We start from the raw sequence: 144,179 nt of genomic DNA, 5'->3' as shown, positions 1-144,179 counted from the left end.
CTCTCAACTAAAGCAAAGGACTTAACAGCCAGGCCTGGGGTCAGTCAGAGGTGGTACTGGTCCCCCTTGAGGGAGATAATCAAAGGTATCAGAAAGAGTCCTGCCAGCACCTTCACAAGCCTACTTGATTCATTATTGCCATGGCTTCTAGAACCAATGAGATGAGGTGATTTGGTGCCTCGAGGCCTTATACATGTCTCTTTGATCTTACCTTAGAAGTTTCTGTAATCCATCAAAGTAATGCTTCAGTTATTTTTATCCAAAGCTATTTCAGGTACTAGGTCAAGAAGTCACCCCCTATTCTATTTTCCATATAAAATCATGCATGATTCTTTGATCCCAATAAGGTCATCAGACAGGATTATACAATGTGCACCAGATATTAATACCCTGCAGAAGACACTACATTTCTAACAAAACTTATACTACGGTGCATAGAGCAGAGCTTAGGCATCAATTAAATGAAGATACTGATCCCAGTTCTGCTATTCTATTAGGCATGTGACTTAACTTTTCTGTGTTTTCATATCCTCATCGGTAAGACGGGAATATTAATATCTACCTCCTAGTCTTGATGTGAGGATGAAATTAGCTCGTGTTTACAAAGTGCCTAATAAGGCTTAGTAAATGATAGCTGTTGTTGTCATTTGTATTTTCAATTTAAGTAAAGTTACCTACACATCCATATTCCTCACACAACTTTCATCCTGAATTGTTCAGTCCAGCCAAAAGGGTCTTTCCAGAATGTCTGTTCAGTGGCTCTTAATCAGGGATGACTTTGCCCCACCAGATGATATCTGGCACTGTCTGGAGACATCTTTTGTTGGCATGGGTTGGGGAGGTGCTATCTAGTGGGTTAAGGTCAGGGATGCGGCTAAACATCCTACAAGGCACAGTATGCCTCCTGCCCACACACAACAAAGAATGATCCAGTGCAAAATATCAAGAGAAGCAAGGTTGAAAACCCTGGACTAACATCTATAGGAAGGTATAGAGCTCCTTCAATGCCTCCACAATTGGATTATACCAGGCCCACCACTCCAATCTTCCAAAGTTCCCAGAGCTATCAGAACACTTGGCATATGATGTAGTATCAAAGAATATTCAGAATTATCTGAGAAAGTTATTAAAATCTTCCTCTTTTCCCCAACTTTGTGTTGATATAAATTCTGAGTATTTTCCCATAATGTAACCAAAACAACTGACTGAACACAGAAACAGATATGAGAATCTAGTTGTCTTTTATTATTATTGTTGTTTAGTTACTAAGTCACGTACGACTCTTTGTTACTCCATGGACCATAGCCTGCCAGGCTCCTCTGTCCATGGGATTTCCCAGGCAAGAATACTGGAGTTGATTGTCATTTCCTTCTCCAGGGGATCTTCCTAACTCAGGGATCGAACCTGAGTCCCCTGCATTGGCCGGCAAATTCTTTACCACTAAGCCAGCTTGGAGGCACTACCAGACGTTAAAGAGATTTTCAAAAATGCACAACAATGTCACTTTTCTCTCTATTTTTTATTTTGGAAAATGTAACTTTTAAAAATTCATTTTACCAGTTTTGAAAAATACCTATATGAAATTAAAATTGCAAATGAGACACAGCCCTCGCTGCCTACCTGGATTACTATCAATCACATCTAGGAATCATCATTCCAGGAGGAAAGATATCCTAAATAAGACTCTAGTTGGCTTTTATCATCTGTTTTCTAGGGATAGACACAACTGGAATGAGAATATGAGGCTTCCTGGAAAATGTAACTGCTTGGGATAAAAACAGAAGAGGATTCCCATAGAAAAGGTTAAAAGATTTTATGGAAAGGAATTGATACATAGAAGGGTAATAAGATGTGGAATTTGAAGTAGGAAATGATAAGATAGTGAATTGAAGCTGGATCTTGGTCTACTAATGAAACTGGAGACAGGCTGAAAGTTAACTAATGAGAAATCACTCAAAGTTTCATTCACATGATGATGGGTGACAAATTGTAGCACATTCATGTGATGGAACACTGTTCAGCAACAGAAAGAATGACTCTCCACAACATTGTGATGAGTGAAACAGGCTAGACACAAAAAAATATATACAGTGTGACTCCATTTACATAAAGCTTCCCAGGTGGCACTAGTGGTAAAGAACCCACCTGCCAATGCAGGAGACATAAGAGAAGTGGCTTCGACCCCTGGGTCAGGAAGATCCCCTGAAGAAGGAAATAGCAATCCACAGTTGGTCGCTCAGATGGTAAAGAATCTGCCTGCAATTCTGGATACCTGGGTTTGATCCCTGGGTTGGGAAGCTCCCTTGGAAAAGGAAATGGCGACCCACTCCAGTATTCTTGCCTGGAGAATCCCATGGACAGAGAAGCCTGAGGGGCTACAGTCCATAGGGTCGCAAAGAGTTGGACACAGCACACAAAGAACAGACAGAAATAATTGATGGTGATATGATTCAGGACAGTGAGTACCTATTTATGAGGTGGTATGCCCTGAAGGAGGCACAAGGGGATTTTCAGGGGTTACTTGGGTAATAGTAACAAGGATATTTACATTTTTCAAAGGTCATAAGACTGCACACTTAAGGTCTATGTCTTTAAATGAATAAAATTATACATCAATAAAAAATGAAAATAAGGTAATAAACCCAGTAAACCTATGGCTGATTCATGTTGATGTTTGGTAGAAACCAACAGAATACTGTAAAACAATTATCCTTCAATTAAAAATTAATTGGGGAAAAAAAGGATCTGTCACTGATTTCACCTAAGATGCTAGTTTCTTTCCAACTGAAATGGTTGAAGCAAAGCTGTCACCCCATGCTGTGCTCTTGTGTGCTGAAGACAATCCCTACCCCCATCCTAGAGTATTTCTAGCCTTATGTTCATGTATCCCTGTGTTCTAACATGGAGCTTTACACCATTTCTCATTCTCAGAGTAGAGAGAGGGTCAGAGTGGGGGAAAAGACTAGTCTTTTTCTAGCAAAAACATCCCAAATCCTCTATTTCTCCCCATCTTCACTACCCCACCAGGGTGCACTAGGAACCTCCCATGGGAGCCCCTGCTTCCCATCCTGCCTTGCTACGATGTTGGTTTACACAGCAGCTGCACCAATCAGATTACGCCATTCCCTTGCCCCGCTCCTCTCGCAGACCTTCCACTGGCTTCCCACCACATTTAGGAAGAAACCAAGCTCCTTCCTGTCTCCTGCAAAGCCCTGCCTGAACTGCCCCTGTCCTCCTCATTAGCCACTCCACCATGTGTTACTGTGTTCCAGCTCTACTGCCCTTCTTTCAGTTAAAAAGCACCATTGTTCTTCCTAACTCTGAACACTCACAGGAGCTATTTCTTCTGCCTAGAAAGCTCTTCTCTGCCCCTCTTCAACTGACAAACTCTCGAACAGTTTGCAAATCTGCTGGAATGTTGCTTCCTCAGAGATGCCTTCCCTGATTCTCCAGTCTGTTAGTGTTTCCTGTTAGTCATCCTTACAGCATATTGCATTCTTTTCTTTCACAGAACTTCTCAATATTTATAGTTATATATTTATTGTGTGTTCATTTGTTTATTGTATGTATTACCTATTAGAATGTTGTTTCTTCAGGGTCTATTGATTATTCATCAGTAAAAACTTGGTGAATGAATGAATGAATGCTTTCATCCTGCTAACTACCTTGAAAGTGTTTCATCATGGAGCACTTTGGAGGGTGGTTATGAAGACTGGATTAATGAAAAGGACAAGAGAACATTAGTAGAACTACTCTGGACAGAGTAGAAAGAGCAATCGTGCAATAGGGAAGGACATCCATTGTTTCAATGACTGATTCTGAAGCAGATGATCCTAAACTGGGACTTGTTATTTTTATTTTATTTTATTTTTAAACTTTACATAATTGTATTAGTTTTGCCAAATATCAAAATGAATCCACCACAAGTATACATCTGTTCCCCATCCTGAACCCTCCTCCCTCCTCCCTCCCTATACCATCCCTCTGGGTCGTCCCAGTGCACTAGCCCCAAGCATCCAGTATCGTGCATCGAACCTGGACTGGCAACTCATTTCATACATGATATTTTACATGTTTCAATGCCATTCTCTCAAATCTTCCCACCCTCTCCCTCTCCCACAGAGTCCATAAGACTGTTCTATACATCAGTGTCTCTTTTGCTGTCTCGTACACAGGGTTATTGTTACCCTCTTTCTAAATTCCATATATATGTGTTAGTATACCGTATTGGTGTTTGTCTTTCTGGCTTACTTCACTCTGTATAATAGGCTCCAGTTTCATCCACCTCATTAGAACTGATTCAAATGTATTCTTTTTAATGGCTGAGTAATACTCCATTGTGTATATGTACCATAGCTTTCTTATCCATTCATCTGCTGATGGACATCTAGGTTGCTTCCATGTCCTGGCTATTATAAACAGTGCTGTAATGAACACTGGGGTACACGTGTCTCTTTCCCTTCTGGTTTCCTCAGTGTGTATGCCCAGCAGTGGGGTTGCTGGATCATAAGGCAGTTCTATTTCCAGTTTTTTAAGGAATCTCCACACTGTTCTCCATAGTGGCTGTACTAGTTTGCATATAGGCAAAACACTCTCTGACATACATCACAGCAGGATCCTCTATGACCCACCTCTCAGAATATTGGAAGTAAAAGCAAAAATAAACAAATGGGACCTAATTAACCTTAAAAGCTTCTGCACATCAAAGGAAACTATTAGCAAGGTGAAAGGACAGCCTTCAGAATGGGAGAAAATAATAGCAAATGAAGCAACTGACAAACAACTAATCTCAAAAATATACAAGCAACTCCTACAGCTCAACTCAGAAAAATAAATGACCCAATTAAAAAATGGGCCAAAGAACTAAATAGACATTTCTCCAAAGAAGACATACAGATGGCTAACAAACACATGAAAAGATGCTCAACATCACTCATTATCAGAGAAATGCAAATCAAAACCACTATGAGGTACCATTTCACACCAGTCAGAATGGCTGCGATCCAAAAGTCTACAAATAATAAATGCTGGAGAAGATGTGGAGAAAAGGGAACCCTCTTACACTGTCGTTATTATTTTTTAAATATTTATTTGGCTGAGTCAGGTCTTAGCTGCAGAACGTGGGATCTTCAATCTTGTTGTTGGAGTCTTAACCACTAGGACCACCAGGGAAGTCCCAGGTCTCATTCTTTAGTTAATGTGTGTTAACACATAATTAACATGTAATTAGCACTGGGTGCTGGAGAGAAGGCAATGACAACCTACTCCAGTACTCTTGCCTGGAAAATCCCATGGACAGAGGAGCCTGGTGGGCTGCAGTCCATGGGGTCGCTGAGGGTCGGACACGACTGATCGACTTCACTTTCACTTTTCACTTTTATGCACTGGAGAAGGAAATGGCAAACCCACTCCAGTGTCCTTGCCTGGAGAATCCCAGGGACGGGGGAGCCTGGTGGGCTGCCGTCTCTGGGGTCGCACAGAGTCGGACACAACTGAAGCGACAGCAGCAGGCAGCAGCAGCAGCTGGGGGAACAGCAAAGAACTAGATGATAGTCATTCCCCTCAAGGAGTTCACATTCTAGTGAGCAACTGACTGTCTAATACAATGTGCTCAAGTTGTTACGGTAGTCCTTTCCCCTCCATCTCCACTCCTGCAATTAAAAGCCAAGCAAGGACTGAGAATACCACCCTGGCCTGATCATGTTGCTTCTCTCTGCTTTCTCACTATTTTAGACTAATTCCTGACCAGGTCATTTCCCTTTCTGTTTTCACTGTGTATCCCAACCATGACTGCACAACAAGATTGTTTAGGGAGCTCTTAAAAATACTGACATTCTGGGCTCTCCTCCCTCAGACCTTCTCTGGCGTGTGATTTGGGTTATGTGGACTTTTTAGATTTTCCAAGGTGATTCTAATGTGTAGGCAAGATTGAGATACCTCATTAGAGAGACTACTGCAAGACACAGTAAGGCCTGTAGCTGCGATTTTTAATAAGCCCTCCCCCTTGCCCGAATTTCAACCCTAACCAGAAGTTCTCCATGTGCAGTACTCTGAGTGCCTGAATCTGCTAGAGAACTTGTTAAATACAGACTTCTAGATTCTACACACAGAGTTTGAGATGAAGGCCATGAGGCTGCATTGAAACAAACATTCTCCATGGTTCTTAGGCACTACAAACCAAGAACCTTGGATCCTAGAGATAGACCACTCCTACCAATTGTGGGTCCAAAGTCCTGTTTTAGGTGATGTGGTGAATTACAGAAAGAAAGAGTACACTAAGGACCTCACAACCTAGGAGAAGAGAGGAAAACTGGGCAAGGACAGCTGAAAGTCTAGAGATGACATAGTAAAGATATTTAGGTAGAAAAACATGAAATTGATATTCAAACATTTTAAAGATGGGCAAAACTTTAATAGGTCAAAATAGGGCTGGAAAAGGCAGACCCAGACATCCTCACCACCCCCCTTTTCTGATTTGGTGCACTGGGTCTCAATACCCAAGAGTGGCACTTACCATGGGTAATATCATGTCTATGTTTTTAAGAAATTTCCCAACTATTTTCCAGAATGGCTGTAGCACTTTACATTCTCATTCACAATGCATAAGTGATTCAGTTTCTCTACATCCTGGTCACCATTTGGTGGTGTTAACTTTTTTGTTTCAATTTTAGCTATTCTTACAGGTGACATTTCATTGTTGTTATAATTTGTATTTTCCCAATGGCTAATGCAGTGAACTCCGGGAGTTGGTGATGGACAGGGAGGCCTGGTGTGCTGTGATTCATGGGGTCGCAAAGAGTCAGACATGACTGAGTGACTGATCTGATCTGATCTGAATGGCTAATGATATTGAATATCTTTTTATTTACTTGTTTTTCCATCTGTGTATCCTCTTCAGCAAAAAGTCTCTTCATGTGTTTTACCCACTTTCTAATTAAATTATTTGCTTTTGCTTTTTTACTGTTGAGTTTTGAAATTTCTTTATACATGCTAGACACTAGTCCTCTGTCAGATGTGTGCCTTGCAAATGTTTTCTTTCAGTCTGTAGCTAGTCTTTTCATTGTCTTCACAGGGTCTTTCACAGAGAAAAAATTTTTCTCTTTGATGAAGTGCAATTTATTTTTCTTTTATGAATCATGAATCATGTTTTGGGGGTCATGAGTTGACATTTGTATAAGGTATGAGGTTTAGATCAAGGTTAATGGTTTGCCTGTGGGTATCTGACTGAACTATTACCATTTGTTGAAAAGGCCATTCTTCCTCCACTGTATTGCTTTTGCAAATTTGTTTTTAAAAAGTCAGCAGGCTATACTTAACATAGGGCCATTTGGGGGTTCTTTACGTTGTTTTGCTGATCCACCTCTCAGTCAACACCACTCAGGCTCTATTAGTGTAGTTTAACAAAATACTCTTCTTCCCACGTGGCACTAGTGGTAAAGAATCTGCCTGCCAATGCAGGAGGCTCGGGTTCGATCCCTGGATCAGGAAGATCCCCTGGACAAGGAAATGGCGCCCCACCCCAGTATTTCTGCCTGGAGAATTCCATGGCCAGAGGAGCCTGGTGGGCTACAGTCCATGGGGCCACAAAGAATCCAACAAAATTGAGCACACAACATAACACACACAACAAATATTAGCAAATAGAATTCAGCCATAAGTAAATATTTTATATCATGAAGTTGGATAGAGAATTCCTCTCATTTTATTTTTCTTTTTCAAAATTATTTTGGCTATTCTGATTCATTTTTCTTTCCATACAAATTTAACAATAATCTTGTTTATATTTGCAAAAAAAATCTTACTAAGATTTTGAATTGTGTTAAAGCTATACATCAATTTGAGGAGACCTAAAATATTTACTATGTTGAGTCTTCCAATCCATGAATACAATATTTCTCTCCACTTATTTAGATCGTCTTTGACTTCTTGATCAGTCTTACGTAATTTCAATTTACAAATTTCAGTCCTTTTGTTAGAGTTACACTTAATTATTTCATTTTTGAGCAATCATAAATGGTACTGTATTTTTAATTTTTGTGCTTACATAGTCATTGCTAGTATATAGAAATGCAATTAATTTACATGCCTATCTTGTATCCTGGGAACTTGATGAACTTACTTATCAGTTCTAAGGGTTTTGGGTAGATTCCTTGGGATTTTCTACATAGAGGATTTTATCATCTGCAAACAAAGACAGTTTTATCTCTTCCTTTCTGATCTATATGCCTTGTTTCCTTTTCTAACCTCATTGAATTATAGAGAACTTCCAGTACTATGTTGAATGGCCATGATAAGAGCAAACATCCTTGCCTTGTTCACCATCTTAGGGGAAAATATTTATTCTTTCCCCGTGAAGCATGATGCTAGCTGAAGGCTTTTGCAGATGTTCTTTATCAAGTTGAGGAAGTTACCCTCTATTTCTATTTTTTGATAGTTTTAATTTAAAAAAATATATATTTTGGGCATGCTGCAGGGCATGTGGGATCTTAATTCCCTGACCAGGGATCAGGTTTGCACTCCCTGCATTGGCAGCTTGGAGTCTTTACCACTGAACTGCCAAAGACGTCTTGATAGTTTTTTAAAAATTATAAATAGGTATTGGATTTTGTCAAGTTTTTTCTGCATCGATTGATACAATCATGTGGTCTTTCTTCTTTAGCCAATTATTATAGTGGATTATGTTCAGTCATTTCTTAAAAATTATTGACCCATCCTTGGAAAAAATGTCATTTGGTTAAGGTATAGAATTGTTACATATCAAGATTCTGTTTGCTAATATATTCTTGAGTATGTTTGCATCTAAGTTCATGAAGGTTATTGGTCTACAATTTTTGTTTTTGTGTCTGCAATCTCTTTGATTTTGATGCTTCACGGGTGGTTCTGTGGTAAAGGATCTGTCCTCCAATGCAGGAGACCCAGGTTCGATCCTTGGGTCAGGAAGATCCCCTGAAGAAGGCCATGGCAACTCACTCCAGTATTCTTGTCAGGGAAATCCCATGGACAGAGGAGCCTGGAGGGCTACAGTCCATGGGGTCGCAGAGTCAGACATGACTGAACAACTAACACTTTCACTTATGGTCTATCTTGGTATTATGTCCCATGGGTGCTTGAAAAGTACATGCATTCTGTTGTTGTTGGATGCAGTTGTCAATAAATGTTGATTCGATCCTTTTGGTTGATAGTATTGAGCTTTTCCATATCTTTGCAGATTTTCTGCCTGGTGGTTCTATCAATTGTTGAGAGAGGAATGTTGAAATTTCAACTATAATTGTGAATCTATTTTTTCTTTCAGTTCTATTCTCTTGTTGCTTCACAAATTTCTCAGCTCTGCCATTTGGTGCATACACTTCGGGGATTCTTAGTGGATTGACTCCTTTATCATGTCACAAGTGTTAGTCACTCAGTCATGTCCAACTCTTTGCGACCCCATGGACTGCAGCCCACCAGGCTCCTCTGTCCATGGGATTTTCCAGGCAAGGACACTGGAGTGGGTTGCCATTTCCTTCTCCAGGGGATCTTCCCTTTATCATATAATAATCCTCTTTTCCTGCTACTTTTTTCTGTTTCATTGTTCCTGCCTCCTTGTAGGTTTTTAAGACATTTTTTAGAATTCTGAGTTATCTACAGTGTTTTCAGTGCATCTCTTTTCACAGTTTTTCTAGTGGCTGCTTTAAGTATTTTGCTATACATACATAGCTTATCACAGACTACTGGTATCATGTTACCAGTTCAGGTGAGTGTAGAAACTTCATTTCCCTTTCTGTCCCTTTAACTTCCCCTATCTATAATATAATTGCTTTAAACAATTGACAACCAGGTCAAGGTAGTGTTGTACTTTTTGCTCCAATCATTAAACATAATTTAGAAAGCTCCAAAGGAGAAAAAAGTCCATTGTATTTACCCATATTTTTTGTTCATGCCATTATTCTTCCTTCCTAATAATCTGAAACTCCTTTTATTATTTCCTGTCTGTTTATAAAAGTTTCTATAAACGTCTTTTCCACTGGCATAGCATTCTCTTAGTTTATCTTCATCTAACACTGTTTTGATTTCTTCTTCATTCCTGGAAGATATTTTTGCTGAATATAGAATTTTGAACTGCCAGTTCTTTTCTTTCAGCACTTGAAAATGTTGTCACTTCCTTCTGCCCTCCATGGTTTCTGATGAGAAACCTTAATTGCCTTGAATTGGTTTTCCCCTATTTGTTAGGTGCAATTTCTCTCATTTTGGTTTCAAAAATTTCCTATTGTATTTAGATTTTTTTTAATTTTATTTTTTAACTTAACAATATTGTATTGGTTTTGCCATACATCAACATGAATCCGCCACAGGTATACACGTGTTCCCCATCCTGAACCCTCCTCCATCCTCCTTCCCCATACCATCCCTCTGGGTCGTCCCAGTGCACCAGTCCCAAGCATCCAGGATCGTGCATCAAACCTGGACTAGCGACTCGTTTCATATATGATATTATACATGTTTCAATGCCATTCTCCCAAATCATCCCACCCTCTCCCTCTCCCACAGAGTCCAAAAGACTGTTCTATACATTAGTGTCTCTTTTGCTGTCTCGTATACAGGGTTATATAAGGTCATAAGGTTACCTTATGACCCAGCAATCCCACTGCTGGGCATACACACTGAGGAAACCGGAACTGAAAGAGACACGTGTACCCCAATGTTCATCGAAGCACTGTTTACAATAGCCAGGACATGGAAGCAACCTAGATGTCCATCAGCAGATGAATGGATTATAAAGCTGTGGTACATATACACAATGGAGTATTACTCAGCCATTAAAAAGGATACATTGGAATCAGTTCTAATGAGGTGGATGAAACTGGAGCCTATTATACAGAGTGAAGTAAGCCAGAAAGAAAAACACCAATACAGTATACTAACGCATATATATGGAATTTAGAAAGATGGTAACAATAACCCTGTATTTAGTTTTTATTTTGATTTATCTTCACCTGAATTTCTTTGGATTTATCTTGTGTGGGGTTTGTGCAGCTTCTTAGAGTTGTAGGTTTGTTTCTTTTGCCAAATTTTTTTTGCAATTTTTCCTCTAAAATAAAGAAATTTTTCAGCTCCTCCCTCTTCTCTGTTGAGACTCTATTGACATAATTTTTAGATCTTTTTTATAGTCCTACATGTTTCTGTTACAAGTTTTTAATAAAAGGAAATTTCTGTTGCTCTATTTTCAGTGTTTCTTTCCTCTATCCCGCCCATTCTGGTGATTGGCCATCAATTGCAATTTTATTTTTGCTTTTGTATTTTTCAATTCTAAAATTTCAGTTTGCTTCTTTTTTATCTATTTCATTTATTTTCTGGGATTTTCTATTTGTTTCAAATGTGTCCATAATTGCTCCTTGAAGCATCTTTATGATGACTCCTTTAAATTCTTGGCTGACTAATTCTAACATCTCTGTCATCTTGGTGTTGGCATCTTTTTCCTTTGTGGAATATCTTCCTGGTTCTTTGTATGACAAGTGATTTTTATTTTGTCATGGACATTTTTTATTATGTTGTGAGACTCTGGCTTTTATTTAAACCTTCTGTTTTAGCTGGTTTCTTCCAACACTGCTCTGGCAAGGGAAGGGAAGACAGTTCCTCCTAATGGACAGGTAGAGGGAAATAGGTTCTCTGCTTTGCCTGAATTGACACCTGGGGTGGCTCCTCATTACTGTTATGCAGGGATGCTAGTTCTGCCTCCTCATATGGTCTCTACTGATAGCTGTTTGGCTGGGAGAGGTCAGAATGCCTTGTTACTGCTCCTCACGTGGCCTTTACTGACATCGCGGAGGTGTAAGTGATGTGGAGTGACCTATTTTCTACTGGGCAGTGGTAAAGTCCTGACTCTTCACTAGGTTTCCTCTGACTTCACCCTAGCATGGGCACTAGGGTAACTTCTTATGGCCTGTTGAGGGTGGATGTCTAGGTTTACACTAGGACTTCCCTAGCATAGTGGGTTGGGGCCACAGTAATTTCTGTGGGGTTTGGCTGGAGTAGAGTGGTTATTGTCTAAAAGGTTTTTGTCTTGCTAGGCTACCCCTCTGCTTGCCTTTTCGCTGGAGAGAGCAGGCTTTCCTTGGGGATTTTCTGTCTGTGCCTTTGGAATTCTGGGTCTCCAGCTTCTCCAACACCCACTCTAGGATCTAGGAGCCAAAAAGAAAACCAAGAGAATCCACCATTGTCTAGAGCCTTGCATTCCCCAGGTTCCTGCTCCTGCCTTTTTCTCTCCACCTTTCAGCGTCTTCTTGGGTGTGTTATTTTATTTTTACTTTGTATTGAAGCATAGCTGATTTACAATGTTGTATTAGTTTCAGGTGTACAGCAGAGTGATTCAGTTATACATATACCCCTATCCTGTTTCAAATTCTTTTCTCATTTAGGTTATTACAGAGTACTGAGCAGAGTTCCCTGTGCTTTACAGTAGGTCCTTGGAGGTAATCTATTTTATATATAGCAGAGTGTGCTGTTAATCCCAAACTCCTAATTTATCCCTCCCCTTTCTTAGTCCATAGAGTCAAAGTTATGGTTTTTCCAGTAGTCATGAATGTATGTGAGGGTTGGACCATAAAGAAGGCTGAGTGCCAAAGAACTGATGCCTACAGAATGTGCTGGAGAAGACTCTAGAGAGTCCCTTGGACTTCAAGGAGATCAAACCGGTCAATCCTAAAGGAAATCAACCCTGAATATTCATTGAAAAGACAGATGTTGAAGCTCCAAAATTTTGGTCACCTGATGCAAAGTGCTGGCTCACTGGAAAAGGCCCTGATGCTGGGAAATATTGAGGGCAGGAGGAGAAGTGGGTGACAGAGGATGAGATGGTTGGATGTCATCATCAACTCAATGGACATAAGCTTGAGTAAAATCTGGGAGAGGGAAGCCTGATGTGCTGGAGTCCATGGGATCACAAAGAGTTGGACACAACTGAGCAACTGAACAGCTTCTTGGGTTTGTTTTTATAAAACATCCAGAGGTTTTAGCTGTTTTGTGGGAGGAATAGAGGAAAGCAAATCTGCTCTATCTTTATGGAAATCTATTTTGAAATTCAGATTTGGGGGGATTTTAAGATAGTGATTGGATGCATAGTAGCTCTCACACTTCAGTGTGCACCAGAATTACCCAGATCAGATCAGATTAGATCAGTCGCTCAGTCATGTCCAACTCTTTGCGACCCCATGAAGCGCAGCACGCCAGGCCTCCCTGTCCATCACCAACTCCTGGAGTTCACTGAGACTCACGTCCATAGAGTCAGTGATGCCATCTAGCCATCTCATCCTCTGTCGTCCCCTTCTCCTCTTGCCCCCAATCCCTCCCAGCATCAGAGTCCTTTCCAATGAGTCAACTCTTCGCATGAGGTGGCCAAAGTACTGGAGTTTCAGCTTTAGCATCATTCCTTCCAAAGAAATCCCAAGGCTGATCTCCTTCAGAATGGACTGGTTGGATCTGCTTGCAGTCCAAGGGACTCTCAAGAGTCTTCTCCAACACCACAGTTCAAAAGTGTCAATTCTTCGGCGCTCAGCCTTCTTCACAGTCCAACTCTCACATCCATACATGACCACAGGAAAAACCATAGCCTTGACTAGACGGACCTTTGTTGGCAAAGTAATGTCTCTGCTTTTGAATATGCTATCTAGGTTGGTCATAACTTTCCTTCCAAGGAGTAAGCGTCTTTTAATTTCATGGCTGCAGTCACCATCTGTAGTGATTTTGGAGCCCAGAAAAATAAAGTCTGACACTGTTTCCACTGTTTCCCCATCTATTTCCCATCAAGTGGTGGAACCGGATGTCATGATCTTCGTTTTCTGAATGTTGAGCTTTAAGCCAACTTTTTCACTCTCCACTTTCACTTTCATCAGAGCTTATTAAAGCATGGTTTTCTGAGTGCATCTTCTAGATATTCTGATAGGGGTGATGTGGGGTAGGGTTTGGAAATTTAAATTTCTAAGAAGTCTTGGCCAATACTACTGGTTCAAAGACTACATTTTAAGACCACTCCCTTAGGGGTATCTAGCCTGATTATTGTCAATTCTGGCTACCCATTAAAATTGCTTGGTAAGCTTAATTAAAAAAAAAAAGTCCAGTCACCATCTATCCCCCCACCTCTCAGGTATTTTTATCCCATTGGTCTGGGGTAAGAACTGAGAATTTAGTAGTTTTAAAAGCTTCCCAGACATGAATGTTCACAGCAACATAATAGCCAAAAGGTGGAAATAACCCACGTATGTTCAGTTCAGTCAGTACAGTCACTCAGTCATGTTCGACTCTTTGTGACCCCATGGACTGCAGCACATGAGACTTCCTTGTCCATCACCAACTCCCAGAGCTTGCTCAAACTCATGTCCATCAAGTCAGTGATGCCATCCAACCATCTCATCCTCTGTCGTCGCCTTCTCCTCCTGCCTTCAATCTTTCCCAGAATCAGGGTCTTTTCAAATGAGTCAGTACTTCACATCAGGTGGCCAAAGTATTAGAGCTTCAGCTTCAGCATCAGTCCTTCCAATGAATATTCAGGACTGATCTCCTTTAGGGTGGACTGGTTGGATCTCCTTGCAGTCCAAGGAACTCTCAAGGGTCTCCTCCAACACCACAGTTCAAAAGCATCAATTCTTCAGTGCTCAGCTTTCTTTATGGTCCAACTCTCACATCCATACATGACTACTGGAAACACCAGAGCTTTGACTTTACAGACCTTTGTCGGCAAAGTAATGTCTCTGCTTTTTGATATGCTGTCTAGGTTGGTCATAGCTTTTCTTCCAAGGAGCAGGGTCTTTCAATTTCATGGCTGTGGTCACCACCTACAGTGATTTTGGAGCCCAAGAAAATAAACTCTGTCACTATTTTCATTGTTTCCCCATGTCTTTGCCATAAAGTGATGGGACCAGATGCCATGATCTTCATTTTTTGAATGTTGAGTATTAAGCCAGCTTTTTCACTCTTCTCTTTCACTTTCATCAAGAGGGTCTTTAGTTCCTCTTCGCCTCCTGCCATAAGGGTGGTGTCTTCTGCATATCTGAGGTTACTGATATTTCTCCAGGCAGTCTTAAACCCAGCTTGTGTTTCATCCAACCCAGCATTTTGCCTGATGTACTCTGCATAGAAGTTAAATAGGCAGGGTGACAACATACAGCCTTGATGTACTCCTCTCCCAATTTGGAACCAGTCCCTTGTTCCATGTCTGGTTCTAACTGTTGCTTCTTGACCTGCATACAGAATTCTCAGGAGACAGGTAAGGTGGTCTGGTATTCCCATCTCTTTAAGAATTTTCCATAATTTGTATGTATCAACTAGTAATTAAAATGTAAAAAAAAAAAGTGTTACATCCATACAATGGAAGAATATTCAGCAATGAAAAGGAATAAAGTACTGACGCATACTACAACATGGATGAACCTTGAAAATACTATGTAAAGTGAAAGAAGTCAGATACAAAGGGCTATATATTATATGCTTCCATTTATATGAAATATCCAGAATGGGCAAATCCATAGAGCCAGAACTTAGATTAGTGGTTGTCAGGGCCAGGGGAATTAGGAAGAAATGGGAAGTGACTGCTAATGGCCATGGGGTTTCCTTTTGGGGATGATGAAATATTCTGGATTTAGAGAGTGCCGATTATTGCACTATCTCGTGAATACGCTAACTGCCACTGAATAGTACTTTTTAAAAGGATTAATTTTATGGTATGTGTATTATATCTCAATTAAAAAGCATTCCTCCTGGGACTTCCCTGGTTGTCCGGTGGTTAAGACTCTGCACTTCCTACTGCAGGGGCTCAGGTTTGATTCTCAGGGACTAAGATCCCACATGCCTTGTGATAGTGGGGCCTAAAAAAGTAAAAATAAAAATTAAAAAAAAAAAAACATTCCTACTGGTTAGTATCTAACATGTTCCAACAACCGGAAGCATTGTACTTCACATGAAGTTGCAAATGCTGACAGGAGTCTCAGAGAGTTTTTAAGTGTCCAGGTAAAAGGTTTGTATTTATATCTATAGATCACAAATTTAGTTTTCTGAATTTATATAATTAGAAAAATCACCTGAAAGCTTGTTAAAATTACAGAATTCCAGATCCCTTCAATGAGGATTTAGCTTCTGGGTCAAAATCAGATTCGGGCCTTGGGTGGTGCCTGAAAATCTATTCTTTTAACAATACCTAGAGTAATTTCGACGTTCAAACAAGTTTGGGTAACCCAGTCTTAAGTGATGGGGAGTCACTAAAGGTTCTTTTTTCTCTTTTAATTGAAAATTATGTTATTTTCTTAAATGTCTGATTGTTTCAGCAGCTTCTTTGAATAGTGTTAATTTAATCAGAATTTTTATTTACTACAGATGTTTGCCAAAGAGCAAGGAAGTGTTCTTATATTTGAGCTATGTTAAACAATGGGGAATGGTCTGTGTATTTGTAAAGTCCAGTTGATGTTAAGTCTAATTATGTCTCTGTAGTTAGTTCCCACAGTTAACAGATGTGAATTGATGTCAACTGTAGATTTTTAATTGTTTTCTCATTGTTTCCTCCATCATGTTCCTTTTTTCTTTTATCCATGTGTAGCACATTGTTCAGAGAAGGCAATGGCACCCCACTCCAGTACTCTTGCCTAGAAAATCCCATGGATGGAGGAGCCTGGAAGGCTTCAGTCCATGGGGTCACTGAGGGTCAGACATGACTGAGCGACTTCACTTTCACTTTTCACTTTCAGGCATTGGAGAAGGAAATGGCAACCCACTCCAGTGTTCTTGCCTGGAGAATCCCAGGGATGGGGGAGCCTGGTGGGCTACCGTCTATGGGGTCGCACAGAGTCAGACACGACTAAAGCGACTTAGCAGCAGCAGCAGCAGCAGCAGCACACTGTTAACACATCATTCATGCAGTGTTTTTCTGAATGAAAAATACCTCTTTTCTGTAAATATTAGAACAAATTTTTTAACTATAAAGTTCTACACAGATGTGTTTACTTCCTAGAAGGAACTTCTATTAAAGCTGTAGTATATATACTTTCAGACACTTTATGCATATATAAGAAGATAGAATCATACTACGCCTTCTGTCCTTTTCACTTAGTTTGATAAACAATTTTTTTTAAAGCTGTCTACCTTATCTATCTTGATGGCTATCTAGTATGAATGTACACATTATAGTTTACTTAATCAGTACCTTTTTTAGAGACTTAAGTTGTAATCTGTTTTGTTGCTAATGTGATTTCTTTTTTGGCCTTTGGAATAAAGATTTAAACACTTGAAAAATAAAATCATGAATGTATTAGGAGAGAATATAGAACTTTCTTCATAGTCATGGATTAGAGAGAGTTTCTTAAATCACAACAATAAACCCAGAAGTCATAAAGAATATGTCAATCAAATTTGACAGCAGAAAAGTTATAACACTTAGCAGACACCATGAACAACGTTAAAACTCATATTGGCAGGTTGGATCAAATAGTGACAACACGCAACAGAATGAAGAGTCATCCTGAATAAAAAGCACATAGAAAGAATTAAGAAATATTGAAAATTCAGTAGAAAAATGGATAAAGGATGAGTCAGTTCATGGGAAGGGAAATATAAGTGGCCTATAAACTTGAAAAACTATTCAACTCCATGAATTAAATAGATACAAATAAAAACAATGCAGAAGTGTGTTTGCCTATTAGCTTGAAACAAATACAAATAATTAATAGCGTCTGTTTTGGCTAGACTGTGAGAAAATGGGCACTGACACACTGTTACGAGGGTGACAATAGGTACAACAACCACATTAGAAGGACAGTTTAGTGTTCCTCATCAATTCATAAATTGTCCATACCCTGTGATCCAGTGGTTGCATTTTCTAGACTCTAATCTACAGAATTGGCACAAGTCCATAAAGATATTTGCACAGCAATACTCATTGCAGCACTATTTGAAGCAAAATGTAGAAACAACCAAATGTTTTTCAATAGGGAAATGGTTAAATAAATTATGTTGCAATACTGTGCAACTTTTAAAATGAAGTAGATCTGCATTGGGCTGTCATGAGGAGATAACCAGAAAGCCGTATCAGGTAAAAAACAAAATTGGAGAACAAGATGTGTGTTGTGATCCTATTTTTGATAAACAATGTTTCTTAAATGTATCTATCATGCTGCTGCTGCTGCTAAGTTGCTTCAGTCCTGTCCGACTCTGTGCAACCCCACAGACGCAGCCCATCAGGCCCCACTGTCCCTGGGATTCTGCAGGCAAGGACACTGGAATGGGTTGCCATTTCCTTCTCCAGTATCTATCATGTATGTTTACATAACATGGAGTTCTATCTCTGTCTCTTTCTCTCTCTCTGTCTTTCTGTCTCACACACACACACTCCCATACATCCCTAGAATACACACAAACACATTTACCTAGAAAAATGTCTGGAATGTAACATAGCAAATGTTAACAGTAACTACATTCACTGTTTCTGCACATGTCTGTATGGTAACAAATCAGAATTTGTTACAATGAACAAGCAAAGTATTATTTCTGTAAACATATGTAGACAGAATATGTATGTATCTAGATTATATATATTCTAGATGGATTTCTAGAATTCACCTAAAAAGTGTATTTCTGTGAAAGTTGACAGTTTTAGAGCAGGGGTATGAGAATGATTAGAGCTGGGCTTTGGTTTAATGTGGAGAGAGACAAGTACTGAGGAAAAGGATGGATGGCAGAGACAGTGTAGAAAGGAAAATCTATAGGACCTGACAACTAATTATATGTAAGTAGACAGATAACTGTGAGTTAAAAATAGCTCTGTCACTGAAAAAACTTGGAGATATCATTAACCTGGGGAGGCAAACTGGAGGAGCTGATTTTGAAGGGAAAATCATAACTTCAGAGTCTAGACAGATATATTAGTTATCTACTGCTCCAAAATTTAGTGGCATAAAATAACAATAATCATGTATTATCTCTACGGTTTCTGCGGGTTGGGATTTCAGACTAGACACAGTAGGGAAAACTTGTTTTTTGCCCCATGACATCTGCTAGGAGCTGGAATCATCTGATGGCTCTTTTGCTCACATGTCTGACAATTGATGCTGGTGTCGGCTGGGGGGCCAAGCTGGCAGTGTTTGCCAGAACACCAACATGTGGCCTCTTCATGTGGCCTTCCTCACAACATGGCAGTTGAGTTCCAAGGATAATCACCCTAACAGAGAGAAAGAGGATCCATCCAGGTGAAAGCCATTGTCTTTTATGACCTTGCCTTGTATATCTCCCAGCATTGCTTCCATTGCATGGCATTGACCAGTGCAGTCACAAACCCCTATCCCCAGATTCAACAGCAGGAAGCACAGACCTCCTCTCACAGTGGGAAGAATATTAGTAACATTGTAAGAGCATGCAGGTGAGATAAATAATAGGTATGACTATCTTTGGAAAATACAATCTCTCATACTCCACTGTATTTTAAAGTGAATGAGACTATTAATATTAATGGCTCTAAGTAATGAATTATCACTTTCAGAGTGATTTGTATGTAACTAAGAACCCCAGTAGTCCCCCACGCTCCAGCCTAAGTGAATAAGTCATTATAGGTGAGGAGGCTACATCATTAAAGGTGGGGAGCATGACTCAAAGTATTTTTGTCTTTAACATAAAGACTATCAAAAGACTTAATATAAAAATTAAAAAGACTCAAAGTCTTTAATATGGCACACAAGATTCTCTATGATCTGGTTCTTGCCTAATTCTTAGATTTAATCTTCCAATTATGTCTTCATTCACATCCTAAATATGAAGTATGTCAAAATATCGAGTATGCCAAATTTCAAGAAGTTCATCAAACATACTCTCCTAGGTCAGGTTCCCTGAAAGAGCTATCTCAAGAGGAAGGGCGAGGGAGAAGCAGGGTAGGACAGGGAATGGAGCTAAGCAAGAATGTGGTCTCATTTGGAGTCCAGCTTTGGCCAGATCACTAAGGCTGTGAAGCACGAATGACACCACAGGGTGATCCCATTCTGAGGCCAGGGGGCTGTGTCACTGGCTGCAGTTTAGGGGAGGGGAGTTGGGCAGGCTGCCCATGTGGCATGGTGCCTTACCTCTGGGCCCAGGTGGCTCTCCCTCCTGAGGGGACTTTTCTGGAGCAGGGGAAGCAGCTGTGAGCCTGCAGCAGCCCATGTTCACAAAAGGGGACCTGGGCCGGGCACCAGCAGGGACCACAACACACATTCACCTGTTTCAAGGCCTCAGAGCTCCTTTATCCTGAGATAAAACTGCCTCTCCTTTTCTTCGCTGATATCACCTCCTCCAGGAGGCTTTCCCTGATAACTAGCTGACTGCAGCCTACCCTTCTTGGCTCAAATAAAATCCAGTTACAAATTCTTTCAATGTTTTCCCCCACACATGTCCTCAAACAAATACTTCCCAGTTAGAGAAAAGGGAATAATTCAAAAGTGTTAATTAAAGCTAAACAAGAATTATAGGGGCAGGACTGCCTATCGATTATTGTGCTTAGGATGTTAATTTGACTATTTCTGGTTGGACCTATGCTATAATATATAAGATTTTAAAAATCTAAACAATTTCACTTATTAAGTATTGTAGCAAATGTTTAAACAATTAACTCTGAAAAATACACACACACACACACACACACACACACACAAAACCCGGTTGCAACTGTCTCTCTAGCTTAGTATCTACCATATTGTATTGAAAGTATCTGCTTTATATAACCAGTCTTCCCCAGTGGAGGAGACGCTCAGATGAACAGGAACCATGTCCTGTTCATCTTTTTGCCCCAGGCACTTAACAGAGTGCCAAGCAGAGGAGGCTGAAGTAGATATTCTGATAACCAAACACCAGGTAAGTAACTTCCTGGGTGGTGGTACAAGGCCCACCAGCTCTACTCAAAAGATATCTTCCATCCCCATGTGGAAGGGGGATGAAAAACCTGGCAATATTTAGGACAAATTAAGTGATTTACAACAAGGAAAGTAGCTGTAGAGTTTCTTGATACACCTAAGTACAAGTACAGTTCCAGCATTGTTACATTGTAAAAGATATGTTCTAACATGGTTTAAATGCCGTAATGCCACAGCCTTAAGAAGGAGAGGGAAGAATTATGAAATCTGTGCCTTAGCAGGAATAGAAATGTTTCTCCTTTTTATGAGTGGAAATAGCTTGGTGCAAGAACTGTTGAAGAATTTTCTACAGCATTAAGCCTCCCAAGAAGTTAAAAAAGAAACTAGAGCTAAGATGCAAAGGGCATAAACCAAGGGAAAAGGAATGAGATGAATTTGACTAATACCTGCAAGGTGAAACTCCTCAGTACCTGACGCCCTGGTGCATGTGGGGAAAGAGGGGGCAGAGGGCTCTAGGTGGTTGGAGGCCAGAGAGGCTGAGGCTGGTAGTGGTGGGCACTGCCTTCTCTACCGCTGTTCTGGCACTCTCCCCAACCCCATGTGTGATGTGTCCCCCGCGGAGCTCCACAGACTTGCCTTGTGAGTTCCTGACAAGTTTCGTACCACAGGTAACATGGGGTGGTGGTCTCAGGGTGGTGAGATAGAAGGAGGGGAACACCACAAAAGATCTGAAAGAAAAAGAGGGAGGTTCCAAGATCTCCACCCAGGGACTTCCCTGGTGGTCCAGTGGCTAAAATTCCGAACTCCCAATGCAGAGGGCCAGGGTTCCATTCCTGGTCAGGGAACTAGATCCCACACGCCACAACTAAAGATCCATCATGCCACAATGAAGATGGAAGATCCTGAGTGCCACGACTAAGACCTGGTGCCATTGAATAAATTGAAAAATACAAAGAAAACAAAAACAAAAAATCTCCACCCAGAGGCTCCTATGCCCTGACTGGTGACGAGAGGTTACCCAAGTGGCAAAAGCCCTGGGGAGCTTGTCTGGGGGCTGCCCTGGGCCAAGTTTCATCACCAGCTATTTTTATTTTTAGCCTATGCCGCTTCTCAGTGTCACCAGGTCTATAAATGTCCATATGATTTGCTGTGCCTGGGCCAGGGCAGAAGGGAGCAGCTAAAAAGTCTTGTGCTAGGCCTTGTGCTGGAAAATTCACTGCCCTCGACTGGCATACGCCTGTATCTCTGGTGCCCCAGGTTACCTCCATAGGGCACTTCCCTCAATTCTCTGGGCACCCCACCATGGCCATCACCCCTCACCAGCTCTCCTCCAATCAGGCTTCAGAAAGAGGGTTCCCTGAACACAGGTAAAATCAACAGGTGTCAGGAGGCAGATAATGGCGAAGTCAGGTCTCTCACAATCCCACAGGGTGGCTTATCCAAGGCCAGTCTTTTGGGGAATGAGAGAGCAGTCTCCAGGCCTGTGGTGCTGCCTGAAGCTAACGGACTCCGTCCAGCCCTCCTCTCTCTTCTGGCCACTCTGCACCCTGCTGGCGAGCTACTTCCACACTGGGCTGCTCTGAATGTGTGTCTGGGCTCTCGGGCATCCCACACATCCCTCTCATTCTGGTGTTACTCCTGCAGAGTTGAGGGGAGGGGAGCTTGAGCTGCTACATTGGGCGGCTGACCAGCTGAGGAATCTGTTTCCCCCCTTGCCAAAATGGGAAGAAGAAGACTAGGCCTTACCTTACAGGACAGCTTACCCTTGCACACTGTGATTAAGAAATGAAGGACTCATGACTCTAGTGTATTCCCCTCCCCCAGATCTGCCAGAGTGGGGCAGCTTGTGCCTACTGAGAGACTTATTTTTCTGCTTTCCTCAGTCAGCTTGTGCCCTTCCACGCAGACTGACCATTTACTTTCAATATTCTCTCCAGCCTCTTGTAACCACGACGGTTTGGCCGATTGAAATGAAAGAGACAGACTCTTCACTTGTCTTCTGTATTCTGTTTTTACTCTCATCTCTCCCATTCACCATGCTGAACACGATCGACAGAATCATCCTATGGTTCCTCATTGCTCCAAGGCTAAAATTCCAACTCCTCAACAGGGCCTGGTAGGCCTTGCATGACCTGACTCTTCCCACCTCTGCAAGCTCATCCATCTCTAGCCATCTCCCTCCCCATTCTGTTCCCCCGCCCCCAGCTACCCTACATTCCAGCAATATAGAACTTTCTTTTTTCCACTGGGTTTCTTTCAATGTCTCACCATCTGACCACCTCACCATTGCCTACCTAGAACATTCTCCCTCCTCCCTGGCCCCGTTCTCATTTCCACCAGCTAGCTCTCTATCACCAGGCTACTTCTCACATTTCCTGCAGGTCATGTCCTTCAGGAAACGTTCTCTGTATATCCCCCTCACCTCTCCAATTCTTCTAGAATATACATTCTTTCCAGTGCTCCCAGAGCACTATGCATTCCTCTCTCATAGCACTTAATATAGCATTTTATCTACACTTTTTTTCCCCACTAGAATGTTACCTATGTGCCCATGGACTATATCTATTCTTTTATTTAACACTTACATAGAACTGACTCTGTACTAAGCACTTCTGTAAACATTTTGTAAACATTAATTCATTTAATTCTCATAACAATTCTATGAGGTACTATTGTTATTGTCATTATGCAGATGATGAAGCTGAGACAGAGTTAACTAATTTTCCCAAGGTCACATAGCTAGTAAATGGCAGAGTTGGGATTTGAACCCCGAAATCCAAGTTCTTCACTGCTATAATATGCTGTGTCCCTTGTTCACCAATGTATTCTTGTTGCATCTCATATAGAAGATCCACCCAAGGAATATTTGGATAAAGAAACCAATACAATATTGTAAAGTAATTAGCCTCTAATTAAAATAAATAAATTAAAAAAAATTTTTAAATAAAAAAAAGAAAGAATGGATAAATGAATAAAGATTGTGGAAATAACAAAGTCCTTAGTGGGACCAGTGGGAGGAAAAGCGGTAGCCACAGACTGAGACAGAAATTAAATTTAGGATTCAGAGAAGTTGAAAGCAAATAGTCCAAGCAGTAAGGAAGATGCTGGGAGAAGTGGCAAGTGATGAAAGGCAAGGTGGCAGGTGCAGGGGGAGCTCAGAAAGGCAAGGGACAAATGGCTCTACAGTCAACAAAGAAAATATAAAACAGACAATTAGATTTGGCCAGGAACTTGCCCCTGGATCCTCAGAGCAGTTTCCAAAGATTGCTGGGGAGAGAAATCAGGTGGCATGGCCTTGAGGAAGAAGTAGATGGTGGAAAACCAGACAGTGAGACTTTACTCTTCTCTGAGCAACGAAAGGTAGAGTTTGGGAGGGGATAGTAATTAGGTTAAGGAAGGTCTTTTTGTCAAGATGTGGTGATTAGGGCTTGCTTAAAGGCAAAACGTAACAAATCTTTGGCAAGTCAGAAATTAAACCAACTCTCACCAAAACAGAGAGTCTGCTGTATGGGAGTGGACCACACCACAGTCAGCCACATGAAATGGAAACATGGGCAAAGAATGCTAACATTCGTTGTGAAGGGAATGAAGGCCAAGAGAGCAGTGCTTTGTAGGAATGCCTTCCTGAGAGATGTCCGGTAACCTCAGACATGAGGGTAGAAACAGGTCTAGAATGAGGGACTATGGTGAAGTATTAAAGTCAACTGATTTAGAGAGTACAAGTGGAATAAAAGAGTAGAGACATGAAGAAAAAAGAAGAAACTATGTTCAAAAGTGCAGGAGTTCAATTCCTTCCCGCTCAGTGCCTCATCTAGGAAAGCTCTTGAACTTCTGGACTACTGGACCACTGCTCCTACTTCACCTTTTATTTGTATTACTTTTGTCCCTGATTCATATATTGCTTATGTGGCCTCTTCTGAAATCTTATTTTTATGAAAATGTTATTGAATATGTATTTTTAAATGTCTATTACAAGGGAACATAGCAAATGAAGTCATAAACACACTTTAGTTCAGGACTCCATGTTGTGCGCAGCATAGTGCTGGGAATACACACCTTCATGTTTAAAATCTGAGTTACATGAAGCAGTCAGCCAAGCGTGACTGGCCACTCATTGAGTCTGTCCCTAGAGCCACACCTGAGCACATCCCTCAGTGCTTCCTCATTTACCTGAGCTGCACTTTCCTTTACTGAAAATTGAACATAATGCCACCTACCACAATGATTTCAAAGACTAAACGAGACTAATGTGGATGGCTGACACTTCATAGGTGCTCAATAAATGTGAGTTGAATCAGAAACCAGGTTGGCAAACCTTCCGTGTGTAAAGGCTGCAGAGACACAACAGTAGGTAGAATCATCACAGGCAGGCCAATACTTTGAAGTGCTCAACGAAACTGAAGAAGCTTGTGCACACAAAACGCCAGTTTAGGTAACTGTGCTTTAGTTTCCTTTCTAAGTAGAGATACGTGGAATGCAAGGCCAGCAACAGACTTACAAATACTGACCAAGAGTGGGGAGGGATCTGAAGGAATGCAAGTAAGTCTTGCCAGGAAAGAAGTTTGCTGCTTCTGAAATGTTTCGGTCTTAGCCACTGGCAGGATTGATCGATTGCAGTAAGCAGTTTTCTGTGCAGCCTGTCCAAGCATCTGTTTCTGTACTTCTGCACAACTGTTGCTCAAATTCACTCTTCTTTTCGAATTATCATCTTTAAAGAGCAAGCGCAAAATCCATTCAAGCCACCCTAAGTATCCTAACAGCTTCCAAGTCCTCTAAAGGAGGGTCCTTAACATTTCCCCTTACCCCCTGCCTGGGTTCAAACTTCAACTCCCAAGGTCCGCCCAAGTCCCTCCCCTTGCCCTGTCATCTAATGAATATGCAAATACCACATAATTGGCAGCCAATGGCGTGGGTTCTGGTCACATGGTGCCCATGGTAGGTGAGCGGACAGAAGTTGTGTGTCGGTGAACAGAGACAGCTCTCAGTCTGGGGCGAGCGCTTCAGTGAGCGTGGACGGATGCTCGGGTAGTAGTCTCTGCGGCAGCAGCAGCGGCAGTAGTGGTGCCAGAAGAGAGGAAGGGGGAGGGCCCCGAGGGCTACACACGCTCACATTTTCAAGTTCCCTTGTTGGGAGAAGAGGTGGGGCTGCAAAAAGAGGAGGCCAGGAGCAGTTCCATCCGTCCCGTCCCGTCTTCCTCTTGCTCCCTGCACCCTGGCTCTGCGAGAGTTGAGGGTTCAGGTGGCAGTACGCGGCAGTGAGGGCAAGAGGGCCAAGAGAGTGGGGAGCGGAGCCAGGGGTGTGGGGGAAGATGCCCATCCTGCTGTTCCTCATAGACACGTCCGCCTCTATGAACCAGCGCACTGACCTGGGCACCTCCTATTTGGATATTGCCAAAGGCGCTGTGGAGTTATTCTTGAAGGTAAAGGGAGGGGAGGGGAGAGATGGGGAGAGTTCCCGAAGGATGGGGTTGGTGGTGGATTTAGGTGCTTCTGTAACGCTGGTATCGCCCCCTCCACCCCCTTCCCTTCGCGGCCCCCTCCGTCATCCCTCGTCCTGTAGCTGCGTGCCCGGGATCCGGCCAGCCGCGGAGACAGGTACATGCTGGTCACCTACGACGAACCCCCGTATTGCATCAAGGTAAAGGGCCATCCAGGGGGTGGGCCGGGCGGGAAGCAGGAGCCAGTCGGCCTGGGCAGTCGAGACCCCCTGCCCCCGCCCGAGGCGGTCCTGCGTCGCCAGGCGGGGCGGGCAGGGCGGGGTGGGGTGGGGGCGAGGGCGGGGGGAGTGGTGACTCCGCAGCTTCCGAGGAGCCGCGGCGCCTGGGGTCGGTAAGGCGGCCGGGGGAGGGGCGGCCCCGAGGAGAAACCGCAGGAGAGCCGGGCTGGTGGCGGCGACGGGCACAGCTGCCTCGGAAGATGGCGGACATTTTGCTTTTGTATGAACCGGAGAGGGAGACCGAGGGCGCTGCTGAGATGGAAAGGAGGGAGGGGAGGGAGGAGAGGAGAAGGTGGGCCCGAGACGCGAAGGGAGGCTGCGGACGGGCCCGCCCCTTCGGGTCGCACCGCGCGCGGCGGAGGCCGAGGGGCCGAACGGCGCCGGCTTCTCCGCCCCGAGGTGCTGCGGACTCGCGCGCGGGTTTTCCTGGCGCCCGGGCTCCGCCCCCGGCCCCTCCTCCCCACTCCTCCCGCCCTGCGCTGCTTCTCCTCCCTCTCTTCCTCCCGCTCCCCTCCCCTTCCTGCTGAGAGCGTGGCAGAGCCGGCCGCCGGCCTTCAAAGATTAGACTGCTGCTTTTGTGCGTCTGTGGTCTCTAACCCACCCCCACCCAATGGAAAATCAGTCCGCGGAGCCAGCCTCCCAACCCCCCGGCCCGCAGAAACAGTCCTGTTCACTGCTTCTCCTGTGTCGGTCCGGTTAACCCCGGGTCTGTTACCTTAGCTACTGTTAGTGTTTCATTGTAGATTCCACCCAAGCCGCGACGGGGTGGGGCGGGGAGATGCCTAGTCGGAACCCGCGGGGACAGAGCTTTTGGGGGACCTGGCCTACCTACTGACATCATAAATTAGGTTTGTGTTAGTCACGTAGGGATTTGTCCAGGGAAGAGAAAGGAAGGAAGGGGAGGACTCGCTGTGCGCAGTTACAATAGCCAAATTCGATGACTTGATCCACGGGGTTCTGACCTGCAGGAGAGAAGTAGGGAGCATTTCACCTTCCAGACCTCATCCTAATGGTGCGGAGATAAAGAACTGCTTTGCCTGCAGTGGCCCGATAAAATACAATTCAGACTATTAATGCAACCTGCTTAAGAGTCCTGCTTGCATATTGAAATTTTAAACATATATTACCATAATCCTTGACGTCTATTGCTAGATGCCCTCTTTTTCTCAAATTCTCTTAACAGAGCCGAGGAGGCACTGAATGTGTTATAATCCGTTTTAGCCGAGTGAGGTGTTTAAAAGAATGGAACCTACCAAACTGAATAGTTGGCTAAAGAGAGCGTTCCTTCAGAAGTAAAACCGAAGAGAGACTTTACTTTTGTAACTCGTATCTTCGGTTAACAGTTTGATTATTAGGTTCCCCTGAAAACCATTCTGGTTTTAATGCTTTATTTTCTGTTTTTGATTTATCTATTTAGAAAAATGGAGCAAGTAGACATCTTTAAGAAGGCCATAAGTTTTTTAACATGTCAGTTTCCTACAAGGGTGTGACCATTTTTTTTCCACATAGAAAAGCAGATGTTTGTCCATCCTAAGTATGAAAGTCTACACCCTTGGAGTACTAATACAGATAAGAACCCACTGTTGTACTGTGGCCATTTGAAATCCTCCTTATTTTGAAATAGTAAACAGGATAAATTACAAAGCAGTAGACGTTTTTTTCTTTTAAGGAGTAATTTAGTTAACATTTTGCTGAACAATATTGTAAAGTTAAAAAATAAAATTAAAAACATTTTGCTGAACACCAAGACTCATAGATGAAAAATTATTTTTGATCTATAAAGCTTTTATGGCAATATTTACAGAATCTTTGGAAAGGAAAAAGAAAGTCTGGCCCCCCTCTTAACCATCATCACAGCTTTTTTTTTTTAACCTAGCATTGTAATCAGTGTACTATATTACTTTTGAATTCTACCTTTCCCATCTGTTTTGTTCTATGAATTATTCCCAGTAGCCACATAGTCTTCATACTTAAAATTTTTCGTGGCCGTGTAACTTACCCATGGTATTTTAGATGCTCCAGGTAGTTCTGTGGGCAGAGGGGAAAAGTTGAATTTTGTTTTTAGTGGAAATTTCATCTGTCAGCTTTTTATCTTGCAATCTTGTACACTACATTTTATCCTGAAGTAAAAAACATTCTTCTAAGCTGGCTTTGATCTTTTTTTTATGTGGACAGCTATGTGAAGACACTTTGATTAACACTTCCAATTGCTAATCATGAGCTATCCTCTTCCTTACGCTTTTCCAAAGTCATTCAGGTTTTTTCTTTTTAATCTTATATGATACCTACATGTGCTGGGGAACAATTACTGATTTTAGTGATGTTTTTGTCATTTTGCTGTCTATAACTGAATTGCTAATGATATACCATATTTTGGTAGCACTTTCTTTCTCTGAGTCCCTTTCAGTCACTCTTTTGCAGCCCACCCCATCCCTCCCCTCAGCATGTGGTAACTATTTGTTCTTCTGCTTCTAGGACCTAGCCATTTTGGAAGGTCTGAAATTTTAGAACATCTGGTGAATTTTTCTTAAAATTTAATCTAATCTTTCACTTGCTGATAGCTGGGAGCCATAAATGTCTGTTTTCTGTCACACCAATTATCAAATAGGTCTTTATTTGACTGTCAGCAGGCGTCTTAGTTCCTACTTAAAACTTCACTCTTCCCTAGGAGTCTGAGGTCCTTTCAGCAAAGTAATGTTAGATGAAGTTTTATTTGTAACTTATTTTTCTGCAGAATAACGTGAAGTGTATTTTTGGGTTTCTCTACAGTTGGAGGGCTTTATCTCTTGTCAAAGAAACTGCTTACTTATTTCTCAGGTCTTGGTTATGTCCAACTGTAAACACTGCAAAACTGATTTTTTTCCTAGTAGAAGATTCAATTGTATTGGTGGTGTAACAGGCATGAGTTGTGCATTTGGTTGGAAGGTTTATTCCCTAACAGGCGTGGAACTATTCCCAGTATATCCACTTACAAGCTCTGACAATAAATCTTGTTGTGAAAAGTTACTGTGACTGGAATTCTTCACTAAAGTGTACTGTTAAGCATATGAATATAGTATTTCACCCAGGACTTCGTTGCTTCTTACTGCATAGCTCTTTTAAAATTAGTCATACCTGTTACTTGCAGTCAGCTTGACATGGGTGGAAGAAAGTTTGATTTGGGGAACCGTATAAAAGGCATACGAAATGCAAGTATTTTGTGCTACATCTGCTTCAAGTGTTGCTTTGTAGACACATTTTATACATAGTGTCACAAGTGTTAACACTACATTTATACAATGGTATCTCTAGTGTACATAGCTAGGTTGAAGCTGTTTAATATTTTAAAATTTCCAGTGTATCCTTATAAGACTAATACATGGTTTTAAGAAGTGGGGTGGGTTTCTTTTCTCTTTTTTTGGTATAATAGTTCTTAATAGATTTGGCTGAGGTTCTGCTGTCTTGTATGTTTTGTTTTGCTATGAGTCATAATTTCCTTTTATTCAGTGAATAGCAGAGGTAAGCTTGTCACTACTACTAAGTCTGAGCAAATTGAGGGCGTCAAGAAGAAAGTGAGCCATGAGACTGGAGTAGATAATAAGTATTCAACATAGTTTGATGTTTGAAGCTACTTTCTTAAAATGATTTCTTTTTATTGAAGGCAATACTATTTTTTAAACATAAAACTGAGTCAGTTTTCTAGAAATAGCTGGAACACATGTATACATCGCAGACAGACATATTTTTTTTAAATATAAATAGGGAGAGATGTTTCCAAGAAATATCCCAAGTCTGTAATTCGAAACAGAGAGCATTTGTAAAAGTAAAAATTTCCCTTGAGTGTTGCTTTTCACATCCTATAGCCAGTCTTGCTTACTGGTATCTGTGTGCCTCTGTCAACATGTATCAGCAAAAGGCAGCATTTTGGCTTACAGATTTAGGAAGTGAACCTATGCTTTTTAAGTGATCTTTGTTGCAAATATTTACTGGTATTTTAAACTAAGGCTTAACTTTGTCATATGCCCATGAGTATATTTTGTGGGCCTAATTTGGAAAAGGAGTGACTTCTAGGGGAGCCTTTCACTGTGGTTGGAAGCTAAGAAAGTGCTTTTGGGTGAAACAGCAGTAAAGTAGCCTGTGAGAACAATCAGAGGCAATTGCATCGAAAACTCAAAATGCTACAAAGGTGGTGCGTCTACTTTTATGATTAGTTGTTTCTTCCCTGACCATGTTTCCTTTTCACCTTCCTCACTAGCCATTTGAAGCATTATTTTGAAATTGAAAGAAAGGAAAAAAATCATCAACAAAATGAAAAGACAACCTGCTGAATGGGAGAAAATCTTTGCAAATTATATATCTGATAAGATGTTACTATCTAAAATCTTACAAGAACTCACATAACTCAATAGCAGAAAAAAAAACGAAACAATCTGATTTTAAAAATGGGCAGAAGATCTGAATAGACAGTTTTTCAAAGAAGATACACAGATGGACAGCAGGCTCATGAAAAGATGCTCACCATCACTAATCATCAGGGAAATGCAAATAAAACCACAATAGGATACCACCTCAGGCCTGTTAGAGTAGCTATTATCAAAAAGACAACAAATAACAAGTGTTGGAAAGGATTTGGAGAAAAGGGAACCCTCCTCTGCTGTCGGTGGGAATGTAAATTTGTGCAGCCACTGTGGAAAGCTGTATGGAGGTTCCTCAAAAGATTAAAGCTAGAAGTAGCCTATGATCCAGCAACTCTACTTCTGGGTATTTATCTGAAGAAAATGAAAACATTAACTTGAAAAGAATATGCACCCCCATGTTCATTGCAGTTTATTTACAATAACCAAGAAATGGAAATAACCTAAGTGTTCATTGATGTGTGAATAAAGAAAATGTAGTATATACATACAATGAAATATTATTCAGCCATAAAACAGAAGGAAATCTTGCTATTTGTGACAACATGAATGAACCTTGAGGACATTATGCCAAGTGAAATAAGTCAGACAGAGAGAGACAAATACCATATGATCTCACTTAAATGTGGAATTGAAAACAAAACAAAAAAAGAACAAGCTCATAGATACAGAGAACAGATTGGTGGTTGTGAGAGGTGGAAGGTGGGGAAAGTTGGTGAAGGATGTCAAAATGTACAAACCTCCAGGTATGAAAAAGTCATGAGATGTAATGTACAGTATGGTGATGATAGTTAATAATATTGTATATTTGAAAGTTGCTAAGAAAGTAAATCTTAGAAGTTCATAAGAAAAAAGAAAAAATGTTGTAACTTTGTGTGGCAATGAGTATTAACCAGATTTATTGTGATCATTTTGCACTGTATACAAATATCAAATTATGTTGAAAACCTTAAATGAATACAGTGTTATATATCAATTACACATACATACCTAGAAGGTGAATGCCTCCAGACTTTTATCCAGCCTATAAATTAAATATATTTTACTCGAAGGAATTTTAGGAATGAAGTACTCTGACTGATAGCATTTTTTCTTTATATAAGAGTAAAGGATGGAGGAATTAGAACTTTTAGTCAGTCAGTTTAGTTGCTCAGTCGTGTCCGACTCTTTGCGACCCCATAGACTGCAGTACACCAGGCCTCCCTGTCCATCACCAATTCTCAGAGTTTACTCAAACTCATGTCCATTGAGTTGGTGATGCCATCCATGATGGCATCAGGATGGATGAGGATGCCATCTCATCCTCTGTTGTCCCCTCCTCCTCCCGCCTTCAATCTTTTCCAGCATCAGGGTCTTTTCCAATGAGTCAGTTCTTTGCATCAGGTGGCCAAAGTATTGGAGCTTCAGCATCAGTCCTTCCAGTGAATATTCAGGACTTATTTCCTTTAGGGTGGACTGGGTGGATCTCCTTGTGGTCCAGGGGACTCTCAAGAGTCTTCTCCAACACCACAGTTCAAAAGCATCAATTCTTTGGTGCTCAGGTTTTTTTATAGTCCAACTCACATCCATATATGACTACTGGAAAAACCATAGCCTTGACTAGATGGACCTTTGTTGGCAAAGTAATGTCTCTGCTTTTTAACATGCTGTCTAGGTTAGTCATAACTTTTCTTTCAAGGAACAAGCATCTTTTAATTTCATGGCTGCAATCACCATCTGCAGTGATTTTGGAGCCCCCAAAAATAAAGTCAGCCACTGTTTCCACTGTTTCCCCATCTATTTGCCATGAAGTGATGGGACCAGGTGCCATGATCTTCGTTTTCTGAATATTGAGCTTTAAGCCAACTTTTTCACTCTCCTCTTTCACTTTCATCAAGAGGCTTTTGAGTTCCTCTTCACTTTCATCAAGAGGTTCTTTAGTTCTTCTTTGCTTTCCGCCATTAGAACTTGAGTAAAAGCTTATACAGAGAACCCTCCACCAGTCATGTGTATACCACCGTATTTATGTGCACTTTTGTTTGTTGTTTAGTTTTGCAGCGAATAAAATATTCCTTGTTTTAAAGAAGAGAGAGAAAAGTGGGGAAGTTTTGGTAGAAGACTAGCTCTGTGGTCAAGGGAATTAGCACTGCTATTTTCAGATTAGGTTCAAGCTGGAGGATGACTGTGGAATGCTGAGAAAATTAGGGAGTCCTGTCTGTTCTGTATTCTAAGCCTCTCTTTTGTCCATTTATTCTTTTTTACAAGTTTCTGTTTCATTCATTTAATTTTATTTATTTATTTTGACTGCTGGATCTTCGTTGCTGTGTGCAGGCTTCCTCTGGTTGTGGTGAGCAGGGCTACTCTCTAGTCATGGTGCATCGGTTTCTCATTGCAGTGGCTTCTCTTGTTGCAGCTCACAGGCTCTAGGCAAACAGGCTCAGAGCAACTAAGTCCACACCACAACTACTGAGAATAAGATCAAACTTGTGTTCCTGCATTAGTAGGTGGATTCTTAACCACTGGACTACCAGGGAAGTCCCTAGCCATTCGTTCTTATTTGCTCCTCTCTTGTTTCAACTTTCAACAATCTTCACCTGGACCATTGTGGCAGCAGCCACTCACTTGGTCTCCCTACTTCTGGTCTTGCTCACCTCTGATTCTTGTGACCTCATTGCCACTAGCTTGCTCATTCTTAAAGTAAAATAAAAACTCATTCCCACACTAAAAATTCTTCACTGACTCCCCATTATATTTCAGAATAAAATCCCTGCTCCTTAGTTTGTCTTTGCCCACAGTGTCTCCTCACGCTTTTTTCTTGGACCTCAGGCTTCAACCACAATAAGAACTTGACCATCTTCTTCAGACTCAATATGCCTTTTGCTTCTGTATCATTGCTTATGTGGTTCCCTCTGCTTGGTTAGCCTGATGTGCCTCAATTATTCATTCTACACTCTCAAAAGTCATCCTGCCCCTCTGCCCACTCCTACTGCAAACAGTGTAACAACTTCCACTATGATCCCTTAACCGTCTGTAACCGTCTGTCCAGAAGATGCCGCTTGCTTCTTACAATCACTTCCTCCCCTGAAGGTAGCCATTGGTCTAACTTTCACCACTATTTTGGTGATATGACCAAAATAGTGTTTCTGGAAGAGAAGTCTGACACTGGACTGCTACTACAGCAATCTAGGCTTTTATAAACCATATGTTCAATGAACACCCTCTGTGGACTATACTATACTGTACTTGGAGCCTAAGGTGACTCCAAGAAAAACTTGGCCCAAGGGAAGATTGGAATAGTAAAAGATATAGTCTTAATCCTCAGGATCTTGAGAATAGTCACTGAAAGAAGGTGACTGGAAAATGTGGAGTAAGGTATGGGGGATGTCAACAACAGTGGATTCTTAACCAACAGATTGGAGTCCATTCATTCCAATGGAAGGAAGGGAGGGAAGATTGACAAGACACAGTGTTAATTCAGTTTATCCAGTCAAGATTGCAACTAGCTGAGATTGGATGCAAAAGTGCTTTGAAACCTACAAGCTAGAGTTTGTACATTTCTCCTGAAAGAAAGAGCTATGAGGTGGATTTGAAGACAAATAGGGTAAGGATTTGGAGAAGGAAATGGCAACCCACTCCAGTACTCTTGCCTGGAGAATCCCAGGGACAGGGGATCCTGGTGGGCTGCCGTCTATGGGGTCGCACAGAGTCGGACACGACTGAAGCAACTTAGCAGCAGCAGCAGCAAGATAAGGATTGTGTGCTTGTTTGATGATAAGGCAGAAGCCTGTGTTGAGATGGGCTGGGGAGAGGGGAGGATGAAAGGTGGGAGAGATTTAAAATATGTAGTTGAAGTTGCCCATTTTGCATGAATGCTAGTCACTTGAGAGCTTTTGACTTTGAGGTTGGGATGGGGGTAGGAGGGACTGCGGAAGGACAGGGCACCATATGGAAAGGGCACATATGTCCTTTACATTTTGCCTTTGCTTCAGGAAGACAACTGCTCCGAATACAGGGTTCTCACTTTCACAGAGTGTTCCAAAATGACAGGTCTTCTACATTTCAGGAACAAATGTGCTTTCTAGAGAAGGGCAGGATTGAAGGACGCTCTATATGTGGGGAAGAGAGGACAAGGGTGAAGAAGGGAACCAATTGGTTTAATTTAAGTACTTAAATAAGCAAGTCTCTGTAAACATGTCTTTCAGCACCCTTTTACCAAGAGTGTAGATGAGAGATCCAGGCAGTCCCTTTGTGTGCCTATTGGAAGCTTGGAACACACTATCTCCTGGATACAGTGTTCTAAATGGTGATTAGGTTCCCAGACCTTCCTCCCCAGGAAAGCCTATTAACCCTTAATGCCACTTATCCATTAAACTATTGTGTTTGCTATTGTTTCTACTGGGAAATGGAGTTGGGATTCCAAGTTGCTTTGTTAAAAACACATCCTTTCCCCTCTTCCTCCTCATAGCTCCAGGTGGACTAGTGGTCCCAGAGATGGGTGGGGACACTGTTAGAGCTCCAGCAATGAGGGTCAAGAGCTGAGGTGGCAGTGAGGGCCGGTATGTCTCTTCAGATATACCAGTCATTCACGTGAGATTGGTTGTATTTGCACCATTCAGGACAGCATCCGCTAGCCACATGTGGTTATTCAGCACTTGAATAGGTGGCTAGTTGGAATCAAGATGTTCTGTAAGTGTAAACTAAATGTGAGATTTTGAAGATTTAGCACCAAAATTGTATAAAATATATCATTAAGAATTTTTATATTGACCACAAATTTAAACAATATTTTTGATGTACTTTGTTAAATTAAATATTTATCTCACTTGCTTGTATTTTTTAAATGTGGCTACATATGTGGCTTACCCTATATTTTTATTAGACAGCACTGTTGGTCTTTATTTTTTCTTCATATATTTATGACATTCATGTCCTAGAAATTGTTTCTGAACGAAGATCCTCTCTCTCAAAGTTCTGTTTTAAATGAGCACTTCCATAATGGAGTCATTTGTGCATGAAAGGTTATCATACAGTTCAGCGTTGATGGGTTGATAACCCTTGGCCCTGGGGCAAAAGTATGAAAGCATCCCATTCTTGTTTGTATTGAAAGCCAGTTTGGTTGCTTCGACTTTTGGATGTAGTTGGTGATCCAACTGGTTGGGTTGGAAGTTTTTTTCCTGGGCTAAGTACAAAAGAATATATATGTGAACTCCTAATATGACTATAGTAATTTAGAATTCTGTTTGTAATATGTGCTCACCAGTGGCACGAAATGTTCCATGATTGTAGTGTTATTAGAAATATGTAACATATCCCTTACTAGATTTACATAGCTACTTGGCCCAAGAATTCCCAAGAACAGTATTCATCAAGAAAAAGAGGATAAAAGATAAATTCTTTAGGTTGGCATAGTGTAAAACCTAAGAAACAAAGAAGGGTTTGTATCAATGCTCTTGTTGAAGGCTTTCTTGAGGTTCCCTAGCAAAGCTCTTGTCTTGTATCATGGGAAGTCATCAGTAGCATTAAAAGGAGGGGGGTTGTCAAGTGAAGCCAATGGAGGGTTCCCATAATTATTACTTTCTCTAAGCTCAGTATTCCTAAAGGGGGTTACAGAAGTGACAATGTTATTTTTTGTTACTGTAATGGGCCCCATTTAAGGAATAAATACCAATATCTAATTCTGAGCCTGAGTGAGAGTACAGATATGCTGATGAATAACATGTATATTGGAGAAAGGCATGGCAACCCACTCCAGTATTCTTGCCTGGAGAATTCCATGAACAGAGGAGCCTGGTGGGCTACAGTCCATGGAGTTGCAAAGAGTCAAACATGACTGAGCGACTAACACACAACATGTATATGATGTGGAGCCAATTTATAGCCCTAGTTATAAATCCTCCTGAAACCTTATAGTCAAAGATGCTATCTGACTTTCATAGATATGACTTGACTTATATCTACTTCCTTGTAATAATGAACAATAATATAATATCTTTCTAATAATAGCTGTTGACATTTATTGAGTAATGCTGATGTACAGGGCAATGTGCCAATAAATGTACAGTGCTTATTTCATTTATCTTCCCAACTAACCTAAATCATAGGTACTACTGTTATCCCCACTTAGCAGATAAGGAAACTGGGGCCCAGAGAGGTTAAGTAACGTGGTTGAATAGTAACTTAGGTCTCTGTGTATTCCAGAGTCTTAAGTAGTGGGCCACTTCACTTTTTATCAATTATGGTAGAATATTCCTTTTAATAACTTCTCAGTGATATTTTCTAATTGTGGGATATGTCCTAGAATCATGTATTTTAGACAAAATTATCATGCTATTGTTTATAGCTGTTTTTGATAACAATGTATGAGGTTGGCCAAAAAAAATAGTTCAGGTTTTTCTGTAACATCTTGTGGAAACCCGAACAAACTTTTTGGCCAGCCTTATATTAGAGCAAGTACTCGATGAATGAAAATTATTACTGCTAGTGTTACCATTTTGACTATTTCTCTGACTCTATGTAGGCGAATATCATGGTACATTTTTCTGTGAAACACTTTGGTCTTTGATTATGCCCCCACTGAGGGAAAGATATGGAGTTGTTGGGACTCTCAGTTGATGGAGCTTGAGATAGTTGGGAGTAGAGGTTGAGGACTGGGGCCTAGGCTGAGTAGGTCCTGTAGGAAGAATGATAGGCTTGAAAAAACAACAGGGTGGTCTTTGGCTATTTAGTGGTCTCCAGAAACTGATATGTCATCTTCACTCTGTCAGTCTCCTGATAAATGTTTTTCTTGTAGGAGAACAAAAGATAGCCGATGTACTACACAGTAGCCATTTAGTTGCCTTTAATCCACAACCTGCCGGAGAGGCAGAAGTGGTTTTGTAAAAAGCCTGAATGCACCCTACTGCCTTCACAGAGTTTTATCTATCAGTCAGTGCCTCATCTCCTGGTTCACTCCTCATTTCAGCCAGATCTCCCATTCTCTTCAAGCCACTCCTCTGCCATAGCCAGATAGCTTTATCCCCCCGCTGCTTAGTTAGGTTGGTAAGAGGTGAATTTCAGAAGATTGGAGGTGCTACCCAACTAAGCCACTGGGGTCTTAACAGGAGAAAAGTTATACCAAGACATTTGTGCTGATGTGCCAGATGTTCATAGAAAAAGTAGAGTTTTGTATCTTCAACCATATGTCTGATAAATTGCAGTTGCTCTTTTGTTAGGTACATCCTGCTCTGTAAGACACAGTTCAGTAAACTTAGTACTAAGAGTACTCTGGACTTGGGTGTTATTGAACAGAAGACTCAAAACATTTATTTGTGCAATTAAGGAGTAGTACTACTGAGGGAAGTAAAATATAGTTTATTAAGGTCTTCAGACTTATTGTGTGTGTGCTCAGTTCCCCAGTTGTGTCTGATTCTTTGTGGCCCAGTGGACTGTGGGCCACTAGGCTCCTCTGTCCATGGGATTTCCCAGGCAAGAATACTGGAATAGGTTGCCATTTCCTTCTTCAGGGGATCTTGCTGACCCAGGGATCAAACCCATGTCTCCTGTGTCCCCTGCATTGGTAGGGTGATTCTTTACCACTGAGCTGCCTGGGAAGCCCACTATATAGCTACTTGGGCTAATTTACTAATGTTTATTCTTTTTGTCCTTGCCTATATTTGAAACTGTAAAAGCTCCTTTCTTCCAGAAACTTATCACCTCCTCCATTCTGTTTTTCCACCCCTCTTTCTGATAAGTGTGTCCCTATCTGCAAAATTCTTTCCCTTGGTGAATGCATTCTACATCATTCATGGTTTCAAATATTCCTTTTACTCTCCATCTTCAGCTTCTCACCCGGGCATCTCAAGCTCATGATGGGACATCTCCACTTGACTATCTTTTAATTTTAATTTGTTTATCTTTTAGCCATGCTGCAGCCATGTGGAATCTTAGTTCCCCGACCAGGGACTGAACGTGTACCTCCTGCATTGGCAGTGCAGAGTCTTCACCACTGGACCACTAGGGAAGTCTCTGCCTATCTTTCCATCAGCTCACAGCATGTCAAACAGATCTCCTTATGGCTCTAAAACTATCCTGTCTTCTATGTTCCCCATCTTTTAGTCACCCAGGATTGCAAGCTGGGGATTATTCACCTTTGATCCTATCCTTCCATTTTCTAAGGCCCATGCCTTTGAAATATCCCTTATATATGTTCCTTCAACTCAACTTCTGGTGCCATCACTTCAGTCCAGGTCCTGACTTCCATGTTTTGATACTTCTTTTCAATAACATCCAAATCCAGTACCATGAGTGCTAAGTTGCTTCAGTAGTGTCCAACTCTTTGCAACCCCACGGACTGTGGCCCACCCAGCTCTTCTAGCCATGGGATTCTCTAGGCAAGAATACTGGAGCGGGTTGCCATTTCCTTCTCCAAGGGATCTTCCTGACCCAGAGATTGAATCTGCATCTCTTATGTCTCCTGCATTGGCGTGTAGGTTCTTTACCACTAGCACCACCTGGAAAGCCCCCTTATATATGTTCCTTCAACTCAATTTCTGGTGCCATCACTTCAGTCCAGGTCCTGACTTCTATGCTTTGGCCTGTAACAACCTTCTTCTGGAATCTCCCAGTGAGTTCAGTTCAGACGTTCAGTCATGTCCGACTCTTTGTGACCCCATGGACTGTAGCACGCCAGGCTTCCCTGTCCATCACCAACTCCCAGAGCTTGCTCAAACTCGTGTCCATCGAGTCAGTGATGCCATCCAACCATCTCATCCTCTGTTGTCCCCTTCTCCTCCTGCCTTCAATCTTTCCCGGTAGTGGAGTCTCCCAAGTGCCTCCCAAATTCCTACTCTACCCACAACAAGTGCTAACTTTCTAAAAAAGCTGATTTCATCCTATCACTCCCCTGCTCACAACCCTTCAGAGACTCCCCAGTGCCTATGGAATCAAGCCAAAATTGCTCAGTCTGCCATTCTGAGCTCTCTAGGGCCTGCTCCATGTATCTGTATAAACGTATTTCCCCTCATTTCCCCACAGGAGCCCTGCCCTTCAGCCAGACCTCTCTTTCTACCACCTGAGTTTGTGTCCTTATTCTTGATGCCAACTCTTAGACCATCAGTTAACCAGAGGGGGAAGAGATAGAGAGCCAGAGGAGCCAGAGGCCCAGGGGAGGAGAGAAAATGCACTGAAAGCATGCCAGTTAAGGTTGTGACTTGAGGAGAAGGAGGATGTGACAGAAGATGCTTTAAATGCTGTTGTAATGATGAGAATTTGCAGTAGGAAGGGGGAGAGAGCTGAATTCTGACCTTTAGTGGTTGAGTAGCCTGAACCAGACCAAGATGTTTAGATTTAAATTGGCCTCCAGTTGCCAGGAAGCCCTGCTGTTTAATCAGAAGCCCCACACAACTAGATATTGAATAATGGAATTCTAGGGAGAATATCTAGCCTTTTAATACAGCCGCGACATTGGAAAGTTGGGGGTCCTTCCTGTTGTATGTCTTGTAGAAGAACATGCATCATGTTTGGAGCCCCAGTGCTCCATTTTTCTTAAAAGCTGACATGTGTTTAGACTTTGTAAATCCCATTTCATTAGTGAAGCTGTATGTTAGCAGTTTATTTCAAGTCTTTCTAGGTACTTTCATAAAAATTAGATTTGAAAAAGTGGTCACAGGATAGCCTGTCTGTTAGATCTCACCATCCACAGTCAAGTAAGTCTGGCAAGTCATGTCTCTTTGGACTGGGAGGTAGAGACCAGGATTCTTTAGGCACAGTCTGCTACTGATTAGATACATGACCCCAGACAAGTCAGTTAACCTTTTAAGGTGTCAGTTTTCTTATCTGTAAAATGAAGGGATTAGACTAGATTATTTCCACTATTCCTTCTGAAAAAAGTCCAGGAGAGAATTGTATAACTGAAAGGCAAGAAGTGGAATAATTCAGGCTGGGAAGTTGGGGTGATTTCAAACTTGCTTCAAATTTTAGAAAACAGTTTCTGTAAGTGGTTAATGTGCTGTATCACATATCTACTGGTTAGATCAGTCACTCCAACTTATTGGTAAATGTCACTTCATTTTATTGGAGTCATTTCTGTTTGCTGCCAAACAATTTAAAGTTCAAGACAGATTCCTAGCCATGGTTACCTCTAAAGAGTGGAATTGACAGTTTGGTGAAGAGATAGACTAACTTTGTACTTCTGTTGGGATTTTTAATGATGAATGTGTGTTACTTTTATAATGTGAAAAACAGCTTATAAAATTTTTTGAAAGAATTTTAAACAAAGAATTAGTCTGGAGGAAAGAGATGCCATAAGATCTTTAGAAAGTAAGGAATGGCCATTGTGCTCTCTCCTTTGTTAAACACTTGCTGTAATGTTTGGGTGGCTTAATCTCATTCCTGTCCCTGCGTATTTTTTTTTCCAAGGCCACTTTTGTTGATTTTTATCTTGTGTGTGTGTTCATAAAAATGTCTCCTATCAGAACCCCAAATCTAAACAGTTGAACATGAGCCTTGCACTATGCATTTTTTTTTGGTTTGGTTGGGTTTTTTCTTTTTTTAATAATGGCTATTGGTCAATAGGTACAGTTGAAATGGATAGGGAGTGAAAGAGGAAACTTAACATTTATATCTGACCACATTTGGTAAATTCTTTGCAACTCTATGGCATTTTTCTTTCAGTAGCAGTTCAATTGCTTCTTGGACAGAGGAAAAAATTTGCTTTCTACACGTTAGCATCCTCTGGTGGAGATCAAGTTTCTTTTGATCTTATGCTTTCTCTGAGAGGTGTGCTACTTTATAGTTTTATTTTAATTCTCCAGGGTAAGAATTGAAAAGTCATAAATGAATTTTGCAAATATTTTAGGCTAATCCCTATGATTGTTAATCCACCAAAAAAACCCTCAAACTAGGTATCTTAAAGAGACCAGTGACACAAAAATGGTAAACTTTGTAAGGATGGAATCATGTCTTTGCCCGGTTTACTTAAAAATTTGTGGTTATGAGAGTCTTTAACCATCTGCTGAAAAAAAAAAAAATCCAGCAGGCCACAGTCTGTCAAATAAATTTCTGCAATATACTAGGAAATCAGTTTCTAAGAACTTCTTTAAAAAGTAGAAGACTCAAGTAAGCCAGATTTCTTTTACATGGTCTTGGCTGGTAGTATTTCCTGAAGCTTGTGGATGAAAATTCATGGACCGAAGCACAGAATGATAGTATTCAGAGTTCTCTGGGAGAGAACTGATGTAATCAAATAAAATGGACTTCAGGCATTTTACCAAGTTCAAGACACTAAGGAGTGCCCCTAGGGAAGTAACTTTGACAAAAAGGGATCCAAGAAAACTGGATGTTCTTAAAACAAGTAATTTTACAACAGAAAGCTGTATTGGTACACATAAAACACAGAATAATAGAATGCCTCCTTTGAACCTAGAAGTGTATCAGTACCTTGAGTCAAGTGAGAAAACCACACTCACACAAAACAGTGAAATCAGACCAAATTACTAGAGTATTAAGGGGAAAAATTGTATCAGATAGGGTCTGAAAATAGAATGCAAAATAGAGAGTTTTTCAAAGTTGATACAAGAAGGAAGATAATCCTAAAATGATACAGTGTCTTCCTAATGTATATTTCACAAGTTTAACAACCTTCTTTATAGGTGTGCTAGCTGTAAACACGATTTTAAACGACATTTGAGCATATTAAAGTGATTTCAGCTTACATGTTCTGTTTACCTAAGAGGGTAAGTAAACCTCGTCTTATATGTATCAGAATTGGAGTCCATTTTAGTTGCTAGAAGATAATTCTCAAAGTTGAAGACTTTTAACTTGCACAAATATTCCATATAAGGCTAAGGGCAAAGACCAAGGGAAAAGTCATTTGTCTTCTCAGGAGACAGAGTTGATTAGAAAAGCAGGGCTTTTTATTTTTCATGTCATCCTGTCCCACTGATCAGTTTACCAACACAAGAACAGTTTGTGATGACAAAGATGATAGAATGGTAAATTGGAGAAGAAGGTTAAGTTGGTTGAAAAGATGCTGTTGAAGTTGATTTATTCAAATTGTCTGGGATGTTGCAGAACAAGTTTCTCCCAAACTGTGGAGAGCAGATGGAAAAAGGAAAATAGTTTATCTTTAAAGGAGAGAAATGATGGCCCTGCTAAATTTAGACTCTTTGGCCTTAACTTGCAGCATCTGGGAAAATACTCAAATCTGTTCATCATCTTGTTTGTACCACCTAGAAGAAGAGCTCAAAGTTCAGGATAGTCCTCTGTATGGGTTTATGAAGGGCACATATAACCAGGCTGATTTCATTTCCTTTCATTAAAGTTAAAAAGTCTTGTCAAAGAGAGGGAAACATGTATTTTCTCTCTGGAATCCAGTGAGGCTTTTTATTCATTGTGATGCACTTGCTAATCAGCTAGGAAGCCTTGGACTGAATTGAACTGCTCTTCAGGGCAGGGTCCAAATAGGCTTTTGGGTACATGTGCCCAAAATGGGTTTGCACAGTGGCTCAGCACCCAGTCAGAGGGACAGAGCATGTGATGCTCCTTCAGTGAGAGAGAGCCTGGCTTGTGACAATCTGTAATATAGAAGGATTATTTTTGCTGTTTGAAAAGATTCACTGCCATTCATTCCCTTTCAGAAGCTGTCACCCTAGAGAATTTTAGCTATTTAACTTTTTAAATTTATAAATATTCCATTTGTAAGGTCTTTTAGGGGACGTTTCTCCTGTGGAAAGTTAGATACAGCTGCCCTAAAAAAGTGTTTTTCAGTTACCTTGGCTGGAGAAACCACTAACACATTCATGAAATCTTCACTATATACTAAATCTAACATGATCATTTATAATTTGGAAAAGGATTACAGGTGACCTTTAGAGATAGAACAAGGGTTTACAGAACAAGCTCTAACACCACTCCCACGTCCCCTTCAAGGACAGTTCATCTGTTTTTTCTCTCTTTTTCTTGTTTATGCTTCCTGGCAAAATTTCCTTGGAGGAAAAGGGGTCTTTATTTTAAAAAATAAAAATAAAACAAGCATCAGTGAATCAGAGAAATGGTCCTGCTGAAATGGGATGGAGGTCAGAAAGGACAAGTGTTAGGATACTGAGGTTTGGAGGAGCCATTAAATAACGTCCCTACCTTTCCTTCCTCCATTGAAACCAATGGAGAAATAAGGCAGACACAGGAACCAGCCAGTGTTCTAAATAACAGCCTTATTCCTGATAAAAGCTATACTGGAGGGTGGAGCCTAGATGTGTGTTCATGAAAAGCTTCCACATAGTTCGAGTGTGTTGACAGACCTCCACTAAGGTCTGTTGTAGGGGCAGAACCTGCCCTTTAAGCACCTTGTGTTTATCGTCAGCGGACAGACCAGATAAGAAGATGGAAATAGGGGTGCGGAGGGTAAGAGAAAATATTTCTTTTAGGCTTTACCTTTCTGAGGAAAGAAATACAAACTCTTTCCTTTCTGTGCTGATATTAGTGGGGAATAAACAACTAGTGGGCTAGTCTGTAGAGCTGTGGGGAGAACCCAAGGCACTGATAGACTAAAAGGCCCATGCTAATTCTGCTGATATTCAAAGATGTCTTTAGTTGGCTATACACATGTAAACCAGGCCTGAATTAGCATTTTTATTAACATATGAGGCATTTTTCTTTCTGTAAGCCAGATTTTTTTTTTAACAAGGTCACCAGTAGAGAGTGACTGGGGGCTATTTTATTTATTTATTTATTTATTTTTGGCTGTGCTCTGCAGTGTATGGGATCTTAACTTCCTGACCAGGGATTGAACCCATGCCCCCTGCATTGGGAGCACAGAGTCTTAACCACTGGACCATCAGGGAAGTCCCTGTAAGTCAAATTTATATAAAGGACAAATACAAGGTATGGAATAATAGAATATAAAGGCTGAAAAGGACCTTAGAATTGGTTTTCAATATTTTCATTGCTTAAATGAGGAAACAGCCTCAGTAAGGGGTAAACGGTTTACTCTGGACCACTTGTTTTGCTAGTTAATTATGGCCAGGATTGGACCAGGGTCTTCCAAATGCCAATTCACTGCTCCCCACACCCAACTGTTCTGCGTTCTGACATCAGGGAAAGTAGGCTTAAATTAAATGAAATTTGGAAATTCTATTAAACTTAGGAACCTTTAAGCTAGTATAACAAGACATGTCTATGCGTTGAATATGTGGAATATGTAGAAGAATCTCTAGTATAATGGTTTACATTGGTGGGTTCTCCAGTTAGGCTGTGCTGTGTGCTGTGCTTAGTCACTCAGTTGTGTCCAACTCTTTGTGACCCCATGGACTGTAGCCCACCAGGCTCCTTAGTCCATGGAATTCTCCAGGCAAGAATACTGGAGTGGTTGCCATTCCCTTCTCCAGGGATCTCCCCAACCCAGGGATCGAACCCAGGTCTCCCACATTGCAAGTGGATTCTTTACCATCTGAGCCACCAAGGAAGCCCACAGTTAGGCTACCTGGGTTCAAATCCTGGCTGTGTCATTTACTAGTTGTTTTGACCGAGACAAGATGCTTATCCTCTCTGAGCCTCAGTGTGCTCATCTATTAAATGGGAAATAATAATAGTACCCACTTTGTAGGGTGGTTATGAGGCTCAAATGAGAAGGATACATATAAAATATTCTGTTTAGCATAAGCGAGTTCCTGACACATAGGCACTGATAAATATTGCCTGTGATTATTATTTGTTATCATATCATTATCCTCATTTTACTTCTGGGAGACTTTAAAAACTTGATCTGTGAAGACAGCAAAGTCTTAGTTTAGAATTCCCCCCACCCCAGCTTACTCCTTTGTCCTGAACATCTATTCTTCAGTGCTCTCAGGTTAGAAGTTTTGTAATCATCTTTTACTCTGTCTCCTTTAGGCCTATTGTCTGTCTGTCACCAAGTCCTATTTTGGTGGTTCAAATGTTTCTCAATTAACCCCTTCCTCTTAATTTCTATCCTAATTCAGACCCTGATTCCCTCAGACCTGGATGCCTATTCAAACCTCCTAGCTTCTTTTTCCTAGCTACAGCTTCTTCTTCTCCAGTCTATCCTATAATTCACTGCCAGACTGACCTTCCTGAGATGCTGTTTGATCCTGTCTCCCCCTGCCCTGAAATCTGTAATGAGTCTATTTTCTGCCAATGCAAGGCCAAGTTCTCCTGCCTGACCTTCAGCTCCCTCTAGATCATCTCTACCTAATAGGTATATAATGCCAGCCATCCACAACAGTTCAGATTTTCTAGTAGCCACATTAAAAAGTAATCTCGAGTCAGACTGGCCATGTTTCAAGTTCTCAGTGGCCCCATGTGGCTGAATAGTGCAACTCCAGACTTCCTCTCTGACTGTCCCCATTCTCCAAACAAGACATACCCACATCTTACTTCCTCCTGGCTTATGAAAACAAAATAGGGATGGTAATACCATGCTTATTTTATAGGATTGTCTTAGGCAAATGTGAAGTGTGAAAGCGCTTTGTAAGCTGTAATGCTCCATAAAAATCTATGAAAATTACTGTCAGAAGTAAAGGCTTTACTGTGGGAGATTGGATACATGTATAGATACATGTATATGTATGCCTGAGTCTCTTTGCTGTCCACCTGAAACTATCACAACATTGGTAATCAGCTATCAGATCAGATCAGTCGCTCAGTCGTGTCCGACTCTTTGTGACCCCATGAATCGCAGCACGCCAGGCCTCCCTGTCTATCACCAACTCCCGGAGTTCACTCAGACTCACATCCATCGAGTCAGTGATGCCATCTAGCCATCTCATCCTCTGTCGTCCCCTTCTCCTCTTGCCCCCAATCCCTCCCGGCATCAGAGTCTTTTCCAATGAGTTAACTCTTCACATGAGGTGGCCAAAGTACTGGAGTTTCAGCTACTCCAATATAAAATAAGGAGTTTTAAAAGAGAAAAATTTTACTGACATAAAAGTAGGATATCTTTGGAGTAATTTGAAATAAAAGACTTTATTAAGAACAACGAGCTGTCCTGAATTCATTTATGAAAAAATCAACTACAAGCAGTGACTGAAGAATATAAACATCTACTCTCTCCCACTGGCTCTAAATAATTATCTTTTGGGAAGAATTTTTCACATTAATAAGACTCTACAGATATTTAAATTCCTCTTTAGGCCTTTTTTCCCCTTCAGCATTTTGAGGACTGGATTTAGGGGCATTAATTCTTCTCTAGAAGAAACTAAACTGCTACCAGGAAATTTATTGTTTTGGGTAGTAAATGTAGCCCATACACTTTTAGTACTGAGATAGGCCTAGCATTCAAATCTCATGTATTATCTAATTCATTGCAAAGGATTGGAATTGGCCTAAAAATTGAATGCTGGTGATTCAGGTGTAGAAGCAATTTGTAAAACGTTTTCAACTCATATGATAAAGGAAGTTTTAAGGAGCAATTATTCTGACAGGTGGATTAGTGACAATTTGTACACAATATTTGAAACACTGATGAGTTATAGGGTGCTTGCTTAGATGGTACTCAAACCTTATCCCAGCCCTTTACCAGATTAAATAGTTCACTATTTTTTTCTTTAGTTGTGCCTTGAATTATCCGGTGGGTCTCAGGAGTTCAACACTCACTGCAGAAAGAACTAAGATTGCAGTGTAGAAGTTAGATTGCTAAATGAAGTCATTCTGGGGAAAAAAAGTCTATAAAGTGCCTTCTGGGTGAAAGACACCACCATTCACAGGTTTGCCCAAGCCAGAAAACTCAGCCTAATGTATGACCCTTTTTATCCCTCACGCATCCCCCTAATTAGCTACTAAATCCTTCTGACTCCACCCACCTCTGAAATACTTCTTTAATCTGCAGCCTCCTCTCCATCTCCACTGCCCTCGCTCAGGCTTTCATCACATTTCTTGTAAGTTATTGCAACATTCCCCAAACCAGTTTCCCTACCTCAAGCTTCAGCTTCCCCTCCACCCCACAATTTATTCTCCAACTCCCAAGAGAATGATCTTGCTAAAATACAGATATGATCATGCCACTCCCCTAATTAAAAACTTCAAGTCATTCCTAGGGCCGACAGATAAAATCCAAAGTACTGAGCACAGTGTACAAAGCACATTACAGTCAGAGCCCAGCTTATCAGCTTTGCCTCCCACCGTGTACCCAGAGCGATGATAATCAAATTACTTGTGGCTCCTCAGGAAGCCCTAGCCTTTTATAAACTCTCTATTCTCTTCCTTTGGACTGCCCCCTCCACTCCTCACATCAGCGTAGGGATCCCGTGATCATCTTCTCCTGCCATTGTGTGTGTGTGTGTGTGTGTTAGTCGCTCATTGGTGTCCAACTCTTTGGGACTCCATGGACTGTAGCCCACCAGGCTCCTTTGTCCATGGGATTCTCCAGGCAAGACTACTGGAGTGGGTTGCCATTTCCTTTCCAAGTCTCCTGCCATTAGACTTCTTCAAATGCCCAATCTTCTGCGACAGGCTTCCCTAACTCCCTGGTTATTTGTTCTTTCCGTCCCCATAACTGCATTTCTTATTCCTTTGCTGCTTGAACTCATCAAGGGCTAATTCCTCTCAACATCTCCAGCATGTAGCATTCTGCCCAGCATAGCATAGTTGGTTCATAAAAATTGGTTGGATAAATAAAGGAAAGAATTGATACTATATCTCTCCCAGACCCCCAGCTGTAGACCTTCTCTTCTACTTCAAAGAATTAGTTTTTAATTCAGTGTGATTTATAATCATCTGATATTTCTAAGTATTTGATGAGGACAGTTGAAATAATAATCCTTGCTTTTAAGTAAACTGATAAGATATTCCTTGGGCCAAAGGAATACATGGATTTGACCTTTAGATGCTTTGACTTAATAGTATATGTTAGCAAACACACACATACAATGCACATTCTTAACTTCACAGAATCCAGAGTGTTGGACTGGAAAAGATCTTAAATCAGGATCCCCTTCACCTTGAATGGTTATGAAGGTTGGGTGCTGTTCAAACCTAGGGGGCACCATTCTCGTGTGAATGGCTCTACAGGGTTGTAACATATACAGCCTCACACAGTATCCCTGTTTACCTAAATCTCTTCATTTTCAGATAATGAAATGTAGGTCCTAAAAGCCAACAAATTTGCTCAAGGTTATGCAGATTCTTCATAGTAGGGTACAGGCAATCTCTTCTGCCTCTCAGTCATTCTGACCCAGATTGGTTTAGAAGGCTATAAAACTAAAAGATAATGTTTGCTCTAGTTATATGGATAATGGTCTTTAGCTAAATATGAAACTTCAGTCATTTCATTTAGCTTTGCATTATTTGCTCTGGCTTTCCACCTCCAGCTGTACTGATGTGGTGGGCATGATTCAGCTTTCAGCATATTACACGACTGCCCTTAGGGCAGTTGCCGTTTGTCCCACCAGGTTGCCAGGCTGTGCTGCCTGCCCTCTACCTTGCTGGTCTACTCCTTTGTGACCTGTTAGCTGCCATCTTCTTTTTGCTTCTCTTCTTGGCATTTCATGCTGCTTTGTTTTTATAGCCGCATTGCTGACCAGTCAATGTGGTCCTTTCCTTCTATTCTACAAACCATTCAACCACAGCATATTGGCTGTTGACCTTGAGTTTTTGGTTCTTTGCTACTGTTCATACCAGCTAAGGGTACCTAGGCTATGCTGCTTCTTTGCCAAATGTTTTTGTTTCTTTTCTTTCTCCCTTACTCTAGACTTGGGGCTTTCTGAATGCTTAAAGATGCCAGACAGGTTGTCTCCAGATACTTGTGACTTTATTCCTATAATTCTCCTTATACTTTTGTTTAAAGTGAAAGTATTGTTTGGGAAAAATTATCTTGGTTAGAAAAGCTCAGGTAGGTCAGATGCTCATAATAGTTGATTGTCTGTATCAAGGATGATGCATTTAAAAAAATAACTCCTTCCTCTCCCCCTTATTCCTTGTTCATCCTCAGTGTCAAACTAAAGTAAATACTGTGGTGTTTTGGCAGGTTTGATTGAGCCTGAATAGAAAACTAGCAGACTTCTTGAGCCAAAGCCCACCAGCCACAATGGACTGAATTCACTGTTTGCATCTTTGGTCTTGATCATCGAGGGTGGCAGATCTTTCTCAAACTGGTTGCTTTCTTTAGTTCCACTTGATCAGTCAATATATAGAATATATAATATACTTAATGAACTATTGGGCTTCCCCAATGGCTCAGTGGGTAAAGAATCTGCCTGCAGTGCAGGAGATGTGGGTTTGGTCCCTGGGTTGGGAAGATCCCCTGGAGAAGGAAATGGCAACCCACTCCAGTATTTTTGCCTGGAGAATTCTATGGACTTAGGAGCCTGGGAGCCTACAGTCCATGGGGTTGCAAAGAGTCAGACAACTGAGCAACTAAGCACACACATGCACACAAGGAATTATTGATTTGTTAGAGGTTTGATACTTGTTATTTAGTGGTTGTTTGCATTTTATATATTGTTCATTGTGTAATTGGGAATTTTTTGTAAATGTTTGGTTTTCAGGCTGGTTGGAAGGAAAATCACGCAACATTCATGAGTGAACTAAAAAATCTTCAGGCTTCTGGACTGACTACTCTTGGTCAGGCTCTAAGATCCTCATTTGATTTGTTAAATCTCAATAGATTAATATCTGGAATAGACAATTATGGACAGGTAAAAAATTCTTTGAGTGAGTATAGCTAATTTATTTTGGTGACTTGGGGTAAGAATTTAAAATTGAACATGGCAGCCAAGTTTTCTGCTCCTTTTCATAACATCCAAAAGGAGGTCCATGTGTAGTTTAAATATATCCTTTAACAAAAATCCTTTAGGTAGAGTCTTTTATGTGCTTTGACCATAAAATGGTTAAAATTGCCTACCCATCAGATCATCAGTTATAATGGGATGAATAAATTGCCGGAAAAAATTGAACAAGACAATTGAAGAGAAACTTTCAGAGTCCTTAAGTCCCTCATCCCTCCCAAGTTATGAAAAAGCTCTATCATAAGAGGAAGGCAGAATAGTGTTTGCTGCAGTGATCATTGCACTTTTCTACTGTAAAAACTGCTCACAATAACCAGAGTCACCGTCCAGGTTACAGATGTAAGTCACTTATATCCCCCTTTCTGTGCCAAGATTCTGAATGGAATCATGGGTGTGGCTGATGCTGCCATTGTAATGTCTTTAATATCTTTCATGGTTACCTAGAAAGCAGAGGGTGGGGGGATTTGGATGTTATAGTTTGAGAGGTTCCCAAATTATAAGAATTCCTCAGTTTATTCTGAATGTTACCTCTGTAGAGATTGTTATTTTGATCCCCACCCACTTCAGTCCCTAATCTTTTCCTTCTTATTTATCCAGGCAAATTTTATCACATACTTGAGAGATCATAGGCAAGATAAATGTAAAAATTGAAATATAATTTTATTACTTTACATGGCTCTAATACTTTTTAAATGTATTTTAGGGACGAAATCCATTTTTTTTAGAACCATCTATTTTAATTACCATCACAGATGGAAACAAGTTAACAAGTACTTCTGGCGTTCAAGAAGAGGTGAGATTTCATTTTTTTTAATTTCGTTTAAATGGCAGAGAACATGCAGCTATTTCTGCATGTGGGAGGCATACATTCCCAGTTAAGAATAAATTTAATCAAACGTTCCATCTTGGGAATCCTTGAAAGATTGCCTCATTTTATTGACAACATCAAAGAAAAGTGAACCCTTTAACTCTTGAATTGTCTTCATTTCTGTATGAGTTGTTATGATGAAACTTTTACAATTTTGCCTTATCAGCTTCATCTGCCTTTGAATTCTCCTCTGCCTGGAAGTGAACTAACTAAAGAACCTTTTCGTTGGGATCAAAGGTTGTTTGCCCTGGTGTTGCGTTTGCCTGGATTGGCTTCTACTGAACCAGAGCAGATAGGGAGTGTACCAACTGATGAATCTGCCATCACACAGATGTGTGAAGTCACTGGAGGTATTGGCGGATATTTGCTATTTCTAAAGCGAAGAATTCAGGGCAGCAGAGTACCACTTTCCGTAAATGCCATATCCTAGCTTTACTTTTTTCCCTTCTGTATCTTTTAACTCTGCTGCTTAAGCTCATCATTAGTGTGAGGTTTGCCCCCCGTGTGAGCTTCCCTGGTGGCTCATAGTTTTGATTATTTTGAGTTGTATTTTAGGATTTCAAATGCTTGTATTGTTAAGTAGTATTTTATTTGATCAACCTTGTACTATTTTGTTTTTCCTTCTGGTTTAGGTCGCTCCTACTGTGTTAGAACACAAAGAATGTTGAATCAATGTTTAGAATCTTTAGTTCAAAAAGTTCAGAGTGGTGTAGTTATTAACTTTGAAAAAACAGGACCAGATCCACTTCCTATTGGAGAAGGTACAGTAGATCACCTTTTTTTCTTTTAACCTTGAAGTGTTTACATAGGAGAGCAATCTGAGACTGAGAAAACATTGAACTAATCGCAAGAGAATACTGTCTTCACTAGCCACCCACATTCAAGTGGTCACAGACATGCATCCAAACAACTGCCATTCATCCGTTGCCTGTGGCTACCTTTCTAGCTTTAATTCAATGTCAATTCTTCCTCAGAACATTCTTCCCTTTCCCTGCCCATTTCATATTTCTGGTCCTAGTGTTAGGATAACACTGAATTCTTCACTTCTCTAGTCATAAAATAGCTGGATATTCACGACAGAGTGCCACTTAGCCAGCCATCTGGTTTTGGTCTTGCGAGCGCCAATGTGTCAAACTATCTTGATAAAATCTATATTTGTTACCACACATCAGCAAGAGGTTGTGAATGTTTAGCCAGGACCTGCTAGTATTCTATAAGATCCTACACCAGTATTTTCCTGGCCACTGTTCTTTTTCTGGGGGGTGGGGGGAAGTCACGGAGGGCTCCACGTGGCTTGTGGGATCTTAGTTCCTTGACCAGGGATGGAACCTGGGCCCCTGCACTGGAAGGGCAGAGTCTTAACCACTGAACTGCAAGGGAAGTCTCTCTTGGCCATTTATTAACTGCAGAACCTTTTGTCTTCAAATGAGATTTTATAGAAACGTCAACATCTCAAAATATGAAAGCAGAGCTGCTTTTGTATTGGAAAAGGGAATCATACCCCATTGCATGGCTCCCTCAGAGCTCTGGTCTTCCCTGGTGGCTCAGACGGTAAAGCGGGAGACCTGGGTTTGATCCCTGAGTTGGGAAGATCCCCTGGAGAAGGAAATGGCAACCCACTCCAGTACTCTTGCCTGGAAAATTCCATGGACTGAGGAGCCTGGTAGGCTACAGTCCAAGGGGTCACAAAGAGTTGGACACGACTGAGTGACTTCACTGAGAGCTCTGTTCTAGGCCATAGCTTGTCTTCATTCCTGTCGGTTCATGCACAGCACACATACCCGTGTGTACCTAGACTCCATCATCACCGCAGTGCTTGTCTGATCTGATTCATACATTTTAATTGTTGTGGCCACAATTAGTGGTAGCTGCCTGGAGAAGCAAAAGGGTAAGTGCAAAGGGGCAGAAAGACACATTTCTTGCTGAGGCAGTGGATCCTATGATTCCTGAATTTTTTGCTTTTTAGTCTCTAAAACCCTTTAAGAAGCTAGTGGAAAAATAGAGACCCCTCTCTCCAGAAAAAAGTACATGGACAACACATGCACACATAATTTTGTATTTCATTTCAGGGGTTCTTGGACTCCAATTAAAAAACACACAGATAATGGACTTGGGGACACAGGGTGGGAAGGGGAGGGTGGGGTGAAGCGAGAGAGTAGCATTGACATATATACACTACCATGTATGAAATACATAGCTAAGGGGAAGCTGCTGCATAGCAGAGGGAGCTCAGCTCAGTGCTCCGTGATGACCTAGAGGGGTGGGGTGGGGCGGGGGGTGGAAGAGAGGTTCAAGAGGGAGGGAATATATGCATACTTATGGCTGCTTCACATTGTTGTACAGTAGAAACAAATACAGCATTGTAAAGCAATTATCCTCCAATTAAAATATAAGTTTTAAAAAACATATGTAGAGGTGGCCTAGAACTTCTATGAATAAATTTATAGAACTCTACCAAGAGAAACAAAAAAGTCTATATTAAATGGAGAGGTACCATGTGCTTGACTGGGAAGAATGGATAGTGTGAAGTTATCGCTTCTCAAATAAATATAAATACATATATATACACATATATATTTCATGTACTTTGATCTAAAAATTTTTAACAGGATTTTTGGGAAACATAAAAGATGACTTTAAAGTCCATTAAGAAATAAAATAATAAATGTTAAATACCTTAAGAAACACCTGCTATAGAAGACTGAGGCCTCACAGCCTATTTCAAAATAATTAATTGTAAAGGAAGGACATGTTGCATTGGTAATGATAGACCACTCAAGTCCATAATTTTGTGTTCATTACCTTCCCGTGAGCTGGGAACTTTCCTACTGAAAACCAGTTAGATCGTGCCATATAAATAGCTCAAACATTCTTTCTAGCTCCATTTTCCCTTTGTCCAGAGTTCTTAACCTTTGAGATTCTGATGAAAGCTAAGAATTTTCTCCTCAAAAAAACCACATCCCCAGAACTGTGAACTAACTCAACTTCAGAGGGGATCTTTTGGTTCCCTGAAGCCATTATATGTATTCTCTATAGTTTCATGGACCTCAGTAAATCCCCTGCTCTAAAGTAATTACTTGTTTAAAGTAATGCTTAAATAAGTAAATCAAATGGTATGTAATTTAAGAAAAACATGAGACTCAAATCATTATCACGTATTTTTTACAATTATAATTTAGACTAATGAATCATAACATTAAAGGTTATGTAACTCTGCCTTGCCCTGTTTTCAGGGGGCAAATGAAATACACTAGCTCAAATAATTAAAATACACTCAGGGTATATTATTCAGCATTATATGATGCCCAGTTTCCATGGGATTTTAATATGGGTGAAGAAGGAAATTATAATGAAGTAGTCCATATAAACTTGATGCATTCACTTTGTATTCCCTCCCCAACTATATACATAGATTGATTGTATTGTCATCGTTCCTTCTACCTTTCAGTGAATTTGCCTTTGTGGTCATTGGGTCTAACTGTTTAGTAAAGAATACTTTTTTAATCTAGTTGAAAATAGAAAAAAAATCTAAATGGATTTTATGACTTATTCTGTCAGATTCCAAAAAAGTGAAACTATACCAGGGAATGAACAATTTTCATACGCCTAATTTGAAAAAATAATTGTTGTGGTTTAGTGTGTTTAATTTGTGTCAAACCTCAGAAAATTTAAAACTAACTTTATGACAGTTTTCCATATAACTACCTATTTCGGTTATAGTTAAGGAAGAAGGGTATGGGATATCAGATTAGAGGAGTTGGATTAGATGATGAAAAGAGTTGCGATTGTAAAGCAACTGCACTCCAATAAAAAAAGTAATGATAAAAACAAAACAAAAAAACAAAAACAGAAAAGAGTAGCCAGAGAAAACATTTAGAAAGTCTAGTGGAGTCACTTTTTTTCTTCCATCTTTCATGAATCACTGTTTTGGTCTTGTTTTGTACTTTGCTTTCAACTGAAAAATCTGTACAAGGAGATCAGTGGCTGTACAAAGAAATTCATGCCTTATTCTGTCTTTTGTTTAATTTTCAGATGGACTTATGGATTCATCCAGGCCAAGCAATTCATTTGCTGCTCAGCCATGGCATAGTTGTCATAAGCTCATTTATGTGCGGCCTAACTCTAAGACTGGTGTTCCTGTTGGGCATTGGCCAATTCCAGAATCTTTTTGGCCAGATCAGAATTTACCTTCACTAGTAAGTGTCATAAAACAAAAAGGTAAACATCATTCTGGATTTTCAATTAGCTGATTACAGAGAACTGTTTAAAATAGCTTGGAAACTTTTAAGCTGTGCCTTCTATCACTTACTGGAAAGTCTAGCTTGTACTAAAAGCAAGAGAGGACTTCCTTTCTGTTAGGGCATTCTTTCTCTCAGTTGCCTTTGCCACTTAATCTACCCTCTTTAGATTTTAAAATATTGTTGTTTTTGATGCTGTTGCAATCTGTGGCTTGGTTTTTATTTCAGAGCCGCCGACTGAATTTCTGTGGTAAACACAATGCGTGAAAAGGGCAGGCACTGATTTTCATGTACATCCTTGGGAAATTAGAACTTAGTTTACACTGTGTATAGGTTCTAGAAATGTATTCAAAGCAGAGATTCATCCATTCTCTGAGGGAGCCATTGGACATGTAGTGGGACTTTGTGGGCCTACTTTTCAGTATTTTTATAATCAGTGGACTTGAGTTCCTTGGCAGTGTACTTTTCGGTTCAGTTCAGTTCAGTTGCTCAGTCGTATCTGACTCTTCGCAATCCCATGGACTGCAGCACGCCAGGCCTCCCTGTCCATCACCAACTCCCAGAGTTTACTCAAACTCATGTCCATTGAGTCTGTGATGCAATCCAACCATCTCATCCTCTGTCGTCCCTTTCTCTCCCCGCTTCAATCTTTCCCAGCATCAGGGTCTTTTCCAGTGAGTCAGTTCTTCTCATCAGGTGGCCAAAGTTATTGGAGTTTCAGCTTCAGCATCAGTCCTTCCAATGAATATTCAGGACTGATCTCCTTTAGGATGGATTGGTTGGATCTCCTTGCAGTCCAAGGGACTCTTAAGAGTCTTTGAATGATGAGTAATTAAGCAATATTTTAAAAATTATCTTTAAGCAAAGATTTATCTTTTTGTTCACCATATTTGGTGGAACAGGGTTTGATATTGTGGTTGCTCCATGTGAAACCTATTCTCCTTTTCATCCTCCTCCCTCCTCCCAGCCAATATAAAAAGGCCAGAGCAATCCTTGGGGCATCCAGGTGTCTCGGTGGCAAAGAATCCACCTGCCAATGCAGGAAACGTGGGTTCAGTCTCTGGGTTCAGAAGATCCCGCAGAGAAGGAAATGGCAACCCACTGCAGAATTCTTGTCTGGAAAATACCATGGACAGGGAAGCCTGGCCGACTTCCATGTTCATGGAGTCACAGAGTTGTACATGACTTAGTGACTAAACGGCAACAACAATCCTTGTGGGGGGTGGGGCGGAGAAAGAGGCACAAAATGGTCACTGCTTTTCCACTGCCTTCCAGATTCAGCCAATCTATAGTCTATCTAAATTTTAGACATTTCTGACATGAACTGGATTTTTCTCCTGATTGCTATTTTGAGGTTCCTGCATTTTTTTCAGAGGTGCCCATGGAAGGCCAGAATATACGACTGAAGAGCCATCCTCAGTCCCTGCAGTGGGTGAGGCTCCATCTCCTTGTCTGTCCCTCAGGACACTGAGGTGGCATGCTTGTTAAACCTCAGAGCCCAGTTACTCTCAGCTCCTTCAAACCCCAGAGTGAATGTTTTAGTTACAAATCTGCATCATTATTGCTGGTGATGGGGTTTCACTTATGTCTTTTTATAGATTTCAATCTAATAAGTCAGAAATATTTCACAAGTTTGATTAAAATTAAAATCAGGGAAAAAGACAGAATTGAAGAAATTCCAGGTAACTCACATAGCTTGTGTTACTGTTCCTCCAGGTTTTTTTTTTTCTTTTTTTTTTTTTTTTTTAATTTTGGCCACATGACAGGGCGTGTGGGATCCTAGTTCCCCAACCAGGGACCGAACCCATGGCCTCCACATTGGAAGCGCAGAGACCCAACCACTCGACCACCAGGGGCAGTCCATTTCTCCAGCTTTAAAAGCACATTGGAAGGCTATTTTTCTCAGTCCCCAAAACATCTTGTAGGTTTGTAAATCATAAAGGCAAATTAGCATGTTTTTCCCTTTTATAAAGAAAAGGAGATGTTTTATCATATTCACATCAGCCTCACAGATCTCTGAGCAAGAGTACACAGAGCCACGTCTCACTCTTGACCTTGTGACTTGTCCTGTCTCTTTCTCTCTCCATTTGCCCTTGCTGCCACCATTTCTCTCACTGGTGCTCTCCATCCTCACAAGCTAAACCCGTTAATAAAATGACTGCTCCATCAGTCTGCTCTGGTACCCCAGGTACACGGGCCTTTCAGCCCAGCCAAGAGCATCCCCATCTCTAGCTGTTCAGTAAGTGTTTGGGTGTGAGAAATGCTATAAAAATTCAGCTGCAAAGAAAATTTCAGCTAGGCCCTGGAGTTGTGACGGGCTCATTTTCAGTCTCTGTCTTGCCTTTTCCATTCCTTTATAATTGTTCATCTTGCTTGTTAGTGGCTCCAGCTCTGTCATTACCTCATTTGAAAGCTTCATGGATTTCCTCTTCCCTAGCAGTTTCTGACTTATCTGAAACCTTATATACAAAGTAGTGAAGGGAAGATAGTCCTTGAATGTCACAAAGTGGATCTGAATTTCCGGGTTCTTAATATTCAAGGCAGTTTTATTTTTTACTTCCCTAAAACTGTAGTTATGAGTGTTATAATTTACCTTTCTTCTTCCCAATGCCAAGTAGATGGTAGAGCGAAAGAATCTGAGTCCCCTCTGCCATTGATGACACTTAGAGCTCAAGAGCCATCTTTCGCAAAACAGCCCATCTATATATCTCAGCGATGGTTTAACAAAACATAAAAGAGTTGCATGTAACTATGGCTGATTCTTGTTGATGTATGACAGAAAACCACAAAATTCTGTAAAGCAATTATCCTTCAATTAAAATTGTTTTTAAAAATGAATGACCAACAAGGACTTAAAAAGAGCTTCAGAGTTGTCAGATATATCAACTGTCTTGATAACAGATTGTATTTTCCCCTCTTGTTTTTTAGCCTCCACGAACATCTCATCCTATTGTGAGGTTCTCCTGTATAGATTGTGAGCCAATGGTAATAGACAAACTTCCCTTTGACAAATATGAACTTGAACCTTCACCCTTAACTCAGTACATCCTGGAACGAAAGTCGCCCCATACTTGCTGGCAGGTACTTCCCCTTTGTTGTTAGCCAAATGTCTGGAACCACTCAGAGATCTGGGAATTGTTTAAAGAACTTTCAAAGGTTAATCTGGGAATAGTTGGGCTGAGTCTATTAATAATGTTTCTCACAAATGCTATCAAGTAAGCAACATGGCTAAGCAAATAACTTCAGGCTGAAGTTAGCCTACCATACACATTGCCATTTAAGGAACCTGATGAAACCTACATATTTGGAGGACTCCCCTGAAGCCTATCCAGGGACCCCAGGTTAAAGGCTATGGCTATGGCTTCTGCAGCTGAAGCAATGTTCTCAGTCCTTATTGTGAACTTAACAGATTGGACAAAGGTTTTTTTGTTTTGTTTTTTTTTTTGGTCAAACCACATGACTTGCAGGATCTTAGTTCCCCAACCAGGGATCAAACTCACGCCCTCTGCAGTAAAAATGTAGAGCCCTAACCACTGGACTGCCAGGGAATTCCCAGTACAAGACATTTTTGACAAACAAAACAAAACAAAAACATAAACCTGAAATTACTTTATGTATTAGTGTAATGTAATCAAGCTCTTCTTGTAGTACAAACCACACTGGTGTGTGTGGTATGGATTTTCCTTGGATGAAGGAGATGCATAGGCAGATGTACAACACTGACCCTTCCAAGAGGTACACTTCAGCCAGGAGGGCTTGCTTATTTGTTAATAGACTCACCTTTGGATTTTAATTTGTGAAAATCCATATATGGTAATCACAGCTATTTTATTTGAATATAATAAGGAAGTCCTACACTGTAAGAATGTTTGTTCTATTTCTAAACTACAGCAATCAGTAATTGTTACATTTTACTTACACAAGGGACACTTTCAGACCACCATCTGTTTCAACCTACAATGTGAAATCATTGCTACTAGTTGTCTTTAAACTACTTAAATTCTACAAAGATGCTAAAATTGGGTAGACAAAAAAGAAACAGGTGTAAAGCAAGGATGTAAAAGTGCAAGAAACAGAGTGATCTCATAAATATAATACTGAGCGAAAGAAGCCAGACATAAAAGATCACATATCATATGATTCAACTTTATATAGTTCAAAAAGATGTAAGATTGCCTTTTATTTTGTTCAAAGTCAGGAGAGTGATTTCTCTTGGGGGTACAGAATGGTGACCAGAAAAAGACACGAAGGGTTTTCTGGTCAGGTTCTATTTCTTGATCCAGGTGCTGATGACACATATACGTTCATTTTTTGAGCATTCATTGAACTGTATACTTATAATTCATGCAATTTTGAATGTATGTTTATATTTCAATAAAATACACCAAAATGTGCTAGAAATGTAGATATAGGGATGAGAGCATGCTAAGTTAAAATCAAGGTAAAAGCTTGAATTTATGAATTGAAAAACATTTTGGAATACAAGCATATAAAATTACAAATTACAGTTTTCCCCCCAAATAAACCCTTTATTCTATATAGCATCTTCCTTGTAAATCTTCTCCAAAGGAACTTAAGAAATCCTGTCCTCAATCCTTGCAGCACCGCTTAAATTTGCCATATGTCTTTCTCTTGCATCTTATGTTACTTTGGTTTAGAGTAGTTTAATGTGATGAATTAGTGGGAATGAAAAAGAATAAGATGAACCAGGAGCCAGGAAATTTTGGAAAGTCATAATGGAAACTGGATTCTAACCCCAGCTTTCCCACCAACTATGTGGCTTTTGGACCAGACACTTTCTCTAGACTAGATGATCTCTAATGATCCCTTTGAACCTCCAAATTCTGTGAATCTGCAGGTGATAAAGAATTTGGAAAAACTCAATGGGCTTACGGGAAGGAAGGAAGGTATGAGGGTGGGAAGGGAGGGAATAAAGACAGAAAGAGAGTGAGCAAGGAACAAAAAAAACAGTGCTTCTCCTTTCAGAAGAGTTATAGGTATGATCCTTGCTGGCTGTAACTTTTTTATCCTTTGTGATGATTTCCCCTCTTTCTATTATACACACTTAGGAAACAGGAGGAAATCCAACATGTGGTGAAAGTCGCTCAGTCGTGTCCGACTCTTTGTGACCCCATGGACTGTACAGTCCATGGAATTCTCCAGGCCAGAATACTGGAGTGGGTAGCCTTTCCCTTCTCCAGGGGATCTTCCCAACCCAGAGATGGAACCCAGTTCTCCTGTATTGCAGGCAGATTCTTTACCGGCTGAGCTACCAGGGAAGCCTGGGTCCAACATGTTTTATTACAATTGTCTGTTTCTATTAAGGTTCAAATTAAGAGATGAAATCTAGTAGATGAGTCATGTTTTAACACAATCCATTGTTTTGTGGAGGCATCCATTACATAGGAAAGATTTATTTTAAGCTACAGCTTAGTATAGAAAGAATTCAGTGAACTGGTAGGTGATGTTGCTGGTTGAACAAGAATTAGCAAAGTAAGTGGGTTCTGTTCACCATCAGGATGTGACTTCTGTCTTAAATATCCTGCTGAAGGATGTTAGAAAAGGTAAAGGTCTAGGTCCATAAAATTATATACTAATGTCCTGATTTGGCCAAAGAGTGAACATGGAACACAGAGAAATCATGATAGCTAGAGGACTCCAGAATAGCATATCAGGTGAATGGGACCTGAAAATATCATATCTATCAAGTCAGGAATAAGGAATAAGATGCTAGTCATATGTAATAAAGATTAATGTTCTCATTTTTATTGAATGTTTGTTCCACCAGGATTATTTACAAGAGAAAATGCCTTCCAGATTGAACCAAAGCATCTCCTTGCTCAATATAATTGTCTCAAAATAATTAGCACCAGTGCCTGGCTTGTAATAGACTCCTCATAAATATTTATTGGATGAAAAATGAATAAATGGGTAGGGAAATGGGGCATCAAAGGGAAGTAGAGCAAGACTTAATAGTAGTTCACATAAGGAGTGTTAGCATAATCCTTTAAATGGGCTTTGTTTTTGTAATTGCATGCTTTAGGCATGGGGCCATGTTCCATTTTCCTAAAGTCTCCACTCTGGTCACCACTTGTTCTTTTGAGTAGTCAATTTGTTTTAATGGCTGGTATCACTTAGTGGTATTTCAGCCTAATTTTCCATTGTGCTAACTAAGTAAATATTTGGGTATTGTTGTTGCAGCCTGTGGTCTCCAAATGGTTATTAAAGAATTGCAATCTGAACATTCTATTTTTTGACATAAATATAGAGAAAGCAGTATTCCCATTTTAAAATTACAATTGTGCCAGAGATGCTGGTATAGCATGTTGCTGTGAGTTTGGTTTGACATAAAATCCTTATTGTCATAACTGTACATTACTTCATGATCTTCTCAGGTATTTGTTACTAGCAGTGGAAAATACAATGAACTTGGATATCCATTTGGTTATTTAAAAGCCAGTACGACTTTAACTTGTGTAAACCTCTTTGTGATGCCGTACAACTACCCAGTTTTACTCCCTCTTTTAGGTAAGTCAAGTATGTGCCATTCAGTCATCTTTTCAGTGTGGTGGTAGTTTAGTTGCTAAGTTGGGTCTGACTCTTTGTGACCCTAGGGACTATAACCCACCTCCTCTGTCCATGGAATTTCCCAGGCAAGAATACTGGAGTGGGTTGCCATTCCCTTCTCCAGGGGATCTTCCCTGCCCAGGGATTAAAGCCGGGCCTCCTGCATTGCAGGCAGATTCTTTACCACTGAGCCACCAGGGAAGCCCTTAGTCATCTTTAAAATACAGCAAAAAAGAAAAGTTGATGATGAACTAAGCATTTTAAATGTATCCAAAGAGTAATGGGTGTCAGGATATATAAAAGTCTAAAAACTGATTAAGAAAGATAGAATTGGCATCCTGCTTTCTGTTGTGTTCGTTTTCCTTTTGTTGTTTTTGCATCAGACAGAAAAGACTCTTCACCTGGGAAAGTGGAAGTATTAGTCACTTAGTCCTGTCCGACTCTTTGTGACCCCATGGACTGTAGCCCACCAGGTTCTTCTGTCCATGGGATTCTCCAGGCAAGAATACTGGAGTGGGTTGCCGTTCCCTTCTCCTGGGGGTGGGGGTGTGATTCTTATGCTGCTCTTTGGTTTGCAAGCTCTAGTGTTGTCACCCCTTTTCTTTTTTTTTTTTTTTAATATGTGTGTGTACACACTTCCTTGTTTTATTTTTGTTTCATTTATTTACATTTATTTTATTTTTGGCTATGCCACAAGGCATGCAAGATCAAACCTGTGGCCCCTGCATCGGAAGTACAGAGTCCTAACCACTGGACGGCCAGGGAATTCCCACTTTTCTCTGGTTTTAAGTGCACTTGGCTTTTGGTAAACTAGTTTGGGCACCCCCAAAATTGATTGTGGTTGACACTTCAAGAATCTGATGGCTTTTTCAGAAAATAGGGCTTCCATGGCATTACTGGATTGCAGTTAGTTCCTCTACAAAAGAATAGGAAACGCTCTTGAGGCATCTGTTTTAAGCAAGGTAGCAAGTTAAAGTAATAGATACAATAGTGACTTCTGCAGTTGTAGAAGCTGTGGTTTCCATGGCAAAATTCTAAAAGGAACAACTCCAGAAGCTGTTACTCAGACATCACTGAAAATGTGTATGGAGATTTTTTTTCCTCTCATTTAAGGAGCCACGTCTGTTTAGAGTAATATAGTACCGCACGGTATCCTCCTCCTTGTAAAGTTACGAACATTTTTAGTTGCTGAGGTTTCTTAATTTTTGCAAAAAGGATCAAACCTTTACCAAGTTTTAATATAGTCATTAAAAGCGTAAGATTTTTTAGTGCTATAAATAGTCTATGTATCAAATGTCCTGATAAAGCAGTTCTTTTAAATGTTGCAAATGAAGAAAATTAAGAGTGGGTCATCATAAATGATTGTTTTGGCTAGCCTATTTACTTTATTTCTTTGTCTACTCTAAAAATATCCTCTAAGAGGTGATTGTCACTTATATAAAATATAGATTATGTCTTTGATATTAATAATACTACCAATAAAAGGTATTTTGTGGGTTTATTTATTTACCCTGTCTTATTAAATATACCTTTATGACCTCTGGTTTTCACATCTATAAAATGAAGGATCAAACTAGCTAATCTTCACTTAAACTGTTAAGAATATTATTTTTCTGTTTTTTAAGTACACTTTTTATTTTGAGATAATTGTGGATTCACATGCAATTGTAAGAAATGATAAAAAAGAGACAACACCAAAAGTGCAGACAACAGAAGCGAAAATAAACACATGGGACTACATCAAACTTAAAGACTTTTGTGGATCAAAGGATACAGTAGAGAGCAAAAGGAAACCTATGAAATGGGAAAAAAAAATGCAAATCGTCTACCTGATCATTTGGGGGAGGGCTCTATCCAACCCTGCCTGCTGCTGCTGTTGCTGCTGCTAAGTCACTTCAGTCGTGTCCAACTCTGTGTGACCCCATAGACGGCAGCCCACCAGGCTCCCCCGTCCCTGGGATTCTCCAGGCAAGAACACTGGAGTGGGTTGCCATTTCCTTCTCCAATGCATGAAAGTGAAAAGTGAAAGTGAAGTCGCTCAGTCGTGTCCGATTCTTAGCGACCTCATGGACTGCAGCCCACCAGGCTCCTCCGTCCATGGGATTTGCCAGGCAAGAGTACTGGAGTGGGGTGCTATTGCCTTCTCCCCAACCCTGCCTAGACCATCATTATCCCTTTGCAAACATTCCAAACCAGAAACCCCAGAGGCATCTTTGATTTCTTCCCCTTCCCTGATCCCACACATCCATTTGAGTTTCACCTCATTCTTGACTCAGTTCGTATTCTTCTCTTTGGCTTCAAATATCCATTTGAAGACACAGGCTTTTTTATAACCTGTGTCTTCCAAGGAGCATACACCCTTTGAGGCTGAGGTCCTTGTGCCCTTGAATCCCTAAGTTGGGTTTCATGTTGAGGTTCTGCAATAGTTTCCAGCCATACTTCTGCCATTACTTCGCTTTCTGGGTTGTGTGGTTTCCATAGAGATTTGGAGTCTGAACTGTAGGGTATAGCTGCCCTGATAATGAATCCTGGCTCTGCTGTTTGTTTGTTAGCTTCATGACCCTGGTTAAGATACTTAACCTCTATGTGCCTCAACTATTTCATCTATAAAGTGGGGATAATAATAGCACCTACCTGAAAGGGATTTCATTGGTGTTAAATGAATTGTGTTAGTCGCTCAGTCATGTCTGACTCTCTGCGATCCCATGGACTATAGCCTGCCAAGGCTCCTCTGTCCATGGAATTCTCCAGGCAAGAACACTGGAATGGGTAGCCATTCCCTTCTCCAGGGGACCTTCCTGACCCAGGGATTGAATTCATGTGTCCCACATTGCAGGCAGATTCTTTACTGTCTGAGCCACCAGGGAAGCCCTTAATACAGTTAAATTGCATTGAACTCACCTGGCAAAAAGTAAGTGTTCAATAATGCTTTCAGTCATTATTGTCTGATTAATAATACTGTTCTCATTATTAATATCTATGTTATCTTAGTAGCTCTTGAAGTCCCTGATATTCCATATAATATAATTATATATTTTAATTATGTATAAGGATATAATATAAAGATATAGAACAGTTTTGTAGTTTTAGTAGGCAGTTCAGTTCAGTTCAGTCGTGCGGTCATGTCCGACTCTTTGCAACCCCATGAACTGCAGCACACCAGGCCTCTCTGTCCATCACCAACTCCGAGAGTTTACTCAAATTCATGTCCATTGAGTTGGTGATGCCATCCAACCATCTCATCCTCTTGTCCTCCTGCCCTCAATCTTTCCCAGCATCAGGGTCTTTTCCAATGAGGCAGCTCTTCGCATGAGGTGGCCAAAGTACTGGAGTTTCAGCTTTAGCATCAGTCCTTCCAAAGAACACCCAGGACTGATCTTCAGAATGGACTGGTTGGATCTCCTCGCAGTCCAAGGGACTCTCAAGAGTCTTCTCCAACACCACACTTCAAAAGCATCAATTCTTCGGTGCTCAGCTTTCTTTATAGTTCAACTCTCACATCCATAAATGACTACTGGAAAAACCATAGCCTTGATGAGACGGACCTTTGTTGGCAAATTAATGTCTCTACTTTTTAATATGCTGTCTGCTACTGCTGCTGCTAAGTCACTTCAGTCGTGTCTGACTCTGTGCGACCCCATAGACGGCAGCCTACCAGGCTCCCCCGTCCCTGGGATTCTCCAGGCAAGAATACTGGAGTGGGTTGCCATTTCCTTCTCCAGTGCATGAAGGTGAAAAGTGAAAGTGAAGTCGTGCAGTCGTGTCCGACTCTTTGCGACCCCATGGACTGCAGCCTACCAGGCTCCTCCATCCATGGGATTTTCCAGGCAAGAGTACTGGAGTGGGGTGCCATCGCCTTCTCTGATTATGCTGTCTAGGTTGGTCATAACTTTTCTTCCAAGGAGTAAGCGTCTTTTAATTTCATGGCTGCAGTCACCATCTGCAGTGATTTTGGAGCCCCCCAAAATAAAGTCAGCCACTGTTTCCACTGTTTCCCCACCTATTTCCCATGAAGTGATGGGACCGGATGCCATGATCTTAGTTTTCTGAATGTTGAACTTTAAGCCAACTTTTTCACTCTCCTCTTTCACTTTCATCAAGAGGCTTTTGAGTTCCTCTTCACTTTCTGCCATAAGGGTGGTGTCATCTGCATATCTGAGGTTATTGATCTTTCTCCCAGCAATCTTGATTCCAGCTTGTGTTTCTTCCAGCCCAGCGTATCTCATGATGTACTCTGCATATGAGTTAAATAAGCAGGGTGACAATATACAGCTTTGACGTACTCCTTTTCCTATTTGGAACCAGCCTGTTGTTCCATGTCCAGTTCTGACTGTTGCTTCCTGACCTGCATACAGATTTCTCAAGAGGCAGATCAGGTGGTCTGGTATTCCCATCTCTTTCAGAATTTTCCACAGTTGATTGTGATCCACACAGTCAAAGGCTTTGGCATAGTCAATAAAGCAGAAATAGATGTTTTTCCGGAACTCTCTTGCTTTTTCCATGATCCAGCAGATGTTGGCGATTTGATCTCTGGTTCCTCTGCCTTTTCTAAAACCAGCTTGAACATCTGGAAGTTTACGGTTCACGTATTGCTGAAGCCTGGCTTGGAGAATTTTGAGCGTTACTTTACTAGCGTGTGAGATGAGTGCAATTGTGCAGTAGTTTAAGCATTTTTTGGCATTTCCTTTCCTTGGGATTAAAATGAAAACTGACCTTTTCCAGTCCTGTGGCCACTGCTGGGTTTTCCAAATTTGCTGACGTATTGAGTACAGCACTTTCTTTTAGGATTTGAGATAGCTCAACTGGGATTCCATCACCAGGGCATTTAGTAAAAAGTCGTGAATTTAAGTCATGTACACTTTGATGTCTGGAACATCCCTGTGGTTCTGCAGAGTACAATAACTGTCCATAAAAGTGACCCCTGTTTCCTGTTTATTAATTAAAGATTTTCATCAAAAGTATTTAAGAAAAGTTTAATTATTTAAGCACCAAAATTTACCTGGGTGAGGCTTAATTGGATCAATGAGCTACCATAAGAATCATGTCAGTAGGGTGGTAACCGGATTATTACAGATGGAAAGATTCTCTCTCAATTGAGAAATTAGGAATTTTTTTTTCTATTGAGGGTCATTAACTAAAGCATTTGTAGCAACTTGTCTTTTTGTCCCCTTCTTAAATATGCCACATTCAGTCACTTATTTTGAAAAAATTAAGAACTGGGAACTTGTGTAAAGAATAAAGTTCATCTCCATCTTAAGACCAGTTATTATTAGGAAGAGGAAAAGAGAATAATTGGAAAAGGATAATTTGATATTTATTTATCACTATATATCCAGTGCTTTTCAGTTTATGCTATTTATAAATTTTGGATATTGTTTTCACATCCATAATCTAGTTACTCAGAACAATCCTATGGGGTAAGGTGATGATCATTAAACTCATTTTATGGATGAAATGGAGGCACAAAATGGTGAAGTGATTTCCTGAAGCTCACTGAGCTAAGTACATAGCATGTGTCTGAGCTTGGACTCAAACCCCACCTTTTTGGAGCAGGAAATGGGGAGAAAGGAACTGGAAGAGAAAATATCTGTAGTTTTTGAGGTGCTGACAGTGTCATTTTACTCTTCTTCCACACTCTCACCTCCTCATCTTTCGAATGTGGATGAGCTAATTGTTCATGGTATCTTTACCACTCTGCAGACTCCAAGTGAATGGAAATCTAATACCATGGAAATCATTTTCTGAGCAGCAAAGATAGTGACTAAAGCAGTGTAAGCTTCCCTGGTGGCTCAGATGGTAAAGCGTCTGCCTGCAATGCGGGAGAACCGGGTTCGACCCCTGGGTTGGGAAGAAGATCCTCTGGAGAAGGAAATGGCAACCCACTCCAGTACTGTTGCCTGGAAAATTCCATGGACGGAAGAGCCTGGTAGGCTACAGTCTATGGGGTCACAAAAGCAGTGTCACCCTAACTGCTCTCTACCCTTGACCTAGTCAGTGGAAGATTTTCTTCCTCTCACCCCCATTAAAAAATAAATCCAACAAGAAATAACTAGACTAAATTAGCTCCTGGGTAGAATCATTGTAATTGGCATTGTTAGAAATATTAAGACTATTATTGACTCTCATTATCTAATCTATTTATACTAAATGTCTCTTCAGTCTGGTGGTATTTAAATTTGTCAGTTTCCAAAATCTGCCAAATTCCCCACAGACTTCACACAAAGACATGGTATAACAGGATACTTCCACGGTCTATCATTCCTTTCTGTCAAGATGTGAATGGTCTTTAAGGACCTGCATGCTGCAATGAGCCAGAAATCTCTTCAGATCTTTTTCCCTTTGTTCTTTCCACCCTGTACCAAAAGAAGAAAAGACCTACGGTTTATGGCTTTGTAAATTCATTTAAATTAGCTTCAGCAGGAGTGAATAATTTACTATAGCAGTAAAAGGAAGAAAATATGTAGTTGCCTTTCTTAACCAGAGTAATTCATAATTTCAAAGAATACCCCTATTTGTAGAGAAATTATGCATACAGCATAGAAATGGTTTTGTTCCTAGAAGTAAAGCATTTGTTTTTTGGATAAAAGCCAATAAACCTGAAGAAACAATATAGAGAATGAATTTATAATATTTATAATAAGTGTAGAAGGTTCATGTTTGTTGATGTCTGGGAATATCAACTTTGAATTATTATATTAAAAATTTCTTACCCTTGGAAGGAAATAATGAGACATTTTGGGAATTTTTCATGTAGTGTACATAATGCATTTAAGTTATTTAAATTATTAAATTTGAGTGTGAAAATATAGGGAATATCTGCTTATTTAAAGAATATCTTTAGTTCTATTAATAATGCACATGATATTTAAGAACCATATTTATTGAGGTGTAATTGACATTCTGTTAGCTTCAGGTGTGCAATATTGATGCAATAGTTGTATATATGTGCAATAATGATGCGATATTTGTATATATTGCAAAATGATCATCACAATAAATCTACTTAATATCTGTCACTGTACATAGTTCCAGTTTTTTTCTTGTGATGAAAAAATTAAGATTTACTCTCTTAGTAACTTTCAAATATGCAATACAGTGTAGTTAACTATAATCATGCTGTACATTACATCCCCATGACTTATTTCTCTTATAACTGGAAGTCTGTATTTAAACCCCTTCAAACATTTCAACCCCTCCACCCCTCACCTCAGGCAACCACCAATCTGTTCTCTGTGTCTATGAGTTTGTTTTGTTGTTGTTTTAACATTCTCTATTTTAAAAAAATAAAGAGATATTCTAGCAACCAGTGACCATAGATTCATCCTTAGGTGAAAATTACTACAGTAGAATTACCAATACGTAAGAGGCCAGAAGGGCTTCCCTGGTGGCTCAGTGATAAAGAATCTGCCTGCCAGTGCATGAGATGCAGGTTTGATCCCTGGATTGGAAGGATCCCCTGCAGGAGGGCATGGCAACCCACTCCAGTATTTTTGCCTGGGAAACCCCTGAACAGAGGAGCATGGAGGGCTACAGTCCATGGGGTTGCAAAAGAATCAGACACGACTTGGCAACTAAACAACAAGAGGTCAGAGAAATATTTCACATAAATCAGAGTCAGTGTTTTAATATTATGCTATGTGGCTTCACAGATGAAAGATAAATATGTAACCTGAGAATTTATATCATTTTCTAGAAAATTACTATATATAATTTTGGTACACAATACCCCCCAAATCAAATAAACTCGAATGAAATAGTCATCTAATGTAGTTGAAACTAGAAATTTCTAGGGAATGGTATAATAGATGTGTGTTGCTTGATTTAGATCTTGGAATTTAGAACTGGAATAATGTAATATTTTCTTGGATTTTCTCTTGCAGATGACTTGTTTAAAGTTCACAAGCTTAAGCCAAATCTGAAGTGGCGACAGGCTTTTGACAGCTACTTAAAAACTCTGCCTCCATACTACTTATTAGTATGTATTTCTGTATATATATATGTATTAACTCTATCCATGATGATTCCTGTCACAAAAAAATGTCAATGAATCAAAAACTTCACCCCTGAAATAAGATTTTCTTTAATTTATAAATTTGAGTCGCCATTGTCTTTTCAAATTATGCCTAAGAGCCTGGAGATGTCAGGGCGGCACAAAAGAGAACTGCTTATTTTATTTCCTTTAACTGCCATGGTTATTGTTATAAAACACATCTATATTTCTCTTATAAAAATTAACTTTATGATATTATAATTTTGGAATTTAAGAAAAATGAATTGGATTCATGTATTATATTAGCCTCCCTTTTTAACTCTAGAAATTCGAAGTATGGGGTTTTCCTCTGGAAAAAACAAAACAAAACCTGACGACATTATATTTACTTATTGCTTGTTAAACGTGTCCTAGACACAGCATGAAACAGATGCACTGATTGAGGGGAATCCCAAAAAAGTAAAAAGTGACTTGGTGTCATTTGGATTTTTACAATTTGAGAAAAATATTCATAATGATTTTGAACTGGTCATATAATCTAAATCGAGATTATCAAAATCGTTTCAGAGGTGGATGTGGTCAACTGTAAGCCAAGTTTCTAGAGGTGAAAAGGTAGAATCTCAAGTGGTACCATTTGTGTCACTGGGAGGAGAAATTGGGGTGTGTTATTATTTACCATGGCAGGAACGGGGTGCACAATTAAATGTAATGTGAAATGATTTTATGACTTGGAAATTAAGACTGAAAGCAATTTGCCTGTTTGAATTTGCTGTTACTTGCTCTTCTTATCCCACTCTCTTCTGATTTTTTTGCTCTCTGCTCCTTACCTCTCTGCTATTTTCATTGCCACTTTTTAATGTTCCATGTTTGGTTTTATGTGCAGCACCTTGACTTCTAAGAAATGAATCATGTCCCTTTGCCCCTTATAACTGAACTTTGAGTATTTTAAGATTTATTCTATTCTTACTGTTGTGTATTTTGTTTCCTTATAGCCATTAAAGAAAGCACTAAGGATGATGGGAGCTCCAAATCTGATATCAGATAATTTAGATTGTGGACTTAGTTACAGTGTTATCTCTTACCTTAAAAAACTCAGCCAACAGGTAGTATTGGTAAAAACAAACAAACAAAAATCCTTTGCCCTCAGAAGTGCATTTCCTTATTCTTTAGTGTAACTGTAATTTTCAAATTAAATGTGTATATATTTCTACACTTTATGAATTAGTAGTAATGTGATTCTCTATGGCTTCTGGCTTCACCATTAAACTGCAGTTAAGGGTCTGTCAGTATCATTGGATGCTGTGCCATTTCTCCTTTTGCTTGCCAGTTTGTTTTACCCCAAGCTGGTTGATACTTTGTGGCCTAAGAGGGGCAGAGGCTTAATAGATTTATCTCATGGGTCACATTTTGTCTATCCTCAACCTAGTTTCTCCTCAAATCACATTGGGCTAGAGCATCCCCCGTTTTAGGTCAGCACACTGAGGCATGGTGTGATTAAATGACTTGCCTGAACTTCGTTTTTAGGCAATAAATATCAGCATGCTTTTTCTTGGAGAGGGGGAGATGAGACCAGTGTACCTCACACTGGAGGGTGGCAGGCCCTCCCTCTGTTCCTTTACACCCCCACCTCATTTACCATTATTCACCTTGTCCCTTGCCTGCCCCTCTCTATTAGTACCTCATCCTCCACTCACCCCTACTTATCATACTTCTCACCTCTACTTAGCCCATTCTTGCAAGGTGAAAATGCTTGAGAACTACTGAGTTAGAGCTTTACTGCCATACAAATGTGTTATGTTATATGACAAATTAATGCAGCAGCTTAACTTTGTTCTTATGCACAAATGTATTCCCAGGTAGGGACTAGTAGTAGCATTTGCAGTGACAATAATACTTCAAGTTGGATATGTTTCAAAGCTGGGCCTTTAGAAAACAGAGAGTAGTAAGTAAATAAGTGTCAGATTTCTGACACCAGAGAACATAGATGACTCTGCAGTTTGGGATGCTGACACACCTTGCTAGGAACTGGCAAAAACTTAAGTATAGTCTGGAGTTTACCAGCTCCTACCAGTCCAGTGTGCTTATACATGCAAAAGAGAGTAAAGCAAACCCAGATTTCTGATCTACCAAGCATCCCCTTAACTCCGTTCCTCTCTGCTAATAGATTTTTGTTGGTGGTGTTAATGTTTTGTTTTGGTTATTTATTGATTGATCTCTTGATTTATATTTTTTTATTTGATGTTTGCCTTAGGCCTTTAAGGCTGGGTCAGCAAGGTATGGCCAGAAGGAAGAATAGTGAACAGACTTGAAACTCATGCAAGTTCTGGGACCTTCTGGGACACATTGCTTGTATAGTTTTACAAATGGGCTTTTAGGACCCTTTGTGGAAACAGACTCTTCATTTGCTCTTATCCCCTATTTCATGACTAAATTTTTAAACAGATAATAAATATACCTCATTCTAATAATTAAAGAAAATTAATGAATATCTCCGACCAAATCACAAGAAATTCAGAATTAATTTGGGCTTATAAGACATTGGTGGAATTCTACCTTTTAGAAAAAAAAAGATCATTACTAATTTATACTAGCTCTAATTACTAATTTACTTACTAATTTAATAATTCTATGTCACCAGTGTTCTTTGAACCATCTCAGATGTATGTAAATCAGAAAATATGCCCAATATACTGCTATAATACACTCTCAAGCAATATTTATCAATAATGATATAATAGTATCTATTAAGAGAATTTTTTGTTGTGAATTATAAACTTGAGTACTATTATAAATTATTTACTTGTTAATATTTGTTAAATTAAGTATCACATTTTTGTGAGTGGTCTGATATTAGAAATAAACACTATAAGTTTTTTCAGATATAGTGCCAATCTATGTAATCTGAATTTCAGCACTAGTGCAATTTTATAAATGCAGACTTTTACCTTTTATAACTGGGTTCGAAATGAGTATGTTGACTTAGACTAAATTTTACAGTAACAAAATGTGATTTTAAATATCTATGAATATAATTCTTACCCACTGTTTTCATTCTTTCCATGATTCTGTCATAATTTTGACACTATAGAGAAGAGGAAAAAAATGTATTATTGGTCTTTCTAGCCCCCTCTGTTCTTTGTGGTAGTACAGAGAAGCACAGGAAAATGTTTAATTATCTGTTTTTCTGTGATTTGTAATTTAAATTTGTTCAGTGGGGTTCTTAAAGTATCATCTTTCTTAAGTAGTAAAAACAACAGTGATAATATAGCTCTTTTTATAACATACTATATACTTTCATTTTAGACCAAACTAGAGTCAGAACGAATACTAGCATCCGTGGGGAAGAAACCTCCCCAGGAAATTGGAATCAAAGTGAAAAATCATTCTGGAGGTGGTGTTTCCTTGACTCACAATAAAAACTTTAGAAAACTATTGAAAGAAATCATTGGGGATACCGCACCGAGACTGACAGAATTGAACACCAAAGAATTTGCCGGCTTCCAAGTAGGACTCTTAAACAAGGTAAATTGTGACATAAATAGCTTGTTGGGAGTGGTGGGGGGAAAATAAGGTCTGTGAAAGACAAAGGGGAGAAGGAATGGGAACAAACAAGGAGAGCTTTCAGATCCCTTGCAGAACCTTTGGTCCTATCCAAAATATCCATAAGACATGTGAAAGTGAAAGTGAAGTCGCTCAGTCGTGTCTGACTCTTTGAGACCCCATGGACTGTATCCTATCAGGCTCCTCCATCCATGGGAGTTTCCAGGCAAGAGTGCTGGAGTGTATTGCCATTTCCTTCTCCAGGGGATCTTCCCGACCCAGGAATCGAACCTGGGTCCCCTGCATTGCAGGCATACACTTTACCGTCTGAGCCACCAGGGAAGCCCAAATGGAACATCAGAAGGGGGCACCCGGATGACATGTAGTCCACATGAAAAGGCCCTTGGAATCTGGTCCAATCATATTTGGTTCATGCCAAATGGACAGAACCAAGTATCAAGGACCTCTTGGTATGTACTACATGTCTTATGAACATTTTGGACAGCACCAAGTATAACCAAATATCAAGGATCCTTGGGGAGGACCAAATGTCTGCTAAACTTCAGATCACAGTGCTGAACTAACATTTGTGAGAGGATGGGGAAAGGAAGGAGGAATGGGTATAAAGAGCTTCAGGCATCAGTATAGCTTGTAGAAAGTCTTGGCCAGCCCAACAGGGAACCCTGGCACCACAAGATCCCATAGAGGAGGTCCATATTGGCAGAACTGGCCAGGCCTGAACATCCCCCGTCATTCTCAGTCACTGGCTGGGGGCAGTCTGGAAAGAGCACAGCCTCTGTCCCAGCGCTGCCCCAGATCCTGAAGGCACTGTGGCTGGAGGTGCTCAGATCACTATACCCCTTGTGGATCAGCCATTGCTTCCTGGACGGACATCCCATCAGCTCCTCTCCATGGCTGCCAGGGGAGGGCATCTAGATTATGAATAGTGGGCCTGCAAGGCTGCCACAGGCACAGATCTCAGGATCTGATGTTTTAAATGGTATACTTGAAAAAGGATGTACACAATGGCTTTAAAGCTACGTGGATGTAGTAGAATTCAGAACATGGCCAGCAAAGGCAAATTTTCCACTGCAAAATTGTACTGAAGTCAGTTATAATGAATATCCCTCTCTTTGCTAAGATTTTAAGAGGATTAGGAATTACATTTCTATATTAAAAGCCTCAGGAGTAACTGAAATTGTTTCATTTCAAATAGGATTTGAAACCTCAGACATATAGAAATGCTTATGATATTCCACGTAGAGATCTTTTAGACCAGTTAACCAGAATGCGATCCAATCTGCTGAAAACACACAAGTTTATTGTTGGACAAGATGAAGGTAAGTGAACAAAGAAGTACTTTTTGTTGATAAAATGTCAAGTCTGACTAACATGAAGGTGTTTATTGCATAAAGCATACATTATTTTGTAGTACTTTAATATTTATAATACCTATTTTCTCTAAATCCCTTCATCTACTAGCACAAGTTTATTGTTCTTGGGTTTAAGGGGAACTGGGCATTAATTGGCATGTATATTACACTACACATGCTTTAGCTCTTGTAAGTCTCAAAACAACCCCATGAGACAGATACTGTTTTTATGCCCATTTTTATGGACATTGGAACTCAGAATGAGCGTTTTAATAGCTTCCCCAGTTCTAGTGAGCTGGAAAGCAGCAGAAACTAGGTCTATCAGAATTCGGAAATTGTACACCCTGACACTGTACCACCTAGCCTGCTCTGATAAGTTCAATCCAGATTCCTCCTTTACAGGAAAAGAATGAACCTGATACTGTCGAGGATAATTGATGGTGATGTACAATTACCCTTGATTCCATTTTGTTCATTTTAAACAGTGTCATTTGTCCATTAAAATGAGCAAATCTTAGCCTGGCCAACCTCCTGAAATTATGTCAGTATTTTTTTTTGAGGTGGGGGGTAAGATCTTTTTTTGGGGGGGTGCTTAGAAAGCCTGTAGATCTAATCAAGTTTTCCAAAAGGGTATGGCCCACTAACCAAGATTCTTTAGATGATAAGAGAAAGCCAGAGAGCCTAGGCTCTTCAAAACACAAAATTTTGGGTTTTGAGTTGGGATGTGGTATAGGGAATGTCAGCCCATTCTCAAACCTGTGATGAAGAGTGAGGGAGTTGTTCTTGGTCTAGGGATTTGAGCTTGTAGGCCGTGGTGATGTTAGACTGAGTGATGAATGGGATGAAGAGAGATGATTTTAGATCCTAGAATGCTAGATTCAAGATTTTAGCCTATCGGTTGCTGAGATATGCAATGCTAAACCAGACTATGATCATGTCCTCTCAGAAGAACCACACACACTTCAACTATAGAACATGTATAGAGCATCTGTTTGTCTTCTGGTGATTTTGCAGATTCTCTTCATAGTGTTCCAGTCGCACAAATGGGTAACTATCAAGAATATCTAAAGACATTGGCTTCTCCACTTCGAGAGATTGATCCAGATCAACCAAAAAGACTACATACTTTTGGCAATCCATTTAAACAAGATAAGAAGGTGGGATACCCAGTTCTATGTCTGCATAAATCATGATATTCTTGGAATAACTCCTTCCTTTTTGGCAAGGTGTATATAAGTCAGAGGCCTTCTGTTTGTTTAAAAGATAAAATATGTCTCCAGGGCTCTTTGTGAATGGAAAGTGGGAGCCTCCTGATGGAAGAGTATGTTGGTTAAAAAATGGTAGCTGGCATTTACTGCATATGTAGTAGGAGCTGATGTTTTAAATGATAACATTGAATGCACACAACCATTCTGCAGATGAGTATAACTGTCTGCCCTATAATATGAAGAAATCAGAGCTCACTGTGGTCAAATGATTCACCCTGAGTGACATAGCCAGTTAGAGCCAAGATTTGAACCTCCATCTTTCTAGCTCCAGAGTCTGTATTTACTCCCAGCTCCACACACTAATTCCTTCAATATTGAAATCACCATTTATTTCCTTTGTTTACATTATTCAGATCTTTAGTGCTCTATCTAGATAGTTATTAAGTGTTCTTCTTGAAATATGAAGTACTAAGTGATGTTGCTCTATTGGCTTGTCCTACAAGAGATATAAACATGAGATGTGTGTGCACACACATGTGTGTGTGTGTATGTATCACTGTGTGTGTATGTGAGAGATATGCTGACTTGATGATATAAGCGTGAAGACAAATAAGAATTATATCTGCAATCATGGAAGAAACCATTGTTACAAAGGTGCAGAGCATGCAATAATGTCTTCTGGAACAAAACTGGACCAAAAGTGTTCTACTTTACCTGAATCCTCAGTTAACTAGAGTTCTTAATCTTCTGTGTCTTGGTTTTTGTCACTGGTAGCACTGGCGATAACTATGACATCTAACTAATAGAGCTCTGTGGAGAATTGTACATCAGTTAGAACATTACCTGACATGTGGTACATGCTCAGTGAATATGTTTTCCTCTTTCTGTACTGTTTTGCTATGGGGAATACTTTGGAAAAGTCATTTATCGTGGTTTTATTCAAATAATGGGAGTGCATCTTCCTAGGTTATCCTTGGATGAAAACAGCTTTTAGTTAACCTTCTGTACTGCTGTCTCTCATCTTTTATTCCCAGGGGTAAAAAGCCCCCTCCTTCATTTGTATCCAGCACCAAGGTGAATATATATAAATCTCTGTGAGGTTGCTACTGAGGGAATGACATTTTCCATCTACCTATCTGTCACCATTTACATGCAGCATTCTGTATAGTGATTATCAATATTTCTTAAGGATGCATTTAAATCACACAAAAGGGAATGATTTCCTTACCAAGGGTTGATGCAAAATGGTTTGTAGCTTCTTCAGAAGGGTAACTGTGGGTTAATTTCCATTTTGGTTGATGAGAGTTTCTTATTCCCCAGGCTTTCAGGTTAATCATGATTGTGTTATGTTTGACCGTAAAACAAGTTTCCTCCTTGTTCCACTTAGACTGGATTAAAATTGAGTAGTGTTTTCTGAAAAGTCTATGTGAGGCATGGCAAATCTTTGGCCCATGATTAAGATCTATATTGTTGACATAATGCATGATCATATATGCATGTGAAGAGTGTGTGCAGTGTTCTCTTTAATGGAATATGTTCATTGATGTTTTCTAGGGAATGATGATCGATGAAGCAGATGAGTTTGTAGCAGGGCCGCAAAAGAAAGTGAAACGTCCTGGAGAAGTCAACAGTGCTTTGTCATCTAAGAGAAGGCGGAGTATGTCCCTGCTGTTGAGGAAACCACAAACACCACCTACTGTAACTAACCATGTGGGCGGAAAGGGACCACCCTCAGCCTCGTGGTTCCCATCTTATTCAAACCTCATAAAACCCACCCTTGTATATACAGGTATAGAGTAGTGGTTGTGATTTCCTTATGGCCCCTAGAGGACTAAGACACTAAACAATTTTCTTTTATATTCATTTCTTTTGTATTCAGTTTTTGTTCATTAAGTAAGCCATTATTTTTAATCATCCATGTGGTAGGTACAAAGCACCCTGTGAGAGGAGAGACCTTGTTTCAAGGATCTCCATCTATATGAGGGGAGGAAGATCCCTACTTACATAGTAGTTAACACAAGATGGAGAAATGTTGGAAGATGTGCCTGTTGACTTTGTCAAGTCAAGGCTGAAGAAGGTGCATCAATTTGGAGTTGCTGCAGAAGTCAGTAGGAGCAAATGGGCTCAGTATGGCTGGGTCTGCACTGGGTCAGTAAAGGCTGGTGCTGTCTGTGTGCTCATCTCCTCTCCTTACTCCAGCCCAGCGCAGTCTGGCCCAGCCTCCTCCACTCCACTGGATGGTGCCAAGTATAAATCCCACACCCCACCATTCTTCTCCATTCCTCTGATCTATGCTGCCATCGTGTCACCAAGATACTCCAATAGTTTATTTTTCTACTTTCCAACCTTCTCATCTAACTCATTTTCTGACCTGCAGCCAGAGTGATCATATCAACATAGAAATCAGATCACACCACATCCATGCTGAAAATGCCTCATTACCTTTCCTAGGCACTCAGAGCACAATATGAGCTCCTGACTCTGGTCCACTGGCTCTGCACGACCTGGGCCCACCATCCTCTCCTAACATGTGTCCTCTGCATGGGCACAGGCCGGCTCTCCCTCCTCCTCCAGCCTCTGCCCAAAGGACACCTGCTCAGAAGGGATCTGCCTGACCTTGTGATCCACTGGGGCTCCCCCTCCTGCTCTCTGTCCCCTCCCTGCTTGCTTCTCCCCAAACACGAATATGAACTGTAATTGTTTTGTTGGATCATAGTACACTTCCTGCCTGGCCTTCCCATGAGCACGGACATTCCATTAGGGTGGGGATTGTTTCTATGTGTGCTGTTGGAGGCTGCCCCCAGCTCCTGGCATGGTGCCCAGCACAGAGGACGATGAGTCAATGGAGGAGAGGTGTCAGACCTGGAGGAAAAAGAAATTCACTTTTCTGAGACAGAAAAGATGAATGAGGAGAATCATGTACTGGCAGAGAATTGGGGTGATGAAGTACATATAGAGCTTTCAGATCTAGTGGTCACCACCTCTGTTTCCTCAGAACTTTTAAGGAAGAGAGGATGGAGTTTGAGGGGGGGGGGGCACACGTAGTCTGGTGTCAAGCTCAGTAGAGCATGGCATTTCATATAATGAAATAAAATTTCATTTCATTTCATATAAATGACAGAAACCATGACATCATGTGAGACTTGCTGCTTTTCAGCTTGGAAAGCACAAGCTGCAGCTAAGCCCTCAGTGCCAGGGATCTGAGACTGTTTATTAGTTGTTCTGTCTTGTTTCCATATATATTCTTGGTGCCATGGAGATTACCTTCCTGAGCTCAACTTGAGGGGTCTTGAGCTCCCTCTGGTACATCCTCTTGCTTTATGAAACCATTTCCTCAAAACTGAGGAGCCCCATGATATCCCTTTGGGGTTACTATAACACACCTACCCCACAGCTCAACTTCTCATTTTGGTTTCCAGGTGTTACTGTCACTCACGATGTTCATGAGGAGAAGATGGAAAATGGTCAAATCTCACCTGATGGCTTCTTGTCAAAATCTGCTTCACCAGAGCTTATGAATATGGCAGGAGATGGTATCCCACCTGACCAAGTGGATTCTCTATCTGACGATTTCACTAGTCTCAGGGAAGATGGCCCGATGCACAAACCTGGGAGTAATGCACTTCCAGGAGAAACCAAGAACTGCAGCGTCTCTGTGGATGATCAGAAAGTCTCAGTAACATCTGCTTTGGAGACTGTGCCAAGTACATTGCAGATAACTCCTGCTATGGCACAAGGAATCAATGCTGATATAAAGCACCAGTTAATGAAGGAAGTTCGAAAATTTGGACGAAGTAAGTAGTAGAAGAACATCTATCAGTAATATAATGGGGAGATCCCTTTCATTTTAAGATTCAAAATAGATTCAGGATAACTCTTAAGGTGCATTTTTGGGAAATATTGGACTTTCACATAATTGAAAATGATTCCTCTTGTTTTACCTAAACAACTCAACACACCTTTCTGGTTTTCCCCCCTTACTTATTGTAATAATCTCCTTTTGCTGCTGTAACAAGTTATCACAAATTTTGTAGCTCAAAACTGAATTTTCTTAGAGTTGTGGAAGTGAGATTTGAACTTCTTTTCATTGGGCTAACATGAAGGTGTTGGCAGGCTAGCATTCCTTCTGAATGCTCAGGGGGAGTCTGTTTCCTTACCTCTTCCAGCTTCCACAGGCTGCCTGTGTTCCTTGACTCATGGCCTCTTCCTCCATCTTAAACCAGCAATGTAGCCCCTTCTTAAGCCAGCAATGTAGCTCCTCTCTAACCTCTGCCCCCACCCTTACATCTTTTCTCCCCAACCAGCTCTACTGCCTCCGTTTCCTAAGGATATTTGTGATTATATTGGGCCTCCATGTATAAACCTGGATAATCTCCCCAGCTCCAGATCCGTAACTTAATCCCATCTACAAAGTAGAGTCTCTTTTGCAAGATAAGGTAATATGTTGACAGTTTCTGAGAATTAGGACATGGACAACTTGAGGGGTGGGGCATCATTCAGCTGACCACATTTGATTAGTGTTTACAGGTTTCCCTAGCAGATAGTGCAGATGTCTTGATGATTGTTGAGGATGTATAAATATTGCATTTTATTTTTCATCCACATTTTTAACAATAATAATATTTTTAATATCTTCAGAGTATGAGAGAATTTTCACTTTGCTTGAAGGAGTACAAGGACCTCTTGCAGTCAAGAAACAATTTGTTGAATTTACCATCAAGGAAGCTGCAAGGTGGGTGTGAAGAGGAACTCTTCATTGTGTTTTTTGTTTATTTAATTATTTTTGGTTACGCGGGGTCTTCTTTCTGTGCTCAGGCTTTCTCTAGTTGCGGCACACAGGCTTGTCATTTCAGTAGCTTCTCTTGTTGTGGAGCACGGGCTCTAGGGTGTGCAGGCTTCAGCAGTTGCGGCATCTGGGTTCAGTAGTTGCAGCTCCTGGGCTCTAGAGCACAGGCTCAGTAGTTTGGGTGTGTGGGCGTAGTTGCCCTGAGGCATGTGGAATCTTAGTTCTTGGACCAGGGATCAAACCTGTGTCCCCTGCACTGCAGAGCAGATTCCACTAGACAACCAGGGAAGTCACTTGCGTGTTTCTGTGAGCGTAAGGACCCAATGTAAGACAGGCAGAGGGATTGAGCCTGCCTTTCTTTTGTAAGCCCTGGCCTTCATGCATAGTTACAGCTATCTCCAGAGGCATTTAGATTGCTATTATCCGAGTCCAACTCATTCACCCAAGTCTATGGGAGCTTTCTGGACTCTTCACAGTCTGAGGCGGGCTTGGGCTCTCAGTTGGTACTCTTGGTATTAGCTAAGCCCCATCTTTACATGAAGATACATTTTCTATTTCCCATGTAGATTGTCAGTTCCACCTGGTACCCCACACAGTGCTTTAAGGACCTTTTGGTTAATAAAATTCCTCTTTCTTTTTTAGGTTCAAAAGACGAGTCTTAATTCAGTACCTTGAGAAGGTACTAGAAAAAATAGAATCCTATCACCTTCTCAACAATGTTAATCACATCAACAGCAGATCATGATATTACCGCAGAGACCAAGAAGGAGAAAAGAACAAGTTCTCTGTGTTGTAGGACAGAGCGGGATATTGTTGAACATCCCAGGATGTTTTACTCAAGGGAACTGGCTTCCAGAGGTTAAGAAAAAGCAATGACAGCTTTCATTTTCTGACTCTCTGGCAGTAAAAGCTGGCTTTGCCCTGTTTTCTTTGAAAGTACTAACTAGTTGTTTTTTTTTTTTTTTTGTTACTTTTCCCAATTGAGGAAGGTGATATGATTAATCCAGCAGGTTAAGTTCAGTGAACACACACAAGTGACAAGGGTTCACTCTTGAGTTCGGTCATCCTGGGCATGTCCAGAGTGACTAGGGGCCACCTGCAGGCAGAGCGCTACCTGATGCTCTTACTATGTCATTTAGAAAGAAGAGGGGTTCAGAGTCCACCTGCTAATTGTGTGTGTTCTGAACGAAGTTTTCAACAATTCCTAGTTGTGCCTTTAAAACCATGCAATATTCAGGACAGTTTGGATCAAAGAGTGAGAAAGCTGCTATTTGGGTAACTTATTTCTCCATGGGAGGGGGCAGGGAGAGTCACCAAATGATCTACCTCCAACTGTCTTCTATTTTGTCTAGAGACATTACAAAGTACGCCTGAGGCCACCCCCACCCCTGACGTTTGTTCTTGCATGTGATGCCAGAAAGGCTTCAGGTGGACTTGTGCATTCTGTGCTTCAGAAGCACTAAAAAAAAATAATGTAGATATTTCCTTTAATGTTTATACAAAAGTTTTTATGGAGCAGTATTGTTATGTTTGTATTTGCAGAAATTTAAGTGTACAAAGAGATTTTGACTTTTCATATATAAAATAAATCATTTTATTGATTTTTCACAAGGTCATTGACGCTTGAGAAATTTCTAGTTTTGTCTTTCTTCTGATTTGTAACTCCTTTCATAAAAAAATGCCCACTGTAATTAAGATGTTAGCAGAATGATGTAAACTTCAAAATGTCACTCACCGAACTGATACTGGTGAAACTGGTGGAGTGGGGTACTCCAGAAACACCGAAAACACTGGGGAAAATGATTGGAATCAAGTTTACTGGGACTCTGGAAGATAGAGGTTTACAGCAACCAAGTGAATGTTGAGTCAGAAGAAGACCCATTGAAATGTGATAGGAGAATCTGGTAGCATTTTAACTTATTCTTGCCTCATTCTCCTCCCCAGTATAACAGTGGTCTTGAAGATGTCAGCCTGCATTCCAACTGAGGGTTCCTGGCTCAAGAGGGAGGAGGATAGACCTTATTCCCAAGGAATTGTGTTTGTTTAAACCTGTCCAAAGGCCTCCCTGAAGGACTGACCAATGGGATTGATTGCTTTTCTTTTGTCTAACTCTAAACTCTCTTATAAGGACTTCCTTGGCAGTCCAGTGGTTAAGACTGTACTTCCACTGCAAGGAACACAGGTTTGATTCCTGATGCAGGAACTAAGATCCCTCATGCCATGTGGTACAGCCAAAAAAAAATTTTTTTTTAACTTTAAAAATAAACTGTTATAGTAGAGAAGCAGCTATGTGAAGGTTGTTCCTCAAAAACATTGAAAGGCAAGTAAGGGGCTTCCCTGATGGTCCAGTGGTTAGGAATCCACCAGCTAATGCAGGGGACAAGGATTCAGTCCCCGGTACAGGAGAAGTCCACATGCCACAGAGCAGCTAAATCCGTGTGCCACAACTACTGAGCCAGCACTCTAGAGCCCAGGAGCCACAACCACTGAAGCCCGAGTACCTAGAGCACATGCTCCTAAAAAAAAAAAAAAAAATGAAAAAGGCAAGTGAATAAGCTCCTGATGCTTATGGCAAGTAAAGTGTTAGTTCCTCAGTCATGATGGTGGTTTTTGTTCAGCTGCTAAGTCTTGTCCAACTCTTTGCGACCCCATGACCTCCAGCATGCCAGGCTGCTTTGTCCTTCACTATCTCCCAGAGTTTGCTCAAACTCATGTCCACTGAGTTGGTGATGCCATCCAACCATCTCATCCTCTGTTGTCCCCTTCTCTTCCTGCACTCAATCTTTCCCAACATCAGGGGCTTTTCCAAGGAGTCAGCTCTTCACATCAGGTGGCCAAAGTATTGGAGCTTCAACTTCAGCATCAGACCTTCCAAGAATATTCAGGGTTGATTTCCTTCAGGACTGACTGGTTTGATCTCCTTGCAGTCCTAGGGACTCTCTAGAGGTCTTCTTCAGCACCACAATTAGAAAGCACCAATTCTTCAGCACTTAGCCTTCTTTATGGTCCAACTCTCACATCGGTACATGACTACTGGAAAAACCATAGCTTTGACAATATGGATCTATGTCAATAAAGTGATGCCTCTGCTTTTTAATATGCTGTCTGAGTTTGTCATAGCTTTTCTTCCCACCTGGCACTAGTGGTAAAGAATCTGCCTGCCAGTGCAGGAGATGCAAGAGACACAGGTTCGAGCCCTGGGTTGGGAAGATCCACTGGCGTAGGAAATGGTAACCCACTCCAGTATTCTTGCCTGGAAAATTCCATGGACAGAGGAGCCTGGCAGGCTACAGTTCATGGAGTCACAAAGAATTGGACATGACTGAGCACATACACATCTTAGATTTCATATATATAAGTTAATATGTGATATTTGTTTATCTCTTTCTGACTTGCTTCACTCTATATAATAAGCTCGAGGTTCATTCACCTCATTAGAACTGACTCGAATGTGTTCCTTTATATGGCTAATATTCCATTGTATATATGTACCACAGCTTCTTTATCCATTCATCTGTCGATGGGCATCTAATTTGCTAACATGTCCTAGCTATTGCAAATAGTGCTGGAGTGAACATTGGTGTACATGTGTCTTTTTCAATTATGATTTTCTCAGGGTATATGCCCAGTAGTGGAGTCATTGGGTCTTATGGTAGTTTTATTCCTAGTTTTTTAAGGAATCTCCACACTGTCCTCTATAGTGGCTGTATCAATTTACATTCCCATCAACAGTGCAAGAGGATTCCCTTTTCTCCACATCCTCTCCAGCATTTATTGTTTGTAGACTTTTTGATGATAGCCATTCTGACTGGTGTGAGGTGATATCTCATTGTAGTTTTGATTTGCATTTCTTTAATAATGAGTGATATTGAGCATCTTTTCATGTGTTTATTAGTCATCTGTATGTCTTCTTTGGAGATATGTCTTTTTAGGTCTTCTGCCCACTTTTTGATTGGGTTGTTTGTTTTTCTGGTATTGAGTTACATGAGCTGCTTGTATATTTTGAAGACTAATCCTTTGTCAGCTGTTTCATTTGTTTTCACCTTGTTTATAGTTTTCTTTGCTGTGCAAAAGCTCTTAAGTTTAATTAGGTCCCACTTTATTTTTGTTTTTATTTCCATTACTCTGGGAGGTGGGTCATAGAGGATCTTGCTGTGATTTATGTCATATAGTGTTCTGCCTATGTTTTCCTCTAAGAGTTATATAGTTTATGGTCCTACATTTAGGCTGTTCATCCATTTTGAGTTTATCTTTGTGTATGGTGTTAGAAGGGGTTCTAATTTAATTCTTTCACACTTAGCTGTCCAGTTTTCCCAGTACCACTTATTAAAGACACTATCTTTTCTTCATTGTATAGTCTTGCCTCCTTTGTCAAAGATAAGGTGCCCATAGGTGCGTGGGTTTATCTCTGGGCTTTCTATCTTGCTCCATTGGTCTATATTTCTGTTTTTGTGCCAGTACCATACTGTCTTGATAACTGTAGCTTTGTAGTATAGTCTGAAGTCAGGAAGGTTGATTCCTCCAACTCCATTCTTCTTTCTCAAAATAGCTTTGGCTATTCAGGGTCTTTTATGTTTCCATATGAATTGTGAAATTTTTTATTCTAGTTCTGTGAAAAATACCATTAGTAATTTGATAGGGATTGCCTTGAATCTGTGGATTGCTTTTGGTAGTATAGTCATTTTCACAATATTGATTCTTTCAGCACAGGAACATGGAATATCTCTCCATTTGTTTATGTCATCTTTGATTTCTTTCATCTGTGTCTTAAAATAGTAAAACAGTTTTAGGATAAGATAGTTCTGTAATGGTTGCACAGCATTGTGAAGGTACTTTATGCCATTGAGTTGTACATTTTAAAATGGTAAACTTTAGGGAATTTCCTGGCTGCCTAGTGGTTAGGATTCCATGCTTCCACTGCCAGGGTCCTAGGTTTGATCCTTGGTCAAGTAACTAAAATCCTGCAAGCCACGGCATGATCAAAAAATAAAACTAAAAGGGTGCTGTCACCTCAACAGAGGTAGGGAGGAAAACTAAAACCACAAACATGACCTAGAACCACGTAAGGACAGACAAATACATCTCCGTTATTGTGGCCTCTGATCCTGGTGACAAAATATCTGCAGAAACCAAGGCTCTACTTCACGGAGTTAAACATAAACACCTGGTCCAAAAGATAGAGATACCGAGAGTGAATCTGGGGGAAGACAAAGAAATTGCAGACCCAGCTGCTGCTTCATGCCAAAAGGTGAACCTGCAGATCAGCAACAAGATGTGGGAGCTGCAAAATGGTGGCTGCTTCTCTTCCACCACAGTCTCCAACCTCCCAGAGTCCCTCTGTGGCACCCTCTGACCGAAAACATGCAGGAAGTAGAAGTGTCTGTGATGTGAGTCACCTAACCAAAGTGACACTTTACAACGGGCACCTCTTGTCATCTTACTACTTATGAACATCTCTCTAAACCATACTTCATCTTTAAATAGAAACAACAAAGACGTGATTCTGCCTAACCGGATACATTTCTCCCACCTACAACCAAGAGAACACTAACACATCTCTGAAAGAGGGCACAAAGTCATATCTTTTAAGTCTTATTCATTCTTTACCTGATTCACACCCCAGTTTAATATTGTGTACCTTAAAAACTGAAAAATAAAATTAACTAATAACACATCTTGTGTTAGAAATTATTTGGTTAATGTATATGTGAGTCGATTTATACAAAAATAAATGATACTCATAATCATTACAGTCCTTGTTTCTGCATATGGTTATGTGGTTACTTCTACATCCCGTTCCACATTTTCTTACCCTCACAAGTCCTTTCCCTGGTGATTGTCCTTTCCATGATGAAGTGACCCAACCTCTCACTCTTGAGGTTCATGGCCATTAGCGCTCCTAAATGAATTAGGGTGGTGTAGTTTCCATTCACGGAGAAGGCAATGGCACCCCACTCCAGTACTCTTGCCTGGAAAATCCTATGGGCGGAGGAGCCTGGTGGGCTGCAGTCCATGGGATCGCGAAGAGTCGGACACGACTAAGCAACTTCACTTTCACTTTTCACTTTCATGCATTGGAGAAGGAAATGGCAACCCACTCCAGTGTTCTTGCCTGGAGAATCCCAGGGACAGGGGAGCCTGGTGGGCTGCTGTCTATGGGTCGCACAGAGTCGGACACGACTGAAGCGACTTAGCAGCAGCAGCAGCAGCAGCAGTTTCCATTGACTTTAATCAGTGGGCATGAGAGTACTGAGAGGTGCCTTATAGCAGCTCCTGCAGTGAATGGAAGGGGTGATGGTGGGCATCCTTGTCTTGTTTTTTATCTTAAGAAGAATATTTCCAGTTATTCACATAGAAATACAGTATGCTATGGATTTCTGATGTGTAACCTTCTTAGCAAATGCTTTCAAATTTTTCTTTATGATAAGTTGTTGCATCTCATCCCATGTGCTGTCTGCATTTACTAGGCTAATCTTATGACTTTCCTCTTTTAAACTGTCAATAAAGTGTGATGGTTCAATTGCCTGTAAGCTCCCAATTCCCCTTTTCGTCCTGCTCTGTGAAAATGTTTTGGGCCCTTGCCATTTTTTCCCTGTGGCAGTTGTTACTAAAGTTTACCACTGGAGAGCGCCAGAGACAGTAAAAAGCAAGAGATTCTCTTCTGGTTCTGGGTTGGGGGCACAGCCATCTTGTGCAGGGCACCAGGCTTCTCCAGCGCCAGGCTCTGCCCCTCACATGGCTTCTATAGGGCCCGACTGGTGCAGAGCAATGTGGCCAACAGCACTCCATAGCCAGAAGCTTCCTTTAGACTTCCCTCAGGCAGTATTATTTGGGTTGGCCAAAAAGTTCCTTCGATTCTGTCTGTAAGCTATGATGGAAAAACCTGGATGAACTTTTTGGCAAACCCACTATATCAGAGTGTTTCTAGTAAGACACTTGCTCATGTACAACATTGCCAGTCACCTCAGAGAAAGATTTCCAGCAACTTTCAGAGGGCAGATTTCCAGATAGTTCCACTAGTGTGTCTCCACTACACAGCGACCAGTAACGCTGAAGAAGCTGAAGTTGAACAGTTCTATGAAGACCTACAAGACCTTCTAGAACTAACACCCAAAAGAGATGTCCTTTTCATTATAGGGGACTGGAATGCAAAAGTAGGAAGTCAAGAAATACCTGGAGTAACAGGCAACTTTGGCCTTGGAGTACAGAATGAAGCAGGGCAAAGGCTAATAGAGTTCAGCCAAGAGAACACACTGGTCATAGTGCCTTCCAACAACACAAGAGAAGACTCTACACATGGACATCACCAGATAGTCGACACTGAAATCAGATTGATTACATTCTTTGCAGTCAAAGATGGAGAAGCTCTATACAGTCAGCAAAAACAAGACCAGGAGCTGACTGTAGCTCAGATCATGAACTCCTTATTGCCAAATTCAGACTGAAATTGAAGAAAGTGGAGAAAACCACTAGACCATTCAGGTATGACTTAAATCAAATCCCTTATGATTATACAGTGGAAGTAGAAATAGATTTAAGGGACTAGATCTGATAGACAGAGTGCCTGATGAACTATGGACAGAGTACAGGAGACAGGGATCAAGACCATCCGCATGGAAAAGAAATGCAAAAAAGCAAAATGGCTGTCTGGGGAGGCCTTACAAATAGCTGTGAAAAGAAGGGACGTGAAAAGCAAAGGGAAAGATACACCCATTTGAATGCAGAGTTCCAAAGAATAGCAAGGAGAGATAAGAAAGCCTTCCTCAGTGATCAATGCAAAGAAATAAAGGAGAACAACAGAATGGGAAAGACTAGAGATCTCTTCAAGAAAATTAGAGATACCAAGGGAACATTTTATGCAAAGATGGGCTCGATAAAGGACAGAAATGGTAGGGACCTAACAGAAGCAGAAGATATTAAGAAGAGGTGGCAAGAATACACAGAAAAACTGTACAAAAAAAATCTTCACGACCCAGATAATCACGATGGTGTGATCACTCATCTAGAGCCAGACATCCTGGAATGTGAAGTCAAGTGGGCCTTGACAGCTTCTTCAGCATTACCGGTCGCTGTGTAGTGGAGACACACTAGTGGAACTATCTGGAAATCTGCCCTCTGAAAGTTGCTGGAAATATTTCTCTGAGGTGACTGGCAATGTTGTACATGGGCAAGTGTCTTACTAGAAACACTCTGATATATTGGGTTTGCCAAAAAGTTCATCCAGGTTTTTTCATCATAGCTTACAGAATCGAAGGAACTTTTTGGCCAACCCAAATAATACTGCCTGAACAGTTCAGGCCAACAGGAAGCATCACTACGAACAAAGCTAGTGGAGGTGATGGAATTCCAGTTGAGCTATTTCAAATCCTGGAAGATGATGCTGTGAAAGTGCTGCACTCAATATGCCAGCAAATTTGGAAAACTCAGCAGTGGCCATAGGACTGGAAAAGGTCAGTTTTAATTCCAATCCCAGAGAAAGGCAATGCCAAAGAATGCTCAAATTACCGCACAATTGCACTCATCTCACACGCTAGTAAAATAATGCTTAAAATTCTCCAAGCCAGGCTTCAGCAATACATGAACCGTGAACTTCCAGATGTTCAAGCTGGTTTTAGAGAAGGCAGAGGAACCAGAGATCAAATTGCCAACATCTGCTGGATCATCGAAAAAGCAAGAGAGTTCCAGAAAAACATCTATTTCTGCTTTATTGACTATGCCAAAGCCTTTGACTGTGTGGATCACAATAAACTGTGGAAAATTCTGAAAGAGATGGGAATACCAGAACACCTGATCTGCCTCCTGAGAAATCTGTATGCAGATCAGGAAGCAACAGTTAGAACTAGACATAGAACAACAGACTGGTTGCAAATAGGAAAAGGAGTACGTCAAGGCTGTATTTTGTCACCCTGCTTATTTAACTTATATGCAGAGTACATCATGAGAAATGCTGGGCTGGAGGAAGCACAAGCTGGAATCAAGATTGCCGGGAGAAATATCAATAACCTCAGATATGCAAATGACACCACCCTTATGGCAGAAAGTGAAGAGAGACTAAAGAGCCTCTTGATGAAAGTGAAAGAGGAGAGTGAAAAAGTTGGCTTAAAGCTCAACATTCAGAAAACTAAGATCATGGCATCCAGTCCCATCTCTTCATGGCAAATAGATGGGGAAACAGTGGAACCAGTGGCTGACTTTATTTTGGGGGGCTCCGAAATCACTGCAGATGGTGATTGCAGCCATGAAATTAAAAGACACGTACTCCTTGGAAGGAAAATTGTGACCAACCTAGACAGCATATTACAAAGTAGAGACATTAATTTGCCAACAAAGGTCCATCTCATCAAGGCTATGGTTTTTCCAGTAGTCATGTGTGGATGTGAGAGTTGGACTATAAAGAAAGCTGAGTGCCGAAGAATTGATGCTTTTGAACTGTGGTGTTGGAGAAGACTCTTGAGAGTCCCTTGGACTGCAAGGTGATCCAACCAGTCCATCCTAAAGTAGATCAGTCCTGGGTGTTCATTGGTAGGACTGATGTTGAAGCTGAAACTCCAATACTTTGGCCACCTGATGGGAAGAGCTGACTCATTGGAAAGGACCCTGATGCTGGGAAAGATTGAGGGTAGGAGGAGAAGGGAACGACAGAGGATGAGATGGTTGGATGGCATCACCGACTCAATGGACATTGGTTTGGGTGGACTCTGAGAGTTGGTGATGGACAGGGAGGCCTGGCGTGCTGCTGCTCATGGGGTTGCAAAGAGTCGGACATGACTGAGCTGAAATGAACTGAACTGAACTACACGTTTTATTGACATTTTGTGGATTTTTGCCAGGTTCCTCCAGCCAGGTGAGAATTTCAACAAGAGGAACAGGAATCCTTTTCCTTGGGTGGCAAAGTATCTCTTGTGTGGTTTACTTGAGTATTTAATTTCAGCCCTGTAGTGAGGCACTGTCTCCAGTGACTCGTATCTCAGTCATATTTCAGGAGGGACTTTTCCCTGGGTGACCTATCTCAGCCCTGGGCCAAGGGATGTTGCTTTGGGTGCTTTGTCTCTAATTTCAGAAGGTGGCACCACAAAAATTCTCTGCCACACACTGAATCACAGCTGGCCCTCTCCAAAAAGATCTAGACTTTAGCCCTTGAGGCATAGTGAGAACTTGCACTGGTCCTCCATATCAGCCTAAGGGTGGTGACTCTTCCTGGAAGAGGGCTCATACATGAGTGCACTACCCCAATTCAGGGGTAGATGGTTCCTCACGGGCTCTGTCTCATAATCTCTGTGAAGTGTGGCTTTTTCTGAGGTGCTCTATCTCAGCTCAAGAAGAGAACTTTCTATAAGTTCTCTCTCTCTCCCTCAGTCCTGAGGGATGACATGTTCTTGGGGGCTTGATCTTGCCCTTGAGAAGGAATACTTTTCCTTGGATGCTTTATATCAGCGCTGTGGAGGACCTGGTTATGTTGGGGTGCTTTTCTTGGTTGCTCCGTGGGAGCCATTGAAGTGGGGCAGCTTCTGTGGACACTCTATCTGTGTCCTGGGGTGGGGGTGACTATTCTTTCTTTAAGTGCTGTATCTCAATCCTGTGGGGGACCCTTCCTTGAGTGCTCATTACAGTGAAGTTGGAGGGTGGTTGCTGGATGCTGGACCTCAGCCTGGGTCGGGAACTCTCCCTTGGGAACTCTGCTACATAGTTAGGAGGGCAGATTTCTAGAAGATTCTGCTGCTGTTGTACCACAGTGCATTCTCTGCCATTCAGTGATCCACACCCTGACTTTTCCAACCAGGCATGAGTCTCAGCTTGTGGAAGGTGCAGTGGGATTCTCATGGGTGTTGTATCTCAGCCCAGGAGGAGTACTATTTCTTAATGGCTTTATATCATGTTCCAGAGCATGGAGTTCAAGCAAATTCCACTGGTGTGACACTACCAACACCTCCACCATTCTGTGAGCCACAGCTGGGCTTCTCCAACACGGTGTGGATTTCTGCCCATGGAATGGAGGGGAGTGGCTTTCTCTAGTTGGGAGTGCTCTTCCTTGGGTGCTCTGTCCTCCATTTGGGGTAGGAGGACGTTTCTTTGGCTGCTGTTTATCAGCACTGCAGGTTGTGGCTTCTCCCTTGAGTGCACTCTCTCAGCTCCAAGGTGGCAGGGGAGTTTTCTCTAGATGTTCTCCCTCAGTCTGAGGGGGGTGGCTCTTCTTCGTGAGCTCTCTCAGCTGTAGGAAGGCTCAAGGCAGTGGCTGCTTTCTTTTAGTCTTGGAGCAAGCTGCTTCTTCCTTTGTTGCCCTGTGTCAGCTCTTCAGTTGGAGTGGGAGGGGGCGATATATCCTTGGGAGCTCTGCCTCCACCTTGGTAGGGGCAGACTTTCCTTGAGTGTACCATTTCAGCCATGGAGGGATATATACCGCAGATGTTCTATATCAGCTGGGATGATGGCTCATCATTACCATGCTTTGTAATAGTTTTGAAGTGGGAGCTCTCACTGTAGTTTTATTTCTCAGTTCTGGCAGACAGCTTTTCCTTGGGGACTGTCTCAGCCTTGTTAGATACAGGCTTTTCCTTGTGCCTTGTCATTTGTATTCTATTTCAACATTGTTGTGATTTTTCTCAACTCTGAGGGATAGGACATTTCCTTGAGTGCTATATCCCCTTGGGAGATTCTTCTGTGTCCAACTCTTCCCTGGGAGGACCTTACTTGGTGCTCTGTCTCAACTTGGAGGGGGAAGGAGGGTGGAGAATTGTACTTCCGTTTCCCTCTTTCCCATGAGGGGTTTGAAGTCTTCTTCATGGAACTCATCCATAGAGAGGGCTCTTCTTTGGGTCTCTATCGTAGCTCTGTGGGAAAGACTCTTTAGGAGCACTATCACAGCTCTCCCTGGTGCAGGGACGGTGGGAAGGGACTATGCCTTGGATGCTGTATCTCAGCCTGTGGGATTTTTCTTTGGGTGCTCCGTCTCAGTTCTGAGGAGGACAGACTTACTTGTGGGATCCAACTCAATCCTCGGGGCCTTCAGCTTTGAGTGCTTTAACTCAGCCAAGAAGTGGGGATGGCTTTTCCTTGAGTGTTCTAGCTCAGCAATGGCTGGACATAAGGGTAAGGGGATGAACTTCCTTGGGTTCTATAAGGAATTACTGTAGATCAGGTGGCTTATCAACAACAGAAATTCATTTTGTACGGTTCTGAAGGCTGGAAGTTCGAGATCGCGGTGCCAATATGGACAGATTCTGGTGAGTGCTCTCTCCCAAATATGACTCCACTTTTTTCCATGTGACTATCCTGAACATGGTAAAGAGCTAGCTAGCTCTTTGACCTCTTCTTATGATGGCACTAATTCCATTCCCATGAGAGCTCCACTCTCATGACCTAATTACTTTCCCCAAACCCCACCTCCAAATGCCATCACATTGATATTAGGGTTTCAGTATATGACTTTTGGGGATTGGGTACAATCAATCCATCGCAGGTGCTCTATTTCAGCTTTGGAGATAGAGACAGCTCCTTATATCTTCTCTTTCTATATTTAGAGTGCTCTTGACTTCTTACTAACCAATCTCTTTTTACTTTATTCCCCCATTACAGGCAATAATTCTTTATATTAAATGTTCACTGTTCAAATCACTGTGTGGTTTCTCTCTCCTAATTCAGCACAGTCTGAAATAGAATTGGTGCTGTGAGTAGTCCCTAAGGCAGGCCCTTGGGGACTTCTTTGATTGTGCCTTTGAGCTTGAGTACAGTGCTCTGCTTCTTGCTAATGGGAAATAGCATGAAAGTAATCCATGGCATGAAGCGACATCACAATTTGTAAAACTGTCATGATGGATGATTGCCATAAAGTGCTAACCAAAGTACTGGGGAGCTGAAGTATCAAAATGGTTCCAGCAAAGCATGAGAGTTCCTCTTGTATCATATCCTCACAAATGTGTAGTGTAGTCTGTCTTTAATTTAGACATTTTGGTGGACATTATGGCTTTAATTTGCATTCCTTTGATGATTAGATTTGGAGCACCCATTTATAAGTTTAGTAGCTATTTGAATATGTTCTTATGAAGTAACTTTTAAGATATTTTGCTCATATTCGAGTTGCCTTTTTCTTATCAACTTGTGAGAGTTCTGAATTCAGCTCCTTTGCTGGATATATATATACTATGAGTATCTTCTATGAGTCTCTGGGTTACCTTTTCACTCTCTTATTAGTGTTTGTTGATGAAAAGAAATTCTTAATTTAATCAAATCCAATTGATTAATCTTGAGTTTTTTGAGATCCTGTTTAAAAATCTATTCCTACCCCAAAGTTATGAAGAAGATGTCCCAAGTTTTCTTGTAGATCTCTGGCCCATCTCAAATACCATTGTGTATGCAATGAAGCAAAGGTTAGTATTCATATTTCCTGTATGGTTATCTAGTGGATTTATTTTAAAAATGATTATTTCCACATAGATATGCAGTTAAGTTTTTCTGTAAATTTGTCTATTTCACCTAGGTTTTCAATTTTAATATGAACTTGTTCACTGTGTTCCACCCACCTTTCAAAATCCTTGCTGGATCCATAGTTAGGTCTCCTTTTTCATCCCTAATGTTATTTATTTGTGGATTATCTTTCTCTTGACAGTTTCACTAACGGTTTGTCTATGTTTTTATTGCTTTCAAAGGACAAACTTTTGGTTTTGTTATTTTTCTCTATTGCAGTCTTTTATTGATTTCTTATTTATTTTTACTACCTCCTTTCTATTTTCTTTGGGTTTATTATACTCTTCTAACACTGGACACATATCATTAATTTTCAGGCTTTTTTTTCTCTTCTAACATACAAACGCAAGGCTATGAAGTTCCAGCGAAGGTCCACTTCCACTGCATCCAAAATGTTTTGATATGTAATATTCTTCTTCATTTCCAAGTATTTATTTGAAAGAGTGTTTTAAAATCCTTGAATACATTTTGTTGTTGCTGCTACTGACTTCTTTTTTTTGAGCTGGTTGGAGAGTATGGTTCATGAAATTATTAATAAGTATTTTAACATTGTTGAGACTAAAGATCATTTTTATGTGCATGCTTGAGAAGAGCTTATATTCGAACTGTTGGATACAGATTTCTGTAAATGATTGATTAAGCTTGTTAATTTTGTTGAAAATATTTATGCATTTACTAATTATTTTTTATGTTTGAACTAACAACAATTTAGAGAATTGTGTTAAAATGTCCCACAATAAAGGTGGATTTTCCAGTTTCCTTCAATAGTTCTACTTATTTTCTTCCATTATAAATGTTAAGGCTGTTTTATTATTAGGTGCTTCCAGATGTACAGTTGTTAAATGTTTCTGGTGAAATAAAATTTGGTTATTTTATAGTGAGCTTTTATACTACACTTATGCATTTTTTAGAAAGTCTCTTTTGTCTGATATTAGTATAACTACCTCAGCTTTCTTTTGGTTAAATTTTGCCTTTTATAAAATATTAATTTCTTTACATTCAATCATTCTATGTCCTCAAGTTTTAAATCTTTATCTTAGCATAAAACTAGAATTTTTAAAAAATCCATTCTGACCACCTTAACTGGCAATGTGGTATATTTACATTTATTATCATTACACATAATATTTAGATTTGCCTTTAGCAGGTTGCTTTGTGCCTTTTCTTTGTACTTCATGCTTATGTTCTTCTTTATTACTAATTTTTTAATTTAAATTTTGACAATGAAAGAAAGCATGAAAGTGAAAGGTGGTCAGTCGTCCAGGCCAGAATACTGCAGTGGGTAGACTTTCCCATCTCCTGGGGATCTTCCCAACCTAGGGATCGAACCCAGGTCTCCTGCATTGCAGATTCTTTACCAGCTGAGCCACACAGGTCAAGAAGCAACAGTTAGAACTGGACATTCAACAACAGACTGGTTCCAAATCAGGAAAGGAGTACTTCAAGACTATATTTTGTCACCCTGCTTATTCAACTTATATGCAGAGTACATCATGAGAAGTGCTGGGCTGGAGGAAGCACAAGCTGGAATCAAGATTGCCAGGAGAAATATCAATAACCTCAGATATGCAGATGACACCACCCTTATGGAAGAATTCAAAGAAGAACTAAAGAACCTCTTGACGGAAGTGAAAGAGGAGAGTGAAAAAGTTGGCTTAAAGCTCAACATTCAGAAAACTAAGATCATGGCATCTGGTCCCATCACTTCATGGCAAATAGATGGGGAAACAGTGACAGACTTTATTTTCTTGGGCTCCAAAATCACTGCAGATGGTGACTGCAGCCATGAAATTAAAAGACGCTTGCTCCTTGGAAGAACAGTTATGACCAACCGACAGAGCACATTAAAAAGCAGAGACATAACTTTGCCAACAAAGGTCTGTCTAGTCAAAGCTATGGTTTTTCCAGTAGTCATGTATGGATGTGAGAGTTGGACTATAAAGAAAGCTGAGCACTGAAAAATTGATACTTTTGAACTGTGATGTTGGAGAAGACTCTTGAGAGTCCCTTGGATAGCAAGGAGTTCCAACCAGTCCATGCTAAAGGAAACCAGCCATGAATATTCATTTGAAGGACTGATGCTGAAGCTAAGCTCCAATACTTTGGCCACCTAACGTGAAGAACCGACTCATCTGAAAAGACCCTGATGCTGGGAAAGATTGAGGGTAGGAGGAGAAGGGAACGACAGAGGATGAGATGGTTGGATGGCATCACCGACTCAATGGACATAGGTTTGAGTAAACTCCAGGAGTTGGTGATGGACAGGGAGGCCAGGCATGCTGCAGTCCATGGGGTTGCAAAGAGTTGGAAATGACTGAGCCAGTGAACTGAACTGAACTGAACTGAAGGCATGAATGAATGCTGTGTGGATTTTTTTTTTCTCTTCTGATCACAAAGCCTATTTGTAGTTGGCATTTGTTATTTGCTTACACTGGGTCCACTTTGGCTTGATGTTTGTATTTGGTGTGAGAAATGTGTTCAACTTTATTTTTTTTGCATGTAGACATCCAGTTCTCCAGGCAACATTTGTTGGAAAGACTATTCTTTTCCCATTGAATAGGCTTAGCACCCTTATCAAAATGTGATTGACCATAAATTAAGGTTCTAGTTCTAGACTCTTAGGTTTGCTCCTTTGACCCATATGTTAGTCCTTATACCAGCACCACACAGTCTTGATTATTGTAGCTTTGTAGTAAGTTTTGAAATCTGGAAATGTTTGTTCCCTTACCTTGTTCTTTTTCAGTGTTTTGTTTGTATTTTGGCTATTTACTTCCTTGTGGATTTCAGAGTTACTTTGCCAAATTCTGCCAAAAAAAAAAAAAACTAGGTAGAATTTTGATAGGGATTATATTACATCTGTAGATCAATTAGGAGAGTATTGCCAACTTAACATGTTTTCCAATCTGCAAACATGGGAAATCTTTCTATTTATTTATGCCTTCTTTAAATTCTTCCAGTAATGTATAGTTTTCAGAGTACATGTTTTCTACTTTTTAAATAAATTTATTCACAAATATTTTATGCTTTTAAATGCATTGTAAATGAGATTGGCTCAGCTAAATTTTCTTATTGGTTATTGATTTTTTAAATTTATTGCTCTTATATCCTGCAACTGTACTGAATTTATTTATTAGTTTGGATATATTTTTAGTGGATTCCTTAGAGTTTTCTATGTACAAAATCATGTTATATGCAAATTGTGATGGTAATTCCTCCTATCCAGACTTGATGCATTTTATTATGATTTCTTGTCTAATATTCCCTGCTAGAACTTCTAGTACAGTATTGAAAAGAACTGTTAAGAACAGACATCCTTGCCTTGTTTCCAATAGGAGTTTACATATCCAATACTATAGTTTACATATTTCATACCAATGTTAGGTCTGGGGTTTTTGTAGATGCTTGTTATCAGATTGAGAAAGTACCCGTCTATTCCAAATTTATTGGGTACTTTTATCATGAAGAGATTTTTATTTTGTCAAATGCTTTTTCTGTACCTACGGAGGCAATCATATAGTTTTTTTGTCATGTTTTTTGTTAATGTATTACATTAATTAATTTTCAGATATTAACCCAACTTCCATTCCTGGCATAAATGCTGGTTGATCTCAGTGTACAACCTTTTTTATATGCAGATGGATTTGGCTTGTCAATATTTTGTTGAAGATTTTTCATCTATAGTTATGATATTATTTTTCTTGTTATGTCTCTTTCTGGCTTTGGTATGAGGACTAATACTGGCCTCATAAAATGAAGTAGGATTCCTTCCTCCTTTCTTTTTTTGAAGACATTGCTAAAGATTCATATTATTTCTTTCTTAAATGTTTGATAGAATTTACAAGTAAGATCACCTCATCTGGGCTTGTATTTGTGGGGAGATTTTTAACTTCTAATTTAATCCTTTATCTTAGTATAGTTCTACTTATATTTTTTTTTCTTGAGTCATTTCAATAATATGTGTCTTCCAGGAATTTTCAAGTTTCATCTAAATTGTCTAATTTTTTGACATAAAGTTGTTTATAATATAATCCTTTAATTTCTGTAAGGTCAACATTGATGTTCCCACTTTTCTGATTTTGATAATTTGAGCATTTTCCCCTTGACCGGTCAAACTGAAGGTCTGTTATTTTTTTTATCTTCTCAATGAACCGACTTTTGATTTCATTGATTTTCCTCATGGTTTTTCTGTTTTATAGTTCATTGATTTTCCACCCTAATCTCCATCATTCCCTTCCTTTTGCTTGCTTTTATTAAGTATATAAATTTAAAACTTTAGGGGTAACTAGGGAGGAGCCAAGATGGCGGAGGAGTAGGACAGGGAGAACACTTTCTCCCCCACAAATTCATCAAAAGAGCATTTAAACGTCGAGTAAATTCCACAAAACAACTTCTGAATGCCGGCAGAGGACATCAGGCACCCAGAAAAGCAACCCAACTCTTCGAAAGGAGGTAGGAAAAAATATAAAAGACAAAAAAAGAGACAAAAGAGGGAGGGACGGAGTTCTGTCCCGGGAAGGGAGTCTTAAAAAGAGAGAAGTTTCCAAACACCAGGAAACCTTCTCACTGCCGAATCTGTGCCGAGCTTTGGAAGCACAAAGGGCAACTTAACAGGGAGAAAAAAATAAATAAACAATTAAAACTAGCAGATTGCGAGCCCTACGGTAACTCCCCCAGCGGAGAAGCAGCGCAGACGCCTGCACAAGCCATTGGCAAGTGGGGGCTGGGAAGGGAGGCGCGGCGCGGGCTGCATCACTTAGAGTAAGAATCTGGCCTGAATACCCTGAGCGCTATCTGAGCGAAATAATCTGGGCTAGCAAACCAGACTGTGGGATATCTACCACGCGAAAAGCCAGCCCTAACCTAAGACACCGCCAGGCCCACGCACAGAACAAAGGACTGAACAGAGATAGCCGGCTGCAGACCTTCCCCCTCCGGTGACAGGCAGCCAGAGCCGGAAGGGGGCAATTGCAGCCCCAGAGAGACATTATCTATAAAACTGTAAGCAGGCTTCTTTGCTAACTAAAACTTCTTGGGGGTCTGGACGGTCAACATCTGCCTGAGAAGGTGCACCGGTTTTACACCCAGATAACCGAGTGGCAGGGAGGCGATAAGTCGCAGCATTGGCGCTTGCCAAACACCTCATCACCTGAGCTGCTTGGACCTGGGAAGAGCACAAAACGCAGGCCCAACTGAGTCTGCGCCTCTGAGGACTACCTGAGTGCCTGAACCTGAGCGGCTTGGACCTGGGAGGTACATGCAGCCCAGGGCCGGCCTCGGATTGTTCCCGGCAGAACAACCTAGAGCCCGAGCAGTGTGGGCAGGGAGGCTACACGCGCCGTGAGCGGGGGCAGACCCAGTGTGGCTGAGGCACTGCGAGCGCATGCCAGTGTTATTTGTTTGCAGCATTCCTCCCTCCCTCCCCACAGCGCAACTGAACAAGTGAGCCTAAAAAAAAAAAAAAAGTGTCCTCCACCGTCCCCTTTGTGTCAGGGCGGAAACCAGACACTGAAGAGACCAGCAAACAGAAGAAATTATAACAGAGGGAAACGCCTCGGAGATTAAAACCTTGTGGTTACTACGGACTACATAGGAAGAGGCCTATAGATCTTGAGAAATAATAAGTCGGACCAAGGAACTAGCCAAAAATGAACTGAACCCACAATACTCACAACAAAACCAGAGAAAGTCCTAGATATATTTTTACTATTTTTACGATCATTCTTTCTTTCTTTTTTTTTTAATTAAAAAAAGAATTTAAAGTCCTCTATTGTTCCTTTAATTTTCACTTTTATAACCTATTACTTTGTAAAAAAAAAAAAGACCCTATTTTTTTCTTCTTCAGCAAACTTCATATATATATATATATATTATAATTTTTTGACCTTGTCTATTTTTTCTTCTTCTTTTCTTTAACATTGTATTTTTGAAATTCCAAACTCTACTCTAGATTTTTAATTTTAGCTTTTTGGTATATGTTAGCAATTTTGTACCTATAGTTTTTTTTTTTATAATTTCTGTGACTTTTTTTTTCTCTGTTTCTTTCTCTTCTTCTTTTATATAACATTGTATATCTGAAATTCCAAACTCTACTCTAGATTTTTAATTTATGCTTTTTGGTATTTGATATCAATTTTGTACCTGTATTTTCTTTATAATTTTCACGACCTTGTTTGTTTTTCTTTGTTCGTTTTTTCTCTTTCTTTTCCTTCTTCTTTTCTTTAACATCGTGTTTTTGAAATTCCAAACTCTACTCTAGATTTTTAATTTTAGCTTTTTGGTATATGTTAGCAATTTTGTACCTATAGTTTTTTTTTTTATAATTTCTGTGACTTTTTTTTTCTCTGTTTCTTTCTCTTCTTCTTTTATATAACATTGTATATCTGAAATTCCAAACTCTACTCTAGATTTTTAATTTATGCTTTTTGGTATTTGATATCAATTTTGTACCTGTATTTTCTTTATAATTTTCACGACCTTGTTTGTTTTTCTTTGTTCGTTTTTTCTCTTTCTTTTCCTTCTTCTTTTCTTTAACATCGTGTTTTTGAAATTCCAAACTCTACTCTAGATTTTTAATTTTAGCTTTTTGGTATATGTTAGCAATTTTGTACCTATAGTTTTTTTTTTTATAATTTCTGTGACTTTTTTTTTCTCTGTTTCTTTCTCTTCTTCTTTTATATAACATTGTATATCTGAAATTCCAAACTCTACTCTAGATTTTTAATTTATGCTTTTTGGTATTTGATATCAATTTTGTACCTGTATTTTCTTTATAATTTTTGCGACATTGTTTGTTTTTGTTTGTTTGTTTTCTCTCTTTATTTTTCTTCTTCCTTTTTTTAAACATAGTATTTTTGAAATTCCAAACTCTACTCTAGATTTTTAATTTTTGCTTTTATGTATTTGTTACCAATTTTGTACCTTTAAGAACCCAATCTTCAGTACCCATTTTTCACTAGGGAGCGAGATTACTGGCTTGACTGCTCTCTCTCCCTTTGGACTCTCCTTTTTCTCCACCAGGTCGCCTGTGTCTCCTTCCTAACCCCTCTCTACTCTACCCAACTCTGTGAATTTCTGTGTGTTCCAGACGGTGGAGAACACTTAGGGAACTGATTACTGGCTGGATCTGTCTCCCTCCTTTTCATTCCCCCCTTTTATCCTTCTGACCACCTCTGTCTCCTTCCTCCTTCTTCTCTTCTCTGTATAACTCCGTGAACATCTCTGAGTGGTCCAGTTGTGGAGTGCACATAAGGAAGTGACTACTGGCTAGCCCACTCTCTCCACTATTGATTCCACCTCATCTCATTTGGGTCACCTCTAACTCCCTCCTCCCTCTTCTCTTCTCCATGTAACACTGTGAACCTCTCTGAGTGACCCTCACAGTAGAGAAACTTTTCATCTTTAACGTAGATGTTTTATCAATGGTGCTGTATAGAAGGAGAAGTTTTGAAACTACTGTAAAAATAAGACCGATAACTGGAAGCAGGAGGCTTAGGTCCAAACCCTGACTCCAGGGAACTCCAGACTCCAAGGAACATTAATTGACAGGAGCTCATCAAACGCCTCCACACCGACACTGAAACCAAGCACCACACAAGGGCCAACAAGTTCCAGGGCAAGACATACCAAGCAAATTCTCCAGCAACAAAGGAACACAGCCCTGAGCTTCAAGATACAGGCTGCCCAAAGTCACCCCAAAACCGTAGACATCTCATAACTCATTACTGGACATTTCATTGCACTCCAGAGAGAAGAAATATAGCTCCACCCACCAGAACACCGACACAAGCTTCCCTAACCAAGAAACCTTGACAAACCACCTATACAAACCCACACACAGCGAGGAAACGCCACAATAAAGAGAACTCCACAAACTGCCAGAATACAGAAAGGACACCCCAAACTCAGCAATTTAAACAAGATGAAGAGACAGAGAAATACCCAGCAGATAAAGGAACAGGATAAATGCCCACAAAACCAAACCAAAGAGGAAAAGATAGGGAATCTACCTGATAAAGAATTCCGAATAATGATAGTGAAATTGATTCAAAATCTGGAAATCAAAATGGAATCACAGATAAATAGCCTGGAGACAAGGATTGAGAAGATGCAAGAAAGGTTTAACAAGGACCTAGAAGAAATAAAAAAGAGTCAATATACAATGAATAATGCAATAAATGAAAAACACTCTGGAGGCAACAAATAGTAGAATAACAGAGGCAGAAGATAGGATTAGTGAATTAGAAGATAGAATGGTAGAAATAAATGAATCAGAGAGGATAAAAGAAAAACGAATTAAAAGAAATGAGGACAATCTCAGAGACCTCCAGGACAATATTAAATGCTACAACATTCGAATCATAGGGGTTCCAGAAGAAGAAGACAAAAAGAAAGACCATGAGAAAATACTTGAGGAGATAATAGTTGAAAACTTCCCTAAAATGGGGAAGGAAATAATCACCCAAGTCCAAGAAACTCAGAGAGTCCCAAACAGGATAAACCCAAGGCAAAACACCCCAAGACACATATTAATCAAATTAACAAAGATCAAACACAAAGAACAAATATTAAAAGCAGCAAGGGAAAAACAACAAATAACACACAAGGGAATTCCCATAAGGATAACAGCTGATCTTTCAATGGAAACTCTTCAAGCCAGGAGGGAATGGCAAGACATACTTAAAATGATGAAAGAAAATAACCTACAGCCCAGATTATTGTACCCAGCAAGGATCTCATTCAAGTATGAAGGAGAAATCAAAAGATTTTCAGACAAGCAAAAGCTGAGAGAATTCTGCACCACCAAACCAGCCCTCCAACAAATACTAAAGGATATTCTCTAGACAGGAAACACAAAAACAGTGTATAAACTCAAACCCAAAACAATAAAGTAAATGGCAACGGGATCATACTTATCAGTAATTACCTTAAACGTAAATGGGTTGAATGCCCCAACCAAAAGACAAAGACTGGCTGAATGGATACAAAAACAAGACCCCTACATATGTTGTCTACAAGAGACCCACCTCAAAACAGGGGACACATACAGACTGAAAGTGAAGGGCTGGAAGAAGATTTTCCATGCAAATAGGGACCAAAAGAAAGCAGGAGTAGCAATACTTATATCAGATAAAATAGACTTTAAAACAAAGGCTGTGAAAAGAGACAAAGATTGTCACTACATAATGATCAAAGGATCAATCCAAGAAGAAGATATAACAATTATAAATATACATGCACCGAACACGGGAGCACCGCAGTATGTAAGACAAATGCTAACAAGTATGAAAGGAGACATTAACAATAACACAATAATAGTGGGAGACTTTAATACCCCACTCACACCTATGGATAGATCAACTAAACAGAAAATTAACAAGGAAACACAAACGTTAAACGATACAATAGACCAGTTAGACCTAATTGATATCTATAGGACATTTCATCCCAAAACAATGAATTTCACCTTTTTCTCAAGCGCACATGGAACCTTCTCCAGGATAGATCACATCCTGGGCCATAAAGCTAGCCTTGGTAAATTCAAAAAAATAGAAATCATTCCAAGCATCTTTTCTGACCACAATGCAGTAAGATTAGATCTCAATTACAGGAGAAAAACTTAAAAATTCCAACATATGGAGGCTGAACAACACACTGCTGAATAACCAACAAATCACAGAAGAAATCAAAAAAGAAATCAAAATATGCATAGAAACGAATGAAAATGAAAACACAACAACCCAAAACCTGTGGGACATGGTAAAAGCAGTCCTAAGGGGAAAGTTCATAGCAATACAGGCACACCTCAAGAAACAAGAAAAAAGTCAAATAAATAACCTAACTCTATACCTAAAGCAACTAGAAAAGGAAGAAATGAAGAACCCCAGGGTTAGTAGAAGGAAAGAGATCTTAAAAATTAGAACAGAAATAAATGCAAAAGAAACAAAAGAGACCATAGCAAAAATCAACAAAGCCAAAAGCTGGTTCTTTGAAAGGATAAATAAAATTGACAAACCATTAGCCAGACTCATCAAGAAACAAAGGGAGAAAAATCAAATCAATAAAATTAGAAACGAAAATGGAGAGATCACAACAGACAACACAGAAATACAAAGGATCATAAGAGACTACTATCAACAATTATATGCCAATAAAATGGACAACGTGGAAGAAATGGACAAATTCTTAGAAAAGTACAACTTTCCAAAACTTGACCAGGAAGAAATAGAAAATCTTAACAGACCCATCACAAGTATGGAAATTGAAACTGTAATCAAAAATCTTCCAGCAAACAAAAGCCCCAGTCCAGACGGCTTCACAGCTGAATTCTGCCAAAAATTTAGAGAAGAGCTAACACCTATCCTACTCAAACTCTTCCAGAAAATTGCAGAGGAAGGTAAACTTCCAAACTCATTCTATGAGGCCACCATCACCCTAATACCAAAACCTGACAAAGATCCCACAAAAAAAGAAAACTACAGGCCAATATCACTGATGAACATAGATGCAAAAATCCTTAACAAAATTCTAGCAATCAGAATCCAACAACACATTAAAAAGATCATACACCATGACCAAGTGAGCTTTATCCCAGGGATGCAAGGATTCTTCAATATTCGCAAATCAATCAATGTAATACACCACATTAACAAATTGAAAAATAAAAACCATCTGATTATCTCAATAGATGCAGAGAAAGCCTTTGACAAAATTCAACATCCATTTATGATAAAAACTCTCCAGAAAGCAGGAATAGAAGGAACATACCTCAACATAATAAAAGCTATATATGACAAACCCACAGCAAACATTATCCTCAATGGTGAAAAATTGAAAGCATTTCCTCTAAAGTCAGGAACAAGACAAGGGTGCCCACTTTCACCATTACTATTCAACATAGTTTTGGAAGTTTTGGCCACAGCAATCAGAGCATAAAAAGAAATAAAAGGAATCCAAATTGGAAAAGAAGAAGTAAAACTCTCACTATTTGCAGATGACATGATCCTCTACATAGAAAACCCTAAAGACTCCACTAGAAAATTAGTAGAACTAATCAATGACTATAGTAAAGTTGCAGGATATAAAATCAACACACAGAAATCCCTTGCATTCCTATACACTAATAATGAGAAAACAGAGAAATTAAGGAAACAATTCCATTCACCATTGCAATGGAAAGAATAAAATACTTAGGAATACATCTACCTAAAGAAACTAAAGACCTATATATAGAAAACTATAAAACACTGGTGAAAGAAATCAAAGAGGACACTAACAGATGGAGAAATATACCATGTTCATGGATTGGAAGAATCAATATAGTGAAAATGAGTATACTACCCAAAGCAATTTATAGATTCAATGCAATCCCTATCAAGCTACCAACAGTATTCTTCACAGAGCTAGAACAAATAATTTCACAATTTGTATGGAAATACAAAAAACCTCGAATAGCCAAAGCGATCTTGAGAAAGAAGAATGGAACTGGAGGAATCAACCTACCTGACTTCAGGCTCTACTACAAAGCCACAGTTATCAAGACAGTATGGTACTGGCACAAAGACAGAAATATAGATCAATGGAACAAAATAGAAAGCCCAGAGATAAATCCACGCACATATGGACACCTTATCTTTGACAAAGGAGGCAAGAATATACAATGGATTAAAGACAATCTCTTTAACAAGTGGTGCTGGGAAATCTGGTCAACCACTTGTAAAACAATGAAACTAGATCACTTTCTAACACCATACACAAAAATAAACTCAAAATGGATTAAAGATCTAAACGTAAGACCAGAAACTATAAAACTCCTAGAGGAGAACATAGGCAAAACACTCTCTGACATACATCACAGCAGGATCCTCTATGACCCACCTCCCAGAATATTGGAAATAAAAGCAAAAATAAACAAATGGGACCTAATTAACCTTAAAAGCTTCTGCACATCAAAGGAAACTATTAGCAAGGTGAAGAGACAGCCTTCAGAATGGGAGAAAATAATAGCAAATGAAGCAACTGACAAACAGCTAATCTCAAAAATATACAAGCAACTCCTACAGCTCAACTCCAGAAAAATAAATGACCCAATCAAAAAATGGGCCAAAGAACTAAATAGACATTTCTCCAAAGAAGACATACAGATGGCTAACAAACACATGAAAAGATGCTCAACATCACTCATTATCAGAGAAATGCAAATCAAAACCACTATGAGGTACCATTTCACACCAGTCAGAATGGCTGTGATCCAAAAGTCTACAAATAATAAATGCTGGAGAGGGTGTGGAGAAAAGGGAACCCTCTTACACTGTTGGTGGGAATGCAAACTAGTACAGCCACTATGGAGAACAGTGTGGAGATTCCTTCAAAAACTGGAAATAGAACTGTCTTATGATCCAGCAATCCCACTGCTGGGCATACACACTGAGGAAACCAGAAGGGAAAGAGACACGTGTACCCCAATGTTCATCGCAGCACTGTTTATAATAGCCAGGACATGGAAGCAACCTAGATGCCCATCAGCAGATGAATGGATAAGAAAGCAGTGGTACATATACACAATGGAGTATTACTCAACCATTAAAAAGAATACATTTGAATCAGTTCTAATGAGGTGGATGAAACTGGAGCCTATTATACAGAGTGAAGTAAGCCAGAAGGAAAAACACCAATACAGTATAATAACACATATATATGGAATTTAGAAAGATGGTAACAATAACCCTGTGTACGAGACAGCAAAAGAGACACTGATGTATAGAACAGTCTTATGGACTCTATGGGAGAGGGAGAGGGTGGGAAGATTTGGGAGAATGGCATTGAAACATGTAAAATATCATGTATGAAACGAGATGCCAGTCCAGGTTCGATGCACGATACTGGATGCTTGGGGCTAGTGCACTGGGACGACCCAGAGGGATGGTATGGGGAGGGAGGAGAGAGGAGGGTTCAGGATGGGGAACACATGTATACCTGTGGCAGATTCATTTTGATATTTAGCAAAACTAATACGATTATGTAAAGTTAAAAAAAAAAACTTTAAGGGTAACTAAAAATATTTGCTTCATTTAAAGTGGGATTTGAGACATCAGACATATAGAAATGTTTATGATATTGCACATAGCAGTCATTTAGACCAGTTAACTAGGAGGAGAGCCAATCTGCTAAAAACAGATAAGATTTTATTTAGAACATTTGTTGATGAATGAAATTTCAAGTCTGACTTGCATGAAGGTGTTTATTGCATGAGTAGGTTATTTAAACAATCTGATCACATGTACCACAGCCTTGTTTAACTTAGTGAAACTATGAGCCATGCTATGTAGGGCCACCCAAGATGGACAGGTCATGGTGGAGAGTTCTGACAGAACGTCCACTGGAGAAGAGAATGGCAAACCACTTTATTATTCTTGCCTTGAGACCCCCATGAACAGTATGAAAAAGCAAAAAGATAGGACACTGAAAGATGAACTCTTCAGGTTCCATGGGGTTGCAGAGTCAGACACTACTGAGCAACTGAACTGAACTGAGGTAATTTTGTAGTACTTTAATATTTATAATATTCATTTTCACTGAATCTTTACATCTAACTAGGTCCAAGTTTATTTTTTTTAGCTTAAGGAGAGGTGCATTTTAATCAGCACACATACTACCCACTTTATGTTTTGCATCTTGTAATAACCTTTAAAACAGTCCATAAGGTAGATAATTTCTACATATTTTATGGAAATAGCAACTTCTAGTAAGCCTTTAAGTAGTTTCCCCAGGTTTAACCAATTGAAAAATGGAAGAATCTAGATGCATAAGATTCCAGGTACTGTACACTTATATATCACAGTGCCTATAGCTATGGGTTCAGCAGAGAATTCCTTGTTTACATGGAAATATTGAAACTGATAGTATCCGGGATAGTTGGTGTCAGTTTATAAAGCCTCTTTTTTCAATTTTGTTGATTTTAAGCAGGATCATCTGTTCATTAAGTTGAGCAGCTTTCACAGCTGGACACAGCCATGAAATTATATTCCAAGATTCATATATAAAGTGACTTTTCTGGGAAGAAAGTCTGTACATTTAATCAAATTATCCAAAGAGGGCAATTATCAGTGCCCACTATCCAAGATTCCCTGGGGAAAGAATGCCATGGAGCCTAGGCTCTTGCAAATAGGGAAGAAGAATGATCATTTAGTTGGGATGGTGCTATAAGGGAAGTCAGTCCATTCTCAAACTTGGTTTGCAACATAGGGGAGTTGTTCTAGACCTAGTTGTTGGAGCCAATAGGCAGTGGTAACGGTGGACTGATAAATTACTTAGATGAAGGGAGATGATTCTAGATCTTAGAACATGATGTAGACCCTAGATACGAGATTCTAAACTCTGTTTGGTGCAGTGGTATAGGTTGCTAACATAGTCTATGACCATGTCCTCCCTAGAGGATCATTCACTTGAGCTGTATAACATCAATTACTTTTCTAGTGCTTTTCCACTTTCTCACCAAGGTATTCTCATGCAAAGAGTTAGCCATGAGGAAGATCTGAAGACATTGGCCTCCCCACCTCAAGAGATTGATCCAGGCCAACCTAAAACAGTTTATACTTTCAACTCTATGTTTAAAAATGAGAAGGTCTGTCCAAATTTTTATACTTAGTATAAGTATTTTCTTCTTCCAAGGATAAATGTAAATCTCAGGCTTTACTTCTTTTTATTTAAAAGATAAAATATGACATAGTGATTCTTGTGTAAACAAACTGGGAGCCTCCTGGTACAAGAATGTGTTGGTTGAACAGAAATAATAGTTGTTTTTTATTGGACTAAGACTTGGGGGTTTTTATTCTTTTTTAAATTGATATATATTTAATTTACAATGTTGTATTAATTTCAAGTGTACAGCAAAGTGATTCAGTTATACATATGTTCTTTTTCAGATTCTTTTCCATTATAGGTTATTACACTATATTGAGTATAGGTCCCTGTGTTCACAGTGGGTTCTTGTTTCTTACCTATTTTATATATAGTAGTGTGTTAGGATCTGGTGTTTAAATTATAACATTTAATGCTCACAATTGTTCTGTATATGAGTATTACTATCTTCCCTTTAATAAGAAGAAATCAAGGTTGACAGTGGTCAAATGCCTTGCCCTGAGTTACACAGCTAAGAGATAAAGCCAGGATTTGAATCTATATCTTCCTGGCTCCAAAGTCTATATTCTTTCCCACCCCTATAGTAACTCTCTTAATTCCAGATTATACTCTACTTCCTGTTTCTATTATTCAAGCCACTAGTGCTCTATCTAGACAATCACTGAATGTTCCTCTTGAAAAATGAAGTACTAGGGACTTCCTTGGTGGTCCAGTGGTTAGGACTCTGCACTTCCACTGCCGGGGGGTTGAAAGGTTGTTGTTAACCCAGGAAGACACCGAGATTCTTGGCCTCCGGAGGAGAAGAATTCAATCTGGGGCCAGAGACGAGGCTTGATCGCTCAGAGCTTTTGTGTAATACAGTTTTATTAAAGTACAAAGGAAATAGAGAAAGCTTCTGACATAGGCATCAGAAGGGGGCAGGAAGAGTACCCCCCTGCTAGTCTTCAGCTGGATGTTATATAGTCACTGCTGCTGCTGCTAAGTTGCTTCAGTCATGTCCAACTCTGTGCGACCCCATAGACGGCAGCCCACCAGGCTCCCCCATCCCTGGGATTCTCCAGGCAAGAACACTGGAGTGGGTTGCCATTTCCGTCTCCAATGCATGAAAGGGAAAAGTGAAAGTGAAGTCGCTCAGTGGTGTCCGACTTTTCGCAACCCCATGGACTGCAGCCTACCAGGCTCCTCCGCCCATGGGATTTTCCAAGCAAGAGTACTGGAGTGGGGTGCCATTGCCTTCTCCACTAGCAGTCTGTTAATGAAAGAAAGGAATGTCTTAAAACTCAGAATGGCACCAGGCCCCTCATCCATAAAATGTATTTTGGGATAATCTTGGCACCAGAGGATTCATCCTGGGCCATAAAATGATTGACTTGAATCTTGTAGAAGGGTAGATTACCATACAAATAGTTTAATTTACGTAAATTAGGGGAACAATATCTGAGTATAACATAATGATTTGTCAAGTAGGTTCTGAGCCATTAGGTGGAACCGACTTGAAGACAGGAGTCTGGGGTAAATGCATAGTACATTAACATAGCTTAAGACAAACATTTCCATAAGAAAAATGCATTGGTTAACTCAAGGTTTGAGAATAGTTAACTTCGGGTGAGACCAGGTGTCATTATGGCAACACAGTATTTTAAGAGAAACCTTCTTTTAAATTTGTATGAAAAGTGAAAGTGAAGTCGCTCAGTCGTGTCCAACTCTTTGCGACCCCGTGGACTGTAGCCCACCAGGCTTCTCCATCCATTGGATTCTCCAGGCAAGAATACTGGAGTGGGTTACCATTTCCTTCTCCAGGGGATCTTCCCGACCCTGGGATCGAACCCAGGTCTCCCGCGTTGGAGTCAGGCGTTTTAACCTCTAGAGAAGGAAAAAATATCGCTAGTTTGTTTCCTCCTGCCTCTTAAGAGAGAGAAAATGTCTGACACTTGCAGCCTATTTCCTCCGTTTGGAGACCCCTGGCCTTCCTGCCTGTTACCCTGTCAGGGTCAGGTTTGGACCCTGGTTAGGGAACTAAGATCCCACAAGCATGAGGCATGGCCAAAAAGAGAGAGAGAAAAGAGAAATAAAGTACTAGGTGATGTTGCCATGATTGGATTACCCTCATGAATGTCTTATGTGAGAGTGTTTTGTGTGTAAGAGAAAGACATACTGAGTTGATCATTAAATCATGAAAACAAAGAGAATTATATCTGCACTCATAGAAGAGATCACTGATATAGAGGCACAGAACATGCAGCAATCTCTTCTATAACAAAACTAGAGTAAAACCTATTCTACTTCACCCCCAAAATTCTCCTTAATTGGAGTTTTTTTAATCTTCTGTGCCTTAGTTTCCTCAACTTAAACAATGGAGATAACAATCACACCTAACTTACAGGATTTGGTGACGGATTGAGTTAATACATGGAAAGCATTTAAAACAGTACCTGGTAGAGACAAATGTTCAATGAAAATGTTTTCACCCATTATGGGGTATTTTTTTATGGGAAATGCAAATATGGGAAAGTATTTTTGTCACAGATGTATTCAGATAATGCAAAGGCATATTCTTGGGTTATCCTTTGACGAAAATAACTCTTAGCTAACCTAATGTTCAAGCTGGTTTTAGAAAAGGCAGAGGAACCAGAGATCAAATTGCCAATATCCACTGGATCATCGAAAAAGCAAGAGAGTTCCAGAAAAACATCTATTTCTGCTTTATTGACTATGCCAAAGCCTTTGACTGTGTGGATCACAATAAACTGTGGAAAATTATGAAAGAGATGGGAATACCAGACCACCTGATCTGCCTCTTGAGAAATCTGTATGCAGGTCAGGAAGCAACAGTTAGAAATGGACATAGAACAACAGACTGGTTCCAAATAGGAAAAGGAGTACGTCAAGGCTGTGTATTGTCACCTTGTTTATTTAACTTATATGCAGAGTACATCATGAGAAATGCTGGGCTGGAAGAAACACAAGCTGGAATCAAGATTGCCGGGAGAAATATCAATAACTTCAGATATGCAGATGACACCACTCTTATGGCAGAAAGTGAAGAGGAACTAAAAAGCCTCTTGATGAAAGTGAAAGTGGAGAGTGAAAAAGTTGGCTTAAAGCTCAACATTCAGAAAACGAAGATCATGGCATCTGGTCCCATCACTTCATGGGAAATAGATGGGGAAACAGTGGAAACAGTGTCAGACTTTATTTTTCTGGGCTCCAAAATCACTGCAGATGGTGACTGCAGCCATGAAATTAAAAGACGCTTACTCCTTGGAAGGAAAGTTATGACCAATCTAGACAGCATATTGAAAAGCAGAGACATTACTTTGCCATCAAAGGTCTGTCTAGTCAAGGCTATGGTTTTTCCAGTGGTCATGTATGGATGTGAAAGTTGGACTGTGAAGAAAGCTGAGCGCCGAAGAATTGATGCTTTTGAACTGTGATGTTGGAGAAGACTCTTGAAAGTCCCTTGGACTGCAAGGAGATCCAACCAGTCCATTCTGAAGGAGATCAGCCCTGGGATTTCTTTGGAAGGAATGATGCTAAAGCTGAAGCTCCAATACTTTGGCCACCTCATGCGAAGAGTTGACTCATTGGAAAAGACTCTGATGCTGGGAGGGATTGGGGGCAGGAGGAGAAGGGGACGACAGAGGATGAGATGGCTGGATGGCATCACTGACTCAATGCACATGAGTGTAAGTGAACTCCGGAAGTTGGTGATGGACGGGAGGCCTGGCGTGCTGTGATTCATGGGGTCACAAAGAATCGGACACGACTGAGAGACTGAACTGAACTGAACCTAGTATACCCTTCAATTTCATGTTTTATCTGCCACCAACACTGAAAAATACTCTGAAGACCTGCCCAGCCCCAAAGGTGACATATTTGAATCTCCATAGGTTAGAAATGTGAGGATTTACATTATCAGTACTCTAACTTTCACCATCAACATGTACCATTTAATAAAGTGTTAATCAGTGTGTTAATAGATTTAAAGCACAAAATGACAAAAAAATTTTTCCTTTTTTCCTCCCCAAGAAGAGCTAAAACAAAATGGTGTGTATTTCTCTAAATTTAGGGATAACCATGTATTTATCACTTTGGTTAATGAGAACCACTCATTTCCCAGCATTCTTAATAATCAGAGTTGTACCATGTTTGGCTTTGGCCAACACCTCCTATTTTACCTTCTCCTTATTTCACTTAGACTGGATTGAAATTGGATTGTGTTTTCTTTTTCTTTTTTTTTAATTTTATTTTATTTTTAAACTTTACAATATTGTATTGGTTTTGCCAAATATCGAAATGAATCCGCCACAGGTATACATGTGTTCCCCATCCTGAACCTTCCTCCTCCTCCCTCTCCATACCATCCCTCTGGGTCATCCCAGTGTGTGTGTTAAGTGACAGTAAATCTTTGACCCATGATTAAAACCTCTTTTAATGATATAAATGCATGGCTGTATATGCATGAAGCCTGTGACTGCATTTTATCTTTAATGGAATATGTCCACTGATGTTTTTCAGAAAATGAAGCATGATAAAGCAGTTCAAGTCACAGCAGGGCATCAAAAACAAAGGAAACATCCTGGAGAGCCCAAGGGCCACTCATCATCTAAGAGAAGGCGAAGTATGTCACCACGGCTAAGCAATCAAGGAGAGGGGAACTCTATCTCTCGGGTTTAGTCATGTCAAAAGAAGCTTATAGTTATGTCCTTGAAGGATGGACAGATATGAGCATACTTGCAAGTAGAGGGGCAAGGGACTAGTTAGGTCTAATCATTTGGAGTTGCTGCAAGAGTTAATAAAGCAGCTACCTGAGACAGAAGGAGATGAAGGGCTAAATAAGAGGACAGATCTGCTCACATTCTTCCTGTGCTCACATTTTGTTCATGCTCTAACTAAGTGTAGTCTGGCTCCTTCTTATGGTACTCCAATGAAACAGTGTCAAAGTCACCAGTGTCTGCTACATTTTGGCATTAATTTCTCAGCAGCATGTGATACAGTTGTTCACTCCCTCTTCCATGGAAAATTTTTAGTGTCCCCAGACACCACATTCTCCTAGATTCCTTGCCCTTTTATTAGTGACTTATTTTTTTCCTTCCTTTTCTGTCTTCTTTCCCACCTCTAAGTACTGCAGAGACCCAAAGCTGAATATTGGGCTCCTTTCCCTTCAATCCACCATCTCTGTAGATGATCCCATGCAGTCTTACAGCTTTAAACATGATTCACACTACAAAAATTCTTACTTTTATTCCTCTAGACCACAACTTGCTCCTGAACTTCAGACTCATATACAACTGCCTACATGGTATTTCCATTGAGTATTTATTAATACTAAATATCTAAAATTCAACTGGTTCTACATGTATGATCTTCTGACCTTTTCCCATTTCAAAAATGCTCTACTTTTAGCCATCTGTATCTCAGCTAATAATACCATTCATCAGATGTAATGTACATAAATGTATAACAACCTGTTATCCACAGGTACAGGGGACATGGAAGGGTTTAGAAGTCCTAGTATTTAAAGTTTGCAGATATCCGTAGCATAAGTAGTCCCACCATGGCCTAGGTCAGGCCACCAATGTGAGGTCACTGAACTAGAATCAGGAAAGGTTGGCCACACTCCATTCTTGCAAGCAGTTGCTTAATACCTGCACACACTTGGTCTATCCAGTAGTTCAGACTAAAATATTCGGATTCACTCGAGATTCTTATTCTTTTATTATTCTTTCACTTATATTGCTTAGCAAGTTCAGCAATTGGATACTAAGTATAAATCTCACATCCCACCATTACTCTCCATTCCTCTGATCTATGCTGCCATCGTGTCACCAAGATACTCCAGTAGTTTATTTTTCTACTTTCCAACTTTTTCATCTACCTCATTTTCTGACTTGCAGCCAGAGTGATCATATCAACACAGAAATCAGATCACACCACATCCATGCTGAAAATGCCTCATTACCTTTCCTTGGCACTCAGAGCACAATATGAGCTCCTGACTCTGGTCCACCAACTCAGCACAACCTGGGCCCAACATCCTCTCCTAACACGTGTCATCTGTATGGGCACAGGCCAGCTCTCCCTCCTCCTCCAGCCTCTGCCCAAAGGACACCTGCTCAGAAGGGATCTGCCTGACCTCGTGATCCACTGGGGCTCCCCCTCCTGCTCTCTGTCCCCTCCCTGCTTGCTTCTCCCCAAACACGAATTTGAACTGTAATTATTTTGTTGGATCATAGTACACTTCCTGCCTGGCCTTCCCATGAGCACAGACATTCCATAAGGGTGGGGATTGTTTCTTTGTGTGCTGTTGGAGGCTGCCCCCAGCTCCTGGCATGGTGCCCAGCACAGAGGACGATGAGTCAATGGAGGAGAGGTGTCAGACCTGGAGTAAAAAGAAATTCACTTTTCTGAGACAGAAAAGATGGATGAGGAGGATCATGTACTGACAGGGATTTGAGGTGATAGACTGTGGATATCAGACATCTTGACATCGAGTGAGACTTTCAGCTTTTCAACTCATACAGAACATTGAGGAGACATTAAATCATGAGTGCCAGGGCTCTATGAATGTTTGCATAGTAGTTGAACTGTTCAGATACATTACTGTATGTATTGAGAGTGTCAAGAGAGAAGAAGTGGTCTGTTGTATGCTCCTTGCTCAGTCCTATTTTGGGGATCTATTTCCACTTGGAACATCCTCTTGCTTTATGAAATAATTTCTTCAAAACTTCAGTGCACAGGGATGTCCCTGTGGGGGTGGTAAGATGCATCTAACTCACAGCTCAATCTCTTAATTTGGTTTGCAGCTGCTACTGTCACTCACGATGTTCATGAGGAGAAGATGGAAAATAATCAAACTCCACCTGGGGGCTTCTTTTCAAAATCTGCTTCATCAGAGCTTATGAATACGGCAGGAGATGGTATCCCACTCAACCAAGTGGATTCCCTGTCTGATGATTTCACTAGTCTCAAGAAAGATGGGCCGATTCTCAAACCTAGGAATAATGCACTCATAGGAGGAACCAAGAACTGCAGTGTCTCTGCAGGTGGCTCCAAAGCCGCAGCAATGTCTTCAAAGGGAACTGTGCCAAATAAATTGCAGATTAGTCCTGCTATGGCACAGAAAATTAATGATGATATAAAATATGAATTAATGAAAGAAGTTCGGAAGTTTGGACGAAGTAAGTAGTGAAAGAATATCTATTAATAAAACCATAGGAAGTTTCTCAATTTAGAGTAAACTGAACCTACATCTTGAACTCATCTTTTGATTGAATTGGGTTTTTACATAATTTACGATAGTTTGCCTAAAAATTCCTAATACCCCTGTTAGTTTTTTTTGTTTTGCATGGTTAATGTTTACAGTAGTTTCCTTAGTAGAGATGTACAGGTGTTATAATTCATCACTGGAAAGGCATGTGTAACACTGTGAAATAGAGTGTAACATTGTAGCCCATGAAGAATGGTTGCTGAAGTGGTAGATGCACTATTCTCATCTCTTTAGAAATACTTATTTTTTTTAATATCTTCAGATTTTGCAAGAATTTTCACTCTGTTTGAAGAAGTACAAGGACCTCTTTCAGTCAAGAAAAATTTTGTTGAATTTACCATCAAGGAAGCTGCAAGGTGAGTATAAAAAAGAACTTCTCAACTTTTTTAATGCAGTTCTGCCCAATGCTGAACAGGGGCAGGAACAGGCCTTGTTTATGCCAAACTCTGGCCCTCAATTACACCTTATGCTATTTCCATAGGTATTAGATGACTATTATTTTAGTCTAACGCATCCACAGAGCCTTCAAAGCTCACTATAGTCTGGAGTGGGCCTGGGCCCTTGATTGCCTCTCTTGGTATTTTCCTAGACCGTATCTTTCTATTAGGATATGTTTTGTGTTCCCATGTAGATTTCAAGGTCTATTTTCTATTTATTACTGTGCCTTACACATCATAGATGCTTAAATATCTTCTGGTTAATTCAATGCCTCTTTATTTTCAGGTTTAAAAGAGTAGTCTTAATTCAGCAACTTGAAAAGGTCCTAGAAAAAGTTGAATCCGACTGCTTGAGCAAAAATAGTCAATCACAAGAAAAATAGATAACCGTGTTCTTGCAAAGAACAATGAGAAGCAAGTACACATATTCTATGCTGCATGGTGGGATGAGATGCTGCTGAAGCTTCTTAAAATATTGTTGTCAAGAAAACTGCCCTTCTAGAGGCTAAGAGAAAAAGCAGTGGAGCCTTTCAATTTTACGGTTCTCTGTCAGTAAAAGCTGGGCTATTGCCCTAAGAATTTCCTGTGAAAGTATAGCTTGTTGTCTGTCTTTGTTCTCCTACCTGAGGAGGGGGATGTTATTAACACATTAAGCTAAATGTACAGTCCTGGGAGCAGGTCCAATAGTTGTAGCTGGTAGTCATAACTGCTCTCTTTCACTACTCATTTCTTATTCCTTTTGCCCAGAGGCAGCCCTACAGTTGGTCATGGTTCTTTGCCTTGTAGGATGATTAAATCTTAATTGTTGAAGGGTCTGGGCTAGATGTCCTGCCTTCAGTGGGTTATCGTTTTCCATAAACTTTAATCAGAAGATGTGAGAGTAAGTCAGCTCTTTAGCAATGTTGGGTATACTCCTCTTTAGCCCCTTGTATATAGTAGTTCCTTGTATAGTAGGAACCCCCAAACCCTTTGACTGTCAGGTTCCACTACCCAAGCCTGTAGGGGATCCCCTTCTTCACCTCTTGATGGAAAGGGATGAGGGGACCAAAATGGCTAGCTGACAGTTTGAATTCCACATCAATGTCATCACTGTTGTATTCCTTAGTGGACTAAGATCTCTGGTTCACTAAAACAAAGTAACAGGGATGGGAAGCATTTTAGGGATAAGTAGTGAGAGGAGGCACTTCCATCTCCACCCCTTGATTTCAAGACCTATGAATCGACTATGGCAGAAAAAACAAACTGCTTTCTAGAATTACTTCAAGCATAATCTCCATCCCTGCCACCTTGGCCACTTGGTTCTTGAGCCCACTGGATTATGACCTGAATGCTGGATAAGGAAGCTGATTGAGGTCTAGATGATGAATACCTATCCATCAGATTATTAAAATTCTGCTCTGGTAAGCTTATTTATGGAGAATTCTCACAAGACACAAGTATCTTCATATCATGTATCCATTTGGACAGGTGCATCCATGTACTTTTCCCCTGGACCTCCTTGTCCCAAATGTTCAACTATGTATCCTCAAAGCCCTCGACCTCTCGGCCAATGAAATGGACGTGACCTAGGCATAGCTATGCACTCATACTTGTGGCCATCTCTCCTGGCAGAAGGAACGACAGGTGCACTGCTCAAAGTTCTTCCCTGGGAGGATTACCCTTCACCATGTCCTTCCAGGCTGTCCCGAAGTGGACTGGACTGATGCAGCTGTCCTCTTCTGGCTTGAGTAGTAGGCAGGATTCTCAATGTGCCCTTCAAGATTCCAGTCTTCTGGTTATTTAATCAATCTCTAACATGAGTGCTTCTGTGGTGGGATTTTTTTTTAATGCAAAATAAGGTTTATTTTTTGGTGCTGAAAGAAAAACAAGCAAAATAACAGTATTTCTACATTGAGGTGAAAGCAATGTTTACACTATCTTAGCAATGAAATATATTCCAAAAGAAAGTATGTTTCATGAAGATCCCAAAGTACAGGTGAATCTTAACACAACAGTACAGGAATCTGTAATACTGAAGATGACTCTCTTCTACAGGATGTTTAACAAACATATTTTAAAAATTATAAAGGCAGTGAAGCAATCCCTTTTAAATAACTGTGTCAAGAGTGATATGGCTTTTTCCATTAATACTCTAACAATCGCATTTTAATATTTTTACTGCTATGACAATTTTATTTAACGCATAAATTCTGCTGTACTGATAAACATTGTAATTAAACTTAAAAGCTTTTGTAGAGCAAAGGAAATCATAGACAAAATAAAAAGACAACCTATGGAATGGAAGAGAATATTTGCAAATGATGCAACTGCTGCTAGGTCAATTCAGTCGTGTCCAACTCTGTGCGACCCCATAGACGGCAGCCCACCAGGCTCCCCCGTCCCTGGGATTCTCCAGGCAAGAACACTGGAGTGGGTTGTCATTTCCTTCTCCAATGCATGAAAGTGAAAACTGAAAGGGAAGTCGCTCAGTCGTGTCCGACTCTTTGCGACCCCAGGGACTGCAGCCTACCAGGCTCCTCCATCCATGGGATTTTCCAGGCAAGAGTAATGGAGTGGGGTGCCATTGCCTTCTCCACGATGCAACTGATAGGGATTAATTTACAAAATATATAACAGTTAATACAGCTCAATACCACCCCTAAAATACCCAATCCAATAAAAAACTGGACTGATGATCTTAATAGACATTTCTCCAAAGAAGACATACAGGTGGCCAACACACACATGAAAAGATGTTCAATGTCTCCAACTATTGGAGAAATGCAAATCAAAACTATGATGAGGTTATCACCCCACACCAGTCAGAATGGCCATCATCAAAAAGTCTACAAAAACAATTCTGAAGAGGGTGTAGAGAAAAGGGAACCCTCCTACACTGTTGGTGGGAATGTAAATTGGTGCAGCTACTATGGAAAACAGTATGGAAGTTCCTTATAAAATGAACAGTCAGGCTACCATATGATTTAGTAATCTCACTCCTGGGCATATATCTGAAGAAAACCATACTTCAAAAAGACACATGCACCCCAATGTTTATTTATAATAGCTGAGACATGGAAGCCCTAGAGGAGGGCATGGTAACCCACTCCAGTATTCTTGTCTGGAGAATTCCATGGACAGAGGAGCTTGGTAGGTTACAGTCCATAGGATCACAAAGAGTCAGACATGACTGAAGTGACTTAGCTCACACACAAGACATGGAAGCAACCTAATCTGTCCATCTACAGATAAATGGATAAAGAAGATGTGGTATGTATATATGTATATATATACAATATTCCATTATCTATATATTTATAATAATGGAATATTATTCAGCCATAAAAATGAAATAATGCCATTTGCAGCATCATGAATGGGCCTAGAGATTATCATATATCATACTAAGTGAAGTAAGCCAGACAAAGACAAATATCATGTTTTATCACTTATATGTGGAATCTAAAAATAAGATATAAATGAACTTATTTACAAAACAAATAGACATCAAAAACAAACTAACGGTTACCAAAGTGATAGTGGTGGCAGGGGAGCAGGAGGGTATAAATTAGGAGTTTGGGATTAACATATACACACTACTATATATAAAATAATAAGCAACAAGGACCTACTGTATAGCACAGGGAACTCTATTCAATATCTTGCAATAACCTATAATGGAAAAGAATCTGAAAAAGAATGTGTGTGTGTGTGTGTGTGTGTGTGGAGTGAAGACACTGGGGTATAAGTCTGGCTTCAGCTGACAACCAGTTCTCCTGACCTTGGGCAATGACATGAACCCTGAAGGACTTAAGTGTAAATCATGGCCCTGACTCAAGAGATACTTCCGGGGTGAGGTGAGCATGAAGGTGAGAAGCCACAGCCCATCCCGGCACGTCTTATTAATATGTTCTCAGTCACCGTTCTCCCAGGCCTTGGTGCTGCATATAGGAAATGGTCATGACCCAGTACCTAGGAAAGGCAGCAAGGCCTGGGACAGAGAGTTCAGGTGGGTCATTCACTGATGATTAGTGATCTAATTTGGGGGACAGAGAAAACAGATTCTATAAATAGTGATCTAACTTGGGGGACAGAGAAAACAGATTCTATGAGCCAGAGATTAACTGAATGAGAGAAGTTTCACCAAGCCTGACAGGACAGCAGTTACTGAGAGTCATCAGAGCTGAAGGGCTGAGGCAGATGACACCTAGATCCTCCCTCCCCTGGGTACCCCTGTCAGGGAAGGAAGGTGAGCAGAGCGTGTGATGTATCCAGGGTCACATGACAAACACGGACCAATGGGATGCTGTGGACCAGGGAAGCCTAAGCCTGCAGTCTGAGGGCAGCACGGAGGAGAGGAAGAAGCTTGAGCTCAGGACAGAGCTGCGCAATGAGTCATAGATCCAGGGAAACCCTGATGTGCTCATGCTCTGGGCTACTTAGCTAACCTCTTAATGTTTCCACATCCTCTTCTGTGATCTGAGGGTCATGACAGCATTGACCTGTTAGGCTTATTGTGAGGATTTACAAAATAGCTCATTTAATGTTTATTAGATATTTTCAAAATACCAGGCACTTATCTAGGTGTGAAATCACAGTGAACCAACACTCCCTCATGGATCTTACTTTCCAGTTGGGAGATAAAGACACCAGACAACCAGAGCTTCTGTCAAATGCTCTGAAAAAAGTTGAAGTCAGGTGAAGAGGAGGAAAACAAGTGAATGGTACTGTGAATTTGGTAGTCAGGGGAGGCCTTTCTGAGGAGACACCTAAGCTGAGAAAGGAGGAAAGTGCTTGAGTTCTGCCAGGCTCAGGTTTCTTCAAAGTATCCTCTTTGCCAAGGTCAGAGCAAAGGAAAAGATATGTGTCTTAATTAAATCGTCATGGGGAGTTCCAGCTCATATATGTGGGGTTCAGCCTGGCTGTGACCTTTCTTCATGAATGTCTGAGCTGCTTCAGCATCAGATGAAGAGACAACAGTTTTATGGAGATGGCTGAACAAGCTCCTACCATTGCATAAGTCAGTCCTCTGTGATGAATCCATACAACACATGTGTGCGTGTGCACGCACACACACAGACACACGCACACACCTCCTACTGGTTCTCCTTTTCTAGCTGAAGCCTGACTTATAGATTTTGGTATTGAAAGAGGTTCTAGAGAACACATATTAAGGGTGAATTCTCTGAGATTGTTCTGTGTTTCTGGAATTCCTTCTTTAATCAGATTAAAGTCATTAGTAACTTTTATACTGAGTTTTAAAGGGGACTGGTAGTACATTGCAATAAGTAGCAAAGGGGTTTCTCAAATTACCATATTTGGATACCTATAATCAAGTGCCTATGAAAGGCAAAGGTACAAGTGAGCAAGTAGATGCTATTTGTGACCATTTCAATCAAAATAAGGAGTGTAATGGAGATGACTGGCTGCTTCTAAATCTGCTGGATATTTTAGGGAAGAAAATAATATGCTCAGGTCCTTAAAGTCTCCTTTGAAGATCTACATAAAGGACCCAAAAGTTTCTACTAACTACTATAATCTCTCGTAGCCCCAGGGCCAAAAGGTGGGAAAACCAAACCCAAAGTCTAATGCTATGGTTGGCTGAACTACAACACAAACTGAATTCTCAAGTTCTCAAGATCTCCTCTGTTAATCTTAGGGCACTAGTTAGAAATGAATGGGACCCCGAAAAGTGGAATGGGACACAGGCACAGACTCTGATGAAACTGGGTACTTGGAACCACTAAATTCTGTGAGGTAATTTGCCAGTAGAAGCAAAACTTCTGTCAGAGGTGACTTTTCCTTTGCTTGAAGAATCAGTGATCCTCTGGCCTGAAGGAGCAGCCTTGCAGGGCATTGCTGATCTTCCTCAAAAGTTGCATCCACCACCTCTCTTTCCTTCAAAATCCTGTGAGAAGCCTCACACAGGCCACCAAGTATGATGTAAAGTGTGACCCTTGCAGAGGTACAGAATTTGCCAAAAGAACTACATAAATTTCAAAATGTGTACAGACAGAATTCTGTGGAATTCGTGTGTAAATAGTTCTTTACAGTGAGGTGGAGGTAGAAGGAAAATACAGTTTAATCAGACCAAATTTTTCATATATGGGCTTATTAACCTGAGACTCTGGATTAAATGTTTTGGTGTCAGGGGTTAAGAAAGCCTCTCAGAGTTTGTGAAGCTGGTGCCTTAGTCTATTCACAATGCTCTAGTAAAATACAAAAGGCTGGATGGTTTGCACAACAAACATCACAGGTCTGGAGCTCCCAAAGCCCAAGATCAAGGCAGCAGCAGCTTTGGTGTCTGGTGAAAGTCCACTTCCAGGTTCGTAGAAGGCCCACTTCTCACTACATTCTTATGTGTTGGAAGGGGGAAGGGAGCCCTCCAGGGTCTCTTTTATAAGGTCAGTAATTCTATTCATGAGGGCTCCTCCCTTGTGACCCAATCACCTCCCAAAGGTCCCACCTCCAGATACCATCACATTAGAGGTTAGGGTTTTGACATTTTCTTGGGAGGTACATGAACATTTACTCCATTGTAGTTAGTTGATTGAAAAAGCCCTAGAGGACTCAGAGAAATGCAGGAACTTCCCTGACATACTGCAGAGTGAGACATCCAAAGGCTTAGGGAGACTGGAACATTAGAGTGAACTTATCACATAATATGTGCTCATTCACCTCAGGATATCCAAAGAACACAACTTTCACCAAGGCAGTGGTATACTGATTTCCAAGGGGAGCCTAGGCATCTGTAAAGAGCTCTGTGATGGGTCTTCTCTGTTGATCATAATGACTGCAGCTTGCCCTTGAGGAAGGCCATGCTACACTGCCAAATATCACTGTCCCAACTTTCTCTAAATGGACCTGTGGCCAGTGACAAGGAGGCTGTGCAAAGGTGGAACTTCAAGTCATCAGAATTCTAAGAGATTATTCGGTACCAGCTCTGAACTAATAATGAGTTAATGAGAAATTACAACAACTCAACTCTGGGAGGACATCTAATGGTCCAGACTCTTTTGTAATTGAGGTTGGAGTCCTCCCTCAAGCCAAGCACCAAAACCAGCTGAGTTTTGCCTCAGTGCTGCCTCAGGAGGAAAAATAAGAAATGGATAGGGAAAGGGTGCAGTAATAAATACCAGCTACACATGGTGACATGCTGAAGAAACCAGAACTGTAACAGTATTTACTGGGTGATTTAATAACACCCCCACCTCAGGTGAAAAGACAAACAACAAATTATTCATTCAAATAAAATGCTTAGGGCAAATGCCCAGCTTTTACTAACAGAAATTTATAACATTAAATTTCCAATGCTTTTTCTTAGCTTCTGGAGACAATTTTGTTAACCAAATACATGCTGAGAGGCTTTGACAACATTCCATTCCATCCAGAAGATGGCAATCTGGTCATTATTTCTTATTGATCATGATGATAACAGGATTATATGTTTAGAATGCAAATGTCTTTGTTGAGAAAATGGTCAGAATCTATTTTTTCTAGTATTATCTTAAGGTGCTTGATTAAGTGCCCTCTTTTAAATCTGAAAATAAAGAGACAAGTCATTAACCAAGAGACATGCAAAGAAATTATCATGTAGGAGCACTGTAGGGAACAGAAAGAGGAGCTTAATTTTACAAAAGAATATGAATGGACCCTGATGGTAAGAGACAATCCAGAAAATATAGAGTGTCAACTGAGGTTCAAGGCACAATCAAACTCTGGTGAGAAGGGGAGCTTGGAAGAATGAGATGGACTCAGATATTATGAACCTAAATAACTATGGAGACAACTTTAACTCTCACAGAGGACTTGGGTCTGAGAAATACCAGGCAGGGCTGTACCCACCCCTCACCCCAGCACTGCATTGGGTCCTTAAAAACAATGGAGAGTTCTTCTTTACACTCACCTTGCTGCTTCTTTGATGGCAAATTCAACAAACTGTTTCCTTACATCTGGAGGTCCTTGCACTTCTTTAAGCAATTTGAAGATTTTTTCATATTCTGAAAATATTTAAAACATAAACTTTCAGTAGTTCTCAAATATAAAGTTGAGTTAGAATTCAGTCTTGGTGTATCCAATAAACTCATTAACCATTCTTCATAAACCAGAATGTTACACAATATATGTGTTTTTAATGTTTAAATCAAGATACCTGAATACGCCTAATAATAAAACTTTTGTAAACAATAACTACGAGTAAAAAAGGAAAAGAAAGAGAAAAAAGGGAAAAAAAGAGAAAAATATGTTATAACATTTTAGTCAAACTATAAAGGAATCATTCTAAATTATGTGAAAGCCCATTTCTGGGAACTAATGAGCCTTAAGAGATATGTTCAATCTATTCTAAATCACAGAATGAGAGTCTTCCAATGGTATGATAGAAACTGTTATACAACATACTTCATCCAAACTGTCGAATTTCCTTCCTTAATTGATGTTTTATATCAACACTGGTTTCCTCTAGACATAATGGTGGTTTGGGGGGCATCATTCCAAGTGGAGACATTGCGATGGCTTTTTGGTCATCTGTAGAGACATAGCTGGTAATGAGTCCTCCTAGAGGGCATTACTAGAAGGTTTGTGAATCAGCCCATCTCAGCTGAAACTAGTTAAGTCACTGGATACAGCATCTAATTGGTTGGGTGGGATACCATCTCCTACCATATTCATAAGCTCTCGTGGAGTGGATTTTGAGAAGAAGCCATCAAGTGGGGTATGACCACTTTCCCTCCCCTCCTCATGGATATTGTGAATGACAGAGGTTTATGGAAACCTAATGTAGAGATTGAACTACAATTAGGTATCTTACATCAACCCTACATGGACATTCACGTGCTCCTCGGTTTCTAAAATTATTTATTTCATAGTAGGAGAATAGACCATGGAGAAATCTCAGAACTGAAAAATTCTCAGGAGTCAGTAAGTTCAAAATGAGCAAGTGAAATAATTATAGTTTGAATTTGTGTTAGGGAAGAAGTAAGCTGGGATGGGACAGAGAGCAGGAGCTGGAGGAGGAGAGAGCCAGCCTGTGCACAAATATAGGAAGACTTCCAGGCTGAGGTAAGGGCACACACAGGGCCTCAGGGAGGGGACTGGCCAGGGACCACAGAGCAGAGGACAAAGGCAGAGAGACTAAGGAGGAGACAATAGGACATGCATTAGGAGAGGATGGCAGGGCCAGGTCATGCAGAGCTGGTGGACCAGAATCAGCAGTTCAGACTGTGCTCTGAGTGCCTAGTAAAGGTGATGATGAGTTTTCAGCATGGATGTGGCATGCATCCTGATTTCCATGTTGACATGATCACTTTGGCTGCAGATCAGAAAATGGGCTGGCAGAGGGAAGTTGGAAAATAGGGACATGGGTGAAGAACTTATACTGTAGTAGCTTGGTGAGCAACGAGCAATTCAGCAGTGTGGACTAAGGGATAGAGAAAAATGGTGGGATTTGAGAATAATTACAATATTTGGAGGGGAAAAAGCAGAAAAAAAGAATGAAAAAGTGCATCCAATAAAGAGGAAAAAACCAGTAGACTGTGGAGTGTAAGAATCAAAGAATCTTTCTGTAAAGGAATGGTTGAACATACATATCAAATGTGGCTGAGAAGGTTTCCCGGGTGGTCCAGTGGTTAACAATCTGCCTGCCAATGCAGGAGACACAGGTTCGATCCCTGGTCCAGGAGGATCTCGCATGGCACAGAGCAACTGAGCCCATGCACCACAACTATTGCGCCTGTGCTCTAGAGCCCACGTGCCACAAGTACTGAAGCCTGTGCTCCACACCTAGAGCCTGTGCTCCACAAGAGCAATGAGAAGCCCACACACAACTGGAGAGTAGCCCTCCCTTACCACAACTAGAGAAAGCCTGTGCACAGCAATGAAGACCCAGCACAGCCAAAAATAAATAAAGTTATTCTTAAAATGTGGCTGAGAAATCAATGCAGTGTCAACCAAAACTGGTGACCCTAATGAGATTAGCTCCAATGGAGTAGAGAAGGCAGAAGCAGACTCTCCTGGGTAAGATCACAAAGAGGAGTTGAGGATAAGTATCCTCACCATCTTCATGGACACAGATGAGGCCCCAAGATGGGATTCTCCATCTCTTGTTTGTTTCATTGACGGCAATGCCACACTTGACCTCTTAGATGAGGAAGGACTCCTGGGTTCTCCATGGTGTTTCTTTAGTGTTTTAGGCTCTACAGCAAACTACTTTGGTTCATCAGTCATCATTTCCTGAAAACCTCAATAAACATACTCCATTAATGATAAAAAAGTACCATTAAAAATTGCATTCTACATATATATAAATGTGTGTATACACAACATGCATTTGCATCATTAATATGAATTTTATTATGGGTCAAGGTTACCATGCCCCAACAGGCTACTCTCAGGAAAGGCAACCTATTTTTAGTCCAGTGAAAATGAAAAAAGGAGGAAGGTAACATGAGTATAGTTCAGAGGCAAACACAGTACATGATTATTCAGGATGCTTGTGGAATGAGTGAATCTCATTAGCCAGAATTGAATAAACTCATGATTACCTGTTTGAGGAAATATAAACCATTCTGTCAACCATTATTAGGAGAAATAATTCCATTTCTTTTCCCTATTTGATTTAAACTCATCACTAACAAATATTGACTGAAACTTTACAGACTGCAACTTGTAGATGGTGAAGGCAAGAGTAGTAGGAATATTCAATCCATCCGCTTCCAATTGCACAGAGGTTCAAATGTCAATCTCAGAGCTACATGACAGGCACTACTCAATGCTGCTGCTAAGTCACTTCAGTCGTATCAGACTCTGTGCGACACCATAGACGGCAGCCCATCAGGCTCCCCTGTCCCTGGGATTTTCCAGGCAAGAGAGCTGGAGTGGGTTGCCATTTCCTTCTCCAATGCATGAAAGTGAAAAGTGAAAGTGAAGTCGCTCAGTTGTGTTCAACTCTTTGCTACCCCATGGACTGCAGCCCACCAGGCTCCTCCATCCATGGGATTTTCCAGGCAGGAGTACTAGACTGGGGTGCCATTGCCTTCTCCAAAAGATGAGATGTCCTGATATGAAATACTAACTTAAAGTTCTTATCACCCAAGGATAAACCCGAGAATGTGCAACACTGTTATTTTAATAAAGTCATGATAAACATCTTTCTGAACCATTTACATTTCTCATTAAAGAGGACTGCAAAAGGGGGAAATTATTTTCATGGTTTATTTAATACCGGTTAGGTTCTCTTCTGGGCTTCCAGGGTGGCTCAGATGGTAAAGAATCTGCCTGCAATGCAGGAGACCAGGGTTTGATCCCTGGGTTGGGAAGATCCCCTGGAAAAGGGAATGGCAACCCACTCCAGTATTCTTGCCTGGAGAATTCCATGGACAGAAGAGCCTGGCAGGCTACATACAGTCCATGGGGTCACAAGGAGTTGGACACAACTGAGCAACTAACACTTCCACTTCACTTTCAGGTTCTCTTCTAATTGCTTTACATTTACTAACTTATTTTTATTTTCCAAGATGCTAAAATTTTGGCAAAAACTCAGGGACAAATTAACAAAGCAAAGATTTTTGGTTAAGGCGGAACCAACATTTGCAAAGATTCCTGTAATTGGTGGGATGTCTTGGCAGTAGAGGAGCTTTCCCTCAGGTCAAAAGCAGTCAGCCTTAAATAAAATCTGTTAATCAAAATCTCTGTACTTGGAAGAGTACTGCCTTATGAAAGAGTTGAGATGAGTAAAGGAGGTGACTAGCATTTAGAGTAGCCAAAAAGAACATGAATGTAACTGAAATCTGTACAATAAGGCCCCATGTGGTATGTTCAACAATGTTTTAAAAGGGAACTAGTAAAACGGGATTGAATAGTGAAAATAAATTTCAGTCTGCTTACTACTACATTTATCACTCCAATACTGATATGCTTATATATCAATCCATCCTTCGTGATGTTTCAGAGTGTGAATCCATCCTTCTGAGAATTATCATTCCCTAGGAAACTACAGAAATTGCATTTTGAACCCAAACTGCCGAAGGTCAGAGCCTGGACTAAACTGTTGAATGTTGACCAGCACAGGAGGCTTAACAATCCTCAAAAATGACTCCAAGCCCAACAGAGGAGTTCATCACTCCCTTGGTTTCTTTATGCTCCTGCCAGGGACCTCACATTGGATCTGCTTATGTAGAAAGTAACACCTCTCTAAGAACTTTTCTCCAGTCTCTGCATTGTGCAGTTTCAGAGCCAGAGGGGAGCTTTGATAGGCAGAATTTCTTAAAGCTGAGATAAGAGTATAAAAATAACACTGACTTTTTATGATGACACTCCAGCCTTTCATAATATTTAATGTTAAAAGTGGTTTTGTTGAGGCTTCCCTGGTGGCTCAGTGGTAAAGAATCTGTCTGCCAATGCAAGAGACCCAGCTTGATCCCTGATCCAGAAAGATCCCAAATGCAGCAGAGCAACAACTTGTGTGCCACAACTATCGAGTCTGTGCTCTATAGCCCGGGAGTGACAACTACTGAGCCCACTTTTCCCAACTACTGAAGCCCACTCGCCCTAGAGCCTGTGCTCTGCAATAAAAGAAGCCACCACAATAAGAAGTCCATGCATTGCAACTAGAAAGTAGCCCCGGCTTGCTGCACCTAGAGAAAAGCCCTCATAGCAACAAAAACTCAGCACAGTCAAAAAAGATAAGTAAAGTAGTTGTTAGAATGACTGGTGATTTTCAAATTATTTTTTTTCTTTTTCTTTTCCACAGTGAACACTGTGGTTCATCTATGTGGTTTGCATAGATGCTTTCAATTGCAGGAGCATAACACTCCACCCATTTTGGCTAAAATGATACAACAGTTCAACACACACCTGAAGATTAGCTTTACACGAGGCTTAACCCTCAAGAGCCTAGTCTCTTGCCATCATTCCCATCTGCTTTCTTTGATGCCACTTTCATCCCGTTTGGGATGTCAGAGGCTCCTGAATTACATGCTACTTCAATCATATCTAGCAGGAAAAAACAGGTATGTCCTTGTCCTAGCATTCCCAGTAGAAATCCAAAGATTTACTGTGACTGGACTTTTTAGTTCACATTCTTATACTTGAATTAATTACTGTGGTAAAAGAGGGCATTAGAATGTGCTGATTTCCAAAGCCCAGTTCAAGTATGGTAAAAAAAAAAAAAAAAAATCAGAAGTATGACATTTGAAAAATACTAATAATAACACGGAGAAACCTCAGGTAAAATTGATTTAGGTTACATCTACCCATAAATAAACAATACTAAGAACGAAAAGGAGACATACCATAGATCCATCAGAAGTTTTCTTAATGGAGGGCATACTACGAATCACTTCATTTCAGATTTAAAAACTGAGATGAACTAGACATACCTATGAAAAAATAAAACTTGCCAAAATTTACCAAACAAGAAATAGAAAATCTGAGTGCTCCTGCATCTGGTAAAACTATGAATTAAAAAAATGAAAAACCTTATTATCCAGAAGGCATCCCTAAGGAGTCCTCCAAACATTTAGGAGGACCTAACACCAATGGCACCCACTCCAGCACTCTTGCCTGGAAAATTCCATGGATGGAGGAGCCTGGTAGGCTGCAGTCCATGGGGTCGCTAAGAGTCGGACACCACTGAGCGACTTCACTTTCACTTTTCACTTTCATGCATTGGAGAAGGAAATGGCAGCCCACTCCAGTGTTCTTGCCTGGAGAATCCCAGAGATGGGGGAGCCTGGTGGGCTGCCGTCTATGGGGTCGCACAGAGTCAGACATGACTGAAGCGACTTAGCAGCAGCAGCAGCAACACCAGTTCTAACATTAAATATTTCCAAACTCTTTTGGAAAACAGAAAATAGGGGACTAGTTTTCAACTCATTTAATGAGGTCAACATAAAGCTGGCACAAACTTCTAACAAAGACATTAGAAGAAAGGAAAACTATAAGTCAAAATCTCTTCCTTGAAAATAGACACAAAAATTGTAAACCAAAGATTAGCACACATATCCCCCTCAAAAAAAAACTGATGAAAAAGATATACACCAACATGGTGTAGTACACACCTTAGGAAAGGCAAGGTTCATGTCAAATTCAAAAATCACTCAGTGTTGGACTTCCCTGGTGATTCAGTGGTTAAGAATCCTCCTACTGAACCCTCTTACACTGTTGATGGGAATGCAAACTAGTACAGCCACTATGGAGAACAGTGTGGAGATTCCTTAAAAAACTGGAAATAGAACTGCCATATGACCCAGCAATCCCACTCCTGGGCATGCACACTGAGGAAACCAGAATTTAAAGAGACATGTGTACCCCAGTGTTCATCGCAGCACTGTTTACAATAGCCAGGACATGGAAGCAACCTAGATGTCCATCAGCAGATGAATGGATAAGAAAGCTGTGGTACATATACACAATGCAATATTACTCAGCTATTAAAAAGAATGCATTTGAATCAGTTCTAATGAGGTGAATGAAACTGGAGCCTATTATACAGAGTGAAGTAAGTCAGAAAGAAAAAACACCAATACAGTATACTAACGCATATACATGGAATTTAGAAAGATGGTAATGATGACCCTATATGCGAGACAGCAAAAGAGACACAGATGTAAAGAACAGACTTTTGGACTCTGTGGGAGAAGGCGAGGGTGGGATGATTTGAGAGAATAGCATTGAAACATGTATGTTACCATATGTGAAATAGATCGCCAGTCCAGGTTTGATGCATGAGACAGGGTGCTCAGGGCCGGTGCACTGAGATTATCCTGAGGAATGGGATAGGGAGGGAGGTGGGAGGGGGATTCAGGATGGGGAACACATGTACACCCATGGCTAATTCATGTGAATGTATGGCAAAAAACACTACAATATTGTAAAGTAATTAGCCTCCAATTAAAATAAATAAGGGGACACAGGTTTGATCCCTGCTCCAAGAAGATCTCACATACTGAGGGAAAACTAAGCCCATGTGCCACAAGTATTGAGCCTGTGCTCTAGAACCCTGGAGCACCAACTACTGAAGCCCGCACACCCTAGAACCTATGCTTCACAACAAGAGAAGCCGCCACAGTGAGAAGCCCACATAACCACAACTACAGAGTAGCCCCTGCTCTCCACAACTAGAGAAAGCCCTCACACAGCAATGAAGACTCAGCACAGCCAAAAATAAATAAATAAATCATTTTAAAAAATCAGTGTTCACCACATTTTAAAAAAAAAGAAAAATCATATCATTTTTAGAGAAGTTTTTTTTTTTATTTTCTTTTTATTTATTTATTGGCTGCACTATGCAGCATGTGGGATCTTAGTTCCCTGACCAGGGATTGAACTGGCGACCCTGCAATGGAAGTGTGTAGTTTTAACCACTAGATCACCAGGGAAGTCCCCACATGTTCATTTTTAAAGATGAGTCCAATAAGTCCAAGTTCAACATCTACTCATGATTAAAAATTATCAGCAACTCAGAAGAGAAGCCAGTTTCCATAACCTAATCAAAATCTTACAGCAAAAAGCCATATGTTTAAAGAAAAAAAAAATCCTATAGCAAACATCATACTTAATGGTGATATACCAAACACTTTCTACCTGAGTTTATAAACAAGACCAGAATGCCCACTATATGTTCAAGAATATATGGAGGTACTAAAAAGTGCAGTAGCACCAAAAAACACAATAGCTATGAGGTTTGCAAAGGAAGAAGTAAAAGTGTCATTATTCACAGATGACATTTTTCTACACATAGAATAGTCAAAAGGGTGCAAAATAGAGTTAATCAATGAATGAAGCCAAGTGACTTGACATAAAGGAAATACTAAATAAAAAACCTAGTATTTCATGATAATACTAAAAATAATTAGAAAGAGAATTTAAAATACCACTTAAAATAGTATCAAGAACATAAAATGCCAAGAAATTAATGAAAGAGGTGCTAGTAAAAATATAAAACATCACTGAGAGAAAAGAAAGAGCTCAGTAAATGAAGTGAAATAATTTCTGAATGGATTGGAAGACTTGTTATTAAGTCACTGTCATTTTTCCCAAAATGATTATTACAATCATATTTAAAATTCCATCATGTTAGTTGTGGGAAAAATCTTCAAGCTGATAATAAAATGTATAAGGATATTAAAGGGCTGTGAATAGTCATGACAATCTTTAAGAAAATGAACAAAGTTGGAAGACACACAAAATCAGATATGAGATTTACTATAAAGATATAGTATTTTTAAAATATGTGGTATTGGAGCAAGGATAGGCCAATTTTTTTCACCAGTGGAAGAGGACATAGAATATATATTCTTATATTTCTATAAGAATATAGAAATAAATCTGGAAATATACAATTGCTAGATTTATGACACTGCGAGCCACAGCTCAATGTGTAAATGATAGTCCATTTAATAAGTCTACTTGATAACTAAAGGGAAAAAATAAACCTTGACTTTTACCACATTCCATTTTATAAAACATTTAATTGAGATTAACACGAGATCTAGAAGAAAACTCAGAATGTGATTTTCATAGTATAAGGTAGGCAAAGGTTTTTAAAGGTATAAAAGCATTAACCATCAAGAATAAATTAAATGGACTTAAGTTTTCCATTAATCAAAAGACACATTTAAGAGTGAAAAAGAAAAATAGTTATAGAAGATACTAAAAATTATATATTTAAATATATATGCTCATGTCTATATCTCAAAAGATAGAATCCAGAATATATGCAGAACTACAAATCATTTTTAAAATAAAAAGATATCAATAAAATATGGGTTCAGTTCAGTTCAGTTGCTCAGTCGTGTCCGACTCTTTGTGACCCCATGAATCGCAGCACACCATGCCTCCCTGTCCATCACCAACTCCTGGAGTTCACTCAGACTCAAGTCCATTGAGTCAGTGATGCCATCCAGCCATCTCATCCTCTGTCATCCCCTTCTCCTCCTGCCCCCAATCCCTCCCAGCATCAGAGTCTTTTCCAATGAGTCAACTCTTCGCATGAGGTGGCCAAAGTACTGGAGTTTTAGCTTCAGCATCATTCCCTCCAAAGAAATCCCAGGGCTGATCTCCTTCAGAATGGACTGGTTGGATCTCCTTGCAGTCCAAGGGACTCTCGAGAGTCTTCTCCAACACCACAGTTCAAAAGCATCAATTCTTCGGTGCTCAGCTTTCTTCACAGTCCAACTCTCACATCCATACATGACCACTGGAAAAACCATAGCCTTGACTAGACAGACCTTTGTTGGCAAAGTAATGTCTCTGCTTTTGAATATGCTATCTAGGTTGGTCATAACTTTCCTTCCAAGGAGTAAGTGTCTTTTAATTTCATGGCTGCAGTCACCATCTGCAGTGATTTTGGAGCCCCAAAAAATAAAGTCTGACACTGTTTCCACTGTTTCTCCATCTATTTCCCATGAAGTGATGGGACCGGATGCCATGATCTTCGTTTTCTGAATGTTGAGCTTTAAGCCAACTACTTCACAAAGACATACGTGAATAGCCCCCCTAAAAACCATTATTCGGCAGAAAATGCAAGTTTAGACATAATGAGAGTTCACTGCACACACACCAGAGTAGCTGAAATTATAGACTAACTTTATAACAAGTGTTTTTGAGCATACGATGGAATTTGAATTTTCATACATTGCTGAACCCAGATTCCCACACAAATGCCCAAGGCCATACTTGAAACTTTAAAGAACTTCCGTAAGGCTGAGGCATAAAAATCATAGGAAAAGTATCCCACCCCACGGGTGAGCCAGAACAACCAAGTTCCACCTAGTCTCAGAGCACCCTCGGAATAGCACCCCCTCGGTTGTGACAGCACCTAAGTCCTCCCAAGATGGAGACAAGCACTCCCACTAACAGTCCCCATGGACAATGAGCAGATCACAAGGAACAGCTGCCTCATCAAAGCAGACACACAGTCCAAGCGCAACTGCTCTCCATGCTGATCTGAGCACCTGAGAAAAGGCTCTCGCCACTGAGGGAAAGCCCACAAAGGAGAGGGACCCACAGCCCTGAGGTAACATACCCAGGAAACGTCTTCGCTCAGGGCTAGGATAGCTGCCAAGAAGCACTCATCCCCTCTCCCCCAGCTTCCGCAGAAGCATCCCTTCACCCGGCTGAGGAGAATCACACAGGGAACTGTCCCAGAACTGAGCAGGAGCTCCAGGGCCAGCCCTGTCCCCGAAAAGGCTGAACTAAAGCATCCAAGAAATGGCATCCCTCTGGGCTGAAGCCAGCTCCCAAGGCAGTGTCTCCCCAGAGCTGAGGAGGTCCCCTAGGAAGGGCTCCACCCTGGATGTAGAACACCCAGGGATAGGCACTCTCCGAGGCAGAGACAAAGCCCCCGGAAAAAGAATCCACATTCCTGCTATCAATCCTGACCTTAATGGAGGAGCCTGGAAGTAACTCACAAAAGGGCAGTAAATGTGTCAAGGCTTCACAGGTGTAACTTTCTAGAATGTACCCTGGGCAGCTGCCGGAAATGCATTCTCCTCAGGTGTCTGGGAGGGAAGTACACTAGGAAGTGTCTCACCAGAAGCAGATGTGTTACTGCCTGGGAGGACTCAAGGGAAGCCCCTGGCCACAGATGCTACTGGCGACAGCTCCACATCACTGGGCACTGGAGATGCTGCCGCCTAAAGAGGCCTCCACCCTGAGCAACTGAACAAGTGTCTTAGAACCCGGAGCCAGCTTCCACTCCACCACCCCCCAACCCCGCCCCGCAGCCCTACCTCTGGCGCCCTCTGCAGGCAGACTTTTGTCTCTGCTTCCACAAGAAAAAAAATTAAAGGAACCAGAACCACTTTCACAGGTCAGGCCAAAAGGGTGACTTTGAAACTGAGGGAGTAAGTCAGTACTGGCACACTATAGTAACAGAAAAAGAGAAAGGTTATATGATCATCCTAATTGATGCAGAAAATATATGTGATAAAATGCTCAAAATATCCATGAGGAACGATTAAAAGCATTTAAGAAGGGGGTCTATCAGAAATCTACAATGCAGTTATTCCTAGGGGAGAAACATTTGAAGGACTCCATGTAAAATCAAAACAAGACATAACTGCCCATTGTCATCCTTTCTATTCAACACCACAATACAGGATTTCTGCCTTGAACTTTCAGGTAGTGACTCAGGCTCTTCACACAGCAAGCTCTCAGACTATTGAATTATGGACAAGTCCTGAGAATTGTGCTTTTTCAAGGAATTGCCAGGCACCTTAAATGTGACAATCCTCTGAGAAAGGAGTTTTGGGGAAGCTCCAAACCTTTTCCTCCCCCTTCAGTGGCTGATATATTGCCACTTTTTAGAGAAACCATAATTGTGAGTCTTTTGATTTCCAAGGGTCCCAAGGAGCAGAAGAGATGCTGGGAAGAGGACCATTTAAAACACCACGAAGTTAGCTGTTATGATGCTGGAGGACCATTTAAAACACCACAAAGTTAGCTGTTATGATTGGTTTATTATTGTTTTGCTGTTGCTAGTGTTGTCTTAGCCATTTTTCTTGAGTAAATGCTATTCAGATTTTTACAAGTGCTTTGTTAATTACAAAGTTCTAAAAACCCTTTATTCTGACAATATCTGCCCGTGTCTTCATTACTTTTTAGGGGTAGTAAGGTTTCAGAAGTCCTCCCTCCACAGATCAAGAAGTGCCTGTTCCTATATGCTACATTTCAGTCCAAGTATAAATCCAAGAAATCAAACGGTATATTATTTACAGAATCTTTTTCTTCTAGAAGCAAACCAACATGTGGTGCTTATGTAATTGTGTACAACTGTCTACAACCAGGACTTGTTTCTTTAGTCAATTAGTTACAGAAAACTCCACAAAAGGATATGGTGTGGCATCAGAGAGTATATGTTTTTATTGCTGCATAAGAAATTATCTCAAGGGGGTGGTCCTAAGATGGAGAAGGAATAGGATAGGAAGACCACTTTCTACCCTGCAAATTCATAGAAAGAACATTTGAATGCTGAGAAAATTCCACAAAACAACTTCTGAATGCTGGCAGAGGACATCAGGCACCCAGAAAGGCAGCCCATTATCTTCAAAAGGCGGTAAGGACAAAATATAAAATATAAAAAGAGAGACAAAAGAGTTAGGGATGGAGACCCATCCCAGGAAGGGAGTTTAAAAGAGGAGAAGTTTCCAAACACCAAGAAACCCTCTCACTCGCGGGTCTGTAGGGAGTTTTGGAATCTCAGAGGGCAACATAACCGGGAGGAAAAATAAATAAATAAACCCCACAGATTACGTGCCTAACGACAACTCCCAACAGACAAATAGCCCAGACACTTGCATCCGCCACCAGAAATCGGGGGGCTAAACAAGAAGGGGCCGACTGCATTGCTTAGGGTAAGGACCGGGCCTGAATGCCCTGAGGGCAATCTGAGGGAGCTAATGTGAGATACCAACCCAAACTGTGGGATAGCCAGAGAGAGAGAAAAAAAAGAAAAAAGAGAACTATCCTGCAAAAAGCCCTAACCTAAGGCACTGCTCGGAGAAGGCAATGGCACCCCACTCTAGTACTCTTGCCTAGAAAATCCCATGGATGGAGGAGCCTGGTGGGCTGCAGTCCATGGGGTTGCTAGAGTCGGACATGACTGAGCGACTTCACTTTCACTTTTCACTTTCATACATTGGAGAAGGAAATGGCAACCCACTCCAGTGTTCTTGCCTGGAGAATCCCAGGGATGGTGGAGCCTGGTGGGCTGCCATCTATGGGGTCGCACAGAGTCGGACACGACTGAAGCGACTTAGCAGTAGCAGCAGCAAGGCACTGCTGGGCCCAATCACAGAACAAAGGACGGAGCGAATATCAGAGGAGAGCTAGCCAGCTGTGGGCCAGCCCAACCCCCACCGGAGGCAGGGATGCAGGCGAACAGCAGCCAGAGCCGGAAAGGGGCAATCTCGGCCCCAGAGATGGCATCCTCTATCAAACTGTGAGCAGGCTCCCAGTTGCTAACCAAGACTTCCTGGGATTCTGGATGGTTGACACCCGCCGGGAGGGTCACAGCCAGAGATCAGTTCCCCAGAAGAGACACACAGCACACCTGAGATGGCATGCCTACCGCATACCCAGGAAATGGAGCAGCTGGGATGGGGAAGGCCATAAGATGCACTCCACCCCCTGCCCAGGAGAGAGTGTACTCACCAAGCACCTGGTCACCTGAGCTGCTCGGACCTGGGAAGGGCACAAAATGCAGGCCCAACTGAGTCTGTGCCTTTGTGGAGTACCGGAGAACCTGAACCTGAGCGGCTTAGACCTGGGAAGTGCATGCAACCCAGGGCTCGCTTTAGACAGTTCCCCTGCAGAACAACCTGGAGCCTGAGCAGTGTAGACTGCAAAAGCACACATGCCGTAAGCAGGGGCAAACCCACTGTGGCCGAGACATTGCGAGCACTCCCCACACACGCCACTGATATTTGTTTGCAGTGTTCCTCCCTGCCCACAGCACAACTGACAAGTGAGCCTAAATAAGTGACCACCTTCGCCCCCTTGTGTCAGGGCGGAAATTAGACACTGAAGAGACCTGCAAACAGAAGAAGCCAAAATGAACAGAGGGAACCACTTTGGAAGTGACAGGTACAACAGATTAAAATCCTGTAGTTAGCACCAACTACATTGGAAGGGCCTAAAGATCTTGAGAAGTATAAGCTGGATCAAGGAACTATCTGAAACTGAACTGACCCCACACTGCCCACCACAGCTCCAGAGAAATTCCTAGATATATTTTTACTATTATCATTTTTAAATTAAAAAAAATTTTTAAGTCCTCTATTACTCCTTTAATTTTCATTTTTATAACCTACTATTTCCTTGCAAAAAAAAATCCCTATTTTTAAAGCAAACTTCATGTATATATTTTATAATTTTTGTGATTTTGTTTTGTTTTGTTTTCATATTGTATTTTTGAGAGTCTAACCTCTACTCTAGATTTTGAATCTTTGCTCTTTGGTATTTGTTATCAATTTTGTATCTTTAAGAATCAAATCTTCAGTACCCATATTTACTTAGGAGTATGATTACTAGCTTGATTACTGTCTGCCCCTTTTGACTCTCCTTTTTCTTCCCCAGGTCACCTCTATCTCCTCCCTCCCCGTTCTCTTCTCTAACCAACTCTGTGAATTTCTTTGTATGTTCCAGGCTGTGGAGAACACTTAGGGAACTGATTACTGGCTAGATCTGTCTCTCTCCTTTTGACTCCCCCTTTTCTCTTCCTGGTCACCTCTATCTCCCTCCTCCCTCTTCTCTTCTCCATGTAACTCTGTGAACCTCTCTGGGTGTCCCTCACTGTGGAGAATCTTTTCTCCATTAAACTGGATGTTTTATCATCGGTGTGGTATGGATGGAGAATTATTGAGGCTACTGTAAGAATAAGACTGAAAACCAGAGGCAGGAGGCTTAAATCCAAAACTTGAGAACACCAGAAAACTCCTGACTCTAGGGAACATTAATCGACATGAGCTCATCCAAAACCCTCCATACCTGCACTGAAACCAAGCTCCACCCAAAAGCCAACAAGTTCCAGAGCAAGACATACTACACTAATTCTCCAGCAACACAGGTACATAGACCTGAGCATTAATATACAGGCCGCCCAAAGTCACACCAAACCCATAGACACCTCAAAACTCACTACCGGACACTGCATTGCACTCCAGAAATAAGAGCTCCAGCTCCACCCACCAGAACACCAATGTAAGCTTCCCTAACCAGGAAACCTTGACAAGTCATTCGTCCAACCCCACCCACAAGGAGGAACCTCCACAAAAAAGAGGAACCACAAACTTCCAGCACACAGAAAGGCCACCCCAAACACAGCAACCTAAACAAGATGAAAAGGCAGAGAAATATTCAGCAGGTAAAGGAACATGATAAAAACCCACCAAACCAAACAAAAGAGGAGGAGATAGGGAGTCTACCTGAAAAAGAATTCAGAATAATGATAATAAAAATGATCCAAAATCTTGAAAACAAAATGGAGTTACAGATAAATAGTCTAGAGACAAGAATTGAGAAGATGTAAGAAAGGTTTAACAAGGACCTAGAAGAAATAAAAAAGAGTCAACAAATAATGCAATAACTGAGATCAAAAGCACTCTGGAGGAAACCAACAGTAGAACAACTGAGGCAGAAGATAGGATAACTGAGGTGGAAGAAAGAATGGTGGAAATAAATGAAGCAGAGAGGAAAAAAGAAGCAAAAGAAATGAAGACAACCTCAGAGACCTGTAGGACAATGTCAAACGCTCCAACATTCGAATCATAGGAGTCCCAAAAGAAGAAAAAAAACAAAGGCCATGAGAAAATACTTGAGGAGATAATAGCTGAAAACTTCCCTAAAATGGGGAAGGAAATAGCCACCCAGTCCAAGATACCCAGACAATCCCAAACAGGATAAACCCATGGTGAAACACAAGACACATATTAATCAAATTAACAGAGATCAAACACAAAGAACAAATATTAAAAGCAGCAAGGGAAAAACAACAAATAACTCACAAGCGGATTCCCATAAGCATAACAGCTGATCTTCCAATAGAAATTCTTTAGGCCAGAAGGGAATGACAGGACATACTTAAAGTGATGAAAGAGAAAAACCTACAACCCAGATTACTGTACCCAGGAAGGATCTCATTCAAATATGAAGGAGAAATCAAAAGCTTTACAGACAAGCAAAAGCTGAGAGAATTCTGCACCACTAAACCAGCTCTCCAACAAATGCTAAAGGATCTTCTCTAGACAGGAAACACAGAAAGAGTGTATAAATTTGAACCCAAAACAACAAAGTAAATGGCAACTTACTGGGATCATACTTATTAGTAATTACCTTAACAGTAAATGGGTTGAATGCCCCAACCAAAAGACAGAGACTGGCTGAATGGATACAAAAACAAGACCCCTATATATGCTGTCTACAGGATACTCACCTCAAAACAAGGGACACATACAGACTTTAAGTGAAGGGCTGGAAAAAGATATTTCACGCAAATGGAGACCGAAAGAAAGCCGGAGTAGCAATACTCATATCAGATAAAATAGACTTTAAAATAAAGGCTGTGAAAAGAGACAAAGGACACTACATAATGATCAAAGGATCAATCCAAAAAGAAGATATAACAATTATAAATATATATTCACCCAACATAGGAGCACCACAATATGTAAGGCAAATGCTAACAAGTATGAAAGGAGAAATTAACAATAGCACAATAATAGTAGGAGACTTTAATACCCCACTCACACCTATGGATAGATCAACTAAACAGAAAATTAAAAAGGAAACACAAACTTTAAATGATACAATGAAACAGTTAGACCTAATTGATATCTATAGGACATTTCACCCCCCAAAAATGAATTTCACCTTTTTTGCAAGTGCACACAGAACCTTCTCCAGGATAGACCGCATCCTGAGCCATAAATCTAGCCTTGGTAAATTCAAAAAAATTGAAATCATTCCAAGCAACTTTTCTGACCACAATGCAGTAAGATTAGATGTCAATTACAGGAAAAAAACCTATTAAAAATTCCAACATACGGAGGCTAAACAACGCACTTCTGAATAACCAACAAATCACAGAAGAAATAAAAAAAGAAATCAAAATATGCATAGAAACGAATGAAAATGAAAACACAACAACGCAAAACCTATCAGTTCAGTTCAGTTCAGTTCAGTTGCTCAGTCATGTGACCCCATTAACCGCAGCATGCCAGGCCTCCCTGTCCATCACAAACTCCCGGAGTCCACCCAAACCCACATCCATTGAGTCGGTGATGACATCCAACCATCTCATCCTCTGTCCCCTTCTCTTCCTGCCCTCAATCTTTCCTAGCATCAGGGTCTTTTCAAGTGAGTCAGCTCTTCACATCAGGTGGCCAAAGTATTGGAGATTCAGCTTCAACATCAGTCCTTCCAATGAACACCCAGGACTGATAACCTTTAGGATGGACTGGTTGGATCTCCTCACAGTCCAAGGGACTCTCAAGAGTCTTCTCCAACACCACAGTTCAAAAGCATCAGTTCTTTGGCACTCAGCTTTCTTTATAGTCCAACTCTCACATCCATACATGACCACTGGAAAAACCGTAGCCTTGACTAGACAGACTTTTGTTGGCAAAGTAATGTCTCTGCTTTTTACTATGGTGCCTAGGTTGGTCATAACTTTCCTTCCAAGGAGTAAGCATCTTTTAATTTCATGGCTGCAGTCACCATCTGCAGTGATTTTGGAGCCCAGAAAAATAAAGTCAGCCACTGTTTCCCCATCTATTTGCCATGAAATGATGGGACCAGATGCCATGATCTTAGTGGGACACTGTAAAATCAGTGCTAAGGAGAAGGTTCATAGCAATACAAGCTTACCTCAAGAAACAAGAAAAAAGTGAAATAAATAACCTAACTCTACACCTATAGCAACTAGAAAAGGAAGAAATGAAGAACTCCAGGGTTAGTAGAAGGAAAGAAATCTTAAAAATTAGGGCAGAAATAAATGCAAAAGAAACAAAAGAGACCATAGCAAAAATCAACAAAGCCAAAGGCTGGTTCTTTGAGAGGATAAATAAAATTGACAAACCATTAGCCAGACTCATCAAGAAACAAAGGGAGAAGAATCAAATAAAATTAGAAATGAAAATGGCGAAATCACAACACACAACACAGAAATACAAAGGATCATAAGAGACTACTATCAACAATTATATGCCAATAAAATGGACAACTTGGAAGAAATGGATAAATTCTTAGAAAAGTATAACTTTCCAAAACTGAACCAGGAAGAAATAGAAAATCTTAACAGACCCATCACAAGCACGGAAATTGAAACTGTAATCAGAAATCTGCCAACAAACAAAAGCTCAGGACCAGACGGCTTCACAGCTGAATTCTACCAAAAATTTAGAGAAGCGCTAACAGCTATTCTACTCAAACTCTTCCAGAAAATTGCAGAGGAAGGTAAACTTCCAAACTCATTCTATGAGGCCACCATCACCCTAACACCAAAACCAGACAAAGATGCCACAAAAAAAGAAAACTACAGGCCAATATCACTGATGAACATAGATGCAAAAATCCTTAACAAAATTCTAGCAAATAGAATCTAACAACATATTAAAAAGATCATACATCATGACCAAGTGGACTTTATCCCAGGGATGCAAGGATTCTTTAATATCTGCAAATCAATCAATGTAATACACCACATCAATAAATTGAAAGATAAAAGCCATATGATTATCTCAATAGATGCAGAGAAAGCCTTTGACAAAATTCAACATCCATTTATGATAAAAATCCTCCAGAAAGCAGGCATAGAAGGAAAATACTTCAACATAATAAAAGCTATATATGACAAACCCACAGCAAACATTATCCTTAATGGTGAAACATTGAAAGCATTTCCCCTAAAGTCAGGAACAAGAGAAGGATGCCCACTTTCACCACTACTATTCAACATAGTTTGGAAGCTTTAGCCACAGAAATCAGAGAAGAAAAAGAAATAAAAGGAATCAAGATTGGAAAAGAAGAAGTAAAACTCTCATTGTTTGCAGATGACATGATCTTCTACATAGAAAACCCTAAAAACTCCACCAGAAGATTACTAGAGCTAATCAATGAATATAGTAAAGTTGCAGGATATGAAATTAACACACAGAAATCCCTTGCATTCCTATGCACTAACAATGAGAAAAGAGAAAGAGAAATTAAGGAAATAATTCCATTCACCGTTGCAACAAAAAAAATAAAGTACTTAAGAATAAATCTACCTAAAGAAACAAAAGACCTATATATATAGAAAACTATAAAACACTGATGAAAGAAATCAAAGAGGACACAAATAGATGGAGAAATACACCATGTTCATGAATTGGAAGAAACAATATAGCAAAAATGAGTATATTACCCAAAGCAATCTATAGATTCAATGCAATCTCTTTCAAGCTACCAATGGTACTTTTCAGAGAACTAGAACAAATAATTTCACAATTTGTATAGAAATACAAAAAACCTCGAATAGCCAAAGCAATTTTGAGAAAGAAGAGTGGAACTAGAAGAATCAACCTGTCTGACTTCAGTCTCTACTACAAAGCCACAGTCATCAAGACAGTATGGTACTGGCACAAAGACAGACATATAGATTAATGGAACAAAATAGAAAGCCCAGTGATAAATCTACACACCTATGGACACC

The 144,179-nt window shown here is 40.4% G+C and overlaps 2 protein-coding genes across 11 annotated transcripts; both read left to right on the top strand.

Annotated features, from left to right (window-relative positions):
• Positions 1–25,743: 25,743 nt before the first annotated feature.
• On the top strand, positions 25,744–82,821 carry INTS6L (integrator complex subunit 6 like). 9 transcript variants are annotated; one of them, XR_015159590.1, is made up of 18 exons: positions 25,744–26,251; positions 26,392–26,469; positions 50,396–50,545; positions 51,339–51,428; positions 51,670–51,853; positions 52,136–52,264; positions 55,536–55,699; positions 58,670–58,822; positions 62,137–62,269; positions 70,189–70,283; positions 71,291–71,401; positions 73,602–73,820; positions 75,055–75,178; positions 76,226–76,368; positions 77,974–78,117; positions 79,839–80,213; positions 81,058–81,151; positions 81,848–82,821. XR_015159590.1 is itself a non-coding variant. In XM_086389162.1 (18 exons), the coding sequence occupies exons 1-18, from the start codon at positions 26,141–26,143 to the stop codon at positions 81,948–81,950; spliced, it is 2,559 nt and encodes an 852-aa protein (XP_086245288.1). In that variant the 5' UTR covers positions 25,744–26,140; the 3' UTR covers positions 81,951–82,821. The 9 variants fall into 9 exon arrangements, 7 of the variants coding, with proteins under 7 accessions (XP_086245288.1, XP_086245286.1, XP_086245289.1 ...); XM_086389162.1 differs by having other exon boundaries at positions 77,974–78,076; XM_086389160.1 differs by having other exon boundaries at positions 77,974–78,208.
• Positions 82,822–98,950: 16,129 nt separating this feature from the next.
• Positions 98,951–117,601, top strand: LOC147341309 (integrator complex subunit 6-like). 2 transcript variants are annotated; one of them, XM_086389158.1, is made up of 5 exons: positions 98,951–99,115; positions 113,822–113,924; positions 116,110–116,484; positions 116,836–116,929; positions 117,297–117,601. In XM_086389158.1, exons 2-5 carry the CDS (start codon positions 113,825–113,827, stop codon positions 117,391–117,393), a joined length of 666 nt encoding a protein of 221 aa, XP_086245284.1. In that variant the 5' UTR covers positions 98,951–99,115; positions 113,822–113,824; the 3' UTR covers positions 117,394–117,601. The 2 variants fall into 2 exon arrangements, with proteins under 2 accessions (XP_086245284.1, XP_086245285.1); XM_086389159.1 differs by lacking the exon at positions 98,951–99,115 and adding an exon at positions 109,077–109,286.
• The last annotated feature ends 26,578 nt before the right edge of the window (positions 117,602–144,179 follow it).

The sequence above is a fragment of the Bos grunniens genome, chromosome X (genome assembly GCF_055505025.1).
Source record: "Bos grunniens cultivar Pamir isolate PY7600 chromosome X, Bosgru_T2T1.0, whole genome shotgun sequence".
NCBI lineage: Eukaryota > Metazoa > Chordata > Mammalia > Artiodactyla > Bovidae > Bos > Bos grunniens.
Note: the sequence above shows the minus strand (reverse complement) of the source record. Positions and strands in the feature narration are given on the sequence as shown.

Coding starts and splice junctions, on each gene's coding strand:
- INTS6L (XM_086389160.1), top strand. CDS start 26,141: ATGCCCATCCTGCTGTTCCTCATAGACACGTCCGCCTCTATGAACCAG. Junction 55,700..58,669: donor ATCAGAATTTACCTTCACTA/GTAAGTGTCATA, acceptor CTTGTTTTTTAG/CCTCCACGAACATCTCATCC. Junction 62,270..70,188: donor AGTTTTACTCCCTCTTTTAG/GTAAGTCAAGTA, acceptor TTTCTCTTGCAG/ATGACTTGTTTAAAGTTCAC.
- LOC147341309 (XM_086389159.1), top strand. CDS start 109,077: ATGACCATGTCCTCCCTAGAGGATCATTCACTTGAGCTGTATAACATC. Junction 116,485..116,835: donor AGTTCGGAAGTTTGGACGAA/GTAAGTAGTGAA, acceptor TAATATCTTCAG/ATTTTGCAAGAATTTTCACT. Junction 116,930..117,296: donor ACCATCAAGGAAGCTGCAAG/GTGAGTATAAAA, acceptor CTTTATTTTCAG/GTTTAAAAGAGTAGTCTTAA.